Source organism: Conger conger, chromosome 12 (assembly GCF_963514075.1).
Source record: "Conger conger chromosome 12, fConCon1.1, whole genome shotgun sequence".
Lineage (NCBI taxonomy): Eukaryota > Metazoa > Chordata > Actinopteri > Anguilliformes > Congridae > Conger > Conger conger.
In genome coordinates this window covers 37,988,485-38,129,984 of record NC_083771.1, presented here as the reverse complement: position 1 = coordinate 38,129,984, position 141,500 = coordinate 37,988,485, and the positions used below count along the sequence as shown (strand labels likewise).

At 38.9% G+C, this 141,500-nt stretch overlaps 7 protein-coding genes and 1 long non-coding RNA gene across 14 annotated transcripts in view; 4 read left to right on the top strand and 4 right to left on the bottom strand.

Annotated features, from left to right (window-relative positions):
* Nucleotides 1-13,190: 13,190 nt before the first annotated feature.
* On the bottom strand, nucleotides 13,191-26,632 carry LOC133142246 (atrial natriuretic peptide receptor 3-like). Of its 3 annotated transcripts, none has more exons than XM_061263346.1 (8): nucleotides 25,665-26,632; nucleotides 23,846-23,968; nucleotides 23,256-23,428; nucleotides 19,606-19,741; nucleotides 17,921-18,015; nucleotides 16,863-16,983; nucleotides 16,385-16,469; nucleotides 13,191-15,402 (listed from the first exon to the last, which is right to left on the bottom strand). In XM_061263346.1, exons 1-8 carry the CDS (start codon nucleotides 26,329-26,331, stop codon nucleotides 15,300-15,302), a joined length of 1,503 nt encoding a protein of 500 aa, XP_061119330.1. In that variant the 5' UTR covers nucleotides 26,332-26,632; the 3' UTR covers nucleotides 13,191-15,299. The 3 variants fall into 3 exon arrangements, 2 of the variants coding, with proteins under 2 accessions (XP_061119330.1, XP_061119331.1); XM_061263347.1 differs by having other exon boundaries at nucleotides 25,959-26,632; XR_009710165.1 differs by lacking the exon at nucleotides 13,191-15,402 and having other exon boundaries at nucleotides 16,387-16,469; nucleotides 16,863-16,951.
* A 5,139-nt stretch (nucleotides 26,633-31,771) lies between these two features.
* Nucleotides 31,772-79,738, top strand: LOC133142337 (AT-rich interactive domain-containing protein 3A-like). Its single transcript, XM_061263501.1, has 8 exons — nucleotides 31,772-32,041; nucleotides 32,784-33,443; nucleotides 63,531-63,603; nucleotides 72,654-72,837; nucleotides 73,544-73,788; nucleotides 74,570-74,818; nucleotides 75,784-75,873; nucleotides 76,749-79,738. Exons 1-8 carry the CDS (start codon nucleotides 32,003-32,005, stop codon nucleotides 76,934-76,936), a joined length of 1,728 nt encoding a protein of 575 aa, XP_061119485.1. The 5' UTR covers nucleotides 31,772-32,002; the 3' UTR covers nucleotides 76,937-79,738.
* A 9,156-nt stretch (nucleotides 79,739-88,894) lies between these two features.
* On the top strand, nucleotides 88,895-99,846 carry LOC133142151 (E3 SUMO-protein ligase PIAS2-like). 4 transcript variants are annotated; one of them, XM_061263181.1, is made up of 15 exons: nucleotides 88,895-88,961; nucleotides 89,769-89,828; nucleotides 90,605-91,067; nucleotides 92,152-92,236; nucleotides 92,339-92,389; nucleotides 93,197-93,287; nucleotides 94,002-94,136; nucleotides 94,427-94,532; nucleotides 94,729-94,802; nucleotides 95,332-95,492; nucleotides 95,609-95,742; nucleotides 95,933-96,116; nucleotides 96,289-96,428; nucleotides 96,726-96,763; nucleotides 97,510-99,846. In XM_061263181.1, the coding sequence occupies exons 3-15, from the start codon at nucleotides 90,608-90,610 to the stop codon at nucleotides 97,696-97,698; spliced, it is 1,848 nt and encodes a 615-aa protein (XP_061119165.1). In that variant the 5' UTR covers nucleotides 88,895-88,961; nucleotides 89,769-89,828; nucleotides 90,605-90,607; the 3' UTR covers nucleotides 97,699-99,846. The 4 variants fall into 4 exon arrangements, with proteins under 4 accessions (XP_061119165.1, XP_061119163.1, XP_061119164.1 ...); XM_061263182.1 differs by lacking the exon at nucleotides 88,895-88,961 and adding an exon at nucleotides 88,971-89,037; XM_061263179.1 differs by lacking the exon at nucleotides 89,769-89,828 and having other exon boundaries at nucleotides 88,922-88,961.
* A 601-nt stretch (nucleotides 99,847-100,447) lies between these two features.
* Nucleotides 100,448-111,608, top strand: LOC133142359 (transitional endoplasmic reticulum ATPase-like). The gene is made up of 17 exons (XM_061263526.1): nucleotides 100,448-100,614; nucleotides 102,562-102,673; nucleotides 103,379-103,551; nucleotides 103,963-104,105; nucleotides 104,404-104,534; nucleotides 105,401-105,532; nucleotides 105,636-105,738; nucleotides 106,092-106,225; nucleotides 106,767-106,902; nucleotides 107,699-107,811; nucleotides 108,081-108,245; nucleotides 108,448-108,570; nucleotides 108,714-108,926; nucleotides 109,582-109,890; nucleotides 110,039-110,194; nucleotides 110,283-110,437; nucleotides 111,027-111,608. Exons 1-17 carry the CDS (start codon nucleotides 100,598-100,600, stop codon nucleotides 111,130-111,132), a joined length of 2,421 nt encoding a protein of 806 aa, XP_061119510.1. The 5' UTR covers nucleotides 100,448-100,597; the 3' UTR covers nucleotides 111,133-111,608.
* Nucleotides 111,609-112,511: 903 nt separating this feature from the next.
* On the bottom strand, nucleotides 112,512-114,725 carry hwa (huluwa). Its single transcript, XM_061263530.1, has 3 exons — nucleotides 113,803-114,725; nucleotides 113,521-113,719; nucleotides 112,512-113,358 (listed from the first exon to the last, which is right to left on the bottom strand). The coding sequence occupies exons 1-3, from the start codon at nucleotides 114,424-114,426 to the stop codon at nucleotides 113,192-113,194; spliced, it is 990 nt and encodes a 329-aa protein (XP_061119514.1). The 5' UTR covers nucleotides 114,427-114,725; the 3' UTR covers nucleotides 112,512-113,191.
* LOC133142362 (uncharacterized) lies at nucleotides 113,627-118,002 on the top strand. Its single transcript, XR_009710175.1, has 4 exons — nucleotides 113,627-114,091; nucleotides 114,575-114,677; nucleotides 116,272-116,371; nucleotides 117,548-118,002. It is a non-coding gene; the product is annotated as an uncharacterized LOC133142362 (long non-coding RNA).
* Nucleotides 117,710-127,193, bottom strand: LOC133142360 (dnaJ homolog subfamily B member 5-like). 2 transcript variants are annotated; one of them, XM_061263529.1, is made up of 4 exons: nucleotides 127,157-127,193; nucleotides 124,796-125,051; nucleotides 122,308-122,933; nucleotides 117,710-120,001 (listed from the first exon to the last, which is right to left on the bottom strand). In XM_061263529.1, exons 2-4 carry the CDS (start codon nucleotides 125,004-125,006, stop codon nucleotides 119,768-119,770), a joined length of 1,071 nt encoding a protein of 356 aa, XP_061119513.1. In that variant the 5' UTR covers nucleotides 125,007-125,051; nucleotides 127,157-127,193; the 3' UTR covers nucleotides 117,710-119,767. The 2 variants fall into 2 exon arrangements, with proteins under 2 accessions (XP_061119513.1, XP_061119511.1); XM_061263527.1 differs by lacking the exon at nucleotides 127,157-127,193 and adding an exon at nucleotides 126,997-127,126.
* A 7,025-nt stretch (nucleotides 127,194-134,218) lies between these two features.
* Nucleotides 134,219-141,500, bottom strand: part of LOC133142358 (antiviral innate immune response receptor RIG-I-like) — a 10,846-nt gene continuing 3,564 nt past the window's right edge. The window contains exons 8-18 of the mRNA XM_061263525.1: nucleotides 141,009-141,267; nucleotides 140,573-140,735; nucleotides 138,629-138,730; nucleotides 138,067-138,224; nucleotides 137,803-137,938; nucleotides 137,528-137,676; nucleotides 136,647-136,737; nucleotides 136,327-136,494; nucleotides 135,684-135,835; nucleotides 135,113-135,262; nucleotides 134,219-134,930 (exon numbers count right to left, since the gene is read on the bottom strand). Coding sequence (XP_061119509.1) covers nucleotides 134,616-134,930; nucleotides 135,113-135,262; nucleotides 135,684-135,835; nucleotides 136,327-136,494; nucleotides 136,647-136,737; nucleotides 137,528-137,676; nucleotides 137,803-137,938; nucleotides 138,067-138,224; nucleotides 138,629-138,730; nucleotides 140,573-140,735; nucleotides 141,009-141,267 — 1,843 coding nt within the window. The 3' untranslated portion in view covers nucleotides 134,219-134,615. The remainder of the gene's footprint in view (nucleotides 134,931-135,112; nucleotides 135,263-135,683; nucleotides 135,836-136,326; nucleotides 136,495-136,646; nucleotides 136,738-137,527; nucleotides 137,677-137,802; nucleotides 137,939-138,066; nucleotides 138,225-138,628; nucleotides 138,731-140,572; nucleotides 140,736-141,008; nucleotides 141,268-141,500) is intronic.

Genomic DNA, 141,500 nt, shown 5'->3' with positions numbered 1-141,500 from the left:
GATGCTGTCATCCTGGCCATCTGAATAACTCTGCCTGCAATCTGAAATATAGGTAATTGCCTATATTTTTAAGAGCACTGTCTTTGACCGCTTTAAACTACATCTGTGTCTCAAATTTCATATGGCTTTGAAGTTTGACTTGTATTGTGCAGTCCTGGACATTTGTTTTTACCAACTTCAACAGAGGCAATTACTTATAACACCTTGGCGGTGGACTCGGTGCCCTGTGCCATCCTGACACTGTAAATGGTCCAAAATAATGATGTCTGCCTGGTCTTCAACCTGTTAAACATGTCATGGCCTTGCACTGGCTTCTACTGGCTGTCACGAAACGCATATATCTGTTCCATTTGAACTCAATGGTTCTGTTAAAACCTAACCCTTTTATTTCACAAGCAAGCACCCTGATGGTGGGGGGGCACTTATGATCCTAACTGTCCCTATGCCTAGTTCTCGTGGCGTTTGCTTTGTGTTTACCATTTGAAATGCATTTCTGTAAGCCACTTAAAGCCTCTGCTAAACTGAGTGCTATGTGACAAGTGTTCCCATGCTGTGCTTGGAGCGGCTGCAGTCATGGCTATGGGCCTCAGACGGCTGCAGGTTCATGTGTTTATACTGTAGAGAAGCATCTTTTCAAGGATAAGCCAGTTACTGGAATCTGTCTTGAAGTAAATGACTTATTCTGCTAAATATAGACGTGGATATAAGGTGTCTGATCTTGTTTCTCAGAGAATTCTCGCTTGAACTCTATGATCACTACTGCCTGTTGAGATGCAGGCTCGATGCTGCCATGGCAACCACATTTTCCCCCACTACACGATCAAAATAGACGACTTAACAGTTGAATGTTTCCATTTCTGCTCAGGTCTTTCCAATTGTGTTTATATAAGGAAGTGTTTATTGAGTAGTCTTCAACTGGTTTTAGACTACATAATGGGTATTTTTGGATAGAAGAAAGAATGGATATATTTAATTACCCTGGCATGAAAGGGAATCAGAGCAGCAATGTTTTAGGTTATTAATTTTTTTTTTTTTAATCAAAGGACATGGTGATTTGATGCATAATGGGAAAAATAAATACGTTTTGAACTTTGACTCTACACTCAAATAAAATGTGAGTGTTTTGTAATGTGGAACTAACAACTGTAAACGGCATGTTCCATTTGTTTGACTTGAACACAAATAGTAACTACAAACTACAAACAACCCCATAATTTGAATTGGGCTGAGGGATGGGGGGGGGGTAATGTCAACATTTCTGGCATTCTCACTGTGAAAATGATAATGCCGGAGTATATTTTGTCATGCTTAGCTGTATTGTAGTTTTCCAATTGACTCAATGCCTCACATTTACCTGGCTCGGGGGAAAATACTTATAACCAATAATAATACATCTGCTTGAACAAACAAAAGATTGAGATATGGTCCACTTGCAGATATGAGTCGGGGAACATTCCACCAGAGGGAGCCAGCCCCGCTGTGTGCCCTTGTTCGTTCCTCTTCCTTTAATAGTGTTGGTTTGTAGGCTGTTGTGGAGGAGGACATTGCGTGGAGCAGAATTCAGCAAAAATGGGCTGTGATCTGTGATCAGACATCCCACAACCTTCTCGATTTTGCCTTCTTATCAAGCCTTTCTGCTGGTTTGATGTGATGAATTTTGAATGTATTACTATATCAAGCTTATTGTTGCATCCTCTGTCAAATGGATGGCATTTACTGTATATAGCACCTTTATCCAAAGCGCTGTATAATTGATGCTTCTCATTCACCCATTCATACATACACTCACGCCCCAATGGCAATTGGCTGCTATGCCAGGCACCAACTAGCACGTGGGGGTTAGGTGTCTTGCTCAGGGACACTTTGACACACCCAGGGTGGGACTGAACCGGCAGCCCTCGGACTGCCAGACAACTGCTCTTACCGCCAGAGCCAATGTCGCCTGTCAGTTGAGGACGGTGGAAACAACACTCTCCTCCAAATCACATCATGTCACTTGCTGCTTATTTTCAGTCCACTGCTTACAGATTAGGGTCACACAGACATTGAATTGGCGGAAGATACATCATCCAACTCACAGCTTGTTGGCAAGTTTGTAATTGGCTGCTAACAGAAAGGAAACCACAAAACCCAGAGGCACTGCAGTCCTCCAGGACTGGAGTTTGATGAGCTGCTTGTCCAGTCAGATTGCTGCCACCTTATTTATAAGAAGGGGTTGCTGATACACAGTGTGCTGCAAATTAAGTAGACTGAAATTCCACCCCTCCTTTTGACTCATCCTGACATGGTTTGGATTTGATATCAGACTGCTGGGCCCATTCGCTCGCTCAAACAGAGGCATAACAGTGAGTGAAGTTGCCCACTAATGAGCATTGAAAATGGATTAATTTGTACATTTTTGCTGCCTATAGAATTTATCAAACAATACAGCTGTTGAAAGCTTTAACATCAGTAATTGAAAAAAAGGGAAACATGCTATTCAAATATTTTAAGCGTTACATTTGATAATACACAGACCATTCTAAGGCACTGAGAATATTTATTGCACAAAAATGACTGCAACTGAAAAACTATGAAATTGGTCAAGTTTCATCTTGTCGCAGGTATAATGGTAGAAGGAGAGGTCAGTGGCGAGTATTTGGTTTGGAGGTTGTAATGTATCTCCACGATGTCAGTGTAAACCTGGGAAAACTGGAGGGATTTTGAAATAGCAAAACACAAAACAGGGTCAGTGATTCTATTACAGGCTAATGTTAATTAGTTTCAAGGAAGAGAGTGGTGTCACCATTCTTTGTGTACCAGAACATTTTTAGACATTTTTATGCGTACTCTGAGCTGTAAAACTGTACTGTGGTGCCCTAGCAACAAGCAAGAATTTGACAATGATATGGCCTGCCAGCCCAGTGGAAGGTTTATTGGAGAAGGTATAATTCTGTGAAGGTCATATGTGAAGGAATATTCATTTTCATTTAATTCATTTTATGACTGATAGAACAGTGTGGAAGGTGAGATTAAATCCTGTTGGAGACCTGTGAACCACAAACACTTCTCACCTACACATATGAGTGATCCAAAACAAGCCTGCATTGTAATATTGTGTATTTACTCACAAATGTGCACTCTCAACTGATAAACGACAGATTTTGGTTAGTATTTAGGCTTGTGGACATTAGAAAGTATGTGATGCTAGTGGGAAGCAAGGGGCAATTGATATAATGCTAGTATTAAAATAAAATTTCAACAAAGATTCATTTTCAGTTCCTCATAGGATTGAGCTGTGATCTAATGAGATGTCCTGTGAACTTATTATTGCATGATGGCTTGATGAATTAGAACACAGAATCAAGCCATAATTCCATTTCATTTGAAACTGCAAGCGATAAAACAAAAAACACATCAAATGTAGGTTCCTTTACACAAATGCTCTGAAACCGTTGCGTGACAGCACTGCCAAATCACCAACCTTTTACTCACTTTGTGTTCTCCAATTATGTAACTGCCCATAAGTACCTCTATAATGTAACATGCTTTGTGGCAGGGCTTGACAGAGATCTGGGGCAGTGGCTCTGTGGGCTGTAGTGTGGGGGTTATAGACACAGCAGTTCAAAGGCATGCTGCTGATGGAGCCCCCCATGCCTGCAGCTGTTTGGATTGACTGGGTATCTGTGAGTAACTCAGGTGTGACACCCCTGGGCCCCTGTATACCCAGGTGCAGTGTTACTTTGTCTGTCCACAGCAATATCTGGCTGAACACGTTCCCTGGGGTCATCCAGGTATGGCCCTTATCTCCTGTTACCCATATTCCTCTGACTACAAAACAATAACATTAACAAAGGGACACAGACCTTTTACATTGATTACACATGGTATTAGTCAAGTCTTTCAGTATGAAATTATATATTGTGCCTCCATATTAGAATGAGAGTTCCTAACCCTGAGAATGTATTTAACACAATATCATAATGTATTTATAAAGTGAAATCTCCTGTCTCTTCCTCAGATAGGGGGAAAATCTCTATTATAAGAAAACCACCCCATCGAAATACACACCCTTTCTAAGGAAAACATACAGGGATTAATGAAAATTAAAAGCTGGCTCGACTCCAGTATGAGGAAGTGTGGGCGATTGTATGAGCATTACTTACCAGCTCGGAAAGATAGCTGTCATATCAGATTAAATTATTTATGAAAGGATAACACTTGTCACATGCTTCAAATAATTTTAATCACCTTAGAACAAGAGAATGATTATTTAACTGGCTTGTTTCTGTTCCTTTCCTTGTTTATATGACATTCAAAACAATATATGACAATGTATTCAAAATAAAGTGGGCAAAGATAGCTGAACATTCAGATGGATAAATACATTTAGCTAGTGTGGTGAGTGTGTCCAAAGAGAGACCAGGAGCATCCTGAAGCATCCGCTTCTCATTGGCCTCCACTGGCTTCCTATTGCCGCACGCATCCATTTCGAGGCCCTAGTGTTGGCATTTCAGGCTGCTAAGGGGACTGCCCCACCTTACATACAATCCTTGATCACTCCCTACTCCCCAGCTAGACCACTCCGGTCTGCCAGCTCTGGTCGCCTTATGGTTCCCTCTCTACATGCACCTGGCAGTCGAGCTGCACGTTCATGCCTGTTTTCCGTTCTGGTTCCTCAGTGGTGGAATGACTTGCCTACCACTGTCAGAACAGCAGAATCCCTCCCCCTATTTCGACGCAGACTCAAAACCCACCTTTTCAAACTCTACCTTAGTCCTCCCTCCTGATTTCCCCTGCCCCTCCTTTCTGATATCCCTATCCTTGTCTAACCCCCCCCCCCCCCCCCCCCCCCAAAAAAAAACAATAATAATAATTATTTGCACTTATGATGACGACTACGTTTAGAACAGCATTTCATGTGTATTTTGCTAGTTCTGGATGTGATGCTTTGACTTATGGTAGAACCTATGCACTTGTAAGTCACTTTGGATTAAAAGCGTCTGCCAAATGACAAAAATGTAAAATGTAAAATACTCGTGCTTTATTCGAAGGTAGTGTCCTTCACATGCCAGAGAAAAGACAAACTAAGAGCCAGGACTGAGGACCACGTGAGGACAACATCTCCCACAGTGAAGCTTAAAAACCCTCTGACAGAAAGGGGAGGGGACAACAGCATTTGGCAGCATTTTTGAAAATGAGATGGTGGGGGGAGTTTGATGACATCATGAGCCCGCACAGTCTCTACTGTACCCTGGTTGCTTGGACTCTGAACTGCCTTTTTTTGCCCCATTTGCCATGCATTGACCTTCATATGTGAAACTCTGAATAACGTCGGTTGTTTATCACATCTCTGTGTCTGTGAGTGCTTCTGATCGGTTCTTGTGACAATGTTTACATTCCCAAATAAAACAGTTTGGGTTGCTCCCTCTAATTTCCTAAAGTCTGCCAACTCAGAAAATGAATCCTTAATTCTGTCAAAGGATAGTGTTATATAGACCATTCACATAATAATGATCAGACAGCTGAAGGAACTAATACTGCATGCTACAATATAGTAATGGAATGCATCAATCTTACCAATGACAGTAACGCTACAGTATGCTAGCACTCTGTCTTAGCCAAAATATTGAATTTCCTTTGAATTTCATAAACATATGTGGCAAGCGAAAATTAGTCGGGAACACTACTGCACCATGGTAAGTCTATTCTTCACTCATAATGCTTTGTTCATTGTGTATTAAGTCATGTCAACATCTCAAGCAGCTGTTGTTACACCGTGACATGCATTTTCATGCACTTGTTGGCTCTTTTTAGTCATGTTAGTTGTAACACTATATTTCCCCTCGGTCTTTACTCATCTTTCCGTTATTGATATGTATTATGTTTAATGATTGATGGCAAAACATCTGTGTTCTGTGCTTTTGGTGCATCAGCAGTATGAGCAGCAAAGTATGACATAAAACTTTTAAAAGGGATGTGACTGATTAATAACAACAGTTATTTTGTGTTAGGAAAACTGTGGAAAATGCTTGATGATTGTCCTTTGTTATATTTCAATAGATATTATCAAGCATGATATAAGATGACTTGAATTACATGCACTATTACACTGCTTCATTGTCATTGGTGCGTTTTTGTTACCTTTTATCATGAACAGTATTCATGTAACAGCTGGTGGTGGCTGCATTGTTTTATTTTTACACGGAACAATGATTATGAGATACAACGCCTCTTAGATTTGGAACATGTGTGAATAAAACATGATAATTTTACTAGATAATTAGCTTTGAGAGTCAAAAACATGCTGTTAATGATCTCCTTCTGAAAACCTGGAGTTGCTTGGAGATCAGAGACATTCATTATATAAAACATGAACATCAGGGTCCACAATCAATTCTTTCAAAATTCTCAGGCACAGCTGAAAACCCAATACATTAAATGTTCAGTATGTCATTTTATTACCATGGAATTTTATACATCCTCAAAACAGAAATGCTTTTGATGCACCAAGAGGAAAAGACAATTTGCAATACTAAATATTTTATGTTAATTTAGGCTGAATGCATACATCAAAGAAGACAATTAGTTTTCATTAAAGTTAAGGTAGCAGAATAAATGGTTTCTTTAGCTTGTTAGTATTCCTTCCAGAGAAGTGTTGATTCAGGTAATACCAAGAGTTATGTGAAATATAAACTGTGTGTGTGTGTGTGTGTGTGTGTGTGCTTGTAGGTATGTATGCCAAGATAGATACATTTGAATTGTTGCACAAAATAAGATTAAGATTCAGATTGTTCAGTAATGTTTGTTCTTGCGATAGAAAAGCATCAGAAAGATTCTAGGTACTCAAAGGGCATGGTACTTCCTCCCCAGGCATAAAAAAACAAACTTTCAGAAGTCAGTAAACTGATAGAGGAAATATGGCTAATGGACAGAAATGAAATCTGTTATCTCAGCTTCTAGCTCTTTAGTCACAGTGGAATACCTGTATCCCCTATGCTGTTGGGTGGAGACATGTTGAGTGATGGGTACCGCCATCTTACCACAGGGAGAGCAAATTCTTTCACCTGCTGTGTCTGGCATGAGAGATTTTGTTTCTTCAAAAGGATAATAATAATCTGTCAGTCATGTTTCAGCAATAACAGGAGGTGAAGTGATGAAATATCATTAATTTGAAAGCCTTGCAGTTACTAAGAAAATAAACATTAAATCTTGGACTGTCCTGGACCAATCAGCATTCAGGAGAGGAGCTACCCATTTTATAATGAATTCAAAGATAAAAAGTTTCCTCCAAGTTTCTTTTATTTCATCATTATTTATAATTATGTCCTAATTATATTAGATAATGTTATCATTATAATCATTCTTCCTAAAAAAAACTGTGACCCATAATATTCAGCAAACCACAAGGGTCTTCAGAGTTCAACTTTTCACTCCCTGATTTATGTACTGCATCGTACATAGACTTTTATATTTTATTGTGCAATTAAAATTTTAATTAATACTTGACTTGCCTCAGTGGTTATAGTGATTACACTAAAAGGGTTTTCATTAAAAACTATCGCTAGCATGTCTAAGGAGTACTCATTCAAGCAATATAAAGGGGAAATAAATTATGTTTATGAAGCCAGCTGCTTTGGAATAACAGCTAAGGAATGTGAAGACCCTGGCTGCTGGACAGTTTGAAACTTCCACATATCAACAGAATAATTAAGAGGGGAAAAGATTACGAGAGAGGGCTGTTGATCTGCTACAGTTCATCACGTTAATGTTTTAACTACTGCACCTCATCACCTTTCGCTTGTGGAAAATGGTGTTCACAGCCTTCACGTTCTAGACACACAAAATATTTTGTAGCAAGTCTCTATGTCAGGATCCATGAGAATAGAATTATCTTTTGACACCAGGGCAAGTCAAAATGAAGATGGAGGAATGTTGACATTATTGTTACATTTTCCCCACAAAGTGAAGGAATAAAAGTGCAAACATGGAGGTTACAGTGCTGACTGGCCCTTTTAAAGTTGTTTATTTCCCTTCTGTGTTGATCTATCCCACTCCCATACCCTCACCAGATGCTTGACACACGTGAGAGCAGTTCTACACCTGCATTTGGGCTTGATCTCATTCTAATAATACCATAAAATTACAAACACCATGAAATCCAACGATAATGCTTCCAAGGAATGCATGTACCTGCATGTCTGCCTTCAATGTTTGAATCAATTACTTGTGAGGTATCAGAGACACCATCTGTTATTTGCTGTTATTGCATTTCTTCTGCTAAAGTCTTTGTAACTGTGACTATTACCCATATTGTCCTATAATTCAACCATCGGGGCTAGCGTGTGTCATTAGCATAAGTTGTGTTCCGAGCTCTGCGAAGGGATTGTGAAATCCTATCTGCTTGATGAACAGCGGGCATGAGGGATAGAATGGACTAGTGCTATTCTGAGTTTAGCATCTGTAATTACTTGACTTCTACTGTCCACAGGTAACCCAGTATTTGAACACAGTTATGCCTCCACCTCTCCTTCACGTGACAGCCTGATAATTTATCTATGAAACATGCACGTAGGTCACTCATTTCTGGGTGACTCTTGAAGATGTTTAAAATTAAATTGAAGCAACTGAAGGCTGAACAATCTGGGCTTGACCCAGCAAATTAAGTAAAATAAGGCAGAGTTAGGGCCAATATCCATACTCTGCAAATATTACCGATAATTCTTTGGGAATAACGTTTTATTCCCCATTATTGTAATTTCTTTTGTCACTGCAGTATCCGCCACAAACCAGAGGTATCACACTACGCTCAGCTTGATAACCTGTTCCTGAAGGGGTGCAGGAATGATATGTGCTATTTCCCCACTGAAACGCTGTGCAACAGCTGCAGTACTTACTTAACTGTGAGGAATGAGGTGAAGATACCCTGCAAATGAATGCCTTTCTCCGGAGGCTGCCATGGCCAGGGATTTTTGTCCACAGCTGGCAGTCGCAATTGTACTAACCACTTTGACCCACTGGGCACTTTGCAAAGTTAAGAACAATGTAAGTAGAGCACTGGGGAAATGGTTTAAACATGCAAAACTGAGAGTGACAATATGCTATAGGAGCAAAGCCTTGATTCTTTTTTATCAGACCTAAATGCAGATAAAGACTGACTGATGGACAGATAAGTCAAACACATGAAGGAATACCTTCTTTATTATTCTGCTTCATACTTGGTTTAAAAGATGCAACCGACTGAACCGAGCAAACACGGGCAACATAAATTAAACGGACAGCTAGCCTGTCAGTGTTCAGCCTCATTTAAAATGAATACGTTAAAAGGCAGCATGTTTACATTCCCACTGCGAACTATCTTGTTGTAGCATACTCGTCATTTCTGAGGTGCCAGTCATTCAGCCATGAGCAAGGTTGTTTAATATTGCTTGGAATTAACTATTAGTCCACCAAAAAAGCTTCTCTCTGTCAGAATTTAAATGTCACACCTTGGCACAGCTAATTAAAACTGAAATAAAAGGCTTGGCTTGATTTAAAACAGTCACTTATCACCTCATATAATATATTTCTCGATTACAGTTACTGGCACTGGACTGACTGAGGAAATCTCATCCTCAGTCTTAAAGCCTTGCTTGGTTCCCCCTGTCAGGACTCACATTAATCATCGGTATTGTCACCTGAGTAACTTGGCTGCATGCTGCTAAGTATCATATTATCGGGAAAGACAGGCTAGTCTGAAGCATTAATCCACATGTCATGGGACCGGCAATCAAAACCAAGCACAGACTCAGAGATAGCAGAGGTATTCTAGCACTATTCACCTTCCAAAAACGTGACAAAGCAAGTGATCACAAATATCAAGAACAGTGATCAAGAACAGCAGGGGCCAATACACAAACTATGCATGGACACATGTTTTATTTTTTTATTGAACTTGTGCACTCTGGAACCTGTGTGATTACTAATAATTTTGTTCTTTCATGATTTCAGCAGGCGGCACGGATGGTGCAGTGGGTAGCACTGCCGCCTCACAGCAAGGAGGTCCTGGGTTCGAATCCCCGTCGGCCGGGGCCTCTCTGTGCGGAATTTGCATGTTCTCCCCGTGTCTGCGTGGGTTTCCTCCGGGTACTCCGGTTTCCTCCCACAGTCCAAAGACATGCATGTTAGGCTGATTGGAGAGACTAAATTGCCCGTAGGTATGAGTGTGTGAGTGTGTGAGTGAATGGTGTGTGTGCCCTGCGATGGACTGGCGACCTGTCCAGGGTGTATTCCTGCCTTTCGCCCAATGTATGCTGGGATAGGCTCCAGCCCCCCTGCGACCCTGTTCAGGATAAGCGGGTTCAGATAATGGATGGATGGATGATTTCAGCATTCACAAACCTACTATTCTTAATGAGAGGCACTAAGCACTAGCTTAGCACTAAGCTGGAAAACATGATAGGCTTTATGGACAATATTAATACTGAAAATGCTTAAAAGACGATAATAAAATTGCATTCAGCCTTATCATGCAATAGATCAGTGATCATAGAGCAAGTTCTGCTTTCACTTCAGCTGAGGCCAGCTAAGGGTCTTAATAGTCCTTAGGATTTTGGCATGATTCATTGTGCAATGCTGTAATTAACAGGCTAAAATATCTACCTCCTTGAACTGTGTAATGTGTAATATTGCGGTCAGGGTGGCCTGCTCCTGCATTGTGACTGAATAATGTCTGAACTCCCTAAGAGGGTGCAGGCAGAAGTGTGAAGAGCCACTGAGGTATTGCAGTTGCTATGGCGACCTCAGCTGCGTGGGAGGAAAAGTTCATTCTATGTTGGAATCATTTTGGATCTATGGACTAGCTGCTGTTTCTGATTAAGCATACGTACCTGATAACCCAACATGCAGGTGTTCTTGACAGATAAATGTTCACCATTGGGGGGATTGAGTAATTAAAGTAACATTTTAAAAAATATATATATTTTGTGGGTAGTCAAATTAATGTTAATACTGTGGCGGAACATAAATGCTTTAACTGAATGAACGATGCAATCGCATCCTTAATAATTGTGAAACTACACTCACCGAGCACTTTATTAGGTATTTATTAGACATTTTTTTTACTTCTACTGCTGTAGCCTATCCACTTATCCGTTAATGTTGCATTACATTAATGGCATTTGGCAGTTATGATGTGTGTGTGTTCAGAGAGCTCTTCTGCAAAACACTGTTGTAGTGTGTGGTCATTTGTGTTACTGTCACCTTCCTGTCTGCTTTGACCAGTCTGGCCATTCTTCTTTTTTGTTTTTTTTGCATCATTCCTTGAGAACTCTAGAGACTAGTGTAAGGAGACAGTGTGCAAATAGCATGCCATTATTGTTTCATCACCAGGTCAGGGCTGAGTTACAATTGAATTTGTTTTGCACATGCCACATCTCTGGCAAAAAACAACTCTGGCCAGAGGTGCAGAATAAGAACATTGAACAAAGAAAACAAAGGAGCTACTTGTCTTCAAATTGCAGTCCTTCTGAAAATGAAAAAGTTGTCTGTCGTAAATAAGGAGAAAGGGCAGCCACAGGCAGGAGGCTATAACATTTGCCGGTAAAATCAATTCCAGCTGTCAGTTCTGTTCTCATGTGTTATTCTTTTCAGCCATGACTGTAGAAAACAGGACCCATGCACCAAATAAACTGATTGGAAACCACATCCATCAAAAGTGTGCCTTGTGTTCTTTCACTTTTACCTTTTTACCATAAACATTATATGGTTACCTCCTTTCTACAGTCCAAATCTCAGTTTTTTTTAACACCATATAAACTGTTCATCCTTGGGATTAAAAATGACAATTTAATATATTGAGGTGAACAGTATTCCAACACTTTAGAAAGAGGTGTTAATTAATGGCAATGTTGAAATCCTTTCTGCTAAAAAATTCCGACAGTGAACCAAATACAAATGACTAAGCTAAATGTTATCTGCTGTAACTATTTGCATGGAAATAAGTAATAAATAAAGGTTATTTGTATACTGTGTGATAACCAGACATTTGTTTAACAGAAATAATGTATTTCCTGCACGTCTGTCTGTGAACCCAAGTAGATGCCATTTTTGAGAGGACAGTAATGAATATTTTAGTGACATTTTAGTAACATATTCTGTTTAAATTCATTCCACAAACTGGAACCACATGAATTATCTGAGAGCCACATGGGTGGGAAGTATACAGGTTTGAGAAGACCAAGGGAAAATATTTAATAATTTAGAACAAATTGTTATGTTATACTGATTTGTTTATTTGTTTGTTCATTTTTTAAGGGGTTATTTCTGTCTGAATAGTTACTGTACTGAAACACATTACATGCAACAAAATGAATCATTAGTAGTGATTGCGATGACACATGGAATAACCGAATGTTTGGGTAAGATTTGACCCAGCAATATTACTTATTTTCAATCAATGCATGGGTAAAATGATCAACCCAACAGTTAAAAAGGTTTAACCCAGTTGCTGGGTTAAATAAACCCAGTATGCCTTATGTCCCATATTTACCCAGCAGTCTGTTAAAAAAGTACGTAATTTGGGTAATTTTCAACCCAGTCAATTTTTAGAGTGTAGCTAACGTTCACTAGCTCAAAATGTCAGACAGGAAAATATCTGATAGTCACATTCGCTTTCCAGTGTGTAACCCTATCAACTTTGCCCCCTTGTGGTTGAGTCATTGGCATCTCAAATTATTGCTATGTTCATGTTTATATAACACAAGAAACTTTCACATAATAAAACTGCAAAACAGCATTTTACTTACCAGTCTCTTATTTGCAAAGCAGGGCAATAAAACTCCAACCTCCCCCTCGCCAAGCTCACGGTTTACAACCCTCACCTCGCCACAGACAGAATCTTAGTAGCGCTTAATCTCTGCTACTCCAAACCACTGAAGTACACATTCAAGACCTCCCAGAAGCTTCTCTGAGAGCTGGATGTCAGCAAGGTTTCACCCAAAATGCAGTCTCTTAGGAACAAACATGCTTAGGCTTCATAAGTTGTAAGATGCTTTGATAGATGCTGTTCCTCTGATTTCCTACCTACAATTTTTCTGATCACTGATTTGTTCCTCAGTACAGTTTTTGACAACTGTACTGGGGGGCACATGCCTTGAGTATTGTGGACAGGGTTTATTCTTCAAAGAATATTGTTTGAATATACAAAGAATGCAAAACAATAATGTGTCAAACTGGTTACTTAATTATTTATGGAGCAAACAAAAGCTCCAGGGTGTTTGTAACAAATAAACAATACTTAAACAAAACAACAAAACACTGAAGTTCATGCCAGTGGCATAGTATTATTGACTTTGTATATACTTAATACAATCACACAAAGAAGGTACAACAAAGCATGATTTAATGGACACACTTAGCCATGAAACTACACTCAGTGAACACTTTTTTAGGTATCTATTAGACTTATTTTTTAGACTTAATGGTCTTTTGCTACTGTAACCTATCTACTTAGAGGTTTGATGCATTGTGTTCAGAAATGCACTTCTGCATACCACTGTTGTAATGTGTGGTTATTTGCGTTACTGTCACCTTCCTGTCAGCTTTGACCAATCTGACCCTTCTCCTCTGACCTGTCTCGTTAGCAATGTGTTTTTGCCCACAGAACTGATGCCTACTGGATTTTTTTTCATTTTTCGCACCATTCTCAGCAAACTCTAGAGAAACTCACATTTTCCCCCCATTCTGACACTTGTCTGCAAACCAGCTTATTGACCATTTAGTTGATGGCACATGATTGGCTGATTAAATATTTGCATGAACAAGCTGGTGCGCAGGTCTACCTAATAAAGCGATCATTGTGTATAAATTCATGGCTATGTATAAAATAGGCTTTTGGCTCAGCTCAAAGGTTTTCAAGTAAAAGAGTTATGATTAATTCAACTCCACTGAAACTCCTTGAAAATATCTATCAATTCACGTTTTTACAAATTCATAAGCAAAATGGTATTAACATTTTAACTACACCTAAAACACTGAAAGTCTGATAAAATTACCATAATATTTCTATTGCATTTTTGCCTCATAAAATGCTGTTTAAGGGCCAATTATTACCCAATTATAGACGTACAGGCCTCCACATTATGTGAAAACCAAAACTACAGAATTTAATCGATGCTTAAGAAAACTGAACAGCCTATCATCCCTTGAAAAAATTTAGGGACAATTTCAAGAAAGAAAACATACACAGTTCAAGCCAGTAATTAAGACTGCATGCTTGTAAAATGAAGCGGGTATATGCAAATAAATACTATTATACTATATACGCAAAATTATATTATAGATAAAGTATACATTTTCATTTCATGATCTGCCTCTGGACAGACACAATAGCTTCGAAAAATGTTCAAAAGTGAAGTAGTTTTAAACATAACAGTGTGTTGCCTTTATCAAAATGTATATTTAAACAGAAACCCGTCCGAGTGCATTCGGAAGCTGATGACTGTTCTTCTCCAAAGGTGATCACTGGGCAAAGCACCCGAAACATGCAGTGGAATAACACAGCTTCACAAGAAGTTTATTAAGTTTATATAAAAATGTATCATTAAATCAAACACGCTAATCAATGTAAGTGTTAAATGTCCTTATGTACAGTGTGAGATGGTATTGGTTTGCCCATCCTTTCAAGGGATTGCACAATTATTGGCGATTATCAATGCAAAGTAGCATGGGTACATCCTTTTGAAAATATTTGAACATGATTTCCTATATTTTCTTATCAAATAAAGCTGGGATCAGAAAATAAAATGAGAAGGATTTACACGTTTTTGGGATTTCCTTCCAGTCAGCAGCCAAATGAACCATCAGGAACAAGGTGAGTGGGCTCTTTAGCCAAGCAGTGACTTAATGAAGCATTTCAATCTTAAAATGCACCAAAAACCATCAGACACTGCAGCCATCCTGGATATGTTACTGTTCCGTATGTGCCAAGCAGCACCGTAACACAAATAACATAAGCTTTGTAGAATGGATGGACCTGGCATACCACCATCCCACAAATCTTAAGTACAGAGATCTTTAGCTGATGGCACATAACATACATCATGGAGGCCTCAAAGGTTCCCTCTCCCATCACTACAAATAAGGAAGCAGCCTCCATTCACGTGAAGGGGGGGAAATACCCTGCATTTTGCACGAGATTGATGACTTTCCTGAGTTTAAGAAAGGGGAAAAATATTTTCTGAATTACATTTAAAATGATTGGAATCAGTCAACATGCTTTGGTCACAAGCCCGTGACACATTTCCAAGGGAGCAGAAACACAGACGGCCATTTTATGCACACTATGCTGTGGAAAAGCTTGATTGGATGGAGTCCTCCCTCAGCTGTCGGTGCTTCCCAATGTCACGTGAAGTCCGTCTCTCAATCGTTATCCTGTAGTTCTTCCTGAAAAATAATATTGATGATTGAACCTTGGCCTCACCAAAAGTATCCAAACGTTGTGACAAATACCACTTCCCCATTCCAAGTTTTTTTTTCATAATTAGTAGAAAGCTCAAGCTTGCTCCATAGTAACCCAAGTGTGCAGCTCGTGATCTGAAGAAAGGCAGGTGCTTTCTGAAAACTTACTAGAAGTCATTTTTTACTCACTGGAGTAAGGAGAGAGGGTGTAGTAAAATATACAAAGCCCTCCAAAATTATTGTCACCCTTGATAAACATGAGCAAACATGATTGTACACCCATGATGAGACATGGAATATTTGATGGTTATGTGTAATTTATAGCATCCATTTGTCCTGCACCATACATTTGTCTTTTGACAACAAAGAATTTGAGGGACCTTTTATGATTCTGTATGGGGGAAAAAACCCTTCCCAATATATTCAGTAATTTGATTTTATCTTTGTAAAAAATAGAAACACTTGTTTTGGCATCAAACAAATATTGTTAGTGCAAATATTTAAGCAGCCAATCATGTGGCAGCAACTGCGATCAACTGTGAAATGTCTATGTGACTTTGACTGTGGAATGATTGTTTGTGCCAGACAGGGTAGTTTGAGTATCTCAGAAACTTCTGATCCCTGGGATTTTTGCGCATAACAGTCTCTAGAGTCTCAGAGAGAATGCTGTGAAAAAAACATCCAAAACACTTGGAGGAGAAGGGCCAGACTGGTCAAAGCTGACAGGAAGGTGACAGTAATGCAAATAACCACACATTACAACAGTGGTATGCAGAAGAGCATTTCTGACACACAAGTGGATAGGCTACACCAGCAGAAGTATATAATAATAACAATAAGTCTAAAATAAAAAATATATAAAAAAGTAATTAATACCTAATAAAGTGCTCACTGAGTATTTTCCCTGTTTTGTGAGTGTATTTTATTTGGAATTCTTACAATTTGTATTATTTTATGTAATACTAACCTGAAAAAATAGAATGCTATAAGTAATGCGGCCCCCAGGAGTGCTCCAAATATGATACCAGTGACAGCAGACACCCCTAGTCCACCTGCTTGGAAAAACAAGGAAAGTTGTTAGAAAGAAAGCTGTCAGCTCTGACTTACTGGACTGTTGATCACACAAACAGAGACAAGGCATTTTCTTAACAAAATAATGAAAATGATTAAAACAAGTAATGAGCATCTTATGAGCACTCAGAAAAGCTTGTAAATGTTATTAAAAAAATGTTTTTCAATTCCATAAATGTTGAATTATAATCTTCTTTTTGGACAGGGTCTCAGTGCAGATGCTCACACTCTTAAGCAAGCAACTGAACAAAATTAATGATGTATTTAATTTTGGGCTTGGATCAGGCAATGGACAGTCAGTGAGTCGGTTCTGTCTGTTAGCAGAGTGAACACGGACTCGACACAGACAGGGAATAAAACTGTTGGGACTTTACATGATTTGTTGGAGTAGTCTGGCATTGGGGTTAGGTGTCTCTCTCTCAAAGTGAACCGGTCATTGTTGAATCTTGGCAGCATCTGAAAACTTCCATTAATGCCGAAGTAGTTAATGACATCCTGAAAGGACAAGGATTCACACAATAGATACATTGTCATTTGCTAGCACCGGCATCTCAGTAAATGATTATCTAACACTTGTGTGCAGCACCCAGCATAGGCTTTAATTCACATGTAATGTAATATTCTTGTACAATGAAGCATTTCTCAGTAGCTAAGTTGTCGCCTGAAATAAGTTACTCAATGATAATGGAAAATGATATCCTTAAAGAAAATATTCATTTTGCTGAAGATCATATGATACACTTTCATAGACACAAGCAGGAACATGCCCGAGGACCTGAACAGTTGTGGAGAACTCCCTGTCCCTGTCATATCCCTTAATGGAGAGGCAGATTTCAATTGCTTGAGTGAAAATATATAAACATGGGAAATATTTTCCTGGGCAAATTGTAGCGCATCAATTTAGGCATGATTGCCCCACATACTATATTTAAGTGTGTGTTTCAGTGTTCTCCAGGCTATCTATGCAACTGCAGTCCTTAGGACCAGAAATCCTCAGCCTGTCCTGTCATCCGCATAGCAACCAGTCGACAGGACTGTTTTCTCTGACTAAATCTGCAAAGTTAATGGCTCTTTGTTTTATTGTGTCATTGGTATTTTTAAATATGCAAACATAGCAAATGTGTAACTTGGCAACAGGCAGTGCACAGCACCTGTTATTGCTACTAGCTTATCACAGGAACATGCATTACTTATGCCAGATGTAGCTAAGACCAGGTTTATTTTTGATTAGGGAAGGCACCATCTGACTCAATACTTCCAATGCTTTTAAGCCTGTCGCAACTGGTCCCAGGAGTCAATAAAATTGGCCTCTTCCCACCACTGTACACACATTGTATAGTCATTGTCCATACAGTTTTATGTACACTGTTATAAGATCACTACTTCATGTTTGTACTCTCCATTGCAGCAACATTGCAGAAAATGTATTTACCTCGTAGGTGCCTGCCTCATGGTCGACCATGGCCATGACAGAAAAATCCCCAAATCTATCACCATTGGCATCTATGGACACTGGGCCTGCAATGCCTGTGCAAAAGAATAAAGAATGAGAAAATCCATTAGCAACAAGACCTGCACATTGCAAAGAAAAGGAGAAGAAGAGTCAACACATTCCTAATGGCCAATACAACAGGAAATCACACCCATCTCCAGGCGTTTTTGTTGGCATTGCCTCCAGAAATTGCAATTTAATCCTTGCGTTGGTGTTACTAAATTCTTGACATTTTTTAAGTATTATTTCTTTTGACAAGAAAATGTGATCCTATTTTTGAAGACCTAGCTGAACATAGCAATGTTATTTCACACTGTGAGCTGGCAACAGAACCCTTCAGATAATCAGATATTCAGCCAGCAGTAAAAAAAGCCATTCTTCTTATCAGCAGCACTCAATGAGTGAGGCTGAAATGATGCTCACTCCCCCAACAGCAGTCAAAGAGCATAGCCTCCACATGACAACAATGAAGGAGTATGGGGATTGGAATTTCTAAAAAAATCACAGCCATTCATAGGCACTAAGGACATATGATAACAACACATACAGAGATAAATGACATTCTTTGGATGTCAATGGATTAGTCTAATTTCAGAAGAGAAAATATGGAATCCCAAGGCCATTTGATGGTGAGCCAGTGATGAGAATTTAGATTGCTGTGTCATTGTTAAGATGGCTCTATATTGAACAGGTAATTGAACAGTTCAGTTAATTGAACAAAATTCCCACAGATGCAGGACATGCAAAAACAAAGCAGAATGTGAATGTATTGTAGTGGGCTGTACTGTAGTTGTGTTTAGCTCATTTCACTAAATGCTTTTTCTCCACTGATACGGACTATATACACCTTGTCCTTTTCTGCTTTTTCTGATTTAATATTTTATTTTCTCTGCCATTGTCTGTCAAACTGCAGACTCAGACTCTTTTGTTAAAGGGTATTTTTATACATTTTGGTTTCACCATGTAGTATTACAGCACTTTTTGTAATATAGTTCCCCATTTCAATGTTTGAGACAAATTAACATAATGTCAAATAAAAGAGTCATATTTGGTTGTATATCCTTTACATGCCATGTCTTCCTGAAGTCTGTGACCCATCAACAACCAGAGTCTGGATATCTTATGTTCAGGTCCTACAAGTAATAATAAACTCTTTGCAATTGAATGGATCTCTATGGGAATTGAGGGGTGGGACTAAATTCAGCTGTAAATTATGCAGATGATGTTGATGGGTCACAGACATCAGATAGTCATGACATGCAAAGGACATACAACCAAATACAAAACAACAAAAACAAGTACAAAACATCTGACACACTCTTTTATTTGACATTATGTTAATTTGCCTCAAATATTGAAATGGGGGACTACATATAAAAATTGCTATAATTACTACATAGTGAAGCCAACATGTACAAAAATGCCATTTGATAAATGCTATGAGCCTGTGCTTTAAGGTATCCATGATAATAATTGTTTGATTATAAACAGAGAAAATAAAATATGAAATCAGAAAAAGCAGAAAAAGACAAGGTGACCCAAAATTTAGAATGGCACTGTACTGACACTGTTTCATTGTTGTGGGGTAAATTGTAAAAAAGATGTCAGATCGCTCCATATTTTACCTTCAAAAGTTCTGTTCCACATGCATTGTGTGATTTGTGCTCCATCAGTCTTGTTGGAGCCATTCTGCATGACTTCCACAATGGCCAGAGCATACAGGAGCAAAGCGTCATGGAACCCCTCTACAAAAATATTGACCTGAAAAAAAGCATAATAGCATGTTAGTGGGACTGAAGTTCTGTTTCTCTATATTATCATGCATAACAAGTTTCCTTTTTGCCTCTTTTTTTCAGAAGCCACCCAACATAACATCAAAAAGAACAATGCATGTATAGGGTGTACACTCTACGGTACATGATGAATCATCTACAGTGCATAGCATAGGGGTTAACTAGTAAAGCAACACTCACTCAATGGATCCTCTCCACCCACCAGCTCATGGCAGAACATGTTTGCAAAATGTCTGAAATTCAAATGAGCTGGAACTTGCTGTCTTAGCAAATGAGGAAATGATCAGCGACCAGTGTCTCCCTTTAATTGGATACACTAGGGTGGGCTCCCTTTTCATGCAGGATTCTTCACAACAATGAAAAGTCACAGTTGCAGTCAAAAAATAGATGAAAGTACACATTTGAGAATAAGTAGCAACCAGTAAGTCCAACAGACAGTGGTGGAATATAAGAAGCGGTTATTCAAATGCAATAGTGAAAAAATAATACATCCGTTGCCAGCCTGGGGTGTGAATATTTATTAATAATGCATCAGTAGAATTGGCATTTGAAAAGTGGAGTTGTGCATATTAAATGCATGTTGTGTTTACCTAAGAGCCACTGTCACGATCTGCAAAACCTGTGCAGATTTTTACATTCTGATCTGGATATTAAATATGTAATATAAGTAAAGACAATCAACAAACAAGATGTTCCATTTTAACAAAGATTGTATTTGTATTCTTCTGAATGCACTACATGAATAGTTGTGGTTGACATGGGGGAGGATGCTGTTACTTGGATACACGCTTTGCAGTGTGTGAAAGTGCACAAGCCTGCCCAGTGCAAATGGAGAGATCATCAAAACATGGTGTGGGCGGAGAGCAGAATCCATAGAAATTACAAATACGCAAACAGAAAAAAAAAAGAGTTTTATATTTAGAATTTACAGTGGAAGGAGAACCAATCATCCATGATTTGACAGTAACTTCAAGGCATCAATCAAGGTAAAGACCCATCCAAGCTAAATTTCTCCATATGACACAGCAGCATATTAACCAGAGAAATGAACCTGAAGTAAGTTCTTGAAGGACACAGTGGCAATGCCCCACTTTAGACTTGAATTTGCAACCTCAAGCTTCAAGCACAGTTCCTTAATAGATGCATACAATTGCTACATCTGCTGCTGCTGGTAAATCAGTAAACGATTTAATGAATGCATATTTCAGCCTTGGAACTCTAGTGGGAACCAATAATTATTACATTGGTCATGATTTTCAAACAGGCTGTGAGGAGAGGATTAACTCATATTTTATGCAAGGTCACAGTTGTTGAAGCATGTAACGATGGAATGTTTATTTAAAGTTACTAAGATACATCGTAATTTGCCCTGCAAAAAAATAATTTCATGAAGACTCAAAGCCATTTAAATGCTTTCAGGTACAATGCAGTATTCCACAATTAGTGGAATAACAAGACATGTTAATAACCCTGAGTGCTCCGGGCACTTACAGCAAGCTGTGACCTGAACTCCTGTAATGATGTCAGTCACAAGCAAGTAACAGTGCTGTACAGCAGATATATGGTTGTCGATTGCACAAAACCCAGCATTTCATTTCTAAATGTCAAGTAAATATGTAGGAAATATGCGCAGGTATAAACATGAGCTGTGAAAGAGAGACATATGGGTTTAACCTGATCAACAATAACCTTGTGGATCTTAAGCAGTAAGCCCATGCAGTATGTGGGGCATGCCTTAATAGTTTCCTTAAACAGAAAGCAGAAAACAAATAAGCCACATTGCTAGTCTCTTAACCAAACACAGAATTTTCTTCCACAAAGAGGTTTAGAAAAATTAGTGTTAATTCAACCTTGTTTTGTAAATATTTGAAGAACCCAGCACACTGACCTACCTTTCAATGCCACTTATATACTGCACAATACTCAATACTCTTACTGTATGTACATTTAAATTTCAATGTACAGTAAGAGTGCTATGTGTGAGTGACAGACTTTGAGTGAGGGCTTTGCCTGTATCTCCAACTTTCATTTTACCACCTTGAATAGGGATTTCAGTTATATTGGTATCCAAACAATAAGATCTTAGAAGTAAGTAAGGTTGCTTATTTTTAATCTGAAAATTAAATGGCTGTAATATCTTCACTGGTTCATTGTGTCTTAATGTAAACACAAAAATGTTTACATTAGGATGGGACACAAACCAGGAACACAGGAGCAGGTAAACAGGAACAGGTAAACCGGACACACGAACAGGGCATGAGAAACAGGCAAGCAGAACACAGGGGCAGGTAACAGGAGAAAACTGCTGGAGATTATGGCAAGCACAAAGTAGGGCACATAACAATGTAGCAAAGATTATATGGAAACAGACCGACTACACTCAGTGATAATTTTATTAGCTAGACCTGTACACCAGCTTGTTAATGCAAATATTTAATCAGCCAATTATGTGACAGCAACGCATAAAAGCATGCAGACATGGTCAAGACATTCAGCTAGTTTTCAGACCTAATGTCAGAAAGGGGAAGATGTGATCTAAGTGACTTTGACCCTGGAATGATTGTTGGAGGCAGACAGGGTGGTTTGAGTATCTCAGAAACTGCTGATATCCTAGGATTTCCATGCACAACAGTCTCAGGGAATGGTGAGAAAAACAAAAAACAGCAGTTCTGTTCACAGAAATGTGTTGTTCATGAGAGAGGTCAGTAGATAAGGGCCAGACTGGTCAAAGCTGAAAGAAGGTGACCGTTATGCAAATAACCATACATTACAACAGTGGTATGCAGAAGAGCATCTCTGAACACACACAACATGTCAAAACTCTTAAGTGGATAGACTACAGCAGCAGAAGACCAATATGTAAAGAAAGAAAAGAAAAGTCTAATACGTACATAATAAAGAGCTCAGTGAGGGTACATACACAGATAACGAGACACAATGGCATTCAGGTGAGTGTCAATGATCTGAGGGACAAGCAAGTGCCCCCCAGCAGTGGCAAGTAACATAAAACCGAGTTTGTATAATGACAATGGTATTCACCACAATATTCGCCGGTGATTCATTTTCAAAAGGTTTGTAAGTCATTTGGAGTATACTGCCTACTAATTGTGTGCCTGAAGAACCTGCAGGAACTGCGTGACACAATTGTCGCAAAATCCTTAAGGAATTTTTACATTCACTAGGAGGCAGTTGTATAACCAGCAACCCTCTTTCATGCTTTTATCAGTTTACACTAACATTCAAGCACCATCCTCCACTTCCCTTCTGGATCTCTTCCCTTCTGACACCCCCAACCAGGGCCGGCCCTAGCCTTTGTGCCACCCTAGGTGGGAACGCAGACCTGGGCAGGCACATAGGTAGCAGTATTCTGTGTATTGAGTGTGAGCCACTAACAGGGTAACTCAAAGTGATCCATAAACAAAGGACTGAATTACAATTACATTTAAAATAATTCAATTAATGTATTTTCGGAACTTACGTACATTGTCACTGTCACAGTGTTGGACTCCTGCTTTTTGGAGGGACTTCTTGACTTCCATTGAGAAGTTCTCAAACTCTGGCTTGACGGTCCTCATAAGTGTCATTGTGTTGAGTGTGGCATATGCCTGCTTGGCGTCCATGTCATATTTGTCTCCCCTCTTCCACGATCCGTTCCCTACATGCCAAAGACACAAGACCTCAGATGAAGTAAGTCCAGTAAACACTTCCTGTTTGAGTTGGGTTTTGGGTTATGTAGCCCACTTATACAACTCTCTTTAACCAATATAATTATTTTATTATTTACTTTACGTCAAGTCTTTTTGGTTTATTGCAATATTGATTAGTACTAACTGCATTTTGAGAAATTCATTTAAATTGAAATGATCCTGTGCAAAGTCTGATCAGCTGTGCAAAAATTTTTTTCTCTGCTCTTTACCCTTGATATTTGTTTGCAATAATTGCCTTGTGAGTTCCTTTATTATAACAAGTTATCTGTAACAGGTGCAATGTCATTACTGTGGTGGTGTATTGAAATTTTAATACAGTATGCTTGCACTGTTACCAGGGTAAAAATGCAGTGGAGCAGGTTTACCGTAGGATGAGGAGTTGAAGAGCTCGATGTTGAAGAAGATGTAGCTTCCATTGGTCAGTCTCCGGCGGTGAGCAGCCAGCATGATGTCACGGATGATGTCAGCCCCCGCACACATTATAATAACTGGCAAAAGAGAACAAACTCAATTACATACAGGACTGCTTGGAGTTCAGGTGCAAACCCGAGTCCTTATTCAAAAATGACATGAGTGCTGATCTGGGATCAGCTTCACCTTTAGCTCATAACATATATGGTTGGCCTCAGAACAGAGAAAACAGACCATCACCTACTGACCATCACTACATCAATGAATATGACTTCTGATTTTGTAATGCTTTGCACAGCTCTTAAAGGGGCCATGGCAGGTAAAAGCCAGGCCTCACAATACTGGCAGAGGTGAAAAATCTCTAGATTATATTCCAATTCTAAATTTGAAAACTGAGAGTACAACATACAGTGGCTACTACATCAGACACTGTCTGCCATGCTGTACCATTGTACCATGAAAACAATTTCAGCATTGTAACATGGCGGCAGAAAAAAGCCATTTCTATACACTTATGGAATAGTACGGGAGGATACTACATGTCTTCTTTTAAAAGTAAGACACTGAACTGTCTGTCCAATAATTGTATTTCCCCCAAAGGAAGGAGAACTGGTTTACATGTCTAAAAGGTTGTCATGGTGAAATGCAAACAAAATATACATGCCTTCAACACTTGCCCTCATTTGGAAATCACTGATTTGATATCTGATGCAGAAATGAAATTACCTTTTTTATCATACACCAATTGTACCCACTGATGGAACTATTAAAAGTAGACCAGGCTTAAGCATTTAAGGACACTCCCAAGAGCGTCTCCATTTATCTACCCTTAGGAATGCAAACAAATTTCCCATTTGACCTTTAGAGGGAATTAAACAAGACTGTAGTCTGCCCAAGGTGATAATACCAGTGCCCCTTAAAGGGGAAATTCCAGGAGGCCTCGGTTATGTGCAGGAACATCGGGTAACTCTTTGCAACTCGCGTCTCCATGGACTCTTTGTGCGGAGTAGACTTATGCACCACTACAGTACATGAAACGAGCGAATGTGCATTGTTAGGGTACTCATCGGTGTCATGCAGTAAATCATTGTTTACCATAGTGCTGGTTCGGTAGCTACCACACTTTCTACTGGTGCTGCCCGTTCTATGCGCAGAGCTTTCATTTTCCGGACCCTAATGTTTATTTTTTATAAAACGCAAGGCACCTGTTAACATTCTCATGCAACATAGTTTGTTCCTGGTTATTTTAAACTACTTGTTAGTTTTAGTTCCCAGAAAGTTACATTTGTAAGGCTTTCTGGGGCTTTTCTGAATGTTATTTTTTTGTGCAACTGGGGAACGTTCTGTGAGCAGCGTTCTAAAAATATCGTGATGCAAATCACGTTTCCCGAATGCTGCAGGAACTATATCTTGGGAACATTATGTGAACAACATTCTGAAGACATGATGAAGTAAAACATTCTTACATCACGATCTTCTAAATTGTAACGTTACAGTGGAACCTTCTTTGAAACTACAGCATAGGTTATTGAATGTTCCCTGTATCTGGGTATACCATGATATGATGTATAACATTATTATAACAGCCATAAACGATTGGCTGGATTACACACACATCATTCTGTCTAGGTAGCCTATTGAATTGTTCTTCAACGCACCAAATCACCAGCTTCCCACTTGAAAAACTTCTAACGTTCGTAAGACAAAACTGTCACGACCATTCTATTTAAATTTAAATTTACTTTAAACTAAATATTTAATGAAAGGTACTACCTTCACTTTCGTAGATAAGTTTGATGATTTCGTCGGAATCCACCCTGTTATCTTTAGAGTGAATATTTAAAGCATCTATGTGGACATTCACGGATTTGAGAATATTGTGAACTCCTTCGATTGTGAAGTAACAGTTCCGCTGATCCATGTCATCTTCATATATTAAAAACGCATTCTTCCAACTGAAGCGATGGAACATTGCGGAGAATGTCTCCGCCATTTTCAAGTAAGAAGGGGCAACTCTGGTCAAGTGCGAGTATTCCTTCTTATAACTGAAGCCGGACGCCAAAGCACCTGCCGAAATGACTGGGATGTTCCAGTGTGATGCGATCCTTGCAACAGGCGCAGCCGCGTACTCACAGACGGGTCCAAGAATCAAGTCTGGCTTCTTTTGACAAGACCTGTCCACTAGACGAAAGAGTGCTTCGTCGCCACAATTAGAGTTTTCATAATTGACATTGAAATTGAGTCCTGAATAGAGTCCTTTAACGGATTTCATCTTTTGCTTAGCATAATCTATGGCTGGCGCAACCATTGAAATGGAAAAATGGTAAGAGTTGTTTTTCGGCAAAATAACCAGCACGTTAATGTCTTCCGTCAACGCGCTTTCCTTTACAGGTAGCGCAATCAACCAAATGTATACCAAGCATGACAACACGTAAGTCATTTTGGTACTATAGAATGACCACCTTTTTATTAATAATGATCTTATAAAATGTATTATGCTTCGTTATCTGTTCCCTGTTAAGCAAACATTTCACCAGAAATGTTCAATTAAGAAATACTGAAGCGTCTACCAGTATTTAATTCAGCGAAGCTATTTTATTTACTTTTTTATTTTTTAATTTCTTGAGATTTCCAATGTATTAAGCTATAAATATTCTACGTCGCCCCCTCAAAACAGAACTTTATAAATCCAAAGTTTTCTCGTAAATCATCCTCTTTCGCGGTTAATTCCTCTATTGAACGCTTACTGCCCATCGAGCAACCACACGCGCTGGCTACGGGGAGGAATTTTGAAGCATCTTCCAGATAATTATTCCTCCGTCATCCATGTACCTTACACCTCCTTCTTAAAGTCGCAGTTGCATTTCAAATAATTACATACATTAAAACCTCAGGGCTGCAGGTAAAACTAAAAAAAGGGGTACCTAACATGCTTATTATCTTCAACACGAACACCGTGATCAGCAAACATCAAAGGCATATCGCAAGAAGAAAATTATCAGACTTTTCTACACTTTCCGCACCTGTAGTAGCGCTGAAACCCTTTTTAACGTTTTGTCCTGCATGTGCACTGAACCCAGTACTGAATGCAGTACAGATAACCTGATTATTTTTTTTGCAGTTTGGAGTTAATGCATCAGATGGAGTTAATGCATCAAATCCATACATTCTGTTTTTGTAATGAGTTTTGTAATACATAATTTTTTCAACTACAAATCCAGGTAGTGTGGGTTACCTTCAAAGGTCTGTCCATTTGATTGTTTTAACGAGAACATAATAACACATGTATCAATATGGACAGTTATAAAGGCAAAATTATATACATCAGTCCAATTTGACCTGTGAGTGAGACTGTAACAACTTCAGCAATTCCGAAGCAAAATCAATCGCCGTTGTATAGCACGGTCTGCTATACAACAGTGACGCCTAGTGGATAGTATTTAAAAATACTTACATGAAGGAAACAATGATAAATATGGTGCAATATTGCTTACGACCCTAGGTTTGCTTCACGTTCTTCATTTACATACAGCAAGAAGAGCTATACCCGCTGTCCAGTCAGATGTTGAGGGCTAGCATTACATATTCCATGATTGGCATTTGGCAGACGCTCTAGTTCAGAGCGACATACAGTTGATTAGACTAAGCAGGAGACAATCCTTGAGCAATGCAGGGTTAAGGGCCTTGCTCAAGGGCCCAACAGCTGTGTGGATCTTACTGTGGCTACACCGGGATTAGAACTACCAACCTTGTGTGTCCCAGTCATGTACCTTAACCACTATGCTTCAGGCCGCCCCTACAGGCCGCAAAATGAAGGAGTTTTCCCGAGCCATGTGTGTATCATAATCCTTGCTTTACTTTGCTTTACTTTACTCACATGTTGTAATTCTCTTATCAAGAGAAACTTACAATGCAAACACAAGTGCAAAGATGTGCAGTATTTTGCAGAGGGAAACCTAACTAGCACACTAGCACTCAGTAAAATTGCTTGATGGGAGCAGTATTTTTATGTCTTGCATGAAGGAGGTTTTGGCCAGATCCTCTCTGCATGGAGTTAGCATGCTCTCCTTGCATTTTCATTCATTACAGTCTCTAGAGTTTGCAGAGAATGGTGCAAAAAAAATAATAATCCAGTGAACAGCAGTTCCGCAGGCAAAAACACATTGTTAATGAGAGAGGTCAGAGCTTCAAACCTCTAAGTGGATATGCAGCAGAAGACCAATACGAATATTGAATGCATATATATATATATATATATATATATATATATATATATATATATATATATATATAGTAAAACTAAGAATCATTTAATTTCAATCAATACTTTGAAGTGAGTTATGCCATAAGTTGTATTATGTAGAATAATTACAGATTTTTGACTGACATTCTTAAAACTGGACAGCTTTAAAAACATGCAGTACATATACAATTACATTAACAGTTAATAACTGTTGGCCAGTTTTAATTAGTAAATTAATCAATTCTCTGTTTAGCATTGATTATGGACAGTGACAAGCCTGGAAATCCCTCCAGAGAGGATTTAACATTGCCCTATGGCTGAGGCCTTGTGAGGCAAAGTCAATATTACTTCATCCTTGGCTCCACCTGGGACTCAATAAAGCTTTCACATGATGGGAGCTGCCAGTCAGCATTGGCAGTAAATACAACTTTATTAAAACTGCACTTGGAGCACCTTTGGGGACACCTTTGTGCATGTTCAATTTGTAAACGGGGATATGTTTAATGAAAGATGGTCTACGGACATGGCTGTGCTACAGATAGGAGTTAAAGAACACTGGTGTTCTCTCACTGGTGTTCTCTCACTGTACTATAATGGTCCTGAAATGGGATTATTAACAAACCTGCTGATATTTACAACTGACCTGCCATCCATAACTTATTTATTTTTAAACAACAGAACCTAATTACTGGTATACCTAATAAAGTGTATGTTAAGATGAATCTTTTGTAAGTTTCTTCAGCTGTGTCTTAAATCATAATGCTTCATGATTAAATACATTGTAAACTGCAGATACATGAATAAATAAACAGTCCAAACCATAATCTGATATTATGCTGGCACTTATTCAACAGAGCCCATGTAACCATGTGATTTACATGTTGTTTTTTTTCTGTCCCAGAACATGAATTGAGAACCAATTATTATCTCTCTCTCTCTCTCTCTCTCTCTCTCTAACACACATACACATACATGCACACACACACACACACACACACACACACACACACAAAGTCATAAGTCTGGTCTTGTGATGTGACATGGCATGTTCTTCATATTACAAAAGATAGATTATCATGAAACAAATCTGAAAGAGTTCATTAGTATATACAGTACCATGCAGAAGTTTTAGGTACCCTAGACTTTATTATATATATATGCTTATTTTTGTGTGTATGTTAGTATAAAACAACACATTTGAGATTTTCAAATATTCATTTTCCAAAAGATTAAATTTTACAGAGACATTTTTGTATTTAATTTTAAAAAGTAACATATTACTGTAAGCAATTGACTGCTTTTTACATAAAAACTTGATCAAGGCTGTCTGAGATCAGAAGCAAGGAACTGCGGTAAGTTGTCTAACATGCTTGGAACAAGCTCCCTGCTGATTTTCTTATAGAACTGCAGGACAGCGTTGGCCATCTGAGAGAAGTGATGCAGTTTTAACGCCGAAGGGTGGTCACAAAAACTATTAATTTGATTCAGTTTTTAACTATTCTGCCAAATTACTAAAATGTAATGTCAAATGTATAGTACATTTATTTAGGACCTTTCATTTAATTATTTTTGAAAGAATCTTAGCTGTACAGAATGTTATATGGGTGCCTAGGACTTTTGCACAGTACTATACATTCTTATATAATGCTGAAATATTGTTTAAATACTAATTACTGGCAATGCTCACAAATGGTAGCATGTGTTCGGTCATCGATGCAGTACATGGAGACATTGCTGAATTCAGGAAATTCATTCTTTACCAGTTCTGGGAGACAATGTGAAAAAAAAATCTTTATCAGTAGTTGTGTGATTCAGTACATAGCCATTTTAGACAGTGAATAAAAAGAAAGGCTACAATTGATGATGGCTCTATTTTACATGTTTCTATTTTCCTCAAGGCAATCAATATCCCTGATCAGTATAGATCCTCTCAGCAGCAGTCCCTTCTCCTTCCTTCCTCTGGATTTTAACAGCATGCATTGATTTCCGCCTTGGAATTTGCTGGTGTTGAGTTCTTGACTCCCATCTGTCAGTTCACCTTAAGGTAAAGCAAAACACACAAAATGGATGCCTACAGTATTTGGATGCTTCAAAACCGACTGCACAATATGATAGAATAACAGATTCTTCACCTGCTCATGCACTGTTTGACTCAAAAAACGTTGATTGTTAGTCAGAGAAACTCTATAACATGAACTGCTCCTGAGTTATGCAGAGGAGAACATATTTGTTTTTTATAAGAGCGCTACTTTAGGGAAAAATAATGAACTGTGTGTCCACAGCCTGTCTAATGCTGTCTCCTTCAGCTCTCACTCAACTTCTTTCTGCAGCGTGATCTTCTATTTCTTATCAAGTTAAAGTCGGTTGAGTGACAAATAAAATTATAATAATCATATTGAGAATAAATATGATGGTATTCAAATATTCAAGCTAATTTTCAAAACACACACAATTGTTCTACAAGGTTGGATTGAGAAATGTATTTATTGTAGAACTCTGAATACTTAAAATATAGCTTCCAAACACTGTATTGTATATGTTTTTAAAAATATATGTTGTTGGGAATATATAAAACTGCCATAGAATTAGGCTGGAAATGTTTTACTCGGGCTGATAGCAGTGTATGTAAATAGGAATGTCTGACTGACTGAGGGCTGAATTCAATTTGACTTACAACTAAATGCAAGCATTAACTTTGTCACATTTTGGCAAGTTTTGGTGATTGCTAAATGTTCCAGACCTTTTGGTAAACTTTGACTAGGAGGACTCTATGAAGACTTTATTATTAAATGTATGCTAACAAGAGGGACTCCAGAGTACCTTGTTTGGCTTTCTAAAGCATAGAATAATAAGTAATTGTAGCCAGTTAGGACCAATTGTCAGTCACTCTAATAAGCTAGCAGTACATAAAGCAATACTCCCTCATGAACATCAATGCCACGGAGAGAAGCAGCACTGCAATGATCTTAGAAGCGCCAAGACTTTTCTGTGGACATATTTATACAGGGATTACCTTAGAAATACAATATATACCATCTGAACATATGAATGAACTACATAGCTAGAATGTGATAAATAATATTAGCATCTCTTTTATCTTCCTTGTTTTCCATTTGACCACCTGGGGGCACTAAAGTTTATGGAACCTAAAAAAGTTGGGCACCAGATTAGAATATTAGTTAGAGGCCCAAAGGGAACGGCAATGTCTTCGTATATATGTAATAATAACGACATGTTCTTTTTTCAGTTGTGGGGGAGCCAGAGCTATATCCTTTGAAAATGTACTTTCAAGCAAAAATACTAAATACAGCTTCTATATTTAAATTATCCACAGGAAAAGCATTCATAAAAATGTGAAATTATTAAAATGAAATCAAAAAGGCGTTGCCGACATCAAAGGCTATTGGCAAAAAAAAACCAATTGTGTTATCCAATAAACCGCCTTTACTAATTCGCAAAAATAGAATGGGTTTGCGAACAACATTACAGTAACATAGACTGAGCCCCTCCCTTGACATTACATAGTATACAGTAGTCCCCTCACTTTGGTGGCTGGACTTACTGTCAGTAGACCCTGCCCCTCTCCGTTTATCACTCAGTTGACGTGTTGTTAGCAGTTGGGAGCCGAAGGGCTGATCTATCGCCTGAAGAGGTCATTCTGGCTTTAGCTACCACTTGTTGCTGAAACCCACCGGGCTCCTACAGTTACCGTACATTCATTCGTTTTTAAAAACATTGATTTTAAATCGTTTCCTCGTGACCGAGAGGTATAACTCAATGTTTGAACAGGAGAGAGCCCACTTACAACGCTTTTAAAAGGGATTACTATTGAACAAGTTAACATCTCACCCTACCCGAGGAAATAAGCATGGTTGATAACACCAGTATTGCGGCAAAATCTGCTCTGGTAAGACTCCGATCTTTCGGTTCTCATCATACGGACCTACTATTTGATCATTATTAATAATCAATGGTGTTTTATGTTACAAGTGCCACATTGTCATATTCCTTTGCTAGGTCTAAACCTTGATTTTCATTTACGTTAATTATTAAGATTAATATTTCAATCGGGTGTAATATTTTTGATTGTGCTTGTGTACGTACATGTAATAGTCAAGTGTGATAAATGTCAATAAAGCATGCTAAGCAAATAGCTATTGGAATCCAATGTACAGCAAACACAGCGCATGCTTTGCTGATACAATAATTCCGACATATCCAAACTTGACAAACTTAGATGCAGATATAATCTGAACATGAAAAAAAATATATTTAAAAAATCAATTGTATCAACATTAATTGGGTTACTAGTTATGTGGAATTGAGGATACAGGGCATAATTTGTCTATAGCTCAGAAAAGAAAACTGCTTTATTGTTGTAAAGCGCCCGGCGACTTGTAAAACTAGGCTACTGGAAATGTCATATGTCGATTGGGAAAATGATATGACTGAGCATAGTGTCAACAGAACAATGAGCTGCTCTCCTGTAGTTACTCACCATTCACTAGGCTGTATTGTGTTCTCCATGGGACTTTCAAGCATTTTTTTATTAGTCATTTTAATTTAATCCATAGCCTCTAACATAAGTGTTTAAACCGTTTATTGTAAAGGGATCCGATTTGATCCAGGTATTTATTCTCTCTGTTTAGCAAACGGCGTTCTCCTCGGCGAACGCCCTTCCTTTACTGGTGTCTACAGCCTCTGCCCACCACCATTTCTCCGGTTCACAGTTCCACCCGCCCAGCAACGGCATGAAGTTGGAGGCGGTCATGGAAAACCTCCAGCGACAACAGGCTGCACGCCTGGCTCTCGGGGGGACGCTCCGACACACACAGAAAGATAAAGAAGTCCGATCTCTAATTGAGGCACAACTCCAACAGCAAGCCATAGCCTTCCGTCAATATCAGGCGGCGTTCCGGAGCTCATTCCCAGCGGGAATACCCACTCAGTGCACGGGGACAAGCACCGCTCTTCCTATCCAAGCCGCACTCAAGTACACAGAGCCCGCGGATGACTCTGATGTGGATGATGATGATGAACTAGAACATAATCGTGGTTTGGAAGATGAAATTCAGCAAGATGGAATGGAACATGAAAGAGCCACGAATGAAGACTTCACATACTTTTCGCCACACAGCTCACCCCAACCACGAGAAGGACACGACCATAAGGGGGTCGGAGCGAGTGTGCTTCCAAAAATCGGCCATCCACCGTATACGGCGCAGAGGCAATCTGAGTCTCCGGGAGGAGTGGCAACACACGTACAAACACACCAGCACGAATGGACTTATGAGGAGCAGTTTAAACAGGTGAGGCGGCACATGCAGAACGCGTTTGTTGTGGGACGATCTCAAAGTAATTAGCAAACAAACAAACAAAACAAGCAAATAAGTAAATAAGACGGCATACACTACGCGACAAAACATTCAAGTTTATCACCACCGAGAATATACCCGGCTGTAGTAAAGCTATTCAGATAGATTTGGGCAATCTATCTGAATATAGATATTCAACCATTTTTGCAGCAATAACTTTGGAATCAAGCTTAATTTCAATACCACGTCATATGACACTAACATTAATCCAGCCTACTACTCCGCAACTCGTGACCTTACTGTGATTGCCTAAAATCTTTAGTTGGCCTATTTAGCTTGTAAAAGCCAAACTTTCCATTTGCATTCTGAAGCATGTCAGAGAAAACACCTCGTATTCTATTTTGATTTTCAATTCAAATTCAGAACTTGGCTAGCTTGATTTAGCTCTGATAAACCTGCGGTTTGTGGTTTAATACATCGCATTATATTCCTTATTATTTTTGGTCTGAGAGATTGCTTGCCTCGGTTGGGAAAATGTTTCGCCTTCGCCTATACAATGTGCTGTGATTATCTCTAAATGATATGTAGGCTAGTCAAAAAGTATATGCCAATTGTCAAGATGAAAAGTTGAAAAATGTTTTGCTTCATTTGATTATTTCCTGCTAGTTGGCCTCGTTTGCAGCTAATGGCATTTGCTTCCTGCATTCAACTGAAACATTGATTTAAACCATTCATTTTGAGAGAAATGTATTTCTTTTCTGTGAGAATTATTATTAAATGAATATACCAATGAATGCACCAACCAGTAATTTAATAAACAAAAGAAGGAATAAATTGTATTTCAGCACACAAAACTGGACCAATATTTGAAATGTGGACAGAGTTTTAAAAGTCAATCGCTTAGGCAAACAGATTTTATCTCAAGAATGAAAGACATATTTTAAAAGGCTAGTTGAAACCTCCACCTTTATTTATTTTAGAATTTAATTAATTAATTACATGATTTATAAATATTAGCATTCACATAATACATCAAATATTGTTGGTAATTTGCAGAAATATCACATTGCAATATGTAAAGAAAATTAGCCGAACAATTATCAGAAAAAATAAATCCTTCTCTGAATGAAGTGATCATTATTGAATTTGAGCATTTTAAAATAAAGAAAGAAATGATGAAAAGAGTGACTTGGGGTAGATGTAATTCAGAAGAGCCCATGATGCTGTTGTGGGGATAAAAGGAAGCATGACGAAGAAGTGGTGGCAGCAGTCGGAACTGGCCTGCGCCCAAAAATGCTGGGATCTCCCTCTCTGGCAGAGTGTGCCGGCAGCAGGCCAAACCATTACAAAGCAGATTAGCCTCTCTCTCACTCCCTCAGCTCACTTCAGTGACTTTATTTCCATGGCTCACTCACATTGCCAAAACAGACAGATATAGTAAATGAGTCACAAATAACCAGAAACAAAAAAACTACAATAGTAATCTAAATAAGGAAGCAAAAAGCTACGCTAGTATGACAAAAACATTGCAGTCATTGACTGGAATTAGCCTATTGTTGTTATTTATTTTTGTAGTTTTTTATTGTTATTTGTCGTGGTTGTGATCACATACATATTTCTTGTTTTCTCCCAAGAGGAACAGGACATGCATGCACACACATTCACACCGAATTATAAGAATATGATTAAGACAGGAGGAAAGTAAGGTCAACCAAAAAAACCCTTAATTGAGATTGTAAACCATATCTTTGGAAAGTTAACTTTTTGCATTCAGATACAAAATAAAATATATGAACTGATGGTATACTACGTACTAAACTAACACATTTGAAATTGTGAACATTTTTGGCACTGATCATTTGTATTGGTCTGCTGTGCTGTAGACTTGACCAGAAAAAGTAGTGTCATTGTCTGTAGCCATATTGAAACACGTCGTGTGACATAAGCAATGTGATAAACAATTTGCACGGACATTGTACAGAGAATGCTTTGTCTAGCTCGGGCTGTACCTGCTTGTTACAGCAACAGTATAAACTAGCACAATGGACCTTTTCATTTCCAGCATATAGCTTTATAGCAGTAATCCAGGGCCTATGCAATATCACAAGATGACTTAATGTTTAATTTGTTTCGATCCTCTTACACATACAGAAGCTCTCTTATAAAACATGTAGAATTTATCCACAGCCGGTTTCCCCAGGGCCCAGTGTTCAACAGTCTGCTGGCTTTGCCTGCACCCCTTATCTACAGTGAACAAACTCTCTCATTTTATACTGTTCCATGTATGACTGGTCAAATAAGCATGTACATGCTGTCTAAATTCCCACCCAAGTGATCCCATCTCTTAGCGTATTGCGCTCTCCCCCTCCTAGATTACGCAGTTTCGGGTATACATTTCACTGGAGATCCATTAAGCTCCACAGCATGGGGTCGGTGAAGCTGAAACATATGCATGAAGTGAACTCTGTATGGGGAAGAGCTCAATCATGGTCTTCTGCATGCACAGAAGCATCTAACAGCTGCACGTTAGCTTTTACATAGCCCTGTCTTTAGAAATGCCTAATAGCGCACAAGTCTATCATTTTGCTATTGTGTTTATGCTGTATTAGAGGCACTGGTGCCACAGAGAAGTAGAAGAGGTGATAGTGAGGAATGGGCCATGTGGCAGTGCTGTCCAAACGTGAAGCTCTGTTTTATCAGCAGATGCTTTTCTCATCAAGCGGAAGGACAGTTAACTTGTTAAAAACACTTTCTGAATGTGCATATGTTTTTTTCATTACAAGGAAGCTCATTTATTTATTATCACGTGGCAGTTGCATGGAGGGATATAGTGAAAAAATCTGCAAGTTATTTTAAGCAGTGTGTGCTGTATTATTACTAGTATTAATATTATTACTAACTGAAGTACTGGCCACATTGTTACAATTTGTTTTCAGCAGTAGTTATTTGTTGCTAATATAGATGTGTCTGATTTTCCACGGTTGGTCCAAACTGATATAATATGTCCTTCTGTCATTACATGGCTTTTTCAGACATTCATATCAGGCTGCTTGAAGTTTTGCATGTTTGATCACATTGTGATTTGACAGTTTTACAGTAATTACTTTTTTAAGCCATTGTTCTTGAGTTTGGTAGTTTTTATAATTCTATATTTTCCCTGGGGTGTTTTGGATATGGATTTATACATGAAATGCCTATCTGATCTCTCATCTTATTGCACCACACTGAGAAAGTGGATTCCACATCTATCCATCCATCCATTATCTTAACCCGCTTATCCTGAACAGGGTCGCAGGGGGGGCTGGAGCCTATCCCAGCATACATTGGGCGAAAGGCAGTCGCCCAATGTATGCCCCTGGACAGGTCGCCAGTCCATCGGAGGGCACAGGATTCCACATCTAGGATAATGTAATTCACAAACACCAAGATGTCAAACCACCACTTTTCTCCCATTATTATGTATGGAAAAGCAAACAAGGCACAATATATTACATGCCCGTCGATAGTACACTTGGTCTCCTGTTAGACATTAAATATTAACACCATAACAGGCTACTGATAATTGGTTGAAAAAAACTAGACAAAGCAAGTTTTGCTGAAACTTTAAACGAGAGGAACCTTTGGCCTCATTTACTTAATAAAATCTTCACTGCAATAGCAATTCAGTGTTTCTACCCCAGAAGGCAAGAATTCAGTCAAAGGGGTCCATTGTATGGCATGGGAATTTTACATCTGTACTCTGCCTATCTCTACAACCATGCAGAATTCATACAAGATTAAGTAATGACTGATAACATGTGGTGCACATGCAGATTAGATGACAGCCATAAATGAGTGTATTTTTATGTCAAGGTCTCAGGAATTTCAGCTGCAGTTTGTACTTAATGTAAGCAAATTTGCTGCCATTCTGTGCTATTCTGTATGTGCTTGTCAATTATCAATTGTTTAAATATAAAGCAGTGCTTGTACTCTTAAATTCCTATGTGCCTACTCATTAAAAGCTTTACTCTGTATTGTAGGACTTTCAATGAAATAATATGAAAGTTTCCTAAGTAAAGAGGATATACAGTAGCAACAGTGCATAGTAATATTTACACGTGAGAGATTTACTCCTTATAGCCCTGCTGTCAGCTGTCGTTAGTGTGAGTAGCCCTTGAGTAATAGGCTGTGGAATTTAAGTGTTGTAAACAGCGGGTCAGTTTTAGATATTCCTGTTTCAGTAGCACACCTCATGAACCTTTACCTCTCCTGGTAAATAATTGCTTGTAGTAATAGGAATATGAGGTTTTATGAATGAGTACCAATAGATTGTTTTGGTAAATTGTTGTGTCCTTGTGTCTTTTCAGTTTGTTTGTCTTTTCAACTGTAAACAACTTTTGACAGGCCCTGTTCTTGGTAACAGTTAAAACACAAACTTGCCAGTGTGAGAGTACAGACTGAGTTAATGCTGGGGTGGGGAGGGAGAGCTCTCAATTGGAGCCCTGGTCAACTTCCCCAAGGAAGAGCTAAACAAATAAATCAACTGGGGGCAAATTAACTCCTGCTAATCCGGGAGATTGAGGTGTTTGTTTTAATTATGGCTCAACCTGCTGCTCCAGTTAAGCATCTGGCATGGTGTTCTGGTGTGGAAGACTTCAGACAGCATGGAAACCACTATCTCACAAAACATTTTCCTCCCAAATCAATGGATATGTAGCCAAGCCATGAGGGCTGACTGCACAGGTGCATTAGCTGAAAAAGTATGTGAGGAGCCCAGCGATCCCAGTCTGTTAGTTGTGCAGTGGTAGTCCTATGCCACATCCTCCATTCTGTTTTACTAGCTTTTGAATGTGACCAGAAATGCGTTACGTTTCATCTTACAACACCCTTCATCATTAATTTATTTTACCCTGGGTTAGCAGTGTCTTGACCTTCCACCATATTTGGTTATTGGAAAACCAGTGACCTTCCTCAAATAAAAACCATTGGCCCTTAGTACAGGTTGATAGGTATGATAGATAAGTTGATCATGTCAAGGACATCGGCATTTGCCCAATAATAGATTTGCCAACTGTTTGTGTGTGTCTGTCTGTCAGTGTGTGTTTGAGACAGAAAATGTTGAGGCAAAGTGAGACAAATAGGGAGTGGGGGCTAAGCCACCAGGAGAGTAAGCTGTAAAATGAAAGTCAGCCATATTAAAACAGTAGACCCGGGGGAAACTGGCCCAGAGGGGCCAGCTGGAGGCCATGGCTTTGTCTGCAGTGGTCTAGAATGGCAAAGTCCATTTCTAACCAATCCATATTATTAAAGAGAAAGATCTTACAGGATGTTTCAGCTGTGTGATCATCAGATGAGGTAACTGATAAACGCAGAGTATTACAACAGGTGATGACCCAAATGTTAACCGGAACAAAATAATTACTCATGTGTCTTTGAACTAATCATCTTTCGATGTCTGACATGTTTTGTACATTAAAATGTATTTTTAATAGATTCTGGATTTAATGTGAAAGTGCATACAATTTTGGCTTATGGAGCCAATAGAGGATGCTGGAAAGCTCAGGTATTGTGTAGGTGGCAGTGGAATCATCTCATCTCATCTCTAAGCAATTCATAATCCTGTTTTCTCACTGAGATCACTCAAACCTGCTCTGCTCTCTAGCCAAGGCCCAGCCCTCAAGGCAGTGACCGGGATACAAACCTAACATAACATAACTGTATGAGTTATCTGACAGTCTAGGCCAGTTGTGCCAGTGAAATACAATACCCTTTTGGTAGAGAGAATAGTGTGGGATGGCATGGTGTCACGTTAGTGAACTCCCTTTTGTCATGAACCGTGACCAGTTTCGTTTGTTGGAAATTTCCATTTTATACACAATTGAAGTGAACCATTTCCCTAATGCAAAGTTGTGATCGGGAGAAATTACCTTAAACTGCAGTGATTTCTCTCATAAACTGTTTGAAATGTGAGAGAAAATGCAATACTACTACTTTATGGAGTAGTGAACATTCAAATGTATGTTGTGTGTTCCAGTAGAAGCTACTTGGCTTTTCCTAAAACATGTGCATTTTGCTTAGGATATTAGAGTTTTCATGCTTTTTTTACATTTGGCTTTAGTTAGGCATAATATTGGAGTGCATTGCCTATCATATATAAGAGCAATGATTGTTCAGTAAAATAAATATAAAGTGCCTGCCTTCGCTTGTCGTTGCCAAGGTACCATCAATTAATAGGGAAAACCATGGCTGGGTCTCGCTGAGAAGATCTGAAATGTTTGCACAGTGGCCAGCCCCTGAATCCCACAACTTCTCATGCAGTAGTAAAGATGATTTATGAAGTCTGAAGGGAAATAAGGAGTATTTGAAATGAAAACATGTAATGTTAGTCATGTTTGCTTTGAGGTCCCTTACTTCTCCTGACCTTTTATGGTTTCAGTTGAAACTTCTGAGATGAGTAACACAGAGATATGTTTAATGTTTGCATTTCTTGCTGCGCTCTGTTTACATTCATGTCTGACATTTATTGAGAGATGAACAGGCAAAGAAAAGAAAGAACATTAATACAATAGATAACACAGTTCACGTATATTCTTTGTGATATATTGACCTTGTTTTTTCTGGGTACTATAAAGAAAAGGTCTTGTGCAGCAGATCCTGAAAAACAGGAAGGATTAATATGCTCAAGGCAATAGACTGGTACAGTAGTTATTCTGTAAACACTGCTGCACATGTTATCAACAGGAGGAATCAGGCTTGAGTAATGTTATGCAACCCTGATGTTTCAGGAGGTGAGGGGAAAACAATACATTGTTGTGAGGGTGGGAAAGTGAGTGGAATAAATTCTTTTCAGTTTAACGGGTGAATCATATGGTGGGGGTATGATAGTTTTCACAACTTCAAGCAAAACAAGCCAGGGGACAGTCTGCTGAAAGCTAAATGGCTTGGATCAACCGCACTTCTTTGGTTCTATTTGATTATTCCTTTGGATAGTTTTAATTTTTACAGGTAGCAATTGCCTTTTCGATCACTATTGTAACAGAGACTGCAAGAAGGGAGTGCTGTACGATTGCATTCGATAGGCCTGGTTTTCTAAAGATCCAAAATTGTGAGACACACCCTTGTTGCTTCATCCAGAATTGTTTTTACCTGAAATACCAAGACATTCTTTCTTCTAATTAGAGGGATTAACATGGCCTCGCTTTCAATGAGCGCCATGGTTACGTAACCAGAAAAAAGTCAGATGTGAGCTACGTATGACTCATGTTCAAATTGACTGGATAGAGGTCTCAATGCAGTAGATAATGATCTCATGTAGTGTCAAGCCCCTGTGTCACCACACAATGTCACCATTGAATGTACACACTGTTCATATAAAACTGTTAATAAGAGGAGGCTGCAGTCCATGATAAATTGTGAGAATATTTCAATTGTGGTTATCACAAATCCTGTGATAAATGTACACATAGTATAACAAATGAGGTGTAAAAACATGACTATTGTATTTATTGGAAAATTGGCTTGCATTAACATGAAGAATTCACACTGAAAATGTTTGTGGATATAATAATATGGTTTAGTTTTCAAATGATTTCCAGACTGGGGAAATTGTGTGTGCAGTGTAGGCTGGTGATATAAACTGTGTGTACAGTGTAGGCTGGTGATATAAACTGTGTGTGCAGTGTTAGCTGGTGATATAAACTGTGTGTGCAGTGTAGGCTGGTGATATAAACTGTGTGTGCAGTGTTGGCTGGTGATATAAACTGTGTGTGCAGTGTTGGCTGGTGATATAAACTGTGTGTGCAGTGTTGGCTGGTGATATAAACTGTGTGTGCAGTGTAGGCTGGTGATATAAACTGTGTGTGCAGTGTTGGCTGGTGATATAAACTGTGTGTGCAGTGTTGGCTGGTGATATAAACTGTGTGTGCAGTGTTGGCTGGTGATATAAACTGTGTGTGCAGTGTTGGCTGGTGATATAAACTGTGTGTGCAGTGTAGGCTGGTGATATAAACTGTGTGTGCAGTGTTGGCTGGTGATATAAACTGTGTGCAGTGTTGGCTGGTGATATAAACTGTGTGTGCAGTGTTGGCTGGTGATATAAACTGTGTGTGCAGTGTAGGCTGCTGATATAAACTGTATTTGTTGAAATTCAGGACAAACAGGGGTGTATTTAATCTCACAGGTAATACAGTTTATTTATTTTCTCTAAATATTATACGTCACTGCAGTGCAAAGAAATTCTGTATATTCCATTTGAAATGATGCATAGCCGGGCATTTCCAGAATTTCAGACAATTCTCTGCAAAAATGCCTGCTATCCCAACAGTACATTGTATTTGAAAACCTTTTAACATTTGTATTTGGTAGCCCATATTTCTGCATTGCCTTTTGAGCACACTAAAAGGTTAACTGGATGTACATGTAGTTTTCTTGAAACAAAATACTTAAATGTGTCAGATTCATATGTTTAAGGTTGCTACATGCAATATGTTTAATGATGCCTATAAAAACTTGAATATGAAGTTGATTGCCAACAAAACGTAATATCATTAATCATGTCAACCATGTCATTATTTAACTGCCACTTAAGTGGAACAAACAAGCATATTAAACATGCTTGTACCATGACACACACAAACACACATTGTCCCTTGCCGACTCACACACATTCTTCATTGTGTTGAGTTGAGAAGGGGGTGCGGAGGGTGTTAGGTATTTTAATTGCCAGGGAGACAGGAAGGCAGAACCTGAGTGCTCGTAATGAAGTGGGTGGCTTAATTAAGAAATTGCTGAACTCACAGTGCCTTGTTAAATCTGTTGTAGGCAGGTGATTCTTTCTGTTGCAGAATGACTGCCACACTGCAGACTTACCCATATGTGATTGAAACAAATTTTACTTAGTCATATTGTATTTAGTGAAAACTATTTCTAATATATTACAAATGTATATTTCTAATTGTTCTTAGAATATCAATTATGTATTTGCTCCAAGACTGTGGTTTTGTAAACAAAAAGATTGTACATATCTTGCACATGACTGCATTGCTTGCTACCTATTTGGTCTGCCATAAAGACGCACCCTCTTCCCTAATTATCTGAAGACATGCCCTATTTACCAATCAACTGAAATAAAGGCAGGCAATGTTTGGGTTGTTCAATATGCTCTGAGGAAGGTCCAAGGACCAAAACATTTGTACTAATGCACTTTTTCGTACCTATGTGAGTGAATGCAGTTGATTTAAATCATTATATGTGAGTGCAGCGTGCCGTCTTTCTGCAACAGAACATGTCTTAATGAAGTAGTCTTTGTGGTGGAAATCTGTTGGGATTTTTTTTACCTAGAAATGTTCAACTGATGCAAAAATCCAATCCCACATACATTTTAAATATGCTTTAACTTATATGTGCATTTCCTTTGCATTTGGACTGGCACATGATATTATTTACTGTGATGTTTTATAGTTACATTTTTTCTCTTAATCTCCATTTAGATAACACTGAGAATATAACCTGTGCTCCCTCAATCATAACCATTTCATTGAGATGCAGAGTAACTCCAAATGTAACCCATACATTGATTCTGAAATTGACACTCAAAAACCCCTAGCACAAATGCTGTCTATGAGAGTGGGGGGATCTAGGAAAAGCTGGATGTCTAAAATATGGTTGAAAACAGGCACAACAATTTTGTACTGGATGTGTAATTATGTACTGACAATATTATCCAATAATGTTTCTGACTTTTACTCTTATGCAATCTGATGTCTTATTTTTCTTATCAGTTCAGACTTGCCAATACAACTTATAACGGAAGACTCTGAACCATTGCTATCAGATATGAATTATAATCTCACTGAAATCATATAGACTCCTTTCAAATTCACATAGTTATATGTGTGACATTACTTTAGTATTGCAATATAAATATAGTAGTTTTTAGTAGTAGGTTTTTCATTTATTAATATTTTTTCTTTCTTTTGTGTTTCTTCATACAATTTACTGCACAATATTTGTGCTCTTTGCTAGTATGCTGATTTTGATATCTTTATGACTCTGTTCAGTTATATCTACAGTAAACCTTGGGCAACTATTGTAAATGTATGGTACAGGGTTTTTCAGATGAAAGCAAACAAAAAAACTAAAAAAACCTGGCTTACATTTGTGAACTAAATTTGTATTGTAAGCACTGTACAAACACCTCGGGCAGATTCATTTTTGGGCAAAGAACCTTTTGGGAATGTTATAGATCCACCTTAACAAAAGCCACACATTGGAAATCCACTGGCCACTGACAGAGCAGTTTTATTCCACTGTATATTTTGCTTCTTTTAAGACTCCTATTCTGGCTTTCATGGCAACACAACATACATGTTGATTGTGTTGGTAACAAGCAGTACTTTCCCTCATGTTTTCTTTGTTTGTGGTTTTCAAATTGTAGTGATGAAATTGCTTGCCTTCAACAGTGAGGTTCACTGACTAACCTTTCAAAACCAGCATCAATTTAGTAAGGCAAAAGTAAGTGTAAATTAAAAAAGCAATGGGGAAGGCACAATTTGATTAAAATCATTAACTCATATCCGTATTAATCTCAACTTTTAACAAACTGGATCCCTTTTCATGTGATGTTCCCTCCAAACTGGGGTGAGGAAATCAATAATTCAAGTGAAACTGAAATCAATACAAACAAGATACAATTCCTATTGTGTAATACAGGCTCCAACATGCCCAAGGAAGGACAGTTCTGCTTGTCTCCCTTTTTACTTTGTCAGATAGTGAGGAGAAATAGATCGCATGTACGATGAAACATAAAGAATGTGATTCTCATACTCAATAGATTGATTCCTCACCATGACAAAGTCCTTTCTGACAGATTAATATTGAAGGGAAATAAGCTCTTTGACCTCTTATATAAGTAAGTTAAGAATAAAGGCGGGGCAGCTGTGAAATATTTGGGTAATGCAAGTTAGCTGCATTATTGTTGATTGAAAACCATGTGGGTGCTGGGGTAGGGTGTGGGGGTGGTGATTTAAAGGGGTAGGTGCATAATTCATTTAAATCTTAAAAAGGGCAAACGTCCTTCTGTAGGCAACAATGCTGTGTTCCTCAAATCATGGCCATTGGTGCTAATTCAAATTTTGAGATGGGATTGCATTCACTTTCCTTTGGGGAAGTCATAGTCTGTGTACTTAGTAGCATTCTAGATGCTGTCATATAGAAGAAACTGGCTGGTCAACTGTTATAAAAGCTTGTGCACATGGGCTCGTAAAATCAATATTTGCCCCTTTTGAAAAAGCCAACAGAGGCCTATATAATTTGGGAGTGCGTCAGCAATGAATAAAGTGGTCTTGTTTTTGGCGTCAGGCAGACCGGGTGCCCCAGGAGAGGGTTGGAACTGGCCCTCTTCGGGGGTGATCCCTTGCTAATAAAAATTTATCACTGATAACTGAGCGGAAATGGCTAAACCACATGGGCTGAATAAACATTTTAGTGCTGGGAACTATCAGCCTGCACCTATCGATAGAACGGCTCTGGGTCGGATTTAGCCAAATGAAATACAGTTAATGCCTTTGTATCGTATTGTTGTGAATGTACATTCATCCAGTAAAGAATGTGTGCATTCAAATTTATTGTGTGGAAACCTATACTGAAACAAACAAATTTTTGTACCTCTTGGCAAATATCCATTGTTATGTTTGTGGCATTCTACAGTATTGGCTTTTGCTAAGACTGCCTCTGATTTATATTTAAAAGCCACTGAGATGTCTGTGTACTGTAGTACTTTTTTTTTCACCATAAAATGTTTTTTTACCAAACCTTTGAATAAACAACAGGTTTGAAACTGTGCTGTATTGTGCAGTGTTTAATTCTGTAATGTTTTCACGTGTCTATATGTATGACGCTATCACTTTAAGAATGTGGCCCATGTAACAGGAGCCTCTGTCAGTATTCACTGCCCTGACATCTAACAAGGGCCTGCTGACACTTTGTTTCTGTTTAGCTTGAGCTGAATCTGATGACCTATCACCTACATCTAGCCTGGCAGTGCAAACAGTGCTTCCAGCTTGTGGAATCTTTACTGGATCAGTGGACTCCATTGGGAAATAGATGATTAAAAAGGCGATTAATGGGAAAGGGCACCGTGATGGGGATCTATGACGAGCACTGGGCTCAGGATAATGACTGAGCACCAAAATAAAATGGAATATTCCACACTCATGTTTTTCTCTGTTCATTTCTGTGTTGTTACAGTCGAACTGTAGTATCAATTATAGTGTTGGCTAGATAGTTGTTTTGATACAATTTGGCTTTGAAGCTGAAATTTAAATGCACTAAACACCATGCCTTTGTGGTGTACAGTACATGATGTTTTTAAACTACAGCCAATGAGTGGCTATTTTAGAATTAATTGCATGAGTGTGTGTGTGTGTGTGTGTGTGCATGTGTGTCTGTGGGTGTGTGTGCATGCATGTGTGTGAGAAAGGCTGCCTGAAAAGATTTCTGTCAGCAAACCCAGAGTAAGGCAGTAAGGATTAAGTGAGACAGAGGATTCTGGCTGCTGTATATGTCTAGCTATCATATTTAAACACATTCTCCACCGTTATGTTATGAGGCACAGCTGTTGGCTCAATATCAATTACAGGAAAACGTATGTAATTGCTGAAGCTAAGTATTTTGCTACATTAAGTGACATACTGTAGCTATTCTACTATTTATATTTATATATCTATCTATCTAAATGTGTCTTTTGAGAAAAGTGTTGCAAACATAAATGTTTCCTAAAAATAAAATGATAAATAATAGCTGCAAATGTCTAAATGTAGAATTTTTCAATAATCTGAATTTGTGACGGAAGGGGAAAACACTTTAGTGTATGTTTAGTTTATTTGTTATTTGCCACAATGTAAAATTATTATTTAAGCTAATGCATGATATATTTTATTCTAAATATATAAATGATTATGTCCAGTACTTCAGTTCAGTTCAGTTTGCAAGTTGTTATATTTTTCATTCTTCTTAATTTTTTACACATTTGCTTCCTTTTGGGGTGGTTTGTTCCTTCATCGTACGTCAGCAAACACCATGGCAAGTTCACCACATCTTTTCTGGTTATCAAAATGTCAATTTGATCAGATTTCAAATGAGGAACAAAAGATGCTTGTGTGTAAAGGTGAAATCCTTTCATTCACATCTTCCTGCATGGACAGCAAACAGAATAATTATAAAAAACTAAACGTCACATCAGACCCCCCTGTCAGCACATTTATGAAGCAGCATCCAGCCTTCAGCAACTCATGCAAAGCTGCCCCCATAAAGGCTGGCAGGAAGCAAATGAAATTCTGAAATTCAAAAGACCACCACTCAACTGCGAGCCCGTTTGCACCAGTCCAGACCTGCTCACTACCAATAAACCTTCTGAATTTCTGCTGGAAACAAAAGCCGCACATCAACTAAAATACTCATTAGAAGGAGAAGTGTAACCTTTGGAACAAATCTATTTTACCCACAGCTCACTTCCTCCAGCACTTCCAACTCAAACAAGCCCAGAAGAAGCAATTCAGTAATATTTACTACAAATAACAAAAACACAGGTATCAAAAATTACATTAGAGAACATTACACTGACCATCATTGCAAACAGCATTTGCTACTACTTAGCAGACTGGACTCAGCTGTCATACCCCAACTATGAGCACAAAGCATCTTCTCTACCAGCCCTTTGTACACTGAAAGTATACTATACTGCATGGCCACGTGTCAGGCCTGCTTCTCCTCACCATGGTTGAGTTGCAGTCTCCATTCTCCATTTGTGTGCACTTCCTCCCTTCATTACATTTTTTCATATTCTTATGAATATTTGTCCATATTCCTGGTATGATATTAGGAGGTTCTTATTAGGTAATAATCCATTCCAGCTTTTAGATCATATTTGATCATACTGACAGGGCATGATTGGATTTGTTCTCACACACTTCTGTTCCTTACTTTTGTGTTCTAAAATATGTTCTGGTAGACATTAGCATACAATTAGTGGTACAAATGTTTCAATTTCCTGCCCTTTTATCCTAGATCCATGTCATTTGATTTATCACCTGACATCAATCCATCAATACTATAAATTAGGTTATACTAATAAAATTAAATCCGAATCTACAGGCTAAACTAGTTTTAATACTAGTGCTTTCTTTCTGACTGGGTGGGTAAAACGCAGCTGCCTTTGTAGTGTATCTCTCAAATCAAGCTTGGCATCTATCTGTTTGTTTTGTGGAATTAGATGGATCAAATAAAATCAGATTACACTGTTCTTGGTATTTCCTGTGGTCAGTGATTTGTTACATGTTGGTTAAAATCTGAATTAATGCTATTAATTTCACAAGTTGTCCAGATTTGTGTGTTCATGTTTCAGCTGATTTTCGTACATTTACAGATTACATTACATTACATTAATGGCATTTGGCAGACGCTCTTATCCAGAGCGATGTACAACAAAGTGCATACCCATAACCAGATAGATTTACAAGATTTTAAATAACATGTTTAGTAAATAATGTAATGAACTGCAAACATGCAGTATGAATACTTCCTAAATAGCTTTAAAGAAGGCATTAAACATGCAAAACTGACATGCACGTACTTCAGTCACATGGAAGGAGAATTTATCGCATGTATTAAACAAAAGTGGACTGTTGAATTTCCAAATGGTTATCTTCAACTTGAAAGAAATCCATATTTTGCCATAGGATGAAAAGAAAGATATCAAACACAATACCCAAAAAAGCATCCTGATTTGAACCAACAGCTCAGCGTGAGGCTAGGTGGTGAAATCGACCCCACACCCCACAGGACATGCATTTCATTAGTGTTGCTGTCTTGTTGCCCCGGTGATCTTTGCTTGATGGCTTATAAAAGATGTTTTCATGAGAGTGGTAGCCATCTTCAGGCATCGTTAACGGCCAGGCACAGAGAGCTGGGTTGTTGATTTGGCTGGGTTGTTGAGAGTGGTTTGGATGGGGGAGGTTAATGAGAGCTCTCGCATGTCTTGGGCTGCCTCCTATCATATCTTGCCCCAGCACAACACAGGAAGCTTTTTTTCTATGCTATTCCAAGGAGTTGGCAGGTAGACACTGTCTAATTTCTGCCTTTGTTAGAATGTACTTTTCTCTCATGGGGATTCGCACACTTTGAAACAAATCGTAGCCGTAGCCAGTGGAAGTACTATCATTCATATTCATGCTTGTTTTTAAGGCTCAGTGTAGAATTCTGATGGCCATTTGGGTAGATGGCTGCCACATGACCTTTTCATTGTATTTTTAATGAGAAGGTTTGAAAACCAGGGGATTATAAACTTGCTGGTGCATCATAAGGTTGACATACTAATGTCATATATTATCATGTGGTCTGCAGACGTGGTTGCCTTCAGAGATATCTGAGGATATACTTGATGTACAAAATGGCCGTCTTGATTTCTCACTGAGGACAGTGTTAAGAAAAGCCACTTTTGGAAGTGTTCAGTTCAGGAATTCTACATTGTTGTTATATTTCACATTATTGAATCAGTGTTTCCTAAATGAGTGCCCTTTGAATTGGCATTCCTTTTGAACATGTAATTCAACGAATGTCCACCATTATACTGCAGATGCTATTGACTATACAGCAGAACCCCTGTCAGTGTCAACAAAACATTTGTGTGCATGTAACTATGAAAATGATCTGTATTTAATAATTTATTCTGTGGAAAGTAGGCTCCTATTCATTTAATATTTTAAATGTGTCAATACATTAAAGTGAATACAAATATCATTTTAAAAAAACTCTGAAAGGTCCATCGTAATATCACCCAAATGTTAAACCCCCATTAAACACAGCTTACACAGCTTGCATCAGAGCGTTTTAGGATGCTTGAGGTTTCTTCTCCAAAATACAATCAAACCCTTGATAGCAATTTAGACATCTTCAACAGATACGTAGATACGTATGTGCTATAACCCAGCTCGTGAAGGTATTTTGGACAGCAGGCACTTAAACCTGTAATGTGCACTCTCAACTCTCAACTGCAAATGACTCTGTAAGCTGTTAAAAGTTGCACTGCATGCTTTAATAATGATGCCTATGTATTTTCTTCCAGTGAGTGATTCTTTACAAGGTGCTCTCTCACACTTGTAGTCTGTTGATCTGGTAGTGCTTAGTTGGCCTCGGTCCAGCTGGCTTGCAAAGTATACATATGCTACCAACACAGGAGCAAGGTTTATTCCAGTGAATAGCAACAGGGTGTAAGAACACTAAGAATGTGTATTTTTCCCCCTGAATAATGGGGGTGGTTACTCCTTGGGGTGCTGGTTTCTGAGAACAGGGAAAGCAGTTTTGTCATCCTCAGTACATCACTGTCTGGACAGGGCCACTTAGGATGAAGGAAAATTCCGGGAAAACACCAGGAAACCCCCACAACCCATGTCCTTGTCCTGTCCTGTCTTGTATTGCTGTTCTGTGTCGTGTGTGTGGGGAGGGTTCGGTTGACAGATTGGAGGAACTGCCAGGTCAGAGAGGTTAAATTCAGCAAATCTACGTATTGACTTTCTGTCTTCTCCAGCTTCCATTAATATCCTTATTCCTTAGTGTTAGGGGCCAGCAGATGCACTTTGACGGTGTGTGATTTTCTGTGATACTTACCCCTCATCTTGCATTATTTAAAAGGAGCTTAAGGTGAATTGCATCATTTTCTGCTGTTCAGTGTTGAGTCCCAAAGGTCTTTGTTATAGGTAAGACACCAAGGAATAGAAAAGGCCCTGTACTTGTTGTTCTTAATTATAAAGCAAATGTTTATGGGCCTTCTCATAAGGTTTAAGACCCCTAACTGCCCATGCCTTGAAGACTCACTTTAGACTCTTTTATGTCACTGTGGAAGTACGCAAATGAAATGAATGAAAACAGGTTTATATTGTGAAACATTCTTCCTGAGTCTGAAATACCTTTATAAGATACAAGGTACTCAAGAGGGCTGCTGTACAATGAGGATGAACTTTCTAAAACAGACTAATTCAGCCACAAAAAGGAAAACTGACACTGACACAGTGGCAAGAGCCAGTAGAAAAAAGCAAAACAAAATATGACAAACAATAGTTGTTTTTCCCCATAGCTTTTGTTCTCAGCTGGTGAAAGTGGCTAAAACTGGCCAAATTAATAGTGTCGTCAATTAGTTTCACCAGAATGTGCCTTGTCTGTCCAGTAAAGGCCTGTGGCTAGTACCCTAATTAGTGGTATTGCAGTCACAGAATAAGAGGTTTGGAGAATACTTAGAAAATGCTACCAGAAAGCAGAACGGTTGACTATAAAACATTGGCGCATACTACTTTAGTACTGATGAAAATGTGGTTGTTTAGCTATGCTGCAAAGAATATGCTATACTACATTTCCTGACCTTGTTAGTTTTTTCTGTCAAAGATGGTAACACAAGCAGGGACGTTCTGTATGAACTATCTTTGCACATTTTCCAAAAACTCTCCCAATCTATATGATGCTATAAAGGTTGTCAGAGCTTAAGAAGTCATTACTGAATGAAACATGGATATATTGTATGCCGTTTTTACTATGGATAAAAAAACATGGCATTTGGTGTGTCTGAACCGTTGATGGTGAATTCATGTAATGGAGCTTTATTAACTGCATTACAAATAACTTTACCTTATGTCGCTTGCTTCATGAGGTTAGTTTTATGTGTTCCATTTGCTGGTAAAATTTTGGCAAAATTTTAAAAGGCGTGCATCACCAGGAAAATACATTTTAGTCATCTTAGTGTACATATAAGTATACATATTAAAGCATGCCTTTTTGCCTTGTTTCCATGTATTGTGCAAAAAAGACAGATTTCAGTGCTTATTTGTAGTGTTTTCCATTTAAACTGATAATTTCTGAAATGCTGGTGGTTTCCAACATACCAGCATTAATGATACTAATTGGATTAAAATCTTCAAATGAAAAGGATTTCCTTTCTGTGCCCCCTCTCAATCATTTGACTGATGATTTCCCCGGGCTCTCACAGTGAAGTCATTGTTAGATCTGAATGCAGGTTACAAACACTGTCTCCAGGCTCTTTCTTTAAAATATTTATACAACTGTATACACAGACTATTACTTTATATCAACTCCTCAAACTTTTTACTTTATTATTGAATAATTAGTTCATAATCAATAGTGACATAATGAATAGAAGTGAATTGTTTAACTGTCTTTGAACATGGTTGTAAGTTGTAAAAAGTCCAAGCCAGTTGTGGTATACCTCTTCCCTAGTCAGTGTAGTTATGTTTACCCCCAGAAAATATTGTCCCTTATCCCCAAATTTATCAAAAATGTATGATAAAAGTGCCACTTGATCTCTCTCCGTAGAAGATGTGTCTATTGAGGGTGCAGCACAGACACCAGGCCGAACATTTGGATAATGCAACAGGCTAGATTATCCAAATGACCACTGCTCCAGAAAGGTTTTTCAGCTTATATTTATTGTATATATATTTTTATTACTCTGTCATTTGCAAAGGGCAGGACAGATGTTTGCCGATGTTTGAAACAGCTTGTGTATGGAGTTCCTTAATCATGTGACAATCCTGTCAGAGCTCGAAGAAACATCGCCGTCTGATTGTTGCTTTAGTAATGATAGTCACTTTCCTACCCCTCTGAGCAAACAAGTCCCCTGGTTCATGTTTGTCTCGGTGAAGAACAATACCTCCATTATCTGGGCTCCATCTTGAGAGTTGATGTGTTGGGGCCTTACAGTCCATTGAAGTTGTTTATAGTGCTTTAATAAGGTCGAGGGAAAGCATGCTCAAACGCAGTCACAGGAGTGAAATTCACCTCAAGCATGAGAGGCCACTGAACTGTACAACTAGGGTACAGTAATATTCTCGTCTTACTATTTTACTGTATATACTTCTGAATCATCAAAAATTAAAGGCAAGATATGTTTTGTGGCTATTTACATTAAATTAAAATTAAATGTCTTTATACATTATCTTTCCCTCTTTAAATGATAAAAGCACACACAATGTACTGCACATTATGCAGAACTTGTAGCCATGGGCTGTTTTTCCCTCAGTTAGAAGATGTGCTGTATAACAGTGAATTTGAGCTTTTGGCTGCAGTTTAGAAAACTTCACTTTCATACTAGTTTAAATACCACAATTTCCACAATATATTGCAATATGTACATTATGTGGATTTGGGTAGTGCATATTGTCACCAGGACCCAAAAACTGAGAATATCAGATTATCTGGTGGGTAAACTCTATGATTGTTTGTTCAGGTGTCAATGTTGTTATATGGTCAGAAACGTGTGAGATTCTCTAACAGTGATTATGTGTGATACTAATCAGTATTCACTACGGAGTGTCCAAGCATGTGTGGCAGACTTTTGTACACATTTTGCAGCCTTTGCACTAATTGTAGTGAAAAGGCTTGGCATGCCTATATAATAAAAGGCTTTTCTTAAAAGTGTTTCAAAACTGTTACACAGGTATCAGGATATAGAGAGAGATTGTTCTGAAACATTATTTACCTTGAAGCCTGTATAATATATTCATATGACTGCAATGCTTTTTTATGCACATACTTTGGAAATATAAGAACAGATTGTAACTATAAAGCCTTATGCATATATCATGGTGTTCATGCTAATGTAAGTTGACTAGTGTGAGCTGTATTAAGGTGGCAGCTTAGAGAGATCAACAATCAACAATTATGGGACAGCCAGGCAAACATGAACACGATCAGAGGGCTTTGATGTTGGCTAATCAGCCTTGGTGTCACTGGGTTTGAGCATTAATGACTAACCGTCAGGGCCCTAAGTCTGGGATTCAGTGAACATGTATTTAAAGTGACTGTGAAGAGGCTGGAAAATGTTGAAATAGCCATGAGTTACCACAGAGAGATGTATCCACTACACACCCACCAAATATCTATTCAACAAAATGTAAATAACTATAATGACACACTCTTTCAAGTCAGGCGTACATTCTGTATGTCTGGATTGTATGGGTTTGGCCTGCACTGCCTCACCACCCAACCTCCCCCCTCAACTCCTCCCAAAATGTACCACCGACAAGTAAACTGTATTGAAGAAGAAAAGTATTATAATCCAAGAAGGAGGGAGACTGGGAGAGGCATAGGCTCTGTAGAGGGATTAAGATCTGAAAATAGCAAGCAATTAAGACCCTTGACGTTGTCGTTGCTGCAAGGCAGCTGTGTTACAAATCTCTCTATAAAAAACTCTGTATACAAATCTCATGAAACTATGGGAGGGGATATGCAATGAGACTAAAGCATCTATTGGCCATTAGGTCAGTAAATTCTTGATGTCATCAAGGTACCTGATCCAAGAGCTCAGAGTCTGGTAATAAATTGAACTCCGCCAATTCAATCCCCACACAGGAATAGATAGAAATATTTAAGTTGAAATTGCAATGCATTTGATTTCTCTCATTTGGTTTACAAAAAATGGTGAGGGGAAGGAGTGTCGGCGAGTTAAAGTAGTTCCCGTTGTATGCCCGTATAAAACAAAGGAAGTCTACAATCAAACAGTCTTTCCTTTCAGTTTATATGTCACTATGTATGTCTGGCAGCAGTTTATTGCATTTAATTCTGAGGAGTCAGTCATGTGAACATTAACGGAATGGCTCCAAACCAACTGTTGAGTCATTATTAAACATTAAATAAACATGACCTCTTTCGTCACTGGCTGCCCTTGCAAGAGTTGTGAGGTGATTGGGCTGTGATGATGTTGCCTGAGTTAATGACTGGCATTTGTAAAAGCGAGCTGTTACAGCCTGGCTGTTTTCTTTCCTTTACTTGTGCTTCATGGCATTTCCAGATGACATCACAAGGTTAAATATGTACTTTTTATGCTTACTGAGAATTATTATTGTTTGAATATTGTTAATTAATTGCCAGCCTTCTACTTTGATCTTAATTGCACAGATAAGCCATACAGTATGCCTAATCTATGAATGCAATTATAGTCACACTCGGTTGTATTGTTAAACATTGTGAATTTAAATGGAATTTGCAGTGCTATTTGTGTAGTGTAATCTCTATTTCACAGTGCCATTCATAAAAAAATTAATTAAACCAAGGAAGTCACTGTATTCCTTTGGGCTAAATCTGCTCTGTTCCATGTGAGATATAGAGGTTAAAATCTTCTGTATTAAAGCTGCGTCTGTTCAAGCCATGAAGCTCTTTCTGTTTATGCTAATTTGTGTTTGAAAAGACTTACAATTGTGCAGTTTGATGCATCAAATAAAAATTGCAGTGTAAAACAGTCTGCGGATTAGATTTACATTACATGAATGGCATTTGGCAGACACTCTTATCCAGATGTCTGCTGTAGTTTTTTATTATTGTGCTGCAATGGCCTTTCAGATAGACATTTTATTGCTGAAATTAGTTTGCGTGAGAAGTACTATGAAAATGGAAAAAGAAGATTGTGATTTTTTAATATTTTTATTGGCCAGTGCCCTTTGATTTTGGTTTGACATTAAAATTATTCTGCTTTTGAGAACTTTTTAACAGACATTTGAATATACTGTTCATTAAAAGCAAAAAAGAGTTGTATTGCCTCTTCCTGCTTTAAGTATCTGACATAATAGATGTATTATGGAGAGAATACATTGAGAGACACACCAAACCACAAGTTATTTTAACATTTTTACAGTATATTTCTCAGTTGATGAAACATTACGATGGGATAACTGTTGTTTCCATGATGTTAATCTATTAAAGCAGACTGAGAGTGCGGAAATGTCATGCCATTTCATCTGGCTCTGAGCTTCATTACTTGATGTATTATGGTCCAGTCAGTTTTTCATTTCCCAAAGTTTCTTTCCAGGGCTGGTCATACATTTTTATTTAATTTAGACATATTTCCAGATAGCATAAATACAACATTTTCCTTGCTCCACATTTTGTAGCAGCTGAGCTGAATCAGAACAGTCTCTCACTAGGCCCCCATTTAGGACTTTACCAGCCTAATGCACATTAATGCACTTTAATGTTGAAAATGGCTGACATCAATTCAATCTGAGCAGTTACTAATCTCTCGAAGACGCCATTGTCTGGGATCTTGTCCCAGTTGGAAAGTAACAGGATAGTTACAGTACTTTGTTTGCACAAAAATTTTTATTAAATATTCTCATTCCAATAGTAAATGATGTTAAATCATAGAAATAAAAAAAATGGGTGAATATAAATGATGAAATTGATGTGAACAGAGACTGCAGATATATGCATGTTTAGGAAAGCTTCTCTTCTGTCTTTTGCATGTACTTGGTTCTGACTGACCTGCCTCATCATCAAAGGTGTTTCTTTCTTCAAGCATTGTGTTTTATCTATTATAATGTAACCAGGTCATCTTATTGAAAGGTTGCCCTTACTGCAATTCCAGATAAACAGCCAAGATAAATGAACTGCAAGTAATTTGTTATCGGGTTATACACATAATTGTATACTGCATGGTGGAATTGTATTCTCCATTCTTTTCAGCTACGCGACGTTGCAATGCAACCACAGACAACATCTAAGAGTAGAGAGTCGGCAGATTCCTTAAAAATTAATAATGAATAATAATTAACTATTTCTTGAGATCACACTGTTCTCAGTAACTTGATTAATTAATCTGTTAGTTAATAATTTGAAGTGGATTAGCTGTTTAGGGTTCTTGTTACAGTCACTGAAATTGTCTGTGAAGGTAAGATCTATAGTGTGGTTGTCATACTTATAGGTAGGATTTGAGCTTGTTCTCATCCAGTCAGCATGCAGGGTCTCATTTCAGCTCTTATAAATAAACCCACAAAAAGAGACGGTAATATATATATATATATATATATATATATATATATATATATATATATATATAGGCTTTATGCAAGGTGCCAGTGCCTTCTGTATCTGTTATCCATGTTATTTTATTATAATAATAAATATTATTATTTTAATGTCCATCTGTTTTTTGCACTCTAGAGACAGTTTTGTCCCAGGCAATCAGCAGTTTTTGAGATCCTCAAAGCACCCTGTCTGTCACCAACAATCATTTCACTGTTGAAGTCACTTAGATCACATTTCTTCCTCATTTTGATGTTTGATCTGGACAACAACTGAACCTTTTTACCATATCTGCATGCTTTTATGCATTGATTTACCGTCACATGATTGGCTGATTAGATATTTGCATTAACAAGCTGGTCTACCAAATACAGTGGTCACTGAGTGTACAGTACAGTATAGAATATTGGAATCATATAGTAGCTGTAAACAGTTGTTTTGCAAGTGCATCTCTCTCTACATACACAAATGTATTTCCTAAAAGTTAAAGTATACTCAATTTTAAGAATGTCACATTGAATGACTTATGAACAAGTTAATGTGAGTAGCCCATGCCCTTGCACTGCTAAGCAAAGTTTTCTTGTATTTGCATTATCCTCAATATGTTGAAGCAATACAGCATCATCCTAATGAAAATAGTGCAGTGTCTGCTGATTCTGAACCCTTGTATACATATTTACATAGGCTGGCAAAGTAATTATGTTATTTTGTAAAAAAGGATTGCATTTATTTTGCAACTTGACCGACAGTGTTTAGAAAAGTGCAAGAAGTATTGCAAAAGCTGCAAAACTGAGCAATGACTGATTAAATTACTGAGTCACGGAAAAAAATAACATTAAACAGAGAAAACAGGATTTACTTTGGTCATCTGGGTGGCGTAAGAAGGTAATTAATGCAGGACAACTCCTTGACCCTGTCTGCATGCTTGTATAGACTTAGATGGTGCCACATGATTGGCTGATTAAATGTTTGCATTAACAAGCTGGTGTACAGGTCTGCCTAATAAAGTGCTCCCTGAGTGTATATGATTGTTTAAAGGCAAGGCCTCTCCTGTTATGCTGCACACCACAATACTCGGCATAACATGTGTTCTTCACACCGCCGTTCACTCTTAATGAAACACGCATTCTGTGGGCCTCAGAAATGAAGTGTCAGTGACAGGATCCAGATGTATGGGGCTACAGTCTACTATTAGGCTCACAGCTGCCAGGGATATATGACCAGCAGCTCAGCCCGAAAGAGCGGGGAATCCACATGAACCACCGGGCTTGTCTGTCTAACAGACACAGCAGCTTTTGTGAAGTAGTTATCTCTGTCGTGATGCCTATAGGCTAATTTCTACGATTGAATTGATTGACATGCACAACAGTTTTCAGATTTTGTCAAACTTTGTGTTAACCTTGCACTTCTTCCTATGAAATCCAAACAATCCTCTGTGTGTCGTACATGTTTCAGTGTATCCATTTTTGGTACCTCACAAATGCTTGTGGTATAAATGCTGTGATTGATAGCTCATCAGGTGTGGGTGTATTCTACAGTAAATGAGAGGCATTTAAAAGTGGAACTTAGATTTTTATTGCCGGGCCAATTACAGGTGAGCATGAAAGAGTTGGGAAACATCGTAATGGTAACACCTGTTTTTTTGGGGGGGTTTTTGGAAGGGGCTGGGGTTGATGTTTTTGTGTCCAAACATGAACCTTATTTTTAATGACAGTGCTGGACATCGGCATTTTCATGTGGGGATAATTAAAGACACAGCCTTGGGGTTTAAGGATAAACATTGCACACTTTCCACGGGATGGGGAAGGGGTCTGATCTTTAATGACGAGGGCATGGTGGGAACCTTTACTTGTCCAGATAATGTCCATGTCGGACACATAATGTAAGATGTTAGGATACAGACTTGTACTTTGTTAAATGATCTGTTAAAAGTCTAAATAGTAATGTTTTAATTTTATTTATTACTATTTTAACAATTTCATTCTGAGAACACATTTGCTTTACATCAAATTAAAAGTATTTGTTGATTTATTTTTTAGCCGGAGGCTGGGCAGTATGATTCGTCTTTATTCTTTCTTTAGAAATTTCATTACTGGATTACCTATCCTGAGCTGTAAAAAACTTAGCACAATGTCTACATTCTGGTGTCTTTCTCATGTAAATGTGCATTTGTGGCTCACACTTTAGTTTTTTTAGAAATACATTGAAGTCCATAACTCCCTAGTTTTGGCAACTCATTATTGCTTTAGCAGTATGTTTGGGATCATTGTCTTGCTCAACGACAAAGCAGTGTCCAATGAGGTTGGGGGCTTTTTGTTGAACTTGAGCAGACAAGAGGCGTCTGTACTTCAAATTTCATTCTGCTGCTGCTATCAACAATTATATAATATCCACACTTTCCTCTTGCCTTCACTCTGATAGTAACTCTGTCCAGAATACCTTTTCCCAGAACTCTGCAGGCTCTTTTGGGTACTTCTTTTTTTTTTTTAAAGATATTTTTAGGCCTTTTTCAGCTTTATTGGACAGTATATAATATAGAGAGACAGGAAGAATGGGAGCGAGAGAGAGGGGAAGACATGCGACAAATGTCGGACGGTCGGATTCGAACCGCCGACGTCGCGGCTCGCAATGAGCATGCGGTCAGTGATCTACAGGCTGCGCCACCGAGACACCCTTTTGGGTACTTCTTAGCAAACTGTAACCTTGCCATCCTTTTTTGTGGCTCACTAGTAGTTTGCATCTTGCAGCGTAGCCTCTGTAGTTCTGTTTGGGTAGTCTTGATTTGCACTTGTGTTTGATTTGCACTTTGTTGTACGTCGCTCTGGATAAGAGCGTCTGCTAAATGCCACGTAATGTAATGTAATGTAATGTCTTCTGCGGACAGTAGTCACTGACACATCCACACCTGCTTCCTGATCTGTTAGACAGGTGATAATTATGATGGGAATCCATCAATCATCAACTGTAGAGGACTTTGTTGGGTGGGACAAGGGTGGGGGACAGGACTAGAGTGGTCTGTGAACTCAGGATGGGGGACAGGGCTAAAGTGGTCTGTGAACTCAGGGTTTTGAACAGGGCTGGAACGGTCTGTGAACTCAGGATGGGGGAGGGGCAGGTGCCCCAGGAAAAATAAGAATATTAGGCACTGTGGAAATTGTCAGAACACAAAATAGTTAGCCAGAGTTATAGCCAGAGTCAGATATTTTAAACAGTTGTATACATTCTCAAGTCAAATAGGCTATTTGTTGAATTTTAGTCTACTCCGTACGAATTAAAAGGTCTTTCAGTTGAGGCAGTACAAACCAGAAATAACCTTATATCATTGCATTAGTGAACATCACTAATCACTTGCCAATGCTACAATATAATAAAGTTTGCTTCATATACATTGAATCTAGATATACTTATGTTATGGCATGCTCCTTGAACAAAGAACAACGATATGCAAATACTGGTCACAGGCCATTGTAGAGATTTTTCTTAGAGATAAGGGAACCTTGAGCCACACCATACGATATGTTTAAAAAATGAAGAAGCCATTACTCCTCAAGTATGGTGGACAAAAATTCTTTTTAAAAAAATGACAACATTGCTATTGCTCATTTGTAAAAGAGGTTGGGCGTGAAATTCTGGCAAACAGCACTAAAGAATGCTGCAAAACAGCATCTGTCGTCTCTATCTGCAGTGCGCACATAGATATATTGTGTATCTCACTCTTGATCTCATATATATTGTGTATCTCAATCTGCTTGTGCAGATTTCACCCAGGTGCTGTATATTTCCTTTGCCCATGTAGCATTCAGGTCTGCAAGGAGTTAAATCGGAAGAAGCCTGAGGCAGTTCACATTCATGGAATGTAAATTCACAATAAGTATACTGAATTTTACAAACAGTGTTTACCCTTTCATAAAATGATTTGCTTATGGAATAGTTATGAGACTTTAGTGCCGGGAGATATACACCCATGGTCACAGAGGCCATGAATGACTGAATTCTGAGAATTTCCAAAGTAGTTGTTAGCAGACACTTCCCTTTTAACCTTTCGATACTATGAAGCCCTGAAGTGAAATTGCACAGTCATACATCGGTCTCTCGACAAGATCAGCCCCCCTTAATCCTGTCAATTACTCATTCGGGTATAATGAGAGCATTCCATTGAAACTGCTGGGCGTATATGTATGTGCATGTACACTCACTTATCTAATCAGCCAGTTGTGTGGCATAAAATCATGAAGATACAGGTCAGGAGCTTCAGTTCATGTTCGCATCAACAAAATTCCCATTACCGTGATTGTTGGTGCCAGACGGGCTGGTTGAGTATTTCTGTAACTGCTCATTTCTTGGGATTTTCACACACAACAATCTCTAGAGTTGAATTAGAATGGTGCGACATCCAGTGAGCAGCAGTTCTGTTGGCAGAAAAGCATTGTTAATGAGAGAGGTCAGAGGAGAAGGGCCAGACTGGTCGAAGCTGACAGAAAGGTGACAGTAATGCAAATAACCACGCATTACTATCAAATTCAACTTAGCTAACTTTAGGCATATACCTAGCCACAGAGGCAGCCAACCTCTATGCTATGATCTTCTCCCATATAACATACTGGTCACAAGCACGCATGACAACACCAAAACCAATTGAGTTCCTTTACAAACTGACACTAAAAACACTTCACAGAAAGGCTAATAGCTATCACCATTGGCATATAGTACAAAAGTACTATTAATTTAATTTTGTTAGTTTTAAACATTTTGCAGATGCTTGCCTCATCTTTAGGGTCTTACATGAGCCTGCACCTTTTGCTCAGTACTGTATGTATATATGCATATGCTATATATCTGCATATGTTTTGGACATCTTTCTTGAATCCAGCATTCAGAAGCTGTTTAATGTATGCATGCCTGAGGCTCCAGATATGGGTAAAGGAGGGGGTGAAGTTTTATGTTATGGGAGCATTCAGAAGCCTGATATTCAAATTGTTCAGATTAAAGGAATTAGAGCAATACACCTGGAGGTAGTTACTTCTTAGGGGCTGTCAATTTATACATATACTGTATCTTCTTTTGGCTTTGTGTCTCTTATCTGTAATATGTACACCACCGATATTATCAAATTCTGAATGATATGATAATTTCCTTGATTGGTGTACTGTATAATGGAACCCTGCAGTGAATCTTCCACTAATTAAGTTAATATTTAATTCCTTTAGTGGTCGGTGAGGTGTAAGGTATTGCTACATGTGAGTAAAAACAAGACTCCTAATTACTTTTCAACCGGCGGCTGTGTGATGGTTATTGGGTCAACTCAGATATCAGTGTTGCTTTACTTCTTGTCTTTGCTTTCTGTGTGGTACACTACACTCACCAGATATTGAAAATAATCATCTCAAGGGCTCTCACATAATTACCCTGAGGATTAATCCTGAGCTTGGAGCTAAACTGGAATCACACCGGAAGTTTGGCAAAACTATTCCAGTGGTAATGCTCAGCAATGAGCTGCTATTTTTTGGCCTTTGGCCCCATATTGTAATCACAATAGCACCAGGGACAGGGGATGAAGAAAAACTGTCCACATATGGTGTTCTGTATTGCTGTATGAATTACAAATATTGTCTCGTTTGTGTCTATTTCGGCCATTTTGCTTGAATTTCAGTTGAAATACAAACCTTAAGTAATAATAATAATGATAATAATAATAAGTTATTCTAAAAATAATAAAAAATATAGAAATAATAAAAATATATTATATCAAATTGGTGGGCATGGCAATGTCTTTTTGTGTGAAATTATTTAATGACAAAAGAGTTTGCTCCTCAGGATTTTAATTGAACATTTAAATGAATTTAATTAAATTGAAATTCATTGTCACAAATCTTTTATTTGCAACATATTTGTTGCAAAATGACAATATTGTAGTGGTCATATTCTCTGTACTGAAAAGGATAAATGGCTGTGAAGAATATTTTGTTCTGTTTAACTACAAATATATTGAGTACATCTGATTGGTACATCTGAATTAATGTTTTAGTTCCACAGTCCAAACCCGCCAAAAAAAATCAATCAAATCAATTTTTCTGGTATTTCACTAGATTGAGATGGCCCCAGCTGTTACATCATGGTATCTATAATCATACATGGGCACTGTAGTTAAACACTTCAGCTATTACATACATTGCATTTCAAAAAGCTAATGTTCCTCACAAACCTCTGCAGGCAGCCCTCTGTTTCCCTAGAATTGAAGACTTCTGGTTCTGTGAGATTGGCTGCAGCTAATACACTCCTAAATGATCGGTTATTATCTCTGGGGCCTCCTTTCCTGGGCCCTGCATTTCCAAAGGTCATCGCCCTGTTCTTCCTGTATTGATCAGGCGATCCGTTAACATGGTCAGGGACTCATTGGAAGTGAACATTGAGTAACATGTATTCACTGGGCGGGCGGTGTTTCTGCCAGCAGCCACTCCTTAAAGAAAGCCTCAGACGCCACAGAGACGTCTCTATCAGCACAGGGATCATAAATGATATGCCACTGAAGAGTCTGCTGCATATCTGGGAAGAAGTCGCTTTTGGCCGCATCTAGTATAGAAGTTGGAAGTGATTGTCAAAAGCCAGTGTTATTTTTTTACAGCTTTCTCTGTACCTTGACACACCATGAATTTATATGTTATTGCAACCAGCTGTTATTACTTTTTCACTTTTTAAGTCTTCTGCTGCTGTAGCCTATCCACTTTGATGCGTTGTGTGTTCAGAGATGCTCTTCCTCATACTGCTGTTGTAATGTGTGGTTATTTGTGTTACTGTCACCTTCCGGTCAACTCCGACTAGTCTGGCCCTTCTCCTCTGACCTCTCTCACTAACAATGTATTTCTACCTAAAGTGATCACTGAGTGTACTTATATACTGTATATGAATCAATCATAGTATTCTTTACCTGTTTTTTCTATGAGGGAATAGTAAAGTATATTTTCTAGATCTAATTTCATTCCGTCTCCAGTGCAGTGTCTTGATGAGTTCCAGCGGGGATCTCTTCACATTCACATTGTTAACTGTGGGACCTTCCAGCCCTTGATTTGCCTGTATGACACCCCAGTGTATCCTCTGGATTACATTTATTTGAAATTGCTGTCAGGATGGGAAAGCTCCTCAGGCAATATCGTCACTGTAATTTACCATTTTAAGTGTAATTATATTCTAATGCTAGCCAAAGAGCCTAACAGCCTAAAACAGATGCATGTGTGTATTTTCTTTCAGTTGTATGAGCTGGATGATGATGAAAAGCGAAAGGAGTTTCTGGATGGTCTCTTCAGCTTCATGCAGAAAAGAGGTGAGTATCCCCCTTTCTGAGATTAATTCATTAGTAATATCTATGGGTTGGTCAATAACGCAGGTGTGAATCATCATTAACAGGACTTGAGATGTTACAGGCCATGCCAATTGTCTCAATGTGTTGTGTCTTGCTGTCAACTATATGGAACTCAATTGTGGTAGATTTATCTCTTTCTGTCTCATTTGTGTCTCTTTTTCCGGACACCAAATATGACAAGAAAAGTAATCTGCTTTATACTTGTATTCTCATAGAGTCTGAAATTGATTTAAAATAAATAAAGAAGCACCCCTCCCTGTCCAATAACTCCTAAACTAGTATTTGTTTGTATGAACATACACATCATGGATTTGCAATTGTTTGTCAGGGAATTCATGCTTTCTGGGAAGCATTAGCGACTGAAGTGTGTAAATGTTTATGATGGTTATTGATTAAATCTGGGCAGCATAGTATTCAGATTCTCTGTGGGAGGGAGGTCCTGATGCTAGAAACCAGAGGCACCTGGGAGTAACTGCCTGGCAATAATGTCTGTGAAGAAAATGAATCTAATGTTATCAGAAGGAAAACATGACATTACAACATAACAGTAACATTACATTACAACATAACAGTAAATCCAGGCAAATAATAATTTCCAGGAGGACTTTTTCACATGTTAAATATTGTAGCTACACCACAACATTACATTATCACTGCCTTTCTGACATCTCGGAATGACGGGCATCACTAACCACTAGCAGATTCAGCACCTCCAACAATGGGTGAATGAGGTCTTTGTTTTGGAGTTGCGTCTATGCTTCCTGCAGAAACTCTACTCTGGCCTACCTAATGAGTGCAGTGTGATACTGCAATGCATCTCCCAGTGCTACCGCAACAACGGTTCTGCCCTTTGCTTTATGATTGCCCAGAGGTTCTGAGAAAACAGCTGTGGAGGGCAGACTTTGCTGCGAAGGGGAAACCAACATCCTGGAATTGTGTTGCCCTGAGAAAGCATGATTAATGTCCGGCTTTATTGAGCATTGGACTGGATAATTTATACGTTCTCCCACAGAACATTGCCTTGTGTGATGCTTCATTGAGGGAAATATAGCGGACTGTATAATATGAGGAAGCTTACCACCAGCTGGTAATAAGCAAAACAATGATGGTGCTATTTTCAGAGCACTCACTTCAAGATTCGCTACAGGTTTATTTGCATATGTCATGAATTCAATCACAAGACTATGTGAGCTTGGGCTTGTTCTAATCCTTATTTGATGGAAATTTTCCATGCCAATACTGCCTAGATCTGTTTTCAGTTTGATATGTGGACATATATATTTTCTGTCCAATGACATTTGTAAATTGTCGTCATTCCTATCTGGATCAGCTATTTTATTCTCCGCTCTTAAAGGATGTGCTGACCCAGTCAAGTCACCACTGTATGTGGAGAAAAAAGGTGTTACTTGTGTTTATGTTGTATCACTTTTCTGTTATGAACACAGGATCAATTGAACCTTAATCTAGTTGTGCAGAAATACTGAAAGAACAGCTGTTCAGTGGTGATGTTTCAAAGAACATGTCATTGGAATTCCATCAGCCTTTGCTTGTAGCTACATGTAGCTCATGTCTGAAACCTTTGTTTCACATCAGCATTTTGTCCAAAACAGCACACTTCAAAGGTTGTAAACAAATGCCTAATTTACTACCCCTTATATACGTACATTGCCTTATATGTCCATTTTCCCAACTATATGTTTCACACCTACTCATCTGAGGGGTATGTCCTGTTAGCTTTCTTCCTGGGTATAAAGTAAGCCCAAAAGATTAGGGAGTGATCAGGCAAATAATTGCATTGTAAATTGAAAAATGCCATTTGAAACACACTGAAGGGGATTTCCATGTAATGATTGTTACTTCAGTGAAGGCACCCACTCTGCTCTCCTGTTTAGGAATGCCACAACACCAACCCTGACCCCTACACCTTGTCCCAGATCCAGTATCTATTTTATGCTCTGAAGAACTGATCAGAACATCTGGAATTTTGTAAAACAAAGACTATAAGGGGGAACAGTAATATATACTTATCTATCTCTCAAAAAAATCATTTGTTACCTTCTGGGTAACACAGGCTGGAGATTCAAGCCAAACACATCCAGTGACATCACTGGACGTGTTTGTTTTTCCTAAATAAGTTTTGCCCCATATTTAGGAAAACGGCTGCACTGATGGTCATTTTATAAATGCCTACACACATAATTTAAGCATTTAATCCAAATAACCTCAACTGAAGTATGAATGTTTTGTATCGCATAAAATACCAAAATCAATACAATCTCACCTCATTCTCTAATGCTGATAAAAGTACCTTTTGAAGTGTGTTTCACTTTCTCTCAAAAAGCAGTTAGATTGTCCAAGGACTGAAACCCCCAGCTGTCATTTCATCATTGGTCTGAAATTGGGCAACGTTTCCCATAGGTCACATTTATATGAATCTATATTCATCTTTTATCAGTCAGAGATGAAAGGCCAATTATCAGAGATACCATATTATACCATATAAGTGAGGCATTGAAGGGACTTTGTGGAAATTCCATGTATAACAGTTTGTTCCAGAAAGAAATTGTTGGATTAGTCAGACAGCAATAAAGTCAGTATTTGAAAGTATATCATTGAAAATATTTTTGTTTCGATTTATGTCTTAAATCTTGTGTATTTATTTTTGTTTCTCACCTGACTGGAAGGTCAATAATTACTGATGCTCAATAACATGCAAGGACTGGAAACATAAATCCTTAAAAAAGAATAGGCATAGGATTATTCTGCCTGTGATGATGACATGCAGGCATGTGAATGGTGTGTAATCTACAATGCATGCCTCTACATTGTATCTAACATTGCAGCATGGACAGCTGGGATCATAGCTGGGAGCACACAGCATTTCACCAGTGATCCACATGTCATGTCCTGGTTTTTTTTATTTTGCTGTCATCAGATCTATATTTGCACGACTGCCTGACCTATACATTTCACAAAGCTCAAGAAGAGATTATTATGGTACAGTACTATTTTGTCAAATATTTGACGAAATCCAAAATCCAAATTTTGCTATTGTTTGCTGTCATTTCATAACCAAATGGAATGGTACTGATCAACTAATATGAATTGTTCCTGTAAGTGAAGTATTCAAAAACCTATAACCAGCTCTTAAATATTGTTGCACATTATTGGCCCCAAGATCACTAAATAAAAAGTATCTGAGCAGGTGGTTTATTCAAAAGATATGTTTTCATATTATAGAATGCTCGAGGTCTGTTGTATTTGAGTTTTAGAATTTTTGGTTAAGCATTGAAAACCATTCACTATGAAGACAACCTATAACAGAAGTTACCCCAACATTTACTTGAGTCAAATGTATATAAAAATCAAGTCCTTAAAGACAGCTCCCACTATGTGCAGCTTGAAATTGAATTTGTGCCTTCCAACTCTCCTGTCCCCATAGGCTCGGCCCAGTCAACAGGTCACTGACCTGTAATGTGTCCTCCTGCCCTGAAGCCATTAATCATAAGCTGCCAAATAGCAATCGCTTGTCACTGGGCCCTCTGAGTATTGCCAAGGTAGTATCTTCTTTCAAATCCAGGGGCTATCAGCTTCACAGCAAAAAACAGAAAATGTATTTTCTCAAAATGTGCGCTATAACAATATTTAAATTGTTCAATGAGTAAAATGTAGAAGTTCTTTTTTTAAAATGCACATAAACTTGACATTTCATGTAAGAGTAAGATTAGCATGTCCACTGCATCATGAGGACTATTTTCTGGGGAAATTAGTATTGTAAGCCTGAATGTTGAAAACAAAACACGTATGTGGCCTTTTTCAGTGATGTGATGATGATGCAGTGTGATCTCAGTCCTCGTGTGTGCCTGTGGTTTGCTAAAAAAGGACTGGTCTCTCGTAATGTTCTGATCCTATATATCAAACCGGACAATAGGAGTGTAGGGACTATTGTGGTGTGATAAATATCCAGGTTGATAAATTGTTTCCTCAAAGCTGGTAGTTGGCTAGGCATTGATCCTTGCCCAGAGGGCATCAGCCCTTTTCCCTGAATAAGTGAACTTTTTTGTTTCCTTATAATTGCTTCGAATACCAATTAACAGAATAAAAATCCTGCTTTTTAAAGCATGGATTGCCAGTCAGACTTTGGTGAAAAAATCATCCCCCAGCCGAGATGTATTCTAACTCTAAGGCAGTTTGTGCTAAGTTGTTTGTAGTGAATTTAAAGTGTCGATCCATATTTTTTTCATATCGAAAATAATGTTTTTGATACCTTCCCAGGATGGCGTTTTTGTAACAACATTGATTTAATGTGCTTGCATTTTAAATTCTTCCTCTATATGCTGTTTTTCCCTGGTCATTCCTGTCTAGCATTCAAATGTGATGATGCACTCACAGGGTCCTGAATGAGCAATGCTGAAGAGCAAACACCTAAAATACAAAACTCATCTTTAAAATTATGCTTTAAATGGATATTTTGCTCAATATTACTGTGCAGAACATTGTTAGTTGTCTGTTGTCAGTCTTATTTCTCCAAATATATTTTAAAAAGCACCCGTTCGTTTGAAATGGAACTCTGTTATTTGGAGTGTTAAAACAAACTTATGTGCCCCCCAGTCACCAAAGATTCTGCCACATCCACCAAAACTGAGAAATGAAGGATAGACACTTTCCACTGGACCCTTGTTGTGAAAAGGACACTGACATTACCTTATTTTATGTCGTTTGTGGATTTCCAAAATGCAGAGAAGGTGAGGTCCACGGTTGTTTTGCCACCCACAGGTTACAAAATAAAGAACTATTTTCGCAGAGCAATGGCATCTTAAAATAGGTTATGCAGGTAGAACCACAAATTTTAACACTTTCAAATGGTATATTCTATTACCATACTGATTGAAAACTGCACTGTGAAAAATGGAATTCATGCACATCGGCCCAGCCCTGGGTGAGAATTAAGGGGTTGAGCAAGGGCCCTTTTTCTACCCAAGAGTTTTTCTCTCGGCCTGTTTCAAACCCATGTTTCCCCTGGGAGGGAATGTGTCCCCAGCCTTCCTGTATTTAATCAGCAGGGAGGCGAACCAGTTTCTCCAGACCTGTTGCTCTCAGCTAATGAGCACTGCTATAGCAAACTGAAGCTGGCTGTTTGTTGCTCTATTTGATTCAATGAATTTACAGAGTCAAAGGTGATCTCTGGGGCCCCCGATATAATGTTCATTTGTGGTTTGAATAGTTGTATGTCTAAAAAGGAAGCAATCCTGGTTATCTCTAACCAGAGTCTGAAGTCAGGCTTACCCTGGTCATGCAGGCCCATTGTGTTGAGCTCCAATTAAACTTAAACTCTCATGCAGCAGGTGGGAGGTACAGATTGCTGATGCTTATTTCCTTTTAATTCACAATTGCTCATTGTCATAATGATACATGGTCTCACAGATCTTTTCCGCTGACAAAAAGTTGTACCATCTTTTTCTCTGTGTATCCCTTTCAGAGAATCTTGAGGGAGACATATATCACTTTGGCTATTGAAAAAGCATAAATCTTGTTTTAAGAAGCATGGCCAGTTTTAGATTAAACTACACAAAGGTTTTCTGGAGCAGTTTTTATTTATGGGCCCAAGACTTTAAGTATGGTTACCCTTTCATCTGATAAACAACAGTTTTAAAGATTTTCTTCTAGCTTTTCTGTCATTATAATAAGATTCATTATTGATCCAGTTTGTCACAGGAACATCTAGTTTTCTTTGGCATTGAATTAGAATTAATCTAATTAAGCATAAGGCCTTACATAAATGGTATACTGTGTAGATAATACAAATGTTAGTTAGATGGCAGTATACTGAAATGTGCCACATTTTAAAACCATCATTGAAAAAGCCTAGAATCCATGTTGTCATCCAACTCATAAGAATATTAGGTGACACTTTACAATAAGGGTACATCAATTGCCATTATATAGGAATTGATGTACAAATACATTAATTAAACATTACATTTCCATTAGTTCATGTATTTGTTAATTAAAATAAATAATGTATTAGTTATGTGAATATTTATTAATATTACATTAGCAAACCATAGAATAAACTTATAGTGAACTTAAAATAAAATAAAATTTCCCAATATGAACTGCCTTTAATTAATGTAGCTGTTAACATGCAGAAATACGTACTCAAAGCTGCAGCTTAACTTTCCAGTAGTTAGTTAACAACTGTATTAATTCATCCCAATTCATGTAACCTTATTATAAAGTGTTACTGAATATTTATTCAGTAAGACAAAATGGTTAGAGATGAACTATTCAGAATTGTTCATGTAAGTAGCTAAGAACCTGTCCTGTTGTTACAGTAAAGTGAATAATAAAAAGATAATAACCTGCAAAATGCAACGTATTGTAATATTTCCCGAGAGCCTTTTGCGTTCTTATGGTTATTATTATGTATACAATGTGTATCAATATCTCATCAGGGTCTCGTTTAATTAAAAGGGTCCTGTCGAGATAAGACGACGCATGATTGTCCATGGTGCACACACTTTCTCCTCTCGACATTACCGTTAAGATCTCTTGCTTCTTGAAGACCTCTATCTGTCTTCATAATATAATAAATGTCAGTTCAGCATTAATTAATGCCAGTTCATTCATCCTAAATGGTTAAAAAGTTGCAATACATTCTGCTGTCCATAACAAAGAAAGCAGATGTCTAAGGAAGACAGATTATGCAATCTAATCTATCTAATCTTCAGAATAGTATCTTCAAAACCAGCTTTTCAAATGGGAAAAATGCAAGTTATATTGAAGTGATGTCTGTAGATAAATTGGGGTCGTAGGTCATTTGTCAAGTATAATTATTTCTTCTTTTCTTTTTCTTTGGCTCTGTACTCCAGCATGTTTAATTTCAAATAAAACAATGAATCTGAGCCCTTTTAATAATTCATTCATTTTTCTTATCACTTTTGGAGAAATTGGGGAAAGCTACAGTATCAACTCTGCAACTAAAACTAAATATATACTGCCACATGTACATATAGCTTGACATTTAAAATAGTTCCAAGGCTTTTGTGTTCATGCATGTGACAGAATAAAATATAATGTGCCTGAGGGCATCCATCTAATGGGTCTGGTCTCTGCTCAGAAAAACATGTCTGGGCAGTCCATTGACACACACATTGCTTGTTTTCTTTTGCAGCAGGAGAAGAAATGCCTCTTTGCTAGTTTATATCCAGCAATTCATATTCCTGCAGCCTCCATTAAGTACAATACAGGCTCCTTTGAGGAAAACTGATGGTTCATCTCTTTCTTCTTAAAATAGCTTTTAGTATCTATTTCATACTTCAGAATTCATGTTTTAATCAAAAACATTGGTACAAAAAAAATGCCGTAACGTAAAGTGTCTTTCTTGGAAAAAAATAGTGTACCAATGGAAATGAATAGCCTTCTGTATTCTGTATTTACTTCTGCAGGACTAGAAATTGTAGCTAGTTACAGGCAGACTGTGAACAGAACAAGAAAGGAAATGGGGAAAAAAGAAAGATCTCAAGATAAATGTAGCAGTCTTCACCTACACACTAATTATCTCAGCAGCTTAATTAAAACTAACCTTTAAAGTCCCCTGGACATTCAGCTTCTTCTCAATACCTCCTGACATATAGACAGCTTAGGAGAAGTAGTTTAACAGAAATGGCTGTGGGTTGTTTTGGTGTCTCATCTTGAAATATAACACCTGCATTGTGTTCAAGGACAGTGGGAATGCATCTTTTATTTTAACACATCTCTCATTGCAATAATTACAAGGCTTAATTGATGTGTTTTTACCACCTAAGGCAATATTTCTGCTTCCATCTTTCTTCCAATAAAATCTGCTTCCCTGTTGTTTGCACTGTATTTCCCTGGTTATTGATTGCTATTATGGTAAATTCGATGTGCACAATAGCACTCTATCAGCAAAAGGCAGGTTAATTATCTCAGGGTCAGCTTTTCTTTCATCCACATGGAAGACTTGGACCCCTCACATTATAGCTCACAATAAGGAAAAAATGAGAAAATATCTTATTTTTGTGTTGTGCTAATTAATGGCAATGCAGGAGCTGGATAATTAATTTCTCTTACCCTGGTGAATACCTTTCAAAAAGCCTTGACTACAGCTGCTTTTCATTATGAAATGAAAATATAAAAAATATGACTGTAACAGTTTGAGCACTTAAGTATATTGAAGTTTGGCCAAATGTTTGTGAGTGTGGGTGTGTTTGGGGTGGGGGGCTTACAAAACAATCTCAGATACTAACCAGATCAAGCAATACAACTCAAGCTTTGACTTTTCTTTTAAAGGAACTCTTAGCGGTTTAGCACATCGATGCAGTGAAGGCTCAGTGGCTTCAGTCAAGAGTGTGTTTCATTTTCTCCACAAACAACAGAAAACCTGTAAACATTAAGCTCAACCTAAATTTGTTATTGGCCTCCGCAAGGATTTCCAATGGACCTTACCCAGAGGAGCGATGTAGTTCAATATAACCTGTTAAACCAGGCAGTCTTTCTTAGTCTCTGTCAGAGCAGGTTATTTATCAGGTTACATTATCAGGAACTTATCATATATATGTTCTGTTTTGGGTGGTTATCTGGAATGCTTTGTGTTGTAATTACTTTTAGCATCATGAAAGCCTATGGAAAACAAAGTTGAAGTGGCTTTTGTTTTTCAATCATTTCAAATGTAAACATAACAGCATTATGACACATTTTAAATATTTTTAAGTCATATATTAATTGCAAATCACTTGCAATCTGTTGCTTTTGAAAAATAAAATCACAAAATGTAGATGACAAAAACAGGACTGTCTTCCCTGGCACCTTAAATGGAGAAAAGAGATTTTCTATTTAAGTTCTGAAATTGACATTTCCCATTTTTGAAAGAGTGGAGCTTTTAGACATTTTACTTAGTGGAGATTAATTGGCCTTATAACCAGCGGAGAAGCCTGTCGATGGCCTGGAGTTAATGGCATTGATTGTGGATATTGTGTTTGTTTCTGCAGGGACTCCAGTGAATCGGATTCCTATCATGGCCAAGCAGGTGTTGGATCTCTACACTCTGTACAAGCTCGTGACAGAAAAAGGCGGCTTAGTAGAGGTCATCAATAAGAAGATATGGCGCGAGATCACCAAGGGTCTAAACCTCCCTACCTCTATCACAAGTGCAGCTTTCACTCTCCGAACACAGTGAGTAACAGCTCTGACAAGTCGGAGAGGGAGATAGAGTGTACCTTCAAATTTAGGCCTGAACCAAGTGCATTAAAAAAAACTATTTGTGTCTCTTTTTCAAACAGAAGTAAATATTTTGAAATAGGTTTTTACATATATTTTGAATGACAGATGAAAAAAAGGTTTTTGTGGGGCATTTTGTGCACTATACTACCTTCAAGAAAAAAATATTTTGTCGTAAAACTTTCTTGTGTTTCAAAGAAAACTGAATAGTGCTCCATATTGTGAAATGATGCAACATTCATTCACTGAATAATAAGAATCTGACATATTAATAATATTCTAACATTTATTGGGTGGCATGACACTGGTTAGTACCATCATTATATCCCAGAAATGGACCCAGTATATAACCAGAATAATATAGATATGGGTGTTGTTAGGGATGCTATGCTAGCCTGAACACAATGAAGCACATAACATAGTCACTCCCCAAGACTAATATAATATTTATTCTTATTAATATTATGTAATATTATTTCATTCCATCGTCCTCAAATAAGTTATTTCTTTAAGTGCAAATATAGGCAATGTAACTTTGCCAATAGATATCTAGCCAATGCAACTGCTGCAGCATAAAAATATATGAATAAACATTATTATAAAAAAAAAAACAATAACCAAGAAACAACATTTGTCACAATTTCTTATTATCACTTCTCAGGTATATGAAGTACCTCTACCCCTACGAATGTGAGAAACAAGCACTGAGTTCCCCAGGAGAGCTTCAAGCAGCCATTGACAGTAACCGGCGGGAGGGGCGCAGGCAGAGTTATGGCTCATCCCTGTTCAGCTACTCTCCTATGGGGACCCCCAGCCTCCTCTCCTCCCCAAAGATCCACATGCCCCACTGCAGCATGGCTGCACCCAATGGCAGCCACGTCTCCCAGGCCTTCTGCATTAAGAAAGGTCAGGAGAGAGCATGTGTTTGCTGTTTGAGATGAAGGCAAGGAAATAACAGAGGAGCACTGACTTTGACTAGGGCCCTAGAGAACCATGAACCAGTGATGTTCTAACCGTCTGTATCTTCTGTAAAAATAATAATCATCTGGCAGAATAAGACCATAAATACAAGATTGAATGCTTATAAGTAGTGCATGTCCCTTGTATTAACCCATTCATGTTCATCTGTACAATGTCTTGTTTGGGAAATTCAAAACAGCACATTTCAACAACATCATTTCCAAAGGTTTTTAAGCCACCCTAAAATTGATAAGAAACCATACAGTCTGTGTTGAGCTGTTTTCACAATGGCAGAGATCCTGGTTCTGAGAGGAAACATCTTGCAGGACTTCCTCAAGTCCTCAGCACATTTTTCCGTAGCTTAGCTTGACACAGAGGATAAGAACCATTGAAATGGGCTTGTCTGGAAAAAGAAAATCTTATGCATCTGCGTGTTTGTTTTTGCAGATCTCCGTGTAGGATGTGTTTAATCAAATATGAGGATAAAAAATGTGTGGGGGGTAGATAGCTGATGGGAAGTGACATCATCAGTTCCCTGCATGTCAGCCCTGTTCTGGTTTGTGGTGTTTAATCTGAGCAAAGCTATTATCAGGTGTTATGTATAATGTTGGAAAGGCTTTACTCACACAGAGACACAGAACAGCAGAAATAAAATCAGCACCCACAGTGAGCAGGCCTGTGAAAGAGAGTGGTGCGGTAACAGTTCTGTCGTTGCGCATGTCTACAGAGGAGCCCTCTCTCCCAGGCCGGCTGGCCGTCCCCCTGCCCCTGCCAGGGCACCATACGCAGGCCGCTGCTGCTGCACAGGCCGCAGCCCTGGAGCAGCTGCGGGAGAAGCTGGAGTCTGCCGAGCCCCCGGAGAAGAAGCGGATGCTGATGGCCGAAGAGCAGCAGAGAATCATGCAGCATGCGTTCCAGCAGAACCTTTTTGCCATGGCAACCCAGCTGCCAATGAACATCAAGCTCAGCAACAGAGGTGAGGGCCGAACCAGGTGGAAGAAATAATGCTGTTCATTTGTTCTCACTGAAGTGTTGCACAAACCAGGATGCAGATATGCTAGGAGTACATTATCATAAGTTTGTTTGAAAAAATGTGACTTTTAAATACTGTGGGTTGAAGTTATATGGTATATATATATATATATATGTATATATATATATATATGTATATATATATATATATATATATATGTATATATATATATATATATATATATATATATATATATATATATATATATATATAAATAACAGCAGAATGTTTAGCTGCCTCCTGGAATGGTTTTCTTACCACAGTTAGCAGTTGCAGTAAATTAGCAACATTTAACTTCTAAAATAAAAGCTCAACTGTGGATGTTTGAGTTGGCAGCACAAGGCAAGCATTATTTCTTCGGTGTGAATTTGCTCAGTTTTGTTCAAGAATGGCATTACAAATATTGAAATTAATATCAACAGACACCAAATCCACCAATGTCATAATATCTTCATAGATATATACTGTACATAGATAGAAATGAGCACTGTAATTCAACATGACCACATCTTATATTCGTGGTATTGTGAAAATTTGCTAATTAAAGAATAGAGCAGACATTTAACCCTGGCGAAAATTGCACTCATAATTTGAATTTTCTCTGTAATAAGTGAGTCCAGCAACATTAAAAAATGTATGGTGTTTGTATTGAAAGGGTATATTGAACTAATCAGGAATACCATCAAAGTACGTACATGCGCTGCATATGGAGCTATATAGTAGCCTACACACAGTATAGTGATAGCTATAATAAAGTGAAATTGATTTATACTCTTTGAAAAAGTGCTGTAAAAGTCCTGCCACTCAGAGGTTATGACTGTTACTGGTGTTGATCTCCTCTTGCTTCTTGTGTTCCTTTTAAGAAATGTTCATATTGAGTTTTTCTCTCTTCGGCTTCTTTCTGACAGATGACAGACAAGACACTGCATTGAACCTGTCTACCAACTGCATTAGCAGCATCAACATGTCAATAGAAATAAATGGAGTTGTCTACACAGGTAAATAGAGGGCCACTTGCTGATGTAATTGCAGGCAGGAAATTCAATAAGTTATAGCAGCGCTCCTGTGCTTAGCCCTCCTCACAATTTGATGTATTTGCAATAAAATCTATTGTAATGAAGTGCCAGTCCAATAGAGTTAAAAAACTAAAATATCTCCAAAATGGGCTTGTTGATCTCAGGTCGATGGGACTTATTGTCTTACGGGCTGAGAGAAGGACCACTTTTTAGCAGAAGATGGTGCCTGCGTGCTTGAGCTTGGTGCTTTATTACCTTTTGATGGGTAATTAATGCAGTCTCATTGGCCTTTGGAAACATTGAGTACAACCTCCAGATTAGAGTTGTCTCAAAAACTTTATGAAGTGCTAGTACCTCACAATGCTAAAACTTGCTGTACGCAAGACTCTACTGCGTCTATTTCATTTGTTTTCATTGTTAAGACCAAATTTATTGTAGAAATGAAGGATATTGTCTGCCTAGGAGGCGACCTTAGCTCAGGGGGTAAGAGCGATTGCCGGTTCGATCCCCTGCCTGGAGTGAGTAGAAGGGTCCCTGAGTGAGACACCTAACTCAATAGCTATAAATGCAGTCCATTTACAATTCAGAGAAAGGCAATTTACCAGGACTCAAGGTTTTACTTTGTTTCCTGCAGACCTTTTTCATTTTTACAAAGGATCAGACCATTTATTACATTATTTAATTATAAAAGAAACTGTGAATTAAATTTTCACTATTCACATTGAAAATGATCATGGAGTAATGCTATCATTAGTGCAACTGTGCAGTTTTATGGAATGTAGCAAACAAAAATGAATATCAGCAGACTTTTGGAAAGTGGATGAAACTGACATTTTTGCTTCTGTTTTTTAATTGAGGGGTCCTCTTTGCCCGGAAGCAAGCCATTCCAGTCATGCCAGGAAGCAAAGGGATCAGCCTCAGCAGCTCCCAGGGAAAGGCCAGCCTGGGGCTGCCAGCACACATCCCGCCTTCCTCTTCCTCCTCTTCGTTCTGCTCTGCCTCATCCTCGGCCCATGGACATGCCTCCTGCAGCTCCTCTCCCTGAGCCCTGGCCTTCGTCTCCAATGAAAACACTGAATGCTCAGTGCTCTGTGAATAAGAGAGAATAAGACTTGGTGGTGAGGGGGAATTTTCTTTCTGCTTTTTTAGACAAGTGTAAAAATAAAGGTCATTTATAAAGGGCAGCCGCATTTGGGGGATATAAAATTAATACTTTTTGAACAAAAGTTGTTTTAGTTAATCAGCTTTCTTCCCCCGAGTCCTCAAAAACCTGGTAAGAAAATGCTGATAATCAGATGATGGGATTGACTACTCTTAGCTTCTGCAAAAGCTGTGATTGACATGGTTTATTATTTTTATTGAATATAACTGTAAGTATGGGTGTAAGTTTGATTCAATGCGCAGTATGGTTCCGATTTCTGCTTGCATTGTGTTTTGATACAGACAGAGGTGGGTACTCCCAGCTCATACCAAAGACATGATCAAACAAAAGCATCAATTAACAAGTCATGTTGGCTTGCTCAGAATGAACACAAGGATATTTTCCGGTCAGCATTAACACAACCATTACAAATCATAATCAGCAACAGCACTACATTCTATAAATTATTCCAGACATCGCTTTTTTGCTTAAATATTACAAGGCCTCATTTAGAAGGTGGAGAAACCTTGACTGGGTGAATCTGACTTTAGTTCTTAAGACATGACCATTGTAAAAGCACTACTGCAAAGCTTGGCAAGCCTTTCAGTATGATAGTGTCAGCCACCACAGCAACACAGCAACACCAACTGTGGTGAAAAGTGTACTTACTTCCACAATTTTACCCCAGGGCTGAGTCCATACTGCCTGTCATACATCTGAAAGGCTTTGCTCTTAACAGAAAGAAGAACATCAACAGGAAATTTAGAATATCTTATTTTTCACGTATCAAGGAAGAAATATTGTAAGTCATAAAGATAGCACATAGATGAACTATACATCTCGATCACAAGCAGGCATTTGCACTGCATCAAGCTTGGGGAAAGACCAGTCAAGGTGACATAAATGATACATTACAATGGTACATTACAAAGAAGATGCAGGTGTTAGCAATTGTTATGTAGTGGATTTATACTGAACTGAATTCATTTTTATGCACTTGTATGTAAGACTTTGGAGGTTCTCTTTGTTCCTTTTTATTTTAATATGAAAAGGGTTAAGAGAGGGTTAGTATTTAGACTTTTTCCAATTGATTCTATTTAACATATGAATTTAATTATGCATTTATTTTGTAACTATTCTTGAATTTGCAACCAAGAAATTAGCCACTGAGACATTTTTAATTTAAACCAATTTCAACAAGTCTTTGGATGCAGATACCTTACTTATCTATGCTCCAAAAAGTAGAAGATTTACATATACCTCCTTTTTTATTTCTAATTATGGTTTCTAATATTTTCGATTGTAACACCACTTGAAAAACGTATTTTTCCAACAGATCACTGGATTTTTCTTTCTTCTCATTTTGTATTGTTATACCAAAGAAGGGAATATTCTATGAAAGCACATCTACCTCATTTGTTAGAGACTGTGCCAATAAACATGATACTAATCTTAATTTCAAGTTAATATTTGTAGGTCCACATGTACTATTTGCAGGAACAATGTGTATTAAATCAGCCGGACTGTGAGACAAGAGGCAGGATGTTTGTATGAGTGTATTGTCGGTTATGAAAAGAACAGAAAGATTCTATTTTTCTGTACAAATGATACTATGTTGAGGTATTTGAATGACAAGGTCATATTTAATAGTTGAATAGCTTTCTATTACATGTACAGAAAAGATAATGTTGAAATAATAATGAAATGTCATATCACAAAGATCAATTGAATGAAACATTTTCTGGACTGTTCTTTTTTGAAGGTGGTTGTTTCTTTATGTATTAATCTCTTAAATACATGAAATCTAGTTCACATAAAGTGCTTGCTAAAATGTAAAGAGTGGCAGGTCCCAGTAAAGGAAATACTGTGTTTAAGTCCAGGACATGAGTTGTGTCATTTTATCACATTTAGAGTAACTGGGAAATGACACATTGGGAGAGGCTTGGTGTGGCATTGTACCTGAGAATGAATCATCCTTTCCAGACATGCCTTTGTGCTGCTGACCTTCAGTGATCTAAAGACCAGACATTCTGTGCATTCATGTTATCACTGTTTGTTAGGAGTACGTGGTAAATTACCAAAGGATAGTTTAAATATATTTATATATATATATATGAGGACAAAAGTGGAGATGATACGCACATTTTTGGACGTATTGTTTTAACTGCTTTTGATGTACATATCAGACATGTATTAGCTGTTTTCTCAGCACAGGCACAGTTTATGCATACTGTACAGATAGGACTGTTCCCCTCACTTCAGTCAGCACTGGGCCAATGTGAAAAGAGCGGATTGGCAATAACTGGATTACAAGATTTTAAAAAACGGCATTGCTGACTGTGAAAATGAAAGTGCAGTAACCAAAGATCGCCAAGTCACCGATAACACGTACATTTATAAAAGAAAAAAGAAAACAGCACATCAGAAAATAAATATATTCATAAATGTGTCAATAGTATGTGGCTTACTTTGCTCAAAGTTTTTATCTATGCTATGCTGGTATATGATGGCTTTACATGCTGTATATGAAGCTTACATGTATTTTCTTTTTGTTAAATTTGGATAAATCCAGTGCATTATCAGATAGCTGGATTGTGGTGCTCAGGGGTTAAAATTTAAACACAAAATGACACAAAAGAGGATTTTATTTTGTTTTTGCCATTTCACTTGTAGCTCATGTAGAAATAAAATGCTGCTTTTAACAGATTTTTTGTCATTTGATCATTATCAACAATCTACCAATATGTCATGTGCATTTTAAGGATACATTTCCTCTATGAAAGAAAACCCCCACTAGTGTGCTTGGCCAATAGTTATTTATTGATAGCTGAAATGGCACACATAGTGTCCATCATCCTGGTCCAAGCTGTACTTTGGTGGTCAGTACCTGACATATGTGGCTAGCATGCTCTTCCCAGGCGTGCCAAATCCACCAGGTGTTCACAGGAGGCTCCCACCCTAAAGAGCCCAAATGGAGAACCAGGCGCTGGTACACCAGACAGGAGAACCCAGTCTTCTCTCATCGACCTGGGCCAGCAGGACCTGGCAATAGCCTTTACTTTGGTGTAAGCTTGTGATGTAATAAAACTCACCCAGGCCCTAAATCAACTCATTGCTCGACACATTGTAAATGCCAATGTGTTCTTACTTGAATTAAGTAGTTAAGTAGCCTCAAACCATCACGCTGTTGCCAGATATTGCAGATACTACAAGAATTGTTTCTCCTGATAAATCCTCTTGTTGAAAAAATATTCTGGAGAAACAATTAGTGTAGTACCTACTGCATATCAGATGGCAGAACAGTGGCTTGAGGCTCATTTGATGACTTAAAACCATTTAGCCAACAAATGTTGTCCATACAGTATCGGCATAACTTCAGCTGAATCTAGCCCTACCCCACAATTCCTATAGAGATCCATTCAAATGTAAAGAGTTGTAGGACAATCAAAATAAGATAGCTAGACTCTGGTGATGTAGATAGGTCACAGACTTCAGGAAGTCATGACATGCAAAGGATATGCACCCAAATACGAAACATGACTCTTTTATTTGACATTATGTTAAATTGTCTCAAACATTGAAATGGGGGACTACATATAAAAAGTGCTGTAATTACTGCATGGTGAACACGAAATGTATAAAAATACCCTTTAATAAAAGTATGAAAGAGTTTAAGTTCATACTGTGCTTCAATGGCTGTACATAAAAAATATATAACATGATCACATAAATCTCCAGATGGCAAAATGTTTAGAAAGACGTGTAGGAAATTATGCAAAATAGGCCAATTAGTACAAGCAAAAGAAAAAGCCATCTTCAGAGGACAAAGGTCAGACTCTCATTTGCCAACATAGGCTATTAAACTAACGAAGCCAAAGTGTGCAGGATTAAGTGGCAGGAAAGGAGAAGAAATATGTAAATGAGTGGCTGAGATCCTGATGTAATTAGGCACAGCATGAGATAAGCACACGTCCATGGTCTTTGTGGGATTTACAGGTAATAGAGTCATTATTCGGCACAAAGGGTGTTAGATTACACTTCTGAATAAACAAAAACAAATTAAGAGTAGTCTTCCAATAATGGGTTATCTTGTCAGTGACTGACAGAAATCCATGCCATATAACATTGTGTTAATTTTATGCACCACTGACAACCGCACTCTCGATCAATATGACTGCTATAAAAAAGCATGAAGTTTGGAATTCCCTTTTCTTACAGTACGTGCATTTACTTTTGCAATAGAAATGTACTTTTCTACATTTCACTTTTTGGCTTACAGGAAATTGGTCTTTATTTATCTACCAACAGAAATCAACAGAGAGAGAGCTACCTTCCCTATCTGTTTGCTTGACGGCCATTGATTTAGCACTGACCTTTCACCTGTATCCTGGAATTCCTGGCCACAATCACCTCACAGTTGTCAAGGAGGATTTGTGCAGCTGATCTGAAAGACTGGATCTTTTTATGTCAATACTAATTAACCACTTCAGTGCTGAGCTGCAAAGTCACTCTCTTCATTTATTTGAATAAAATTCTTTACAAATTAAATGGTTCATTATATTAAATGTGTCACGCATGTCTCCCTCTAGTCATTTCATTAATTTACATTGTAAGAGACACACTGGCCACAGTGTATGTCTGTATAGGGTCATAAGCTCTGTATTTGCTGCTCAGAGCTTACTGGTGGATTAGAACCCACCTTTAAATTCATCACCATAAGAAGATTAATTAAATGAACCACATATTCTTCTCTGCCAAAACCTATACTACAAAGGACATTCAATAAAAATGTGCATATGTTTTTGTCCTCCAAGACACCTGTATGTGAAAAATAAACCTGCGAGTCTCAGGACGATATGAGAAGTTAACAGTTTGGTGGGGTCCTGAGTAGGTTACAAGAACACCAATAATAATCATACATAAATACATCTGAGGTCACTGAGGGGTAAGACCAGCAAGCTACTGGTTAAGAAGGAGTACTGGGGCACACTGATAGAATAACCGGCCATGCCTGTTTATAGAACATGCTGCTTGCAGCCCTGCAAGATTATATTGTTGAATTCAAAATTAAACTAAAGGGAGTACGGTGCTGTTTGGCCAAAAAAAGAGTTAAATACTGGTTTATACACTCAGTGAGCACTTTATTAGGTATTTATGAGACCTGTTGGTCTTCTGCTGATGTAGTTTAGGTTTGATGTGTTGTGTGTTCAGAGATGCTCTTCTGCATACCACTGTTGTAATGTGTGGTTATTTGCACTACTGTCTCCTTCCTGTCAGCTTTGACCAGTCTGGCCCTTCTCCACTGACCTCTCTCATTCACATACACTGTTGTGCATGAAAACCCTAGGAGATCAGCAGTTTCTGAAATATTCAAACTACTTTGTCTGGCACCAACCATCATTCCACAGTCAAAGTCACTCAGATCACATTTCTTCCCCATTCTGACATTTGGTCTGAAAAAAAACTGATCATCTTGATCATGTCTACATGCTTTTATGCGTTTAGTGGCAGAGTGTCTATAAATCGGATGGTGAAAGTGGATCAGATGAGTTCATGCTTCAACTGGAGATTCTTGTATAGGTGTGGATGGTACCTTACTGACATACTTGACTTGAAACATCAAATTAGATAGATCCATCATAACATTTATATAGCACTTTTCCAGACACTCAAAGTGCTTGCAGTGAAGAGGAGGAAACTCGCCTCAACCACCACCAATGTGTAACACCTGTTTGATGCAACCAACTGGGTGATGCACAACTGCACAACTGCACCAGAACATACATCACACCCAGGCTGAGGTGCAGAGGGAGAGAACAATGTTTTTGCCAATTTAATCAGGGGATGATTCGGTGGTAGGTTGAATTTAGTCAGGACACCAGTGAACCGCCTACACTTGCAGAGAGTGCCATGGAATCTTTAATGACCATACACATTTTTAATGCTTCATTTTGGGTGAATGCCCACAGAGATTAAAATTCCTTCTAGTTTTCTTCCTGAGTTATTAACACGATTGCACTATAATTTCAGTTTGCTTTATTATTTTTGTTTGTAAAGGTGAACAGGACATAAAAGCATTCTGTGAATTTGTGTATACATATAGAACTATATTTTTTCCAAAGACAATGCAACATATTTCTACAGAATTAATTTTACAAATGAACATTCATAAAAGAACAACTACAAGTTGATGTTGCTTGCTAAATTCATTTAAAATCGAAAGGCTTTTTGCATCTATGGCTGGACCATTCTTAATGCTCTGATGTTTTCCTGTCGTCCGTTCAGGCTTTCAACATTATTGAATGCTTTTTCGAAAACCATTATCACTATTATGTAATACTTTGTCATTCGATAGCTGAGATCTATGTTTGAATGAACTAATCCTGGCCCGAAATGTCTGTTACTATAGCTTATCAACTCATGCCTCTTGGGAAAGTATGTTTTGCATTTATATTTAGAAATGTGATAGTACTAGATGATGTAGCAATTGATTTAAAATCAATTGCAGCTTCACATTTCCTTGCATTAAGTTTGATGAAACTGTCAATAGGATGGGGACATTACTTACCGTCTTTTCAACTAAAATTCTGTATAGAGGTGCAACTGGTATGGCATTTTAAAATATGCATATTCTGAATATTGGTTTACAATTGTATGCTAATTGTTCTATTAAATGATGGTTACATGTCCATAGTGTACAGATGTTTATTCCCTTTCATGCTATTCCCTATCCTGTGAGCATACACAATTTAAAGCATACACAATGCTTTATTTAATTTACAGTATTTAGTGTAGTAAATGCATTGCATTAATTATTGCGTAAATGCATTGCTAGGTCATTTCAGTACCAAACTAATGTAAAACATGGCACGCTTCTTATACAGCGTTTCCTACCCTTTCCAACAAGGTATAATGTGTTATATTCAGGCGACAGACAGTTTAGGAATATTCCTGTGTTCACATTGCAGAATGAGGATACAGATGTGCATAATTACAGGATTTGGACTTGCTATAGATGTAAACCTGTAATTGCACTGGCTAACAGGGTTAACGGAAAAGCGGAAAGAATTAAAGGACATCCAAAAAAAGATACATTGTAAGAATACATTGTAGTTAAAACCTATTCAACCACAAATTTTATTGCCATTAGCTGATGGTACTCATCTGATGCACTATGCTCTAGAATAGTAAACAATGATATAAGTTAACAGGAAAATAATTTCTTTTATTTTGCACATTACAATATTATTAGTATTCATTTTAAAATCTCACAAGAAACCATGTAGGATAATTCCTGTCATCTATTGAGAAAAGAATGGATTGGCAATGGACATAAAGACACACATTGTAAAGACAACCTCAGAGGAGCTCACATGCATCTGTTTACCAAGCTGCCCTATCCACTGTACAGCTCACACTCCCTGCTTTATGGGAAAAGTGGCAGGAGATTGATTTCTGCAATAATTGGGGTCTCACCTCTGTCAAGCACTGCCAATAAGATCCAATAACAGTAAAAGCATCAGGTGTGTGTTCCAAGGGCTGAGCGTGGACAGCAGAGGCCCAGTAATTAAGGAGTATAAGTGCTGTGAGCTGGGTATAGTTTCTGAAATTGTAGAGATCAACAGGGAGTCAGGTTTCAGAGCATCTAAGAGAGTAGTTGGTTAATGAGAAGGTGCAACCATACATTGATTTGGCTTGGTAGTGTGCTTGGCAAATATACGCTCAAAACTTTTATCCTGGATAACATACAAAATTAATATATATGCAAATCTACAAAATACACTTGCAATGTCTAAGAATATACATACTACACCAAGCCTATACACAGAGCCTCACCATATATTTCAACTAATTTTGTGAACAGAAAATCAAGTTGTGCATAGTTTTTATGCAAAAGACAGACACTGGAATCAATCCTGATTACTTTTCGTCTTTGCTGGTCCAGCCATGTTCTTTTATTTTGGCCCTCCAATTTCCTTGTTCCTGTTTCGTGACCATGCCTCAGAGATGTGGTCAATAGATTAAAGATTAAAATGAAATTTACTTCATTCAAATGTCATAGTTGTTCTACTGTAACAAACAATATAGGTTAACCCTATGATAACCAGATCTTTATCATTCCCAAATGTCTAGTGTATTTGTATCAATATCATAATATGTGTTTCTCTGGAGATACAGAACTATAATTATAAATTATAATTAAGAAGTGCTGCGCATTCTGTTACAAAATAATTTTGCAGACTTACTGCTCTGTATGAGGTCATAGAAAAATGGTGTGGATATGCTCTTTGAAAGAAATGGCTCAGAATGGCTGTAACTCAATCTACCTTTGATAGCTTAAGCAGATATGATAGCTTTTCAGACCAAGAACCTGTAATTCTCAAAAAGGTATTATTGTTTGTGAAGTTGTCGCCTGACCTGACAGGCTCAGGGTACAGTGATGGAGCCTATTGCCTCCTGTCCACCTTACCCACATTAAGAGAGCCCCTCCCCCAGTGGCGATAAAATGAGGAACATTGGTCTTCGGAGTGGAGTTTTACTTTTTATTGGAGGAAAAACTTTCCCTTGTTGATTAAATTGCTTTTGTCCAGGAAATTCCAAAGGTTTTCCACTATTGTTTGTAACATTTCCAGTGCATTTTACTGAGATTTTGTGTTTTACTCTTGACTGCTCAGAGAAAAAAGCTAAACATGCTTTCTGTATATACTGTATCAATATTTTACTGTTTTCTGTCTCTTGACCAGCACTAAAATTGCGAGGATTTACATTACAAATTAATATCCCAGGCACCTTAGCAAAACATATACTTTCATCACACTAGAGATTATCAGCAATGGCAATATTAGTCATATTCAGTGCTGCACAGAGCCAATTTACTAGAATATACCTTTCTATTTGCATGTATTGGTTTCACATGGGGTAGATCATGTATGACTCCTTTGAAATGAAACCTGATCAAAGGCCTCACTGAGATTGTTCAGCTGTATGTTTGCAGACTCACATCATAACTGTAGACACAGCAGATCATGTTCAGATTAGCCTTTGCTCCATGGAACTTAAGCTTTGAGCACTGGGACCAGAGCCTTGTTTTCAGTAATAATGGAGCACTGGTTGAATCTGCCATGGATACTCACAGAAGGATGAATTAGTTCAAGAGTATGCTAATGAGGCCATAGGTTAGATTTAAAGGAAAGGGCTGAGTTTGATGACAGTAATAACATGTGTACAAGGGAGTAGGTGGAGAAGGATATTTATTATACTATTGTCAGTAAGGAGATACTTGTGAAGCATGAATGCCATTAAAATGTTTATTGCTCTTCAAATAAACCTTACAATTATTGTAATGTTTGTAGTATAATTTCCAGATTGGGAAAAGTCAGTATGACACCTTCTGGACCAAAAAACAGTTCAAGGTTTTTTTTTTCAAAGGCTGTCAGTGGTGCATATTTTGGCTTTTAAGTCATTATTATCAAAACTAGAAATCTGTTTTTGTATCATGTCATTTTCAAAAACTCTTCATAATTATTTGCTCAATTATTCAGCAAATTGAATTATTGAAAACTCTGGCCAAAAATCATGGCTAGTCTCTCATCAAAATTGCTGAACCAATTTGTTTCCTGCTAAATTGCACTCAATATTATAGTAAATAATAAATAAATAAGAATGTATTTGTTTCTTTACAATTCAAAAGGGCATTTCATGTTTACATTTGATGAAGATTTCGGCTCTGAATGAATGAACAAACAAACAATTTAAAAAATTTTTTCCAATTGATCAGTCATTAGCAAAAGGAAATGAAGGAAAGAAGATTGTATGAAATGATTGTAAAGCAAAATGCTGTCAAAACACTTTGTGACTGATATTTCCTATATTAAATTACCCCTTTAAAAATTCAGGCTCACAGTGTTCAAATAAGTTTTTCTCAGCTGGGGAAAACAGTAGTTTCTGAGATATTCAAACCACCCTGTCTGGCATTAACAATCATTCCACGGACAAAATCACTTCGATCATATTTCTTCCGCATTCTGACATTTGGTCTGAAAAACAGCCGAACCACTTGACCATGTCTGCATGTTTTTATGCATTTAGTTGCTTTCACATGATTGGCTGATTAAACAAGCCGGTGTACAGGTGTACCTAATAAAGTGCTCAGTGATAGTATATACTGATATATGATACTGATAGATGCTATATATGCAGTATAAGCAGTTCAATCTAAGCAAAAGAAAGCTAGGTTCTTTTGGTACTTTTTATAATATAATTTCCCAGTTACTTTTGAAAGGTTACAGCACACTCTTGTGGTAATCCTTAAAGTTTGCCTGTGTTCCTGCCCTCGGCCACACAACTTGTCGTGGTTATGCACAGTGAACGTACCTCAGCAGAGTTGCTCATCCTCCCTGCATAGAGTGAGTCACAAGGATTCTTTTCTAAAATGCATATGAAGTGCTTCTGAAAGCAGAGCAGAAAATGAAGTCTTAGTGTAAGACGAAGTTCTATTTTCAATGAACCATCTCAAAATACATGACTTCTGACTAGATCAGACATGCTTGCATGAGGGTGCCATTTCCCTTGACATGCTTCCTGCAGTGCCCTCAAAAAATTGATTTTCAAGCTGTAACTTCACCAAAAGAGCCACATTCAGAATGTAACTTTGCTTCCCTCATCAAAACTGAATTACTTTCCCTTGTTTGGTCATTTTGATGTTGACTCACCTGCATAGACCTATCAAATCCAAATGGTCCAGGCAACCCTGGCATCGTCGGAAAATAGCCTACTAGCCAGTCAGTTCTTTTGCTCAGTTACGCCAATAAAACTGTCCTGTGGTTACGCCGAAGTGGCCAAAACCAAGCTATTTCTTGAATTATTTCTTGAAGCTATTCCTGAGAAATGGCGTCACTAGTGCCAAGGAGGTTAACTCCAGTATCTGATTTGTTTGTTGTAAAGTCAATGGACCACAGAGTAATACTTTGCGGACGAATCAGGAGCAGACTGCATCACTGCTGAGTCACTCTCTCTCACACATTCAGTGGAGGAACCACATTTGGCTTCCCTACAGTGCAGTCTCTGGCTCCAAATTGTACAACAAGGCGACATCTGTAAACATCACTGGACCGTTGCTCAGTGGTCCAAAGTCCTTTTTTTCAGATGAAAGTAAATTTTGCATTTCATTTGGAAATCAAGGGCGGCATGGATGGTGCAGTGGGTAGCACTGCCGCCTCACAGCAAGGAGGTCCTGGGTTCGAATCCCCATCGGCCAGGGCCTCTCTGTGCGGAGTTTGCATGTTCTCCCCGTGGTTGCATGGGTTTCCTCCGGGTACTCTGGTTTCCTCCCACAGTCCAAAGACATGCAGGTTAGGCTGATTGGAGAGTCTAAATTGCCCGTTGGTATGAGTGTGTGAGTGAATGGTGTGTGTGCCCTGAGATGGACCTGTCCAGGGTGTATTCCTGCCCAATGTATGCTGGGATAGGCTCCAGCTATCCAAAATTAACTTTTCCAATTCTAGTTTTTTTAAATGCACCTTGATGAGGCACAGCAAGGCCACGATTGTAATTGTCGCAGCCATGTCGCAGTGAGAACAAATATAGGACACAGTTTAGATCATCCCAGTCCATGATATGAAACTACTTTAACCAAATCAATCTTGAACATGGTTCATGGTAATAATCAGTACCATGAAATTGCAAAAGAACATGCAAGACGCTTTTCACAAGCCCACGTATAGTCAGTTGGTGGTAGTTCAGTGGTGGAAACAAGCACTCGTTCCATCGGCTTGGCCTATATTTTTGACGTGTGGACATGTGGAAAGACCAATAAACATCGACCACCATAAGTTCCGTCCACTTTTTTCTAGCCAATGGTATGCCGTGGTTATACCACCTTGGAGCGGTGCAGGATGGTCGCAAAATGGCGGATTTTGACGAGCTCAGGGTAGGGGGAAGTATATATTTCGGAAACTACCACGTCGTTTTTTTAGAATGAGCACCGAACGTCTTTCGCATATAATGTTAGCATCACTTTTATTCGGATTTTTTTTGTGAAACTGTGTGTTCCTCTGCCAGTGATTAGCTAGCTAATGTTACTTAGCTGACTTGGCTAGCTAACGTTAATGGTTAGCTAGCCACATTAAACTATTGCAAGCTTGAATGCTTGCTGCTAGATGCGGAATATTTGTTAATATGGTTTATTAACTATGAGTTAGTTAGCTAACTACTTTCACATCAAATGCTATGATTTCCCAGAACATGCAACTAATTCAGTGTTGAAATGGAATTAAGTTAGACTAGCTATAACCTGTATTTTATTTTCAAGTTTGGAGGTTTACTGCTGGCTTTGTTTTGTTGTCAACTTTAGCCAACTAGCTAGCTCGCTAACTTGTATTCTTATAGCTGTCGTAAGCTATTGCATCTCTATGGTGGTGATGGCAGTCTTACGTTAGCTAGCCTATGGCTGTTTAGCCTGTAACGTTAGCTGGCCAACTGAATAAGCGCCTCTTCTATGCTGCTTACTAGCTAGTTATATATAACATATGTGGAGAATTGGAGAACTGGATAAATTGGTGTAACCTCTTTTTTTAGGTAGTTAGTAACTCACTAGCTAGCTAAGCTAGCTGGATGTGCTAACTTGTAAGTTATCCGTTTGCAACATTTGTGTTTTTATCCTCTGTTTTGTTCTTTCTTTTAACGGGTCTTGGAATTATTCTTAAATTTTAGAGCGCTTACGATCATATTTGTTTAGGAATTGTAAAGAAAAGGATAAACGCGTTTGAACAATCAAGCATGGACCAAATATCGAAGGGTTAGTCGGGGTTTTCTTCTTTCCTGTTTGTGTGTTTTAGGAATGGGATTGTGTTTGGGGGGGGGGGGGTCGGTGGCCTCAAAACACAGGGCATAGTTGTAGCTAGCTATGTCTTTCTAAAATATTAACTTTCTTTCGTTATCTCATACTATTAATGTTTGGATACTTTAATTTGCTTGTACGCTTTATTAATTATACTATTTTTGATGGAAAAACTTATTTCCCCGTGACAATATGCTTGTTTGATAACCTTATCATTAGCTCTATAATAATTCAATATTTCGAACATTGTAAATTACGAAAATTTTGTATTTAAAGGAACATTTCTAAACCTTATTAGCCTAGATCAGGGGTGCACAACCCTGGCCCGGGAAGGTTGATCTGCTTGTTGACAGCTCTAAAAACTATGCTGATTCGCTTCTGTATTTGAGCACAGTAAAATATTTAGTATACACAAATCTATAGCTAGTGCTTATATTATACAAATGCCACGTCTAGACATGATGACGATAATTAAATAAGAGCAGTTCATGAAAAATCATAAACATCACAAAATCCTGAAATAGATCAGCCGGTGTTCACCCCTGGCCTAGTTGAAGTTCTATTTGAGCACTAATATGTGCAGCATACCATCAAAGGAGTGAGAGTCTTCCTCTTTCACTTGCAAACCACCATATAAGCCATGTGATAAGTACTTTTGACCTCAATATGTACATAATTGTGATGTGTTTTTTGTCTTTGTCTATATTTATTTTTATTTTGTTTTACATTTTCAGAATATGGTATCAAGTTTCCGAGTGTCAGAGCTACAGGTGTTATTGGGCTTTGCAGGACATAACAAGAGTGGTCACAAGCATGAACTACTACTGAGAGCTCTGCATTTGCTAAAGAGTGGCTGCAGTCCAGTAGTGCAGAACAAAATCAAAGAACTGTATCGACGGCGTTATCCCAGGACGTTAGAAAGCCTTCCTGACTTTTCGCTAAATTCTGTGTTTTCCCTGGAAAACGAGACTTCGCTGGTGGACTCGGACCTTTCCCTTAGAGCTGGGCACGTTCATGGTTCAAACCTGGAGTCCCAGCACTCTCTGACCCACAGTTCTGTCCTACTGCAAGAGACCAAGCACAGGATCGACATGCAGCAGTCCGCACCCCCCATACCTCCCGTTCACCCCGACGTGCAGCTGAAGTCTCTTCCTTTTTATGATGTCCTGGATGTTCTCATCAAGCCTTCAAGTCTGGGTTAGTCTCTTTGTAATTTGTTCTCATTAGGGTCATTATTAACATTATTACATTATTTTGCCCCATCTATTGGAAAATGGATGAACAGTGCAGTGAAAGTGTATTTTTTTCCTTTCCTGATTCGCTCTTAGTACACATTCTAAATGGTATTTTTGTAATTTAGTGAAGTATAAAAAGTCCACTTCACTGCCCTGTTGCATCAGTTAAGATCACCACTTGATCAGTTTTCTAATTATCGTAATGAAAATGAAACTTGATGATACAAAATGAAACAAGATGATACTGTTTCTTGTGTTTTACCATAAAAATATTCTGAAGTTGTGAAAATATACATTTTATTATCTTGGCTATATCATAAATTAAGTAAAATCACATTACTCCAAGGACATTCTGCATTTAAAAACTCCATTCTGCTGGCTACCAATCCAGCTAGCTCAATGTAACTCTTCTGATTGGAAGGTATATGTAGGTTAAATCTGGCAGGCTACAGTAGGCTATATCTAGTGTCTATAAGCTGGTATAACTAGCTATGTTGGTACTCCACGCATAGCTGCTCTTCCAAGATGGCTTGGAACGGGTATACCGAAATGAACACAATCTAAACATGAGCAAGCTAATTTCAGATTTGTTGTGGTAGTGCTTGACTATGAGTTAATGTTGCAGCAAATCCTGAGTCATTTTTCTTACTGGCTCCACCTCCTCATCCATATTGCTGTTTGTCATAGACTTTAAAGTGGAACTTTTTTCTGCTGTTGGGAGTCGATTGTCTGATTGGGACATTAGGCCATCCAAGGATGACGCTACCCAGAATTCTTTGATTCCATGGCCTCTGGCCATAGGCCCCGTCACCATATTAACAAAAACATTTACGAAGTTGAAACCTTCCTAATCAAGGGCCAAAACATCAATCCATCGTAAAATTCAAATGGATTAACTCTTTCATAGTTTAATAGGAAATGTTGAACTGCGTGTAACAGATGATGGGCAGCATCGACTATTTTAACTTCTCTTAGCTAGTTGACTGATGATGAGGGGGAGGTCAGGGCTCACATCAAAGTGCTGAACCTGAAACATTTTTCTTCAGGTGCCAGCAGCATTCAGCGCTTCCAGGAGAAATACTTCATTTTTGCACTGACGCCACAGCAAGTACGTGAGGTGTGCATTTCCAGGTGAGTCCATTACCTACAGATGATGCACATTTATTTCATGCAATACTATCTGACATAACTGTATGATTATTTGTGTAAGTAACTGGTTGTTTATGCTTAAAGGGACTTTCTCCCTGGTGGTAGGAGAGACTACATGGTTCAGATACAATTAAGGTGAGGCTTACCAGCATACTCTGTAATTTTACTTAAAATCTTTTGCATACCAACGCTTCCAAAGTATTAAAGTATGCATATCTTTATGTAAATATGTTTTAAATCAAAATCACTCCTGTAAAACGTATCTTTTTAGAAATTAAATACAAGTTAAAATTAAAAAAATATTTTTATGACATTAAATATTTATTCAGTGCTACCAGTGGTGATTGCAGCTACTCAATGAAGGTGAAAGCCTTTTACTTTTATTACTGAGTGGTGGTTGTGTGTTGATGGATTGTACTATTCATGGGAAAGCATCTTTTTAAGGTTATGTTCCACCAAAAACTCATTTGTTCTTCCAGATCATTTCAGAGGTACATACTTCAATTATGGTATGGACTTCAAAATATAATTTCAATTTAATATAATAATTCTAAATAAGACATTGTTTTGAGCCATATTTTTATCACCAGTATCCAGTAGTCATGTTCCTAGAAATTTTTCATGAAGGAGTGAATGTTTTCAAAGTTTCATAATGAGAGGATGACAATGCACTGAGAAAAATGGTCTAAAATCACGTTTTGAGAAAATCGACTCCAAAGATAGAAATGGTAAATAATTATACTAATTTCACCATACGCATGGTGTAATCATTAAATAAGTGTTATTATCCTGAAAGTTGAATTCTTGAGGGGTGATTTGCAGCAGTAAACAGAAAGGTAAATTTGACTTTTAGGTGGAACAGAACCCTGAGGTAATTTAAATTACATTTCACTAAGAGTTTCTGTTTTGCAAGCTCTCTCTAATGTCATTTTATGTCTTCAGATTTTGCCTTGCAGAGACCAGCTGCCCACAGGAAGATAATTACCCAAACAGCCTGTGCATTAAAGTGAATGGCAAGCTTTTTCCTCTTCCGGTATGTGAGGAATGACTTTGTTAAATAAACATAATGTTTCATACACATGGTGCATCCGTAAGTAATTCAACCTCTGGCTAGCCTCAAGAACAGAATGGCCATGTTACTGTTTGAAAGATCTCGATATGATCAAGAATCCAATGCAAGAACGATACATTTTAAGCAACCAGTAATTCAAAACAATATGATTCAACCCTGTTCCGATGCAGTGCAGAGCGATAAGATGCAATTCAATATATGAAATAATTCAAACCGTTTTGTTAATTCTGCTATAGTTTGCACACTGGTTGCAATAAGAACTTGAGCAGGCATAAATGAACACAATCCCATTATGGGAGAGAGAAAGAAAGATCTACAAATGGGCTCCTTCACATTTTGATGGCCATGGCAGCATCCTATTAGGAATGTAATTTGTTACTAGTGAAATATGTGAATCAGTCTAATCAAAATAATGATTTCAAATGGATCATTGTGTTTATTAATTGCTGTTGGCATACACAAATGACAAATGTAAAGAAAATGTATTATGTTTATATGCTCTCATATCCTTGCATTTTAAGAGAGCAACCTCATACAAACCTCACACATGCATGCACTCAGCAGGTATCATGTGTGCACATACTTGTATATGAACTGATGTACACAGTACATGCCTACAGTAGTTCCATCATGTTAATGTGGATCATAAATAAATGTTGGTTATTTTTGCCCCAGGGTTATGCTCCGCCTCCTAAGAATGGAGTAGAACAGAAGAGACCGGGGAGACCCCTGAATATTACTTCCCTGGTTAGGTTATCCTCAGCAGTACCCAATCAGATTTCAGTTACATGGGCACCAGAAATTGGAAAGGTAATAATTTGAATTACCCCCCCCCCCCCCCCCATCATCCTCATTTAGTTGCTGTCGATGCTTTTTCATTAATTCAGTTCATTTCATTCAATAACTGAAACAGACTTTCATTATTTCTGAGGTTGATTTTAGTCTGTTAACCTTTCCTTGGTTTGTAACGCACCCAGTACTTAAGTATTCATTTTTTTTTTGCAGTTTCAGTGTTTTGTGTGAAGTACACAATTATCAAGTGAGTATATGAAAGTGATTATGTATGTTTTATGATGCATGTCATTTTTGCTTTCTTCTAGACGTACTCGGTGTCCGTGTTCCTGGTCAGGCAGCTCACGTCTTCATTGTTACTGCAGCGGTTAAAGATGAAGGGCATCCGGAATCCTGACCATTCTAGAGCACTAAGTAATATGCTCCTCCAATCCCTTCACACAAGAAATTAATTAAATTAAATTAATTAAACTTTTTAAGAAAAGTGATGGCCATTAATTCATAATGGAAAATTTAAATATGCCAATTTCTCCATTTTAGGTGTAATATAAATGTACTATGACTAGATGACTGTGTTGAAACCCAATTCACCTTATTGTTTGCATTTCAGTCAAAGAAAAACTAACCGCTGATCCTGACAGTGAGATTGCAACGACTAGTTTGCGAGTTTCACTGATGTGCCCTGTAAGTATCTCATCAATTGTGACATATGGTCCTCTCCTAGCTGTACACAGGGTAACAATGTCAATTTCCCACCATTTCTATCAATGTTCTTGCATACCTACTTATTTTTCAGGGTGGTTTGATGCATACTTACTACATACCTGTCAAAACGAATCAACAGAATTTAACTAGAGTACTCAAAATATGCTATTGTGGAATTATAAATGTTATCCTCTTAAATGGTTGGTCTTTCTGCTCACTATCTTAGTTAAAGCAGTTTTTCAGTTTTTAATAAATACAAGTAATATATTAACATTTCTTATTGCTGAGGAATTATCACTTTCCCATTTGGGAAAGTTGGAGAAAAACTTGGATTTATGGTTGCCGTTGGCTTTTTTTTGCCTTCTGAGCAGAAGGGATCTTCTCACTGAAATGTACCTGATGATGAAGCTGTTGATATGGCATGTTGTGAGGGGACAGATGGACAGTCTGTGGGTTATAACCTGTCCTTGAGGTGCGATAGTGATCGAGCTTCTCTTCCTCTCTCCAGTTGGGGAAGATGCGGCTGACCGTGCCCTGTCGAGCGGTTACATGCTCACACCTGCAGTGTTTCGACGCAGCCCTCTACCTTCAGATGAATGAGAAAAAGCCCACCTGGATTTGCCCTGTGTGCGACAAGAAGGCTGCTTACGAGAGTCTGATCATTGACGGGCAAGTTGTTGCACTCTGCCAGTTAGGATAATGGCAATGGACTTGTCTGAAAGGTAGTCTGTGCTCTTGTGGAAGAATGCTTTGTCTTCATATTGACTGCATTTCTTTTTCCTCAGGCTGTTCATGGAGATTTTGAACGACAGCTCAGACGTGGATGAAATCAAGTTCCAGGAAAATGGAACGTGGTGTCCAATGAGGCCAAAGAAGGAGTGTTTAAAACTGTCATCCCAGCTTTGTGCTAAAGTAGAAAGTAAGTGTGCTGATAATAAGCACATTTCTCTTTATATGACTCACCATGAAGAACCTGGCCAGACTACTCTGACCATATGAAGTGTGGTTGACCCGATTTCTCCATGGGCACTGAACATTAACTCTAAAGATTTGTTGACAATGAAATAGCCCTTTCCGCCACTCATGTGCACTGTGTTTCCATCCGTTAGGCCCTGCCATTGTGCAGCCGTGCATGTTGGTGTCCCCCAGTGAACCCAGTAGCACCAAGAAAGCCGACATTATTGACCTCACTCTGGACAGCTCGGAGGAGGAAGAGGAGGAGGAAGTGGAGGATCATCCACTGAAGAAGCGCTGTCTCTACATGTCAAAGGCCGAGGAGGCGCACACAAAGGGGTCTGTTCATCAAAGGCTTGATTTAACACGCATATTACATTCCCAGTTTCTGTTGAGAGTGAAACTTGTGAATGATTGTATAAAAGCTTTCTTTTTTTAAAATAAAAAAAAATAAAAATAAAAAAAAGTATTTAGGTGTAAGGTTTCTGTTTTTCCCCTCTTTTTGTCTCAGGGTTCTGGCCTATCAGCCGTCAACATTGCGAATGCCCAATATCCAAGCTGTGGACACATCCTACTTGACTTCCTCACTTGCGGACTATGCAGTTCCATTCCATCACACTGCCTTGTCCACTATTTCTGCAGACATGCCAGGTTAACCCTTTTCCCTGTTATACTTTATATGGTTTCCCACATGTTTTGGGGGGAAAAATTAATCTAGTAGGGTAATCTACAAATGGATCTGTAGTTGTTATTGTACAAAGTGTAAGCTTATGCATAAGAAGCATGAGGTGTGTTTCTTCAGTGTATATTCAATTAGGATAATGGCTATATTTGTTAATAATTGCTAAATAACTAATGCAATGTTAAAATGGAGTGCTGTTTAGGACAGAATATGACACCTTTCACACTTAACCAAAGAAATTGAGCGTTTCAATCTATCTCTTATAGGCCTGGATTTGTTCTCACTGATTCAGGGAGATGCGCAGGTATGTTGAATTTAAGATACCTTTAATCTGATCTGAAGGCATTCCTCAAGTTCAGAGTGTTTAAATGTCATTCCTGTGTTACCATTATAACTCACTTGATGTAAAAATGAATGTCATGGAAAAAATGTGAATCATTGCCATGGATGTGATCAAGTAATCTGTGATTGTATTTTTTTGAAGAAACAAGAAATGAGTGTAGGTGCAAGTACATTTCATACAAGATAGCATTCTGAATTTTGGTATTTAGTGTTAATATATTTAGAAATTCTGTATAGCACATGCTCGCATCCTGTGCGACTTGCAAAACTTTGTTATAATCGGTAGCAATCATTTAAATTCATTTGCGTGATTAATTCCTTTACGGGTCAAATTATCCCCAATGCCCCAGCACAGTGATGGGGACACTGCTGTAGGAGGCGCGCTGTCTTTCTGATGAGATGTTAAACCAAGGTCCTGACTCACTGTGGTCCTCTTGGCACAGAGTAGGGGGTTCCCCGGTGCCCTGGTTAAATTCCTAACCCTGGTTCTTTCAACCTGCCATCTAATCGTCCCCTGATTCAATTGGCAAAAAAACCACCTCAGCTGATGTGTGTGGTCAGTGTTTTGGTGCAAAATGGCAGCTATGCATCGCCCTGGTGGGTGCTGCACATTGGTAGTGGTTTAGGCAAGTTTCTCTCTCATCACTGTCAGTGCTTTGAGTAGAGAAGCGCTATATAAATGTCATGATGGATCTATCTGTTTGACAGCATTACCGTACGCCGATGTTCCTGGACAGCCTGCCCAGCAGCCTGCAGATCCCCACCTCCAGCACCGGCCTCATGACCTCCTCCAGCCATTACGAGAGCAGTGCTCATGGCAGCAGCTCCAGCCACACCGAGACGGCCGTCATCACCGGAGGAGGGGCCAGCATCTCCGACATCATATCCCTGGACTAAATCAAGACTCACATTCTCCCATTCCACAGCTCCGTATCAGTACTGCCATTTCTAATGAACTGTCCTTTTTTATTTTTGAAGTTGGCAAAATAAGATTTTTTTATTGTAATTTATAATGCTGCATATTGCCTTTTTTGTATAGGTGAACTTTCGTGACCTTTTTTTTGGTTGAGGGAAGCATTGAACATTGAACGATCATGTATTTTAGTTTTTCCGCCTGAATGACAGAAAAAGCAAAAGCAATAGAAGTTACTCAACTTTGGAATAATGAATGCCGTTGTGTACTTCTGGCTGCTATGTTCCATCTTACCGCATAGCAATACAATGTTTTCTGTATAAAAAAAAAGAAGCATTTTTGGTTTATAAAGTTTTCAGTAAATTAGAAGGTCCATTCTGTTTTGTGTGATCAGAATTTTTTTAATTATTATAATTTCTTTTTAACTACCTCTGTATTTCTCTATAGAGCAGGAACCCAGCTGATAGACTGAATTTACGCTTTGGGATTTTTGTTTGTTTTTGTCTAAAGCCAAATTACTTACCCATGCCAGCTTGACTCTGCAGTCTTATCTGGTGCAGGAACTGGGTTACAGAAATTAGTTTTTTTTATTACTGCAGAGCTCCTATAAAGCAGTGATAAAAGGGAGGAATTGTAGAGATTTTGTTCAAATGATTGCAATTTAAATTACCTTCACTTTTTCAGTCTACAGTGGTTAATGTGACACTTCAAAACTGTCCACAACGATGGTGAGGCAACCAAGCTTTGTTGCCCAAACCCTATCCGGGTCATTTGCTTCTGTTCTAAGATGATTTGACTTATAAATACTTGTCTTTATAAATACTCATTGGCTTTTTAAAGGACATAATTTCTCCCCTCTCAGCTGCTGCTGATGGAATAGATGCCTTGTTCTGTAACTGTAAATGTTTGGCACATATTCCTGTTTATATTAAATACTTGTAGGGGATGTGTAAGTTTGTTAATGAATATGTGTGTTGCCCAAATTAATACTATTTCTCAAAATGGAAACAGAAATGAAAGAAGAAGTAGTATTGTCTTGCCATTTTGAATGTATGAATGAGCAGAGGGAAACCAGCTTGCATTATACAGGATTTAACACCGTAAAACTCAGGAAACCATAACCTGCATAGATCAATCACCAGCTGCTTTCCTACTTCCAATTCATAGAATTGAATAGCTATTTTTTGTGATGATATGTCAAAACTGTATAAATTAACCGGGAAATGAACTAAATGTTCTGCAAAATTACTGTCCAAAGAATGGAAACCAATATTTGGAGATAATCTGCAGTGAATTTGTGCTGTGCTGTTAAGAGAATTTTTAAGATCTCTTCTGTAGGGTGCTACTGTAAATACGTTTTCCTGTGACTGTCCCAAAATTAAAGGATAGTTTTGTATTGCCATTCTGTTTGTATATCACTGCCCTCGCTGTGCCATTCCTCATCCCAAATTACTTATGTTTTCCCGCCTGAGTGTCCAAAGTTTTCTTTACCCCTTTGGGATAATTCTTGTTTGCATGTATTTTATTTGTGTGTTTAAGCCAGTGATTCTGAAATGATTTAACGTGTGATGTTGAACATGAAATATTATGAAAATGTGTTCCAACTAAATTGATGTTTGACTTGGGAAAGGGCCTTGGCATTGAAAGCATTTAAACATCATGAAGTGCAGCTTGCTTTTGTTTAAAAATACAATGCATTCCTGTCCTTTGTTCATTGTACCTCAGTCACTACACAATCAAGGTACAATATGGCAGTGCTTGACGTAAAACCAGTAAGGGGCAGTTCACCCAAAAATGAAATTAAGGGATGCTTCCACTTACCTGGAGTAGTATCTGTTCATCCAGATAGTTTTACTGAAATGTGTTGCTTTTCTAAATATTTACTGTAGTTAACCTTGGAAAAGCGTACTGTGGGTCTTTTGGCAACAATCTGGATAAACAGATACTACTTGGGCAAGTGGAAACATTCATTTTTGGGTGAACTGCCCCTCCTGCTTGCCCTTTGAGAGATGCCTGTATCCTCAGTGGGAAACAAACAAAGATGTTATAGAATATTAACAATTTTCTCAGAAAAGCCATGAATATTTGTATTGTTCTACACAGAATTCCCATTAAATAAATCTAAAAATAAAGTTTTGATCGTTGAAGTTGCTTCTTGCACAACAATGTTGCTAATATGAACTACCTATATCAGTGAAGAGCCATTGTGAAAACAGTAACACAAGTCAGTTCCATAGCTATATAGCATACTGTGTATGTGGGTATGTTATTTGTCTATTACAAATATAAAGACAAGGCATAAAATAACACAACAGGACAATGACAACACATGTACTTTGCACTTTGTTGCACGTCGCTCTGGATAAGAGCGTCTGCTAAATGCCACGTAATGTAATGTAGGCCGAGGCTATATTTTCATTCAAGAATGGATTGCTTAATGTTCTCCACCCTTTAAGAGCAGTCCATAACTTAAATCTTTTTTTTGTTATGTAGTTAACTATTAAAACTAAGTTTGGCCTTAATTTTATTGGAACTGGGTTATTATAATATAGCGTTCAATAAAAATTTTAAGGGGGAATAAGCGTAATATTTAACCAATAACATATTTGTTGCTTGGAGGAACACGTTTCCGCAGTTTGTATATATTATCCGATTGGATAGCTATTTTGTAACATGACCAATGAACACATAGATACTAGGTGACGCAAAGCAATAACAACGTTTCTGTTTGGTTATTTCTTTCCTGTGTTGGTAGTTTCCCTGCAGCCCTAGGATGAGCGGCCTTGGATTCAGTTTTACAGGAATATAGCTAGCTGTGAATAGAGCGTTGTGAAAGAAAAATATATAAAGTCAAGTTAATTTTCAAAGATCAAGAGGACCAACATGGCTTCAGGTGGAGAGTAAGTAGATCTGTTAAAACTTGGGAAAAAATTGTGACAGCATTTTGTCTGAGTTTTGGAAAATTATTTGGTAGCTCATGATTCATTGCTGATGAGATTTTGCCTCAATAGACACGGAGGAACAGAAACAGTCTTGACGTTTTTATCCCAACGTCACGGGGCCAAATGTTCAAGGTAGCAGTGAGCTAACTATCATCATTTGCTCCCGTGTTAACGCTAGAATAGCCAGGTCATTCACTTAAACAACACGCATCGCGAGCAACCGAGCTAATGTTAGCTACGTATCCTTCAGTTCAAAGTAGCTTTCGTTAGCAAGCTACTTAACGTTAGCTAGGTACATAGCTGCTGGCTAATCGTTTTAGCTAGACCAAGGCTACCTAGCACTAAGCTAGCTACGGCAGAGCATTACATTAGTAGCTAACTTCAGCCAAATTGACATCAAGATTAAAAACAACAAAAATGTATTTGTTGTGTTTTATTATGCTGCTTCAAATGACTTGATTGCTAGTGTATACTTAAACATAACTAAGTTGTATTACCTCGGTGTTACGCTGGCTGTATGGAACGTTAACGTAACATATTCCAACGAGTCATTCCTTTGAAGCTAGGAGGCACTGGCCTACCGGCACAGGCTAATGAGGTAGACGGTGCTGCGTTAGCTAGATCGCTAATGTTACTTGTTTAATCCAACCAATGTTCGCTTGCTAGCTAACTATCGATCTAACCCCAGTAACTAAGTTAGCTAGCCAATATGTGCCTATTTTATATAGTTTAGGATTTCTGCCCAGACAATGCCCACGGTTGAACTTTTTGCCCAGACAATGACCATGAATAACGTCATTGGTTAACGTGCGTACTTGCCACGATTCCACATAGTATAACGTTATCATTTAATCAAAAGTGATTTATTTTTAGTTATGGTGTGTTTAAATTCACCCAGTACAATGGCTACGTGATGGCTAGAATGGCTTACGTTTGAATAACCCTTTGTATGTACCGTTGACTTGGTGTAATGGCAAGTTAGCGAAGTGCTAAATACAGCGTGACGCTGATGTCAAGGTTGATGCTGTTTGCGAAACAGTTTTAGGCTGTTTTGAGGGTTCTTGCTGTGTCATCACATCAGGCCTGCTTTATTGACTAACGTTAGGTGTGACTAGCTATCTGGCTAATTACGACTCAATGTCTAGTTCGCTAACGTAGCTTCCATACTATATGGTATTGTTTAGCATTTCGTGAGTGGTTAGATGAAAAGTGTCTTGCTAGCTTTAGTTAAAGTAACTTAACTGTTAAGTGTTAGATCGCTTGCTTTCTAACTAGGTTAATTTGCTCTCTGGGGTAACCTTCATAAATTGCCATTATAAACGATAATGGGAACGGTGGAACGTTTGTGGAGTGATGGAATAATGCATACCGGCCAAAAGTAGCTTTGTTTCTGTCGGGACAAATGTAATTGAATTCAATGACATGAGAGTTAGGGTATAGGTCGAGCATCCATAGCTGGGCCTAGTGGATATAGACTGCCCTTAATAATATACGTTTTCTTGTAGCATTTAATGTGTTATTCATCACACTTTGTCGATCTCAAGTTGCATGTGATCATATTACTCCTGTAAAGAGTGTTTCCAACCGCATGCATGCTTGAGTTCCTACCATAGGTATGTATACTGTCTTAAAATAGAAGGTAATATGGTTTGTTTTTGCACTTCTTGATTATGAATTTATTCGAACCAATATGCGATTGGACCAAATAAATATGGAATACACTGTATGTGACCATGCATGCTAAGTGATTTAATTGCTGAACACAGAAACTGCATTTATTTTAATGTGTAATAATGATGCATTTCATCCCAATTGATGCTGAATAATCCAATTGGTTTGGTTGGATTTAGAATAATAAAGGCTTAAATGGCAATCTGAAGAAGTATTAATGTTATGTTTTTACAGATCCAAAAATGATGACCTTTCTACTGCAATTTTAAAACAAAAGAATAGACCCAACCGGTTGATTGTGGATGAATCCATCAATGAAGATAATAGTGTGGTCTCTCTTTCTCAGGTATGTTTTTGACTTTATTGTTCTCCTTGATTTTGGGTTTTGTACATCATAACATAGAATTAGGACTAGGCATCTTTAAGACTTTACTAATAATTTAATGTTCTAATGCCACTTAATGATACAAATATCGTAATGCTACCATACTTGTGTGTTACAGTAAAGACCAATGTGTTCTGGATTTGGTTTTAGTGTTTATAGTTCTTTGTAAACTGAACTGTAGTCCTTACATTTGCTTATTTGGGGGACAGAAATTCTCCAGTGGCTGTGGCTTGACAAAAGATGAAAAAGGATCCGTTTAATCCTGTCACTGAGACAAAATCTGCAGCACTGAGCATAAATGTGTACTATTATACCGGGACTCTAGATTGGCTTACGATATAGTAAAGATTGTGAATATACATACGGCTTAATCTAAAGATACATTTTAATGTCACACAGCATTTTCATATCCAATGTTTTCATTTTAATCATTTACATTCTAGCATAATGAATGTATAATTAATCCTTGTATGTTTATATGTACATCATTTCTGTCTCATTGTATTCACCATTGCTCTGTTTCTTTGGCCACAGAAAGTACAACACAGTTGTTAGCTGATTTCAGCATGAGAATCCATTCGGCCATGCGTGTACCTGATTGAATTTGACTGTATTGGTTTTTAAATGAGTCCTAATCATTCTTTCCTTCTGTGCTCCGCCTGCCAGGCCAAGATGGACGAGCTGCAGCTCTTCAGGGGAGACACGGTGCTGATGAAGGGGAAGAAGAGGAGGGAGTCGGTGTGCATTGTGCTCTCCGACGACACTTGTTCTGACGAGAAAGTGCGCATGAACAGGGTTGTCCGCAACAACCTGAGGGTGCGCCTGGGAGATGTTATCAGGTGAGACGCCACTGCAGTAGGGTCGTAGTATGTCAGTATTTTGTTCTGCATTCTGTATTGCTGTATTGGACACCAGTTCCTCATTGTTTACTCATTTTCAATGAAAACTATTGTGTGGCTCCTATAAGAATGCAGTTTTTTAAAATGTGTTTGACTTAATTAACACACCCAATCCTTACCTAATGTCTGAAATGAGAGTAGAATTTATTTCCCCAAAATATATATTTCTTTATAGCTGCCGTGAACAAGTACTTATGGCCTTCCTGAAAAACAAGCCTCTGATTGGTCCTAAAATTTGGGGTTGGCTGTTGGCACAAACGGCTTGTACCAATTTAAGAAGCAGGACGAATTTATATTGACAAACATTTAGTTAACAATTACAAATGCATTTTAAATGTCATGTTTGTGTAGCATCCAGCCGTGTCCCGATGTGAAATATGGGAAGCGCATTCACGTTCTTCCCCTTGATGACACCGTGGAGGGGATCACAGGGAACCTGTTTGAGGTTTATCTCAAGCCATACTTCTTGGAAGCCTACAGGCCTATAAGGAAAGGTAAATGTGTGCAAAAACCATGTGAACTATGAGCCCTTTTTTTCTCAGGATAGTATAAGCGGGGTATTTTTCTTTGTTTGCTGGTATGTCCCCCATGATGGATTTCAGTTTGTTGATCTTTCAAATATTAATCAAAAATTTTCATTTTCATCTTAAAATTCGATGAGATTTATATAATGTTACATTTTGCTTCCAGAAAGCTGTGGGATGTTTAAAATGACAAGGAAATAGTGGTGATTTCTGTGGTTATCATGTTTCTAAGGTGTCTTTACAACTTCAATCACTTCTCCTATTGCAGGAGATATTTTCCTGGTCAGAGGTGGGATGCGAGCTGTTGAATTCAAAGTTGTGGAGACAGACCCCAGCCCCTACTGTATAGTGGCTCCAGACACAGTCATCCACTGTGAGGGAGAGCCCATAAAACGTGAGGTAGGTCAGCTGTCGTAAAGTGGTTACAGCAGCCTGGATTGAGATTCTCCTCTATATGGCCAGGGGAGAAGTAGAATTTGATGTTGTGCATTGATGTTGCTCGTTACCCAACATTAAACTTAATTTCATAAAATGAATACGTAAATAAATAAATAAATGAATAAACATGAATAAATAAATTTAGGTCCAGTAGCACTGACAGTACTTCAGTTCTTGCCAGCAAGGCACAAATGAGTTTGAATTTGGGTGTCACCATAGTAGTGCAGATAAATTAATCACCTGTCAAACTGGTATACATTATTCTTTAGAATAGGAGCATGATTTCTTCCTCTTCCTTGTTTTCTTTGTGCCTGTTTACAACCCTGCTTGGATACCATAGCTGACCTCACTGTCATTGAATGTGAAAACGAAAGCGCTTAAGCCTTAGTTTGTTTAATGTAAAGAGTGAATATTAAAATTGTTACTACCACTTCAGTTTACTGTTCTGAGGTTCCATTTCATTTGCTGGTTGTGCTCAAATTGAAATACTGTCATCTCAAAATGGCTGAAAGCAATATGTTAAAAAGGACTGCCATGGCAGTAATCAGTTAGCATGTACCACACTGAAATGTGGGAAGTTGAGACCGATTGAATCACATAATTGTTTTGAGCTCATGTGCTTTACATGTATTTTGTTTGTGGTCATGACAGAGGAGGCTGGCGGAATGCAATTGTTGAAAGTTAGAATTATGAAATATTTAATCCAACAGTGCTTTTCTTTAGCATTCTGTGCTTAGCAACAAAACCCTGCTCTATAAGTGGTTATACTGAGGTGTTAAATTTAATTTCAAAAAGATGTTGCCCTGAGCACACTTTCCTGCTTCCAGGATGAAGAGGAGTCACTGAATGAGGTTGGCTATGACGATATCGGAGGAGTCCGGAAGCAGCTGGCCCAGATCAAAGAGATGGTGGAACTACCCCTGAGACACCCAGCTCTGTTCAAAGCCATTGGTGTGAAGGTGAGAGAAACCCCACCTAATTTAAAGGGTGCCATACCATTTTATAAATTTTCATGAATTTGCAGTATTGTGTGTAAAACGGTTGCCATTTTGTTGTGCCTAGCCTCCACGTGGCATCCTGCTGTATGGACCTCCTGGAACAGGAAAGACGCTGATCGCTCGAGCAGTGGCCAATGAAACCGGAGCTTTCTTCTTCCTCATCAACGGTAAGGGAACGTGTGCAAACGAGGCTTTATTACAACAGCCTCCATGTGCATTCATACCACTGCCAAATGTAATGGAAGGCTTGCAAATGCACAGTCGTCTCGTCCCCCCTTAATTACAGGACAAATATTAAATATTTCATTCTACCTGAACTATGAAGGACAACCGCAATTCTGTGGGTGTTCACCACAAAATATCAAATGAGGCATTTTGAATTCCATGTTTAAAAAAAAAAAAAAAAAGAATAAAAAAAAAAAGAAACACATGATGTTGAATTTGTATTCCTTTTAAAGTCTTTGTGCATTAATTGGATGAATTGTTTAATCATTTTTTAATGCTTGTATTTGCTTCTCAGGCCCTGAAATTATGAGTAAACTTGCTGGAGAGTCAGAGAGCAATCTGAGAAAAGCCTTTGAAGAAGCTGAAAAGAATGCTCCTGCCATTATCTTTATTGATGAGCTTGATGCTATCGCACCAAAAAGAGAAAAGGTAAAGTGGAACACCTTTATAACCGTCCGGAAGATTGTCAGGTGCTTATTGAAAACTGGGCTGTGTACAGTAACATAAATATCAGAAAGGAAGTTCTTAGACATAATTTTCTGAAGTCAAGCTTTACCCTTTTGGGTTAAATTGCGCACCTTTGACATGTTATACACTTGTGGAACTGGGGCCCAAGGTCAATTCATCCTGGGTGAATAGGCAGAATTTATTCATTTATGTATTTCACATCATCATCTGTAAAGGAATACATGCTGTAAAGTGCAGGGATAAAGATGAGAACACAAATGTGTAAATGCTTTTAGTGTTTGTGTGATCACATCTATCCTGTTCAGTGGTGTAAGCCCTGCCTGTCTGGTCTGAAACCACCACATTTTCTTCTGGGTAATTCATGCAATGCTTCTGCAATGCACTTACATTGGGGTAGAACCGAATTTGAACTCTACCTGGTTCTTTAACAGTGGCTCCAGGCCACGTGTCCCTGAGCGTTTGAGTGTGAGTGAGAGGCTGACAGCGTGGCTCTTTTCCCCAGACTCACGGAGAGGTGGAGAGGCGCATTGTCTCCCAGCTGCTCACTCTCATGGATGGGCTGAAGCAGCGGGCGCATGTGATCGTCATGGCAGCTACGAACCGACCCAACAGCATCGACCCAGCCCTCCGGCGATTTGGTAAGGGATCTTATCAACTGGTGCTTTTATTGAATTCTGTAATGGCAATATACAGTCAGTGGGCACTTTATTAGGTATCTATTGGACTTATTTCTTAGACCAAGTCTTCTGCTCCTGTAACCCATCTACTTCGAGTTTTGACATGTGTGTTCAGATGCTCTCCTGCATAGTGCGACCCCTCTAGGGTCTTTCAGCGCACTTATCCCTGGTTATGGGTTTGCACTTTGTTGTACGTCGCTCTGGATAAGAGCGTCTGCCAAATGCCATTAATGTAATGTAATGTAATACCACTGTTGTAATGTGTGGTTATTTGCATTACTGTCACCTTCCTGTCAGCTTTGACCAGTCTGGCCATTCTCCATTGACCTCTCATTAATGATGCATTTTTACATGCAGAACTGCTGCTCAATTGATGTTTTTTTTTTGTTTTTCGTACCATTTACTGCGAACTCTAGAGATTATTTTGTGTAAAATCCCAGGACATCAGCAGATTTTGTGATACTCAAACCACCCTGTCTGACAACAAAAAATCATTCCACGGTCAAAGTCACTTTGATCACATTTTTTCCCCCCCATTCTGTTATTTGAGCTGAACCTCTTGACCACGTCTGCATGCTTTTATGCTTTTGGTTGCTGCCACATGATTGGCTGATTAAGTATTTGCATTAACAAGCTGGTGTACAGGTCTACCTACTAAATTGCTCGCTAGGTGTATTTCGGAATATGGAATGAATATCTTTGCTGGGTATCTGTTCACATGAGTCTTTGCTGATCAATATGTTTGCTTTCTTTCAAGGCCGCTTTGACAGGGAGGTGGACATTGGCATTCCTGATGCAACAGGGCGGCTGGAAATCCTCCAGATCCATACTAAGAATATGAAACTGGCTGACGATGTTGATCTTGAGCAGGTCTGTGTCTGAAATGTAGACGAGCAACCCATTTCACTCCTATAGCAGTCTACATGGAGCTCTTCTTTTAAGCACAACATATTCCTTCAGCTCAAACACACCAGGATTTATATGACTCTCATATGTCAGTGTAGTGAATGAGTGGCATTAGTCCATACCAGAGCTTTAGAATTTAATATAACATGTCACCGGTCCAGTATTATGTAGAGCGGTGTTTGTAAACCGTTTGTATTTTGATATTCTGGATGCATGCGTTTGTGTGAGCACAGGTCGCCAACGAGACTCACGGCCACGTGGGAGCAGATCTGGCAGCTCTGTGCTCAGAAGCTGCTCTCCAGGCCATCAGGAAGAAGATGGACCTGATCGACCTGGAGGACGAGACCATCGATGCCGAGGTCATGAACTCCCTGGCTGTCACCATGGACGACTTTAGGGTGAGAACTTTATAGTATCTCTGTGAGAACATGACGCTGCTAGGTTCATGCCATGGTGGACTTTATTAGAACTGGTTTGTGAAAGTGTGTAATTGGCTGCCTAGATGTTGCTTTTTTTTTAAGATTTTGCAGGATATGTTGTTCATTGCATCTTGCAAATAAGCTTAATGGTTTGCTTCTATGTTTTGGGCTTGATTTCAAGTGGGCCCTGAGTCAGAGTAACCCTTCAGCCCTGCGAGAGACTGTGGTGGAAGTGCCCAATATCACCTGGGAGGATATTGGTGGTCTGGAGGACGTCAAGAGAGAACTGCAGGAGCTTGTACAGGTAAATCACAGGGCCACAGGTGACTTTTCAGCATTCAGTTCAGCTGGTGAACAGGGAAACGGCTTGACAGACTGAGGAAGGGGCTCAATGTAGTAGTGGCTCGAGTAATTTTCACAGTCATTTATTATTTTGTTCCCTTTTAGTATCCTGTGGAACATCCAGACAAATTCCTGAAGTTCGGAATGACCCCTTCTAAGGGGGTGCTGTTCTACGGACCGCCTGGCTGTGGTAAAACGCTCTTGGCAAAGGCCATCGCCAACGAGTGTCAGGCCAACTTCATCTCCATCAAAGGCCCAGAGCTGCTCACCATGTGGTTTGGAGAATCTGAAGCCAACGTCCGGGAAATCTTTGACAAGGTGTCCAGTTACATACATGCATGCATACATGCATAAAAAACCATCTTGTGAAATTATGTATTATGGGTCAGGGTATATCAATTATAGTATGGTTATATAAGGTATACTGTTACACAAGATGTATTATGTAATGTATACTCTTATATAAAACCAAACCTATATAAAAAAATATATCATTTTCTTCCTGTATGCTATGTACTGTAGCCACTAGGTGGTGTAATAGTTCACAAGGCCTGCAATTAAATGTGTACACTGTTTTTTTTACTTGAAGGCACTGCTTTTGTTTTGTGCTGACAAACAACTGAAAAAGAGTCCAGCATAACTCCAATGTTTCATTATATTACAAATATACATTTATGTTCAATGTGCCTTCCAATTTCAATTTATTTAAACACTCTCAGGCCTTCCTTTTCGTTTTCACTATCGAAAATGTATGGAATCATGAAACCACCATATTGAATTGTGAAGTTTGAATCGTTAAATTCAATACCTACTGAATTAAAAAAGTGTGCTTTGCATTAGCTTTTATGGCAGTGATGTGGAATAGCCCAGGGCACACCATGTTCAGGTTCCTAACTGTCTGAACGCCGCAGCGTGGAGATGTGAGTTTGTAGAAGTGAAGTTGACCTCGTGACCTCTGCTCCACTGCCCACAGGCCCGCCAGGCTGCCCCGTGCGTGCTGTTCTTCGACGAGCTGGACTCCATCGCCAAAGCTCGCGGCGGGAACGCCGGGGACGGGGGCGGAGCCGCCGACCGCGTCATCAACCAGATCCTGACGGAGATGGACGGCATGTCCAGCAAGAAGAACGTCTTCATCATCGGCGCCACCAACAGGCCGGACATCATCGACCCCGCCATCCTGCGCCCCGGCCGCCTCGACCAGCTCATCTACATCCCCCTGCCCGACGAGAAGTCCCGCATGTCCATCCTGAAGGCCAACCTCAGGAAGTCCCCCATCTCTAAGGCAAGACCTTCTCTCCTGCCCTCACCAGCCTGTGGTCCTACACACTGGCTGATGTTCTCTGCACCTTATTCCTGATATGCTATGCTATGATTTTCTTCTTATACCTTATGATGCGTAAGTAGTTAACCTGTCCCATTTTCTAATTTAGGATGTGGACTTGGATTTCCTGGCTAAAATGACCAATGGCTTCTCTGGAGCGGACTTGACTGAGATCTGCCAGCGAGCCTGCAAGTTGGCCATCAGAGAGTCCATTGAGAATGAGATCAGACGGGAGCGAGAGAGGCAGACCAATCCCTCAGCAATGGTAAGACTTCGGTTTAAAGCCAAGCCGAAATCAAAAGGGGGTGGGGGAGACGCTAATAAAGCTAAACTAACGTTCTCTCTCCATACAGGAGGTTGAAGAGGATGACCCTGTTCCAGAGATCCGTAAGGACCACTTTGAGGAGGCCATGCGCTTTGCCCGCCGCTCTGTCAGCGATAACGATATCCGCAAATATGAAATGTTCGCCCAGACACTGCAGCAGAGCCGAGGGTTTGGCAGCTTCAGGTACGTGGCTGTAATGAGCCATATGAATCCCCACTCTGCTACTGCTCTCCAAGTCATAGTTTCAACTCTCAGTATTTGCTCCCAGTTTGTGCATGCTGTTTTAGCCATAGTGTTGCTTAGGGATAGAAGGTTTCTGTTGGCAGAACAAATTTCAGGTTAGTGCCTGTGGCAGCTGGTAAATTGTACAGTGAAACAAATTAACAGCTTGCTACGAGGACTGGGGGTACATGTAGACATGTAGTGCGCACCCTTGCAAATTGATGGCGGACAGTGGGCAATTAAAAGTAATAGGGAGGGGCTATTTACATAACTACTGAATGATCCTACGAAGATATGGAAGGATTGGTTTGAATAATGGGTCAGTCTCTCCTACTAGCTGGAGCAGAAGCTAATAATACATAATGGAATTGCAGCACTGAGACAGGGGAACGCTGTATTGGAGTAAAATAGCCTATTGACCATCACTTAAATGGTCTTGCTTGAACAAGAGTAGCTTGATCTAGGCTATTGATGATAATGAAAATGGAAGACCTGTCAGTTTAACTGTCTTGCGTTTTAACCACTGCCCTCTTAACCCTCTTCCCCTCAGATTCCCCTCCAGCACTCCGGGTGGCGCTGGACCAAGCCAAGGACCTACAGGGGGCAGCGGTGGCCCAGTCTTCAACGAGGACAATGATGACGACCTCTATGGTTAAACTTGACCGCACGGTGGACCAAAATGATCCATCTAACCAGGCCATGTTGTACAAACCTACGTATGAAAATTCCACATTTCTAAGACTATATGCTTAATGTTAATTTTTAAAAACATCTCTCCCTCCCTCTACAAATGTTGGAGAAAGCATGTAGCTACTCGTCTTTGATCTGGTTTGAGAGGACCATTATTCCAGAGCCTGTTATTACATGAAAGGGCTTGGTTTGGGACATTGCAGAGAAAAAAAAATCTCTGCAGAGTGGCTTAATCCTCAACTTTATAATTCATGACCTTACCTTTTGAGCCGCTTTAAGTCATGGTTACTATGTTAGTCTGTAAGGAAGGAAAAAATGAAAATTGCTAATTGCTTCATTTTTTATGAACGTAGCATCTAATGTATTAGTTTGAAAAATGTTCGTTAAAAATAAAACCTTATGGAACAGAACAATAAATTAACCGGTGATGGTGCCTGTGAAATGCTTGTGTGATGCTGGTGGCTTCCTGAAATTCCTTTATTTTTAAAAGGAGAGCCGACAGCCTACCCTCCTCTTTTCTTGTTTTTTAAACTTAAGACGGGGAAGGCAAAAGCAGACCGTAAGAGGTAGAGAAAGTACTGCAGTGTAGAAAGGTGGAGAATGCACACATGTATGGGTAGAGGCCACATTCAGCCATTATGGAAAGATGGGAGACTGAGGCTTCTGAAGCACAATGGGTAGAGCTTCCATGTGCTACTCATCGCTGATGTATGAAACGGTCACTGTTCATGGCAAATATTATTTCACTCCGATATCATGGGAGTGCCATTGTACACATAATGAAATTATTACTCCCATTGCTGTTATAGTCTACAATAAACCTTAAGATCTGACCCACAAGGCAGATTTTAATATAATGCACATATGTCACGTGAAAACATAAAAATATGTTGTGATTGAAATATCAATGGTTTATTTTATAACTTGCTGGGAATTGGTAAAGGATCTACACAAAATGTTGGTGAAGTTATCATGAACTTTGTATACTGTTAATTTATCTGAGAAACTAAAAATATTCTACAGGACTTGGGTACATTCCATTAGCTATTTCTTGAATTATTTCCTCAGTTCTGTTCATGGAAATCTCATTGTTTCAAGACACGATTTACAAATGTAGAAAATAGCGCGCTTGTATTTTTTAAACCATATCTAGTCATTAAGCCTAAAGTAAAAATACAAGAAACACAAAAAAACCCCACTTCTGACAGATTGGTTAAAAAAGTTTATTATATACAACGTGGTGTAGGGTACAGTTTACACAAAGTATTTAAAAAAATAATGAAAACCACACCCATGTATGTTGTGTTAAGAACGTTACATTTTTTCAAATAAATTTAAGAAAACAAATGAGACTTCACCTTTGAAAAAGTGTGGAACAAAAAACACTTAAATCTGAAAATCTGTACACAAAAAGGTGATGTGTGTGGGCGTGTGTATATAACTAAAATAAAACATGTAGACATGTAGTGCGCACCCTTGCAAATTGATGGCGGACAGTGGGCAATTAAAAGTAATAGGGAGGGGCTATTTACATAACTACTGAATGATCCTATGAAGCTAAGGAAGGATTGGTTTGAATAATGGGTCAGTCTCCTACTAGTTGGAGCAGAAGCTAATACATAATGGAATTGCAGCACTGAGACAGGGGAACGCTTTCAAAAAAATTTAAGAAAACAAATGAGACCTCACCTTAGAAAAAGTGTGGAACAGAATGCACTTAAATCTGAAAATCTGAACACAAAAAGGTGATGTGTGTGGGCGTGTGTATATAACTAAAACAAAAGTTGAAGGGATTTAGTGTAACATTTTGTGGGGAAAAAACAATTGTAGAAAAACATAACATGAACAGAATATTCATTAAGTGGCTAAGGCGATTTGGTCTCAGATTTAATTGAACAAGACAGTGACAGTGTATTACTGTGATGTTACATTAGAAATTATATGGTGGCCATAACCATCTTTTTCATTAGTGACATTCCGAAGTGAAGTGCATAGGGATAAGTAAAAAATAAAATAAAATCGAGGTTAAACCCAATATTGTTTAGTGGTGACGGTGGGCATGTGGTGCAGGTGTTTGGGTACATGGTTTTGTCTCACATAACTTGGATCATAGTAGTCCCACTCGAGGCCTGACCCTAAGAATGCACTGGAAAGACCATCACTGTCACAAGAGAGAATCCGCAGGGAAATACCTGGAAGTGAACATAGTTCTCAGACAGGCACATTTTTTATCAGCATAATGAACCTTCATATCGTCATTATAATTAAATAATTTTAAACACTATTACACTATGGCCGGATAAAAAAACTTTTTTTAATCCATTTTGTTGATATGTTATTTTTCAAGAACCCACCTGCGCTGGCTCCAAAGTCACTGTCTAAGCCAGGACCCACGATCGAAGAGTTGGCAGTCGCAATAAAGCACGAGCTCTCTAGGGGAATGCTGCTGGCATACTCGTACTCCATCTTCGAGTCAACATGGTTAACATCCGTGCTTTTAATTTCATTCACCAACTCCATAGTACTGCTTCGACGCATGGCTCCTGAAGTGCCCTGTCATGCCCATCAAATTTAAAACACCAATAGATTATAAACTGACACATTTAACGAGGGACCATGTTTGTATGTATACTCACCCCTAACGCGGTACTCAGCTCGGGGGAATTTGGGGGCACCCTGTTAGGACGATCTGCCTCCGAATCACTAGACTGCAGTAAGACTGGTGCGCTTCTCCGCCAGTCCAGCGTGCTCTTTGTGTACATGCATGTCCTACGGGGCAGGTCGGCTCTTGTGGTCGAGCCAGTTGTTGACATCGTGGCTAATATTGTACTTGGTGCTCTCAAAGACTCGGATCCTCTTCCTGTAGCCCCATCAGGCCTCATAATCCTGATTCTCTGACCCTTGGTCGCCCGCTCCTTGGAAGAGGTGAGGGACGAAGTCACCGGCGGCGCTAACAATGGCTCAGAAACCGATATAAAGTTTCTTGTCCCATTTTGATTCGAGAATGAAGGCACCGAGATTCTTGTAATTCTCTGTTGAGTAGATAACGTTGATTGTAAAAGCGTGCTTTCGGAGCTCAAACGTCGCCTACCCCCCTTTCGCTTCGCTAAAATGAGTAATTTGTGTCCCAATATCAGGCAGTTCAATAAGAGGAGAAGAACCACGCATGGTATTAGTAAGAGTATTAGTAGAGTTAAACTTGAAATAGGCAAACCTTCGGTCAAAGAGGAGGGTGTTACAGGTGGACCAGTTTGCGACATCGCATTTCAAATAATGTTTTTGTCTAATGTCAGGCCCAGTATTTTACCAGATGATCAAAGCATTAAAATATTGCGGTGGCATTAAAACAAACTGGAAAAACAAACAGATTCCTGTAGTTAACGCAGGTGTGCAATGTTTCCACCAAAGGTCAGATGGACAGGTTGCTTCAAACCACTCAATTCTACCACTGCTGCTATACTCAGTAAGGCGTCTGACTGGATTTCCAAACGGCGTTTGGCACGAACACAAGGTAGGCTACACGAACTTAAAAAAGCCATGTTTTATGAATAGGAGCCTAGCCTAGTAAAATGTAATCGATATATTTGAAAAGTAGCCTCTACGGGACTGTGTAAATAGTTTTCCAGGTTTGATGCGTGCAATGGGGGAAAACCGCCCAGAATAAAGTCGCCCGAATGCTGTAGATAACATCGACTACCAAAGCGTCTTTGTGAATTTTGGTAGTCACTTTTAAATTGGTCCTGTGCAGTTTGATGGGCCTACGCCCTTGAAATGATAATAGGTTACAAGTAGGTAGCTACTAGGATTGTCTCGCGTGCCACACATGCATGGTATGAAACTGAGTGGAATGCTGCACAATAGGCTACATATGTGCCTTGTTTTTCGAAAAGAAACGTGCGTTGGTTTTAATGTAAAAAGAAAAAAATTATTATATGTTGTTACGCAAAGGAATACGCTCGAGAGGAAAGACCCCGGTATAGGCCTGTGGCACATTAAAATGTGTTAATTGTTTTTAGCATGTTTAAGACACGGTAAATGTCCATCATCAGTACACTGATATGTATGTGAACTGCATTTAATTATGGTTATTTTAATTTTCGATACACTTCGCGCAGGGTCTTGGCTACTTCCTGTGGAGTCATGAACTCCCGCCTACCTAATTACCAAATCTAGCCTTTTGAGCGACAGCCATGGAAATCAGTTATTTTAGCGAGACATATAGCCACGTTATCGCCATAGACCACTTGATGCGGTCCCTTGTATTGCCTGGCTCCCTGAATGCTGGCTGCAAAAGCTTGTAAAATAAAATTAATTCTCAAGATGTGTTTCATGCTGAAAATGTTTAGAATGATGAAGATATATAAATCTAGAAATGTATCTTGGGAGGTTTATCATTTGAGGAGGCAAGTTCAATACAACAATTGCATATTAACCAGAATTGTGTTTTACTGGCTTATGTTTCCCTCATACTTCATTCAGATGTTGTTTGTGTAATAAGATGAATAAAACTCGATCGGTATGGTAATATGCAGTTCATCAGATACAGTGGTCTAAATATGTTCAAAAATGGCTGCCAGTTTGAGGGGTAAACACTTTATTGTATTACTTTATCTTACTGTAATTAAGGATATGAATTGCGTTTAAAAGTACTGTGCAAAACGGTATAATTTTGCCAGGGTAAATTAATAGTAACTTTTGTATGTGTCACAAGATGGCAGTAATGATCTTTTTGGAACAGAGCTGTGTCAATGCAGAAAAAAAAAATCCATGCTAATTACTATTCTGACCTGGGCTTCTTGAAATCTAATATTTACAGAATTCACTTGTCCTCTATTAAAACATTCTTATACTAAACAGTTGCTTTATTAAAAGGCTATCTGGGACTGAAGTACATTTTTCTGGCATGGGTCAGTAGGCGTACCCTCTGGAAAAATGGCAGAATGCTACGAATGCCATGTAATGAGAAAGATCCCCTAAGGTATTCTTGCATAATGTGAGGATGAGCACAGGTCCAATGCCTTGCCAAAAAAATGTAGTAAGCGCTAGGCAGACAGTCTAGACAGCACTGAAAAAATGATCTTATCCTGCTGTGTGTTTTTATACAGTTATGAGAAAATTGACTTCCCCCCCTAAACCTTCCTGACTGAAAATGATACCAGCTGTGATAGAACAAGATAAATTTTGGACAGAGACAGAGACTTGAGCGTGAGTATGGGTGTTAGTATGTGGATTGTATGTGAATTGGTTTGATGTTGGGTCTATGAAATACATTTTGGGGGTAAAGCTGAGAGTGTGTGGATGTGTACTGATGATATGTATATAAAAATTCTGATTAGTGCGTGTCCTTTATTGTAATATATAAATATCATATTTTATATAACATATCTCTCCACATATGAGTATACTTGTATATCTGCAAGTATTCTTCTGTAATATCATATCCAATTCCATTTTAATAACATCTGGTTAGATGGATAATGAGAACCAGCTTTGAGGTTTCATGAAAGATATTACTCTGGCTTTAATAACCTTTCTCCTCCCTAAAGGATTGTGTGCAAGGCTTGATTTTGCAATGCACATAAAAAAAAAACCAAGCCTAATAATTTCAAGTCTTTTATTGTGCTGCCCCTCTAGAAGAGTAAAACTAACCCTCAGTGTCTGAGATGTTGGTTTAGTTCTATATACTATATCTAGGATTATGGTTTCTCAACAATTGTAAACCACAATTCTGCAAATAACCCTTTCACTTCCCAGAGTGCCATATAACACTATCGACCTTACACCCTTTCAACCAATCAAAATGGCTGCTATACTATTGCTTTGAGCCCCAATTAAAACCCTACAAAATTTTCTCGACTTTCTCAACCAAAGCCAAAACCCCTTTGGATTTGGGTGGAGCCACTTGATATTGGGCTTGGGACTGAAAGGGGTAAATGCAATATTTATTATATGTGACCTCTTATATGTGATTTCTAAATAAAAATACTGAATATTAAATACATTTGAGCATTTAAATGTAGGGAGCTCGAAGCCCAGGACAATTCTTCAGTAAAGTTTGTTGATGCTATGAAGTACAGTCCTGTTTTGCCACCACAAGCTTCTTTGTAGCCTGGTGGATAACATCAGCATCATAATAACAAATGGGGTGTCTATTTTTAGCATACATTTGGCTAGAGATCCACCAAGCAAGTTTCCAGCCCTCAGTTATTATAAGGCCTTGTGTAAGCGTGCATCCACAATACCCTTCACTCAGAATTGTGTAAAGATATTAGCCTTTAAAATGGAATAAAATGCTATAATATCCCCTTCTGCCGGCAATGGTAACAGCCAAATTCTAATAATTTTCATTGCTCCATTTTTCTTTATTCTATTTTGATGCAGTAACCTCAGTCTTTGTGGAATACTGGAAGATCATCTCCTGGTTACTAACTATTACTGCCTCCTGACTGGAGCAACAATCATATCTTCTGCCTGAGGTTACTATGGCTGCTCTTGTGTCTTCTACCTTGAACAATCAGAGAAAATGAAGAAAGCACACTGATGTACAGTTTTCATGTGTTTAATGTTTTAATTACAAACCCCCACTGCTATATTTCATGTTACAAAGCATATGAAAACCAATGCATTCCATGACTGCATTTAACACCCATCAGCCTTAAGAAAGGTGAAGACAGATTCATTGTAAAGTGCAATTGTTTTGTATATAATACTGAAACTAATGTACAAAAGTACACATGGGCCCATATTCAGTATGTGCCAGAGTATACCATCACAACTTTGATTTAAAGCTTATTATATGATGTCAAAAAAAGCTCCGGATTGTTTTCAACATACAAGTTGTGGTTCTGTATACATATGCTTTTTTTTTTTTTTTGCTTTTTTCTTTTAGTCCATGGGAAAGAGTAATACAAGACCTTTGATATACATTCCATAAAAAGTTGGAATATTGTTTTACAAAGAGAACTTGTCAAATGAATCAAGAAAGATATTTTAAGTTAATGTTAATTACAGTATAAACAAACATGTTGACTTTTTAAAATGGTACAATTTGAACAACATATCGCACTAAGCCTTTGTCACATTGAGCTGAAGCAAAGAGCTAAAGCGAGGGCCTTTTCCAAGGAGCAAGTCGCTTCCTGCTTGACAGAAAGGTGGGGAACCAGAGATTATGGGCGCTGCAAACATTATGGCAGAGCTGCACTTTAAAAAGAGCAGCTGATGTCCCTCCTAGGCGTTCCCTTTATTGAACAGTCACACAACAGTCATTTCAATAAGATTAAAGCCAACAGACATTTTGTACTTTAGACCCACACAATGCCACTGCTGAATGCACAATGCACATGATGGGAACATTGAGGGAAAACAATGCTCAAAGGTGCCTTTTACTTCATCTTTTTTGTCACCTGTGAGGGAATTTCAGTTGAGCGAAAGCTGAACATATCAACAGATTTCTTTATTATACTATTACTAATTTTCATGTAAAGAAAAAGACATGCAGTCTTATAAGAAAAGAACACATGCCTTTAATTAACTAAAGAAATTCTTCAAATATTTAGTATTCAAATAGTATTCAAATAGACTTGTTGATTGTACCTTGTTGATACAATGGCCTGTTATCAGTCAGGTTGAGCATTGTTTATGCTGTTCCCCGTCATACTGTTTGAGGTCAGGAGGATGGTAGAAAAATGGAACTTTCCACACCCTAAAACTGAACACCATGAGAATAAAAAGTACAGATGGTACCCTAGGATTAGTATAAAACACTAACCTGCTGTAGTAGATGGGAAGCATGGCTTCTTACATATTTATTCTCTGTTTTGTTGTGGTGCTTTCCCCAAACATCCGTTAATATATTTGATAAAATGCAAAGTGCACCTGATGGCTGACAATTGTAGGCCTATTGAGGGCTGCTGGTGTGAGCCAGAATAAGGCACCTAAAATCTCTGATGTTTCACCTGGTTTAAAAATCAAGGGACGTTAAGGCAGTTAAGACTATTTTATCATTCATTAATGCACCAATGCCACAGGGAACAAAGCACCTTTTAATTGTAGGCCTTTCTGGCATTAATTTGGGCCTGAAAGTTAAATGAATACAGTAGTTGACCAGGATTTTGTTACCCAAAACATTTCCACACAATATCTATTTTGTATAATAAGCATATGGGCATACACTTGCCCATGTCATAAACAGCATTTAGCTGAGAAAAGAACAAAACGGCAAAGACAACATAAATGTCGCAACATTCATCTTGCTTTCATTGTAGAATACTCTTTTTTTTCCCCATAGAAATAAAAATCTATCCTCGAAACCCCTCTCACAGAAAAGGTTCACGAGGAAAGGAACAGTTGTAGCAAGTCCTTCAGAAAGAAAGGACTGATATTGTGCCCTGGGAAAGAGCAACACGCTCAGAAGCACAGCATTACACAACCACCCAGTCCTTCCAGGATATGTCTATGGATCCACAAGTAACACCTTTACACCAAAAGAATCAACTCAACAGTTCTGTGGCCATTTTTCTTGCTTTCTGAATAAATATTAGTGTCTGTGAAAAATAACAAACCTCCCTGCGATTCCCAGAGTTCCACAGTTCACCCAGGATCCTAAGACACGGGCAGGTTCTGTTTAATGATTTCTCTTGACTGTGGGGGTATCCTGTCTGGGAAGCGCACCTGGAACTCCACTACCAAGTCTCCTCGCTGCGAGGGGCACCTGGGGAACGGCAGTCCCTCCCCTCGTAGCCTCCTGACTGCGCCCGGCTTGATGACGTCACTGCACGGAAGGGGAATCACTCTGTTGTCGAGGGTGGGAATGTTCACCGTGAAGCCACACAAAGCCTGCAGAGAGGGAAGAGGAGGAGAAGGCCTGCTTGTTAGTTTACTCTCTCGAGAACCGTACTCGCCAGTTTCTCAAAATCTGTGAAAATAAGTTTGTCAAGATGCTGCTCACAGGAAGGTTACAATACTGCAATGTAGGTCACCTCACCTATGACGAGTCTGTGGGAGTGGGAGCGTAGACTCGGAGGAGGATGAGCAAGAGCTTTTGTGTGTGGGAGGGGAAGTGAATGTCTGAGTGTGGTACACCGCGTACTGTGTGGGAGTGCAACTGAATGTGGTGTGTGGGGGTGTGTAGAAGTGGGGCTAATTTTAGCCACCACTCTGACTCTAGCACAGATGAGGTAACCATGGGATCAGCCTATGGCAGACGCTAGCAAGGAGGCAGGCAGGTGTGGTGCAAGCTGGGATAAAGACTGCTAGAGGACAGAGGCGTGGGAGTGGGGGCTCGGGAGGAGGGGCTGAGAACAGAACGAAATGTTCCACAGCCAGGCTCAGACACAACGACATCCCTAAAATGCATTCAGACCCTGTGCAGATTCTCTATCAGGTATCGCTCTATCTGCTGCAGATAAACGCAAGGGAATCATGCTCCTCGCATCTTCATCCTGATTGGCTTCAATCGAGTCATCAAATGTATGAAAAATGTATCCCTCTCCACAGTGTTTACTCATTGTGATGTCATCCCTTTCACACAATGTTTTAAAGTGCCTGTTCTGACATTTGTGGGCTGCTGAAACTGCAGACGAGTCATTGCTTAGGATTTGTGGGCTTGAATCTGACATTTACTGAAAGCACTGGAGCTCTTGCAGTATGGTGACAGTTTATTACAGTAGCACCTAATTGTGAGGGCATCTTTCAATTTTGGATTTAGAATGAAAACCTTGGTTTCTAGTCAGTGAGGTGCTAATCATTGATTACATTTACTACATAACTTGAGCAATTCTTCTATAAAGAATATTTGTATCTCTGTAAAAAACTTTATACGTGAAAATAACCTCAAGGCCCAGGTGAAGTGGCCCTCACTTAAGTCTAACCTGATTGGCTGTATGTGGTAGCCATCTTTGCAGGTCAAGCTGATCTGCTCACTCACGTTCCTGGTATAGCTTTTTAATGTGGGGTCGACTGGGCCCATTACACTCAAGTACGAAATTCCTAGGTCTTCACACGGCCAAGACAAAGAGCAAATATTACACAGCACTTGGTGTCTTGCTCAGGAATCTGCTCAGACGCATTAATATAACTGGCAGCAGTATGGGTAATCACTGCATGTGGGCTCAACTGACAGATCCCAGTCAATTGTGTGGCTGTCACACGGTGACACAGTCAGCTTTTATATTGTAGTCTATTTCATACAAAGCCAGTCTGAATGAACAAAGCAACCTCAAAAGAACAAAATTGTTCACTGTTGTGTAATAGTCTGTACACTGGACTGTCAAATGAGGCACTATTGTATCATTAGGTATAGGTACTTTGCTTTAAAAAACTGCATGGCTGTGTGAATAGATAACCTAATATGTGTAAGATTGTGTAAGTGTTGCAAATTGTCAGCCAATAAGAATGAGATAGGTTGGTAGACAAATGCGTCATCCCTTCTTTACTGTCAATGTCACACTTATATCACACTGCCATCTGTGACTCTGTCTGATAATTATCCAAGCTGTTGTAATGTTGGATAAGGGAGCTTTTATCTCCAACTAATAACATTTTATATTGTTTAAAATTATGTAGGCATGGTGGGTTTAGTTACTATGCAGAATATGCTTCATGACGAACAATTAATAGGACAAGAGGACCTACTCATTTAATCAGTCTCATCAGCGATTCTTTTGTCTTTTCCATTTGTAAAGAGACAAAAACCAGAAAGCACAATATGGCAATTACTATTCAGTGGGCCTGCAGAATCCTTCGCATACGCTCTGCAGCAGTGCAGGGAATTGGGTTGAAAAATGTGAAGAACTTTTCACCTCTAGAATTTGGATATGACGGTGAAAGTAAAATGAGTCTTAATTCTGGAGTATATAAATTATTGGAGACAAACCATTTAGCCTTGCCTATACAGATGTTGGGGTGATTATGAACCTGGCAGCTGCCTGTCTGGGCTTCATCATTTCCAAGGATGATAAAACGGCAAAGCTATGATTAGCAGAGACGTATGATGCCATGTGTGTCTCCTAGTGCTTCTGTTTTCCCACTAGGGACTCCTACGTAAGGCCTTCAGAGAGTAAAGCTCACTCTGTTGCAAATATCTCTTCTGACTTTGGTGGTGTCCAGCCTCCCTCTTCATCACTGCTCAGGTACACACTCACCTCTTTAAGACTGATCTTGGCGATGTAGATGATATTGGAACTGTCTCTCTTGAAGTGTGGGTGCCCTTTGTCCTTGAGGATGAAGGCGATGTCGGCAGGGATGTTCTCCGGCGTCTCGTCGCCCTCTTTGGGGAAGGTGATCTTGGTGCCCTCCTTCCAGCCCTTCTTGATGACGATGTTGAGGATCTTGTCCTCCGTGCGCAGGGTCCTGCCGTCAGGGTTCAGGCGGCGCCGAGTGATCTTCATGCGCTTGGTGCAGCCGTGGAAAATCTCCTCCAGGGAGACGCGCAGGTCGTGCATGACTGGCGGGTCCTGGAGCTTGCGACGGCCGTGAAGGGCCTCTGCGTGGTGCCGCCTGCCGGGCCCGGCACCGTGGTGAAAACCGTTGACACCGTTAAAGCCGAACCGGCCAAAAGCATTGAAAGGGTCTTCGTCTCCGTCTACTTCAATGTCAATTTCGTGGTCACCAAAGCCGTTGCCCCGGGTGCGTCCCGAACTGAAGAAGATGTCAAAGGGGTTAGACCCCCCAAAAAAGGAGGCGAATGTAGCATGGGGGTCCCCGTGGAAGGTGTAGTGATACGTGTTCCCCTGCCCTCCGGTTGGTCCACTCCCTCCAGCTTTGAGACCTATAAGACAAGGAGAAAGGAACTTCATACATGTACCCAAAACATTATAGGGTAAAAGTGGCATTCATTTTCTGCATGAAGGGATATAATGTAGATGTTCTTCCTGGAGTCACCTGTCAATGCCCAAGAGGAAGACACTGATTTGAATCACACTTTGTTCTGAATCAACTGAAGCAGTTCTAAGTGAAGAATGAATCAAATTCACAGCATGGTGCAGTAAATTGTGGTTTCTAGTGTACAGACAGTAGAAAGTAGGGAAATAATCTGTATACCTCTAGGGGTTACAGTAAACTAGGACATCTGTCAAATTTAGTGTCTGTGAAATTACAATACTGTATGCAAGGAGGAACACTGCTATGGTTGACAATCACACCCGATCTGCTTATCTTCTGGATGTGAAGAGCACTAGCTCTATATTTATACCTGCTGCATCAACAGACTGACAGTGCAATTTAATAAGATTGTAACCGAAGTAATAAGACCACAGGGCCATATGACTTAAGAGGAAGAAGGTGTGTTGCTCTGGACAAGAGCATCTAATTGAAGTGTGTAAAAAGGTTACATTTCTAACAGAATGGAGAAAGAGAATGCAGTGATCTGGGGTATACTGCAAATCTAATGTGCAATCTAAATGTGGTTCATACTGGTTTAAAATGGCATCAGTAATCAGAAAACATTTATATCAGCCTTTTCTGAAATCCTCGTATTCACTTGAGTTTCGAGGAAAAAAAATTGAATCAATTATCACTAGCAGCATATACATTTAATCTATATTAAACTCTGTTATGTTACACTAGCTGATTTACTTTACTCACACCATTACAACTTTTGATAGCCAGCCCTGCCTACCACATTGATTTCCCTGATAGATTATTTGGTGCTGCTGATTGGCTAAATAAGCTTGGACTCCTGGCTCTTCTGTAGGCTGCTGTGTAATTATGCAGTGTATGCAGAGGTAAGCACTTTACCAATGTCAGGTAGTTTTCTCCTCATTCTGATCTGCTAGAATGACCCCATAAATTGGCATGTTGAGCTACTCTGCTCCCACACAAGCTGCCCACCTTTCTGCTAATATTACACCACAAGCCAGGGAAATTCCTGTGTATGTAGGCTGTGTATATTTTAGGGAAATAGCATCCTGTTCATGACCATCCCACATTAATCTCTGTCATGTGCTTCATAATCACAAAAATGTTGTATTCCTTTTGCCTAATTAATCATGTTCATAATATCTTGTATCTTGTATATTTAAAGGACAAAACTGTTTCCTTAAGAGGCAATTGTCTTGTGTACAAGCCATGAAAATGGCAGAATAGCAACAGTATTTTGGTTCATGTCCACTGATTGATAAGTAATGGCAGAAAGTCTGTAAAACTGTAGACACCACACAAGCATCATCAGTACAGTTTATTTATTTATTTAATTTTTTTAACTGCATCCTAGACCCACTCAATCGATAGCATTAAAGCACCAGCTTGGTGCTGTTCCCTGATGCTCCATGTGGGTTCTATCACTGGCAGACACGGTGTAAAAAGAGGTCAGGTGAATCATTCTGTGCTTCTTAAAAGCCTTGACTCTCAAGATAGAAAAGAAAAACCCAAGCTGGCAAAGAGCCTGGCGACGAAGGCAAACTGGCATTGAAATACAGAATAGTACTGAGCAGCCGTAGTCGAAAACACGCCACCACTCCAGTTATTTTTACTTGCAATAGACAGCCAACTGTCTTGTCTGTAAGCAGTCTACATTTTCACAGTTCTGTATGACATATCTTAACTTTCCACATTCATTAATCTGCTTCAAAGTGTAGGATGCCCTCAGCTTTGTGCACTATCTGAAACCCTTTCAGGGCAGAGAGTACTCACCTTCCTCTCCATACTGGTCATAGATCGTTCTCTTCTTTGGGTCGCTCAACACTTCGTAGGCTTCAGCGATCTCCTTGAACTTCTCCTCAGCGTTGGCATCCTTGTTTTTGTCTGGGTGGAACTTGAGGGCCATCTTCCTGTAAGCCTTCTTAATCTCATCCTCATTGGAGCCAGATGGGACGCCCAACGTTTTGTAATAGTCTTTCCCCATGGCCTTGATGGACAGACAGTGCACTTCTGGGACCACCCGTGCTTGCTGGAAAATAGGGTAACATCATGTTAATTGGTTATACTGGCTAATTAACACAATATGAACATGACCATGGGCAAAGGGGGTCCAGTCTCCTTTGAATCTGACTTAAACTTTGCCTGGTAACATCCCAAAAATCCAAAAATTATGTTACATAGTTATGTTACAAACATTATGTTACATATTGTTTTTTCAGTTTGAAGAATTGGACCTGGACCCCCTTGCTATCCTGATTATCCAGTTCAAAATAAGACAATAATAACGCAAATGTGAACTATGAGGACAAATGGGTATAGATGTGTATACCTACAGCACAGAAACAAAGGCTTAAACTCGCTATCAAATATAGACTGTAACAATGTTATGCTGCCATTCAAATATGCTCTTACACAGCTTATAGCCATGTGAAGACCTAATGCCTTCAATGAATTCCATGAAATACAGATTCTAGCAAATGTATTAGGAGTAGCTTTCAACAGGCACAAAGCTTCAGTGAACACAAAGACTTCTAGCAGAGCTACTCAATTTGCACTGTGTAGTTCAATTTTGAGATTTATAGTAGCCTATGTGGCTTTTAAACAACAATATGAACATGCAATGTGTTCAGTGGATTCTAGATAATATGCATAGCTATATACAAACTAGATGTTACAAGTATAAAGAATGCAAAAGCAAAGACATTCGGCTTATGTGATGGTAGCCTACAGCAGCGTGTGGCACGACTGTGACTAGCTGCCTGACACGAGAAAAGTAGCAATAATTGGTATTTATTCATTGTAATGAGCAAAGAACATCTCAACATTGGCTTTGCCTGTCACATTGCCTACATAACTGCAATAAAGAAATCGTAACCTATAGCTATTGTACAGTAGACATCGCATTCACTCGTAAACGTAGAGATAACCCGACCAAAGCCTACGTTTGCACGGTGAAAAATACATGTAGCCTATGTATTTAGAAAATGTAGATAAATTCAGCAGAGGGAATAAACTGTGGAAAAAAACGCGTATCCTATGAATACATTACCCCACGAATGCGGCAATTTGTGAAAGAAGCTTTTTACAAAGACACAATATCTCCAACCAAAGACACTTGCCGAGGCAATTTGGCGTATATGTGCAAAATCCGTTAAGTATTATTTAAATCAAATATTCCGGTCGCAGTTCCCCGGCTAGATCCGTGCTGTGTTAAACGATAAAGCAGGCGATATTCCCACAAATATGAAATAGCCGGTGACAGTGCAAAGCTGACGTCAGTGCCTTTTAAATACGAGCAGAACCCCGGATAACCGGAACAATGCAAAATCAAACCAGAGCGCGCCTACAGTAGATTAATAATAGCATACATACACCAAACTATTCGAAATAATAATAATAATAATAATAATAATAATAATAACAATAATAATAATAATAATAATAATAATAATAATAAATTGTAATTGTGAAGCGCTCAAAGAATTGACCTGCATTCACTAATAGCAAGTAGGCTAGTTAAGTAAAGACATTCAACAAAATTACTTGGAACATGCATGGGATTATTTTATAAAAACAACAATTAATTGAACTGGAAAGCAAATCCCGAAAGAGATTATAACCTACTCGTGAATCTTTCAAGAGAGTTGAAGATGCTGATAACTGTCGCTAAAATATCTGCTATACAAGTAATATCCGCAATCAAAAACAATAAGCCATGGAAATCCGGAGGCATAGTTTCGTGACAGGTAGGTTACTGTCACAAACTCTGAACAACTTTCTTTCACTTCAAATGATGTGCCTGACAGTACAGGGTGGGACAAGGACGTCTAATGGCATGAGATGGATACATAATAAATGATACATTCATAATACTAAAAGCCATCGTAGTGCCACAGAATGGAAAAATGTATATTAAATGAATTTTAAACAAATGAAATAATGGTAGAATTGATGAATAATCGTTTAAATCTTACCCCCATTATCCAGCTGTCATTTCTGTGTATAACACGAACCTTACATTTAAGGTTTTTGTGTTTCAAACCAAACTGAGTCCAAATCAATACCATGGTTAAAGTTAAGTCTACAACCTACAGTACCGTGCCGCGGTATTTATATAAAACCCTAGGACCTTACCGTATCCGTGTATGGCTTTGCTGACTGTCTGCCTCCGCTTTGCCTGTCACCCTAGTCCACAAACTCCGCCTACACGACCGAGCATCCCCAAGAAACGCCCAGCCTGACGTACTAGAGGGAATACCATGCCAATCGTTACTACTGCGCAATCATTGGGTGCATTAGCAATCTATCATGTTGAGTGTACGCCTGCTTTTCCTTAGAATTAGGTGTTTCCGGTGTTCGTTATGCTCTGGCTGTAAATGTTACGTTGAATTTTTATATAATTGGTTCGATGCTTATGAATTGCTTTCCTTTATGGCAAAACATGTTGGCTGAAACATATTCTCCTCCCAGCTTGCAGCCTCTGTGTTGTTGTTTTGGCAAGAAAAGTGGCAAGGGCAACCTTATAGCCTTAAAATAATAGAAATTTACCAACAAATGTACAGAAAAGTGTTGAGGAAAAATGTGTTTGTTGTACAGACTGCCCATTGTGATTTATAAAGCACAATTTTAGATGTTTTTACTTAAGAGTTACATTTTATTAATTGTCTATTGTAAGGAGCATGTGTATAGCACTGGAGCAAAGGATGAGTAGTCACATAAATAGCATGTTATCTTTTTTTGTTAACTAATGTAGTTAACAAATACATTAACAGAGCTGTACAGATGAACTTCTCAGTAGTAGTTTGTTAACAACGACATTAGTTCATGCCAATTCATGGAACCTTATTGTAAAGTTTTACCGGCGCCAGTGAAAGAGTGTGCCTATCAATAGCTCAGACTCTCAATTATGAAACATAGCATTGCATGGTGTGTGAGACTAAGAAGGGCATACATGGTCATACTTCCTGTTCCTTGGTTCAGCCAATAGAATCAGAGTTGTAACCAAGGATTCTCCACAGAAAAAGGAAGCTGAGACAAATATGGTCTTAATTTGCTCACCAGGGGCGGCTCAGAAATCATTGGGTGTACATGCCAAGGACAGAGCTTAGGAAACAGCGGAACCAAGGATTACATGAATGAGTGGTAAAAATGTACAATTACTTTGATTGATCACCGCCCCCTGTCCTCATGGGAATAGATCATTCCTATAATTTAAAAAATGCAACACAATGTAATATCAATCCATTTAATAATGTTCATCATTTCACAATAAACATGGTTGTGGTGTTAGATATTAAGGGTTGTTTACTATGCTGAGTTGATGGAGATATTTCCTCTGTTAGTATTTTTTATGGTGAAATGTTTTTCTTTCTCATTGCCAAGTGTCATAGAACAGAATACATTGATTGCCATTATTTTATTACTCCTTTTGGGCTTTTAGGGTGTAAGTAATTTAGTTAGTAAGTAGCTTGTTTGTTATTTCTATGATGCCCCATCCCCCCCCCCCATGTTTATTTCAGCCTTTTCCAGTTGTGGCTCAGTAACGTTGACAAAGACTAAGTATGTACCTGCTAAATGTGGGTTTAGTCAGCTAAGCAGGTGAGCTACTTCAAAACCTGCCTGCACCATGACATGTGACGTATATTTCCCTTCATTTACCTCTGAACAGGGAAACACCAGCTTTACATGAACAGTTTGGCTGCTGTGTGGATTAGGAAACCAGGGCAGCAGCAATCAGAGAGATGCTATTCTGGTTATAGCCTGATAGACCTGCCTTTCATGCACCCACGCACGCCCACCACTTCCTCTTCTCTCCATCAGGAAGGTCCCTTTCATCTCCTCTCTCTCCTCCTTCCTGTCTCACTGAGCCTTTCCCCCCCGCACATTTCTCTATAGAGCAGTGCACTGATTATTAGCATATCATTACTCCAGTGTTACTTCATTTCCCCTCTTTGGACAAGCTGAGACTTCTGCATGTCACAGCCTGTCATGTTCCATCTATCAATGCGCAGAAGCTTTCAGAGATATATATTACTTGACCAATGGAAGATATTTTTTAAAGCACTTCTTAAGCGTATTATTTGTTCGCTTTGCACATTCCCAAATAATTATTCAGTGATATTTCCTTATTTTGGGGACTGTGGCCAGTCAAATCACTCTCATGGAGAATCTGAGAACTCTGAGAAATTGAGCAAGTGCCTGCCTAATATTCACATTGCATTTTCAAGCCCAACCATAAACTAATAATTACAAAATACTTGTTTGATCAATGAAATGACAATTATTTGTGGGCCAGTGCTGTATCATTTGTAATAAAATAAACAAGAATAAAAAGACAATATGAGTCGATATGAGAATTATATCAATTTGGTACTTGCGGTGGTGCCACAACTAGCATCTATCAGGTACAAATGTCCCCTCTTTTCCTATACAAGGAACACCAGGTGCTATTGGGGTATTAAAATAGGGGATTTGTATAATTTCCGAGACTGAGCGCATCTTGCCGTTTGCACAGACTGTAGGGAAAATGAGTCTATCACCTCCTCCCTGCCCTTCAATGTCAGGCGATGTGTTTTTGGCTCACGATACCTGCACGGCTAGATCTGCTGAAGACCTGGCATTATCCACTGCTGGGAGGATCTTAGGCTGCCGCAGAGGAAATGCACTGAGCGAGGCGGCGGTGGTGGTGTGGTGGTGGTGTGGTCAGAACAGGGAGTCATATCCCCTCCCAGCCACGTTGTGAGTCAAGTCCCTGGGCGAAGGCGGCGAGGAGGTGTGATCGAGTGGAGTGACTCGTTTCGCTCAGGAAAGGAGGCAGATTCATCAGCAGATGAGATAGAGTCCGCCAAAAAAAAGTGAGGCACGCACAACGTGGGCAGAAGGACAGTATCTCCACCATCTCCCCCATCTCCTCCATCTCCACCAGTGGATGCTGCTGCTGAAGCATATGGCTGTTGTAAATGAAGTTGTCCGACATATTTTGAGCATATTTTGAGAATCAAACTGACATACTCAAATCTGATGTTCTTTGTAAGTATTCACCATACGTCCAGTTATTGTACTTAAGGCTGGTTTATACTCCGTTGGGCGACTGTCACTGCAACCAACAACATCGCTGGTCACAATGATATTTGGTTTATACTTCGTAAATTAAATATATTTTAAATTAAACAGCGACCATAGTCAATGTCAGGCATTGTCGGAATGTTCATGAACATTCTGCAATTTTGGTTGAGTGACGGAGTATAATTTGAAGGTGGGCTATTTTTTCCAAGGCTTCATATGAACTTATCAATAATGTAATATAATATAGTATACACTCAGTGAGCACAGTGACTTCTTTTTTAGACGTATTGCTCTTCTGCTGCTGTAAAGGTTTGACACATTGTGTGTTCAGAGAGGCTCTCCTGCATACCACTGTTGTAATGTTTTCCCACTTATCTCCACATGAATCTACACCATTCACCCTCTGCAGAAAATCCTTCAGCCTTGAATTTATCCAACCGTTATGTTGCACTCACATGGTGCACTTTGCCCACATCGAGTCTGAAAAGGGGTTTGAAGGTTTTTACTTTAAAACTGTCAAGAGTTATTTCACTGTTCTGAGCTGCTAGCTTCCCAGGAAACATAAAAAATATACATAAATTACTGTTTTGTTTATGTTTTCTCACAGAAAGGTGATTATTCTTTGAATGTTCCATTACAGAAACCCTAGGAACAGTCAATGTGATCATTATATGCCCAGGAGATAAAAGCAGTGGACCAAAAGTAAGAGTCCTCTGTTATGGTGGATATAAAATATATGTTTATCTTTAAACACTAAACATCTTTCTTTATTTTTCTTAGCTATAAATGGTGCACAATTCGTTTTTTCCCCTTTTTCAAAGGTGATCATTCCACGGAACTGCCTTTTCCGAAAAATCATGACCCTTATCACAACTGATTGTCCTTGCTTTTTTCTTCCCCGAAACAAAATGTAAGACCGCTTAAAACAAATGTTACGATAACAAGAACATCGATGTAGGACATTACATAGATGGAGATTCCAAATGTTATTACTTGGATTGAAACGGTTTATTTATAGACTGATGCATTATTCATAGCAGGAGACTCTGTTCAGATTCGAGCTGCGATTTTCCTCCCCCATGCTGTGTGTAGATTTCACACTCCCTCCTCTGTCCTATCCGACAGGCACGACTTCAGCGAGCGATGCCGTTGCCCACAGGCGTGGGAGTGGGAAGCTGCGTTTTCACTATGGGTATGTAATATGCACCCAGCACTGCAGCAGTCTCATTGAGCACCCTCTCCTACCAGCCACAGCCCACTCGCATGTCTGTGACTGTGACTGCATCCACACAACTAGTGGGAGGGTGTGTGTGAGTGAGTGAGTGAGAATTTTTTGGAACATCATTAGAGAGAGAGAGAGAGAGAGAGAGAGAGAGAGAGAGAGAGAGAGAGAGAGAGAGAGAGAGAGAGAGAGAGAGAGAGAGAGAGAGAGAGAGAGAGAGAGAGAGAGAGAGAGAGAGAGAGAGAGAGAGAGAGAGAGAGAGAGAGAGAGAGAGAGAGAGAGAGAGAGAGAGAGAGAGAGAGAAATAGAGAGGTTCCGGTGAAATATAATATTCTTCACATGCTGTGAAGAGGACAGTCGTGTCTGGGTAGTGTCTATGAGGGTGAATGACTGCAATACTGCTGGAATGGATGGAAACATGTATTTAGAGTATTTAGAGAAGAACAGTGACCATGGCAACCTGACATCACATGAACACCCTATTTTCTCTCCAATTGTTTGGTACTGAACTATTTTTCATTTAAATCTGCAATAAATGGTGATGATGCATTTATAATTTAAAGACTGCTGTCATATTTTCATTTTGCACCACGTCTAGGTGAACTGCCGTAACTGACAAATTCAGTTTACAGAGTATACAGTAGTTTATGCACAGTAGAGTATACAGTAAAATGTATAATGTCCATATGCAGTTATCCAAGAACCACAGGGAGAAAGATCTCATTACACCATTTATCTCCTTATAATTCACTGACCTGATTAATACTGAAATCATTGACCCGGCAGTCAAAAGAACTATGCAATCTTTTATGTCCTATTATCTTTATTTCCTGGGATGGTACTGTGCTCGGTTCTCATTGGTGGTGTAATGCTAAGAGAATCTCCCACAGTAGTGCAGTGTAAAGGGGCCAGTTCACTCATAAATTAAATTCGCTATTCGCTAGCTATTTGGCTGCAGTTTAAAAAACGATAATACAGGTCTACAGAAAATCAGGGTTAGTTACACCTGTGATTATGTCCAGCTTGTTCCAGGTATTTGACGTCTGTCTCTGCTGTAAATGCAATTAAGATGCCAGAAGACTGAATACAAACATCAAAGGAATAGTGGCTTGTTCACATCCACATTGCACATTTATAACCAATGCCCACCTACACATCTTAGCTACCAGTCAGTTGGAGGGTTGTATTTGCATCAGTTGGTTAAACATGTTTAAAGATTCACAAGTCGTTTTACTGCGTTTGGTGTAATAAAAGTACTTGGTGTGTTTTTGAAGTGTGCCAGTGTATATTTGTTTACTCAATTTCTGTTGCATGCAGGACATTTTAGGGCAACCGTTCCAATATTTTTGTGGAAAATAGGAAAATGACTCTTGGTTGTGACTACATTGCTGACTTTTAATTCTAGATTGTTACTATAGCAGTCAGTAAGCCAGTATAAATCAAAATAGCCATCTCTTGAAATTCTGCACACAGCTTAATAGTATCTGCATCTCAAGTTCACATGAGGTGAGTCTATGAGGCCACTGCATTCTGCCTAGCGACAGACACCCCACACAATCAGTTACTGAGCAGGACTGGTTGTCAGACAAGCAAATGTTTTTGCACTTGGTGCACATCCACTGATGTATATTAAACACAAAAATCAAACCTATTAAGGCTATGACAGATCAGAGTATTGGTAATGTACATGTCTTGCACACATTTCACAGATCTCAGATTTAGATAATAGAATTCTGCTGCAGTTTTTCCAGAAGACCAAAAAGAAAAAATATGGTCTACATATATTAAGATTTTCTGTTTGTATGCATACAATCTGCTTTTGTTTCTTTTTTTAGCCCCATTCTCCTTCTCTGTGTGACAGAAAGAAAGAAAGAAAGAAAGAACGAACACTGTTCCTAACAGATTTGTCCCTGATGTTTTAGAAAGGACAAAAGGCAGTGCGGCAATGCAGGAGAGTTAAGGTAATTTAAGGTCATGTAGCTCTCTGCTGCGTCTATGGGGGTTCAGACCAGCACAGCAACACCGCAGCCATCCAGACCCGCACTCACCTGGAATACAAACAAGCCTCTAACAGCCCTGCTCAACAGGGGAGGCCACGTGCTGTGAAGCAGCCTGCATGTTTTCAGACGGGCTCATTTCTCATGTTCTGTGTCTCTGTCCCACATTTGTGTCATTTCCTGATTTCCATTTTATGCATTTTCTAGTTCCATATTCGCTTTCATGTTTTCCCTCACATTCCCGTGCCCGTCTTCATTTCCCCGTTTCTACATTTCTGTGTTTATGTCCTGTGCCTGTTTCTTCATTTCCGTTTCCCTATTTCTATGTGTTTTCTGTGTTTATGTTCCATTCCCCCCCACCCCAGCACCTGATGTGTTTCATCTCACTTCACCTGTTTCTTGCTGTTTCTTGTGATTAGTGTTGTATAAAAGCCAACCTGTTTCTTTGCTCTTTTGCCATGCCTTTGTCTTCATGTCATGTCTTCCTAGCCTCTGTTTTCCCAATTCCCGACACCCTGCCAGTTCCTGATCACCTATCTGTTGCTGTTGCTGTTACCTGCCTGGTTCTCTGTCCAGTCCTGCTCCAGCCCTTCTGCCTGCCTACCCATTTTCTTCCAAGCCCTGCTCCAGTTCTTCTGCTTACCTTACCTGTCTCCTGCCCTTCAGCCCCATGTTCTCCAACCCCCCTTGTCTTGATATCCGGCTTTGACCTCTGCCTGTCTTTGGAGTTCACCCTACCTATTCTACCTAACTACATAACTGCTTACCCTGTATAGCCCTGTTTGCCGTTCATTGCCTTGTATTCTGTGGTACCCGATTAAAGCCTGTTGCTTACTACAGAGTCTGCGAATGGTTCCGACGGGTTCTCCCCATAACACTGATTAAAAACTTCTGCTTTCTACTGCACTGGGCTGAATTACAATTCATTTATTAGTAATAATTTCATTAATTCTTTGGTTTGTCTTATTCCATTGAAAATTGGCAAAAGTGCTAAACAGAAAATGAGAAGATAGAACGATCAACAAGATTGAAAAAAAAAGGAAAAATACAAATATTGGATATGTAAAAACGAGACGTTGTCAATAAGACAACATATGCAGTGCTAAGTATTAATACAATGACACTAGTACAAATGATACATTGTGAAATATTAACTAATAAAGGTGTAATAAAAAGCCATAATATATCCATACTAAAGGCTAATGTCACCTCTATGCCCATTGCCACCTGAAATCATGAATAATATAATAGAATTATAATTAGGACACTGTACTGGTGAATAATATGAGAGCCACTGTACTTCACGTCACTAGACCCCTGTTCCCTGTGCATCAGTGCTCATCTCCAGGATGTCAAACTCTTCTATCACCCCTGGAAAGTCCTGCCATTTCCCCACCACTGCTTTCGTCTGTGTGCGACTGTTGACAAAGGTAAAGCCATCTGTTTTGAGGAGAGGTAGTTCAGGAATCCCCAGGTATGAGGCCATGATGCCCCAGTCCCAGTTACATTCCTTGCAGGCTATCTTGCGTTTCATTTCCATCTCATCATGTTTCTTTGGTTTGGGGTGGGGTGTGACATTGCAGAGGTCAATGAAATCTTTCTTGATGACGACACGGTGAGAGTTCTGTACCAACATGGACACATCCAGTGTTACTTTAAGCAAACCTATACAGACCACATGCAACTTTCTGCTGAGACATTTATGTTGATATATACTGATATTCCGATACTATCATTTTAAAACACGATGAATTAAAAATTTCAAGAATTAAATAAATCAAACAAGAAGAAACATGCATACTCCACCTTAATGACTCTGAGATCTTTGGAATTGCATGTCATTTTGCGGCATTTTCCACACAGCAGCACAAAGATGTCAGTTTCCTGACTCTTGGCTTTGGTCATCTGTCTCATCAAATCCTGTGTTTTTTTCATGTTTATCTGGATTTTCTTCACCTAAATCATCAAATGGAAGTGAATAAACCACTAGACAGTCAAATGAGTCCTAGAAATTTAGATTCTTCCTGAAACCCACCAAAACTGTGTCTGTTAGTGTGTGTCGAATGCATTTGCTAACAAAATCAAATTATCCTGTCACTGCCCAAATGTTAAGCTTTCATCTGATCAGATTAACTTGTTTTGTGTATGTGTTCAAACTACTCAGATACTCAGAAACCAAAAATATTGAGTTCAGTTCATCAATCAAAACTGTTGCTGCTCTGCTTACCACATGAGTTTTGTATTCTGGTTAATGCAAGTCACATCACAAAGTTTCACAGCTGATTATACACTATATCCAAACCTACAGTAAGCATCTATGCATAGGTTCTGCTTAGCAAAATGTCTGCCACTGTCTGCAGAGTGGATTGCAGTTTACCTTTGCCAGGAATTGGGAGTGGTTGATTTTCTGTATGTTGTCTATGGCATCATACATCATTTTCTCTTGCAGGATATTAATCTGCTCCTTAGTGGCACTTTCTGAGTTGCTGGTGATCAGAATGCAGAGGCTGTCCTTTGCTCTACCACGACCTGGGACACACAGGACACTGTCACTGGCCAGTGCTCTCCCAATGTGACCATTATCATAGTCCAGTGTTCCCACTGTGACCATTGCCCTAGACCAGCACTTCCCACTGTGAACATTACCCTAGACCAGTACTCACCCACTGTGAACATTACCCTAGACTAGTACTCTCCTACTGTGAACATTACCCTAGACTAGTACTCACCCACTGTGAACATTACCCTAGACTAGTACTCTCCCACTGTGAACATTACCCTAGACTAGTACTCTCCCACTGTGAACATTACCCTAGACCAGTACTCTCCCACTGTGAACATTACCCTAGACCAGTACTCTCCCACTGTTACCATAGCCATAGGCCAGTGCTTCTCACTGTGACTCAGCCCTGGTTAACCATTTTACCTAACAGTTAGTCACAACCCACTTTGAGAAGCAAGCTTGACATGGTAAGGGGGAAAGTGCAACCCAATTGCACAAGAGCTCTCTCACAACTTACCTCTGGTCTGCACCATTTTGATGACGTTACCCACGTAGTCATAGAGCAGCACCAGGTTGCAGGTGGCAATGTCGATGCCCTCATCTGCCACAGATGTGGCAATTAGCAGTTTGCTGCCACCCTCCTGAAAGGCATTCAGGGCAGCTTTCTGGTTAGACAGGGACATCCCTAGGACACACAAAGACAACACATAACACACTTTGGCAGGTCCTCCATACCTACTCTTTTGTCCTATAATATTTCAGGAAATCTTAATTCTTGGGTTCAAGGCTTTTCCTTATTGTCTGTACAAAGATGATGAGGGAGGACATGACCATTACCTACAACGTTTTCAGTTTTTCTACGTCCGATGAGAACTCTTGGTCTGAGATGAGCTAGAGCAGGTGTTTCCAAAACCCAATCTTTAATTGCCTGGCAAATGACAATTAAGACGAGGTAGCAATTATTAGAAATTATTTATGAAATTAATCAATAGATCTCACATCTAGAGGACATTTCAATCCTCAATTTCCTGAAGTGCTAGATATCTTCATGAAATATATAAAACATGCCAGCATACTGACTGTATATATGGGCTAAAGTAGAGATTAGTCTAAACTTGATTAATAGCACTATAGACAGTTGTCTGTACAAAAGCATCAAAAGCTTTTTGTTGGTTGTGCCTGCAATGCTCTGCCATCTTTGCATGACTCATTGTGTGAAAGGCCTCTCTGAAACAATACTATCACAGTTCAACTACTAAAGCTGTAATTGCTAAATGACTCGTAGCAACAAAAATAACAAAATTTGCGATATACTGTAATGTAATGGGTCAAACAGGCATTGCTAATGGGGGAAATTGTTACTTCCCTGGTTTTAAACCAACATCCTGACACCTCTGTGCCTTTGCATATAAATCCCCAACAAAGGCAGTGTAGTATAATACTGTTTTTCATTTTATAAACAGTGGTCTGCAAAATAGGTTTCTTGTCTACCTGCCGGATGGTCTTGCACAATATTATTGTCTTTTGGCATGTAGCGTCCACAAAACCATGGTTCAGAGAAAACAAATAAAATAGGTCAAGGCAGGTGGCATTAATAGGGAGGGGGCTGTGGAGTTGGAACATTCACTGGTTCGATATATGTTTACTGTAATATCACCTGCTTCAATGAAAGTTATCTGGCCTCTGGCACTTTCTTTTTCATAGGGTGCACCTCTCACCTCTGCTAGCGCCCTGGTCTTGACAAACAGGATGGTACGAGTTTCAGGTTTAAACCTGTACTGCTCTTCAAAGACCATCTGCAGCTCAGACAGCTTGGGGTTGTCCACAACACTGTCATTCGCAAAATCTTCCAACATGGCCTTCTTTTCTATAACAAAATGATGAATGAGACTTTCTATAGATACAGCTGCAGTTTCATTTCCTTGGTCTACTGTCTATATGAATGTGTTATGTGTAAAAATAAGACTGCAGGCAAGCTTTCACTGGAAGTTACCTTCAAAATAGTTTACCAGTTTCTCATCGGTCTCATCGAAAAATGCTGGATCCATGTTGTTAAAGTACTCAAGCAGATATTTAAAAGCATCTTTCGCCCGAGCATCTTCCAATATGATGAGGCAGTCGTTATATTTCTAAGTAATGCAAAAACACAAGGCAAATACAATATTATAATATAACAAAAGGTCGGATTGAGTCAAGTCACTCTTTGGAGGTGTATCTGGCTCATGTGACTGGCTGTGGGCGATGGGCTGTGTCCTACCCTGAGGTGCTCTGCACAGGTGACAATCTTTCTGCACACCCTTTTCTCTTCATCCTCATTGTCCAGCTTCAGAACCTTGCAATTCCTCTGGACCTCCACAATCCATTGCTCATAACTCTGACTCCCACGAGTGCTCCGTGGTATCTTAGACAGGGTGCCTAGTGGATTTAAGGAGCCAAAATAATTATCCAAACAATGAAAGAATGCTAAAGAGGTTCAGCTCTTCACTCAGCTAACACATCATGTCAATGGACACAAACCTTCGTTTTTACCGCTATACAGTGGTATTCAAAGGTTTGGCCATCTGGTACATACTAATGTACATTTTAATGCACAATTACTTTTACTTTGCTGAATTTATCAGAATAGAATCTGATGATCAAAATAAAATGAATTATGGGTGTCCCTTATATTAAAATTATGCAGTCCTTAGATGTGATGCATCTAATGTATTGTGCCATATTGTGTTGTAGCATAATAACCTATTAAATTACTCTGGGTATAAATGGCTCCTAAATAAGTGAATGCATACATGAAATAATAAAATTAAATAGCCTCTTACCAATGTTGTAGGATTTTTCTGCAAGGGATTCTACGTGTGCCATCAGTTCCAACACGATATCCATGAAACGGTTGGAGATACGGCGCTTGGCAATTCTAGTATCTATGAAAGAAACCAGGTGATAAATTATTCTCTTACACTAAAACCACGATCCACACAAGGAAGATATAATATTAGATTAGTACAGTAAACCAAAATGACAGTTGTTGACATAATTCCATTGAGGTTTGGCAAACTCCAGGTGCTTGGTTTTGTTTACTGTGCTCAGTAAGGGCTGTCTTCTTGTCACCCTGAAGAGGTATGGAGGTGCCATTTTATGGTTCTTTTTAAGACTTGTTGACCCCAAGATGTAACCAATCTCTGCAATTCTTAAACTGTGATCCTTGGGTTCATTACTGCCTCCCTCACCATCTTCCTCACTATCTGTGGGGACAACGTGCACTTCCATCCTCTTCCTGGCAAGTTTGCAACCATTCTATATGTTTAAATTTTTTTATTATTTCCCTTACAGTGCTACGTGGTATGTTTAACCATTTAAGCATTTTTTGTACCCAGTACCGGAATTTGTTCAATTAGCATGTCTCTTCTGAATTGACAGTTCTTTGGCTTTTCTCAAAGCGACAAAGCGATTTTGTATGCTTGTTACCTCATTTTTATGCTCTAGTCTACTGAAACAGAAAGTGATAAAATTATAACACCTATCAATAGCTCACGCACTAGCATTGCATTTGAAAATATCCATCCATCCATCCATCATCTGAGCCCGCTTATCCTGAACAGGGTCGCATGGGGGCTGGAGCCTATCCCAGCATACATTGGGCGAAAGGCAGGAATACACCCTGGACGGGTCGCCAGTCCATCGCAGGGCACACACACCATTCACCCACACACTCATACCCATGGGCAATTTAGACTCTCCAATCAGCCTAACATGCATGTCTTTGGACTGTCGGAGGAAACCGGAGTACACGGAGGAAACCCACGCAGACACGGGGAGAACATGCAAACTCCACACAGAGAGGCCCCGGCCGACGGGGCTTCGAACCCAGGACCTCCTTGCTGTGAGGCGGCAGTGCTACCCACTGCACCCATTTGAAAATATGCCATTCAAATATCTGCCATTTGATTAATATTTTTATTCAAAGCACAATACCATGAGCTCATACATTTTTCAGGATGGCTAGGACCAGTGGGAATTGAATCCATAACCTTGGCAGTGTTAGTGCCAAGCACTAGTTGAGCTACAGGACTACAATATAGGCCCCTACACTGTTAAAACAGTACAACTATGAAAGCAAGCCTTGCTATAGTCGGTGCACTAAAAGAGAAATCTCCAAAACTGAACTGCTTGGTTTTTGTCCTGACATGCAGCGTAAACTATGTCAAATCAATTCAATTTGCCGCAGGTGGACTCCAATCAAGTTCTAGACCCATCTCAGATAATTAAGGCAAATTTCTGTAAACGAGAGTCCACTGTATATTTGTGACATTAAATAATCTCACATGAAATTGTAATATTATGAAACTGAGACCATTGTACTATCTGGACTGGGGGATGAGAAGTTTCCCTGTGGTCTGATCATTAAGAGGCTGAAAAGAGTGCCAGCACAATGCAGTCTTGGACAGATATACAGGCTGCCAATCAGTATTGCAATGGTGTAAGCTGAGACCCGACAGATGGTCGACATCTCCCTCAACATATTCCAATATCTGTAGTTACACTAACACATATGAATGCTTTCTCTGGCCAGGAAATCTCTATATTCCATAAATATAATGGCCATCTTTCACTGGTAAATGATACACAAAAAGGTCACCGTACCCTTTTCTGAAGGAGTGATAACATCAAGACCGACACGCCAAGGCCAGCATGGTGGATGAATGAATGAGTAAACTGATAATCCATAAAGGAAATGCATAATGCACAAATGGGCTGCACTGTACCTTTAGATGGAACAAAGACATGGGAGCGAAGCTCTTCCTCATACTGCTTCACAGTGGAGATGGTGTCCGTGTCTAGGTTGGCACACAACTGGAAGATGTGCTCTCTGGCGTCGTACTCATTTTTGGACTTGCCCACGCCTACAGATGCGGTCAGCCCTACAATCTGAAGAATGGTGCATAGGTAGGTTCATATGGAGGAATTTTGTGTCAAGGCTAGTTGAGGCTTATAGGGGCAATATTTTTCTTTAAGTACTTAAAAGAGTTTACATGTTAATACTTTGAAGGGACACACTTCAAAACGCTGTTTTTATGGTTGTTAAAATGTACCTCACTATTCTTTTTCATGATCTAGAGTCTAGATTCTATACTACTGTTTAAACCAGGAAGACAAGGTTGAAAGATACAGTATATTCAGTTCAGGCTCTCAGTAGGCTACCTGTGGGAGTTTTGTTGGTTCAGGACCCAGCTTGATGTCCATGTACTTTTTCATGATTGCACTGTAGGAATGGTTCTTCATGGTGTGGTGGCATTCATCAAAGAAGATCAGGGTGAATGTTGAGAGTCCAGGAATGATGCCATCATCAAGGTTAATATCCAGAAGCTTTGGTGTCATCACTATGATGTCATAATTCTGCACTGAAACTTTGATAGCTAGTTTGCTGCACTTGTCCCCAAAATGACCGGTCACTGCAACACTAGTATAACAGACAAATCGCAGGGTTATACAAAGATCTTCAACCAGACCCATGATGTTTTTAAACGGAACATGTCTGCCACCTGCTGGATGCACAGAACATGAACACAATCTTACATCCGTTGCTGTACTGTGATAATCAGTTCTAATCATACGTTCACACAGACATGTTTCATGTTACATATCATATCATGTTGTAGGTGAGATGTAATGCCTAAAATGGGGCAGGCCTTA

Bases quoted from the DNA above. Each gene is read 5' to 3' on its own strand.
- LOC133142246 (XM_061263346.1), bottom strand. From the start codon at position 26,331: ATGACTTACGTGTTGTCATGCTTGGTATACATTTGGTTGATTGCGCTA. The intron at 23,969-25,664 runs GTAGTACCTTTC...CTCTTTTGCCAG, and splicing joins ACTTATCTACGAAAGTGAAG to TTATTATAATGTGTGCGGGG. The intron at 15,403-16,384 runs GTTAGTATTACA...ATTATTTTTCAG, and splicing joins ATAGCATTCTATTTTTTCAG to GAAGAACTACAGGATAACGA.
- LOC133142337 (XM_061263501.1), top strand. From the start codon at position 32,003: ATGGTTGATAACACCAGTATTGCGGCAAAATCTGCTCTG. The intron at 63,604-72,653 runs GTGAGTATCCCC...TTGTTTCTGCAG, and splicing joins CAGCTTCATGCAGAAAAGAG to GGACTCCAGTGAATCGGATT. The intron at 72,838-73,543 runs GTGAGTAACAGC...ATCACTTCTCAG, and splicing joins GCTTTCACTCTCCGAACACA to GTATATGAAGTACCTCTACC.
- LOC133142360 (XM_061263527.1), bottom strand. From the start codon at position 127,089: ATGGTATTGATTTGGACTCAGTTTGGTTTGAAACACAAAAACCTTAAA. The intron at 122,934-124,795 runs GTGAGTACTCTC...CTTGTCTTATAG, and splicing joins TGACCAGTATGGAGAGGAAG to GTCTCAAAGCTGGAGGGAGT. The intron at 120,002-122,307 runs GTGAGTGTGTAC...CCCTCTCTGCAG, and splicing joins CCAAGATCAGTCTTAAAGAG to GCTTTGTGTGGCTTCACGGT.
- hwa (XM_061263530.1), bottom strand. From the start codon at position 114,426: ATGTCGCAAACTGGTCCACCTGTAACACCCTCCTCTTTGACCGAAGGT. The intron at 113,720-113,802 runs GTGAGTATACAT...TGGGCATGACAG, and splicing joins AGCTGAGTACCGCGTTAGGG to GGCACTTCAGGAGCCATGCG. The intron at 113,359-113,520 runs GTGGGTTCTTGA...GTTCACTTCCAG, and splicing joins TGACTTTGGAGCCAGCGCAG to GTATTTCCCTGCGGATTCTC.
- LOC133142151 (XM_061263179.1), top strand. From the start codon at position 88,938: ATGGCGGATTTTGACGAGCTCAGG. The intron at 88,962-90,604 runs GTAGGGGGAAGT...TTACATTTTCAG, and splicing joins CGGATTTTGACGAGCTCAGG to AATATGGTATCAAGTTTCCG. The intron at 93,288-94,001 runs GTATGTGAGGAA...TTTTTGCCCCAG, and splicing joins GCAAGCTTTTTCCTCTTCCG to GGTTATGCTCCGCCTCCTAA.
- LOC133142359 (XM_061263526.1), top strand. The intron at 105,739-106,091 runs GTAAGGGAACGT...TTTGCTTCTCAG, and splicing joins TTTCTTCTTCCTCATCAACG to GCCCTGAAATTATGAGTAAA. The intron at 108,571-108,713 runs GTAAATCACAGG...GTTCCCTTTTAG, and splicing joins AACTGCAGGAGCTTGTACAG to TATCCTGTGGAACATCCAGA.